Source organism: Amblyomma americanum, chromosome 1 (genome assembly GCF_052857255.1).
Source record: "Amblyomma americanum isolate KBUSLIRL-KWMA chromosome 1, ASM5285725v1, whole genome shotgun sequence".
In the NCBI taxonomy this organism is placed as follows: domain Eukaryota; kingdom Metazoa; phylum Arthropoda; class Arachnida; order Ixodida; family Ixodidae; genus Amblyomma; species Amblyomma americanum.
This window is the reverse complement of record NC_135497.1, coordinates 129,727,225-129,871,403: the sequence shown is the minus strand read 5'-3', so window position 1 is coordinate 129,871,403 and position 144,179 is coordinate 129,727,225. Positions and strand designations below refer to the sequence as shown.

Here is a 144,179-nt window from a genome sequence, read left to right as displayed (position 1 = left end):
AGAAAGAATACCGCTATTAATAAGAGCCTGATAATAAAAGAGCTTAAGGGAAACGCTTCTCATAAAGAGGGTAAAAAAAGAGCTTCGGACATAAGGTGCTAGCGTTCGCACTTGCTTCTTCCTCTTTAGTGCTAACTTCGCCCACGCTTTCGCGCTTGCGTGACTTGAGTAAAGCAAGGCAGCACTAAAAGCTCTAAAAGCAAAAAAAAAGTATTAGAATACCTTATATGAGTTGGTATCGCTCACATATGTGTATTCTTAAATATTTGGAGCCGGCTTATCTTTAACTGTTAACAGAACATCGATTTTTCTACAACTGAAACTTAGAAAAAGAACTTTACAAAAATTAAGACCCTTTCTTCTTGCATATTTTCTCATTTTGCAGCCAATGGTTCCTTCAGTTCAGCAGTCCGCACCTCTTTACCATGTGAAGATATAAATAATGGAGACTTCTTAGAATAGGGAGACTCAATAGGTGAGGGGAATAGCGGGGCGCCAGTGCGCAGGCGCAAATAACGCCCCTACGGTTTTTTTCCTGTGCATGCGCGCTGCTATTCTCCTGATAGAGTCACCCTATTCTAAATGTCCCTTATATCTAAATGTAAGTTTGTTTAAATAAAGCGATAGTGTTTGAAATCAGGCTACTTTCTTGAATACGCATTTAGTGCGGATGTTAGCAGTCGTTTGCCAACGCTTAACGTGCCCGGGTAAGACTCTGGTTGCCAATGCCACTAAGCAGTCTTGTTTCAATAATCCAAAACCACGTGATTAACCACGTGATGAGCCACGTGATTAGCCACGGCGCCGCGCCGCAGGCAGCTTCTCCGCACCAAGTGACGAACCACGTGACAGCCTGGCGGCGCAGCCACAAGGCGGCGGGCAGCCATAGTGTTGCGCGCCGCCACGCTGAAGGCTCGAAATGCTAGCTTAATGTAGCTATCGCTACAAAAAGCGCTCTTCTAACTCAAAAAGCGTATTTTTAAACTGTAAAGTGTTACGTGAAACACCCTGTATGCAAGTTGTCATGCTCCATGCAAAGCCACACATATGACTGGTAGAACTTCAGGACTTGCTGAGCCAATACTAGCTTTCACAAACGAACCCAGATGACAAGAGAACTCTCCAAACTTTCGCAGCATCGTTGCATAAGCCTGGGATGGATCCTTGTAGAAAAATTATCCGTGACAGGTGGCTCCTGAAAGGTTGAAGAACGCAATGTGCTACACAATTCTTGATTACTGAGTTTTGAAAACGTTTACTTTAGGCTTCAAGAAACAATATGCAATGCATGCAAAGAGCACACAGCACACGAATAAAGCGCTAGAACATGGCCTGTATATTCGCATAATAGATACCGACGCCTTCATAGCGACGCGCTAATTTTTTCGTCTCTTTAATTTGGCAGCATTCGAACCTGGGTGGCACTTTCTTCGATCCTAACATCATCAGTGAGGCGATGACATCGGTCTCCAACCCACCCGCAAGCATCACCCCACTGTCGCTTGGCAAGTTCGGATTCCATCAAAGGATATTATGCGACTTCGAAGGCTGGTCCGCTGCCATTTCTGTGGCAGTGACAGGCTTATGAGGCTCAGGTTTGAACTGGGCCCAGTCGACAGGCTCCCATCAGCTTGTCCTTTGGGCATCCGTTGCTTCTAGCCAGTCTTCGAAGAGGGGCTTTGCACAGTCCTGACGATGAGCAGCCGCCTGGTTGCAGCGGGGCTGATATCCAGCCGCTGTCGGGAGCGCGTTGCGATTAGAAGGCCACGCCGTCACCGACGACTCCTACAGGACCAAACCGAGCGTCGGGATTTCAAGTACAGCAGCAGTTCTCAAACATAATATTTCCGTTTTGTATGTATTTAAATCTGTAATAAGTTTTAGTGTTCATACCACTTGTTTTTTCTATTATAGGTGTCTTTAGTAAATTTTTGGGGGAATGTCTCTGTGTTGCATTGATTTATACGGTAATGTATGGTGTCCTACCGTACTGCTGCTGCCTGAGGACTGTAGCATTTTAAGATATGGCGTTAGCAGTGCGCTGATTTAAGCTGGACAAACAGCAGGACGATGCACACACACGGCTGGAGTGCAACACCATACAATCGCACCGACTAGACCCGTTTGAAGCTTTGTCTTTTTAGAGCGCCTGGAAGTAACGTTTTCTCGAATTCCCTTGTGTGGATTGCGCTTTTGAGGCCCGATAGTGGATGACTCCAGACTAAGTTCAACTCCATGAGATTCTTTAAAAAGCCCTGTCAACACACACCACATCAGAACTGCTACGACGGGGCAGTTGTCAGTTGTATACGTGCCTGCGCATGAAGGGACTAAAGCGGAGCAGGGCGCGTTACATCATGCGGCCAGGCTTCGCAAGCCAGGGCTAAGGAAGTCGTTCCCTTTGCCCAATAATATGTGAGCCCGATTATTTCTTAATTTTCATACGCTCTCTCAGTTCTCTCCAGATAAACCGAGAAAATGCGAGGTTCTGTCGTCGTCCAAGGACTGAAAATGGCGAATGGGACACCCTGAGCATTACAGTCCAAGTGAAGCGGTGGAAGCAGAACAAAGGCGATGCAGTGCCCGACTTTAAGACTTTCGGAGGAACCAGTACCTATGCGAGAAGCGCGTTATAACAATGAAAACGAAAGTTGGGTAAGTTTTCGCATGGTTAACAGCCGCTTCATGGCTGCTGGCGCGAAACAGTTCAAGGGAGAGCAAAAAAAAAATAGAAATCCACATGACTCCTCGACCCTCGGCATTTTACAAGGGTCCCATGGCCGGCCTTGTATAATTGCCGACGTGATGTTCCCAGCTCATTCAGGTTGGTCGTTCTCTACAAAGTTTTTTTTTTTTGGTTCTGTTGCAAAAGGGATTAAATAAGAAAAATATCATGCCGACGTCTTACCACAAGAACTCAGGGGAGGAGAAGAGATGTTGCGGCTGTTCTTTTGTTGTGTTTTTTAAACGGGACGTTTTGTTATAAATGCCGTCATATCCTCTTTTTTTTTAAATCTCCATCATTGGTGCTTAGGTAACGAAGGGTGTGACAGCAACCTCAAAGTGTAGACCTGAAGTACGCCTTAAGAATAGGAATGAAGGGGGAAATGAAAGTGAGGAGAAGGTCGCCCCTTTTGGAGGAGTCCAGTGTAATTTTGAATGGTTTTTTACCTGTGCCCCGACATCGTATAAAACACGGGAGTATTTCGCAGTTCACCTCAATCCAAATCAAGCCACCGAGGCTGGGATTCAAACCTGCGACATCATACTGAAAAGCTGAACGCCATAACAATTGTTAGATGCAAAGTTAAGTAACACCATAATCCGCACGTTGCTTTCACTTTAGCCGCTAGCGCGGAATCGTTGTTGCCCCCTGACGTACGTACTGTTATCCATAATATGCGGCTGTGATCAAAAGTTAGACGTTTAAGAGCATTTCTGTCACGGTGCGCGAGAGGATGATCCTGTCGTGATCTTCAATATTTCGCGCGGTTTATTTAAACGGAGAGAAAAAAAACTAAACTAATGCCGATATCAAAATCAAGTTTACTGTTTAGGAGTTCGTGAGGAACGCGCTGTAAAGTTCCCACTAGAACGTTTGCCCTAACTACAATACATTAAGTATTAATTGTTTCAATATGTTAATTGGTCAATTGAAGAAAATAAAAATGACCATGACTTTCTAGGTATAGTGGTCAACAACATGGTTGAAGTCGCGTCCACATATTCTGACCCGGTATACATTGCAATCTTGGCTGAAGTCATCTAGGACATGCGGTATGGATGCGTAGATAGATTGAATATTTGTAGAAAGCAGGCGTGCTTGTTCGGCTGATGATCCCAAGGAACCGGGCCGCAAGGACCGCATTTCGATGGAGGCCAAATACAAAAAACAAATTGGTGTGCTTTGTGATTTAAGCGCCCGTTCCAGAATCCCAGATGGTCTAAATTAATTTGGAGCCCTTAAGGCGCGCTCACACTAGCGGGAAGCTTCCCGCGCCGGCACAGCGTCAACGTCGACGCTGCCTCGCAGCTCCTCGGAATGACGCTCACACTACGCGCGCTTTCTCGCTGCGGTTGTCTTGGAATGTGGAAAGAGGAGGCGCTGAGGGAGGACCCGAACGAGCAGAAAGAGAAGGGGATAGTCACGTGACACTAGAGAAGACTGGAAAGCGCACCCTGCTAGCTCCCCTCCCGTCGCCCTGGCAAAGCAGCCGCCGAGTGCCCCGGCCGGCCGGGGCCGGCCGGCCGGACGCGCGCAGCCTCCGCCTCCGCCGACGGGGTCACTGAACTGGGACCGACGTCACGGTTCACGGTCGGCGCCCATTGGCTGTTCTGTCACCGGCACGGGAAAAATAGGTACCGAACCCATCGCTCCGCGGGACGGGAGAGCAGGCTGTCCGCGGGAGAAAAATCGGCTTGGGCGGGAAGCGGCACGCGGGAAACGCCCGGCGTTGCGCGTTTTCCCGCTAATGTGAGCGCCCCTTTAGCAGCCTCGGGACGTTAAACTGCACATATAAGTATTTACAAAAATGTATTTGGCCTGATGTTTTGAGTCAGCGGGTTGTTTTAATAGGGTCGCCTCGGTGGCTCATTGGTTATGATGTTCGACTGCTGACCCGAAAGAGGCGGGTTCGATCCCGGCCGTGGTGCAGTAGTTTTAATGAAGACAAAAGAAAGAGGCCCATGTAGTGCGCGATGTCAGTGTACGTCAAATAATCCCAGGTGGTTGTAATCCTCCGGAGACCTCCACTACGGCGTCGATCATAGCCTAAGTCTCTTTGCGACACGAAATCCTTTAAAACGAAACCAAGCCTTTCCAAAGCGGATGCTCTTAACATCCGTCCGCTTAAGCCAGGAATGCCCCCGCATTGATGAGGTTCTGAAGCCTGTTGCTCAAGGCAAGCTCAAGCTCAAGGCCAGGGAGCTTGGGAAGGAGAAGGGGATTCGCTGCGGCCGCGAGGTGCGCGGAATCGCGAGAGCGATTTATATCCGGCTCCAGTGTGGGGTCGGCTTGTTCAGGCGCTTAACAGGGTACCATTGTCTTGTGTGAGGAGGTCCTGACTAGTAGGGAGAGTAGAAGTGCACGTTCCAAGCGATGGGCTTTCTGGTGTACCACAGTGTGCGTTAACCTAGTGAAGCGTGAAGGGGTTACCTCTGTCATGCAGTCGTAGAACATCGCGACGAATATCGGAAGTGACACGACTGCTGTACTGTACACTGGGGCGTGTTCGATATACTGCTCGCGTTTGTGTGTATAGGTGGTGATCAGCGAAGGTCCTCGTGTCGTTTGTCAGGACTGCATCGAGATAATCGCAGAGAGCTTTACAGATCGGCATGTGTACTCTGGATCGGGCAACTGGCAGTGTGGCAGTGGCGAACTGCCTGCTGAAATGCACATGTTCGTTGAAGTGCATGCGATCAAAATCGACGTCGAAGTATCTGCACGTTTTCAGAATGTTTTCCTCGGAGGCGTTTTGACGCTGCCTTGTTGTGGCCGCGCGCCTCACTCCATGACGAAAGCAGCACAAGGAGCCGCTAGTTACGGTTCACGCGCGAATAATGTGGTCACGTGGTCGTACGCGCCTGTTGACGGGCGACTACGCGGGACCCAGGGTATTCGTGCGACGGAAAAAAAGAAAAGACCACGTTCTCAACTGCTGACGCTCGAACGGCGCGCACACCGTAGTTTCTCCTCCACGAATACAGCGAGATCTTGTGGAAGATTTTTTTTTTTTTTTTTTGGGGGGGGGGGGGGGGGAAGGGTTGAGTCTCAACTTCGCGATTGAATATTCACTTCAAAAGTCGCCTCTTGGCAGCCGTCATGAACGCACGCATTATTTCGGAGTTGTTCGCAGTCAAGGTGCCGAACCAGAATTTACTTAGGCTTGCTTCACGTTAAGGTCAGGCATTTTCGTTGTCTGTTCCTGGTTCAACTCCGGAGTGACATTTCATTCCAATTCTAGCCGGTTCAAACGCCTTCTGGACCAAAAATATTTTGAATGAGGATAAAATTTGTAGCCAACCCCATTGTGCAGCCTCTCGACGCCTGTGTGTGAATTGTGAAGGAAACAAAGTCGGTTTTATGCGAAATGTTTTGACTTGACCCACTGTCCGCGGCAGAACCTATAACAAACTACGACGATTCAAATAAAGCAAAAAAATTCTTCCCCTAATATACTAATGCGTATATAAAACTTGTGCAGGATTTTCTTTATTTTTTCGGTTTGATTGTCCCGTGCTCCAAGCATTCACGTAAAAGCGTCTTTCAAAAACAGCTGGGTCAGGATAAGAGGGGTGTACGAGGCTCTTAAATAATAATGTGAGGCGGTATTTAAAGGCTAGAACAGCAAAACTGCGCGATGTGGGCCAGAAGGATACTTGTGTTCTTTGAGCTGCCAACAAATACTTTTTCTGTGATAAAAGTCATGTGTTGGAAATATCTTAATTTGCCACGGTCTTTCCTTCAGCTGATCAGCTTAAAAAGCTTATCCAGAAGTGCCCAATAAGGATAATAAAATGGTTGGGAATGTGCCTACAAGTTTTATTTAATATAAACTTCTGAATGTTCAGAAGAAAATTCGCGTAATCTAGGAGTGACGCAATTAGACCACTCATACGCCAGCGTTCCATCTCACGAGGTACAGTATAACACTAAAAGCTGGATGGTTTTGTATGTACACACTAGTTCTGCGTTTTCGAAAACACCGTCCCAGTAGTGGTAGGCCTGGCACCGAGGCGAAGAGTTCATTAACATCATTTCATAAGTTTTTCGGAAGATGGTTAATTGGCAGGTGCTTCAGAGAAGTCCAGCACTAATTTTTAAAACTCAGTTTTTCAGATAAATACATCCGACATGCTGGCTAAAGTCGTTATGGTGCTAGGCTGCTGACCCGAATGAAGCGGGTTCGATCACTGCGTAGAGATGTAAATTTCCAAAATATTTCGAAAATATAAAAAAACACGTTTTCAGTCAGCTTCCTGCATGCATCATGGGCTAAATTTCGATTTGATGCAAAAAAAAAATCTTGGTTAAATCGATTATAGTGCGGAAGCAATGTTTTTTTTTTTTTTTTGTACAAGTCGGCAATACTCTAATATCGCCGGTTGCCAGGAAAAACTTTTTTTGGACGTACCGGTTTTGGAGAAAATCGGCCAAGGTCAAATTTCGAACGGTGGTGGCCCGGGCCAAACACAGGAAATCGCCAGGACCATATTTTAAAGTCATCATCGTGTTCGCAACGGTCCAATATGATTGGATATCAGTTTTCGTCCTAATCGGCCAAGGCCAACTTTGCGGGGTAGCCTGGGCCAAAATTTGGAAACAGCCAGCGCCAAATTTGGAGGTATGTATGTGCTTACAAAGTGACATTGACCCCGTTTTATGCTCTTTACGTTCTAGCATCCTCCTGCCATGGTGGAACGCAGAGCGGACCAGTTCATTCTGGCGGATACCTGACATTACGCCAGAGCCGCAGTCTGCTGCTAAGGCGGGAGTCCTCGTCGGACGACATCGGGTTGGTGACGTGACGAAGCTGCTCGCCTAGAGAACCCAGACAAGATCATACTCCGGTTATGAATGCACTGTCATCCCGTTCAGATACCCAGTGAAGTACTGCCCATCTCACAAGGTCTGTGACTGGAGTAATATGCCCATTTGCTGGTATGTGTTTGTAGGGCCAAAAAAAAGGGGAGCATATTACAATTAGCTGTCACTGGTTCACCAACAGACCCAAATAAAGGCGGCTTACGAATATGTTAATGGCGTGCTGAATTATGAAAATAACCGGATAACCTCAAGAACTGCCACTTTTCGTCCACGGCTGCATGACGTGTACTTATTAAATTTCCATGCTCGATACGAAACGAAGCATATGAGTAGATAGAATTTTCCGTCCTTGGATTTCACAAGCAGTGGATTTCACAAGCTAACCCTGCTGACAAGCAAACTCTCCGAACTATCGCGACATTGTTGCATGAGCCTGGGGCGCATCTTTCTAGAGCCATAATCTATGACGGCTGGCTGCCGAAACCTTAACGAACATAAGTACTACACAGTTCTTGATTGTTGGGTTTTAATGAGAAAACTTGACTACTTAAGCTGCAAGAAACAATAAGCAATACACGTCAAGAGCATATGGCAAAGACATGTGGCAAATAAATAAAACTGTACACGAGCTGTACTTTGGGATCATAGTTTTTATCTCCTCCAAAGCGATGTGGCAATTTTTTCCTCTCTTTAAATTGGCAGCATTTACAGCCGGGTGACTCTCTCTCTCTTTGATGCGAATATCATCAGCTTGTCGATGACATCGGGCTCCGACCCACCCGCAAGGATCACCCCACTGTCGCTTGGCAAGTTCGGATTCTACCTGAACATGTTCTGCGACCAAGGAGGCTGGCCCGCTGCCCGTTGTGTGGCAGTGACGGCCTTCTGAGGCTGGAGACAAATTGGGCGCTGTCGACAAGGCTCCCATCAGCTCGTGCCTTGGACATCCGTTGCTGTCACCGAGTCTTCGCCGAGGGGCTTTGCGCAGTGCTGTCGCTGCGCAGCCGCCTGGTTGCGCCTGGCCACGATATAGTCTTGGTCGGAAATACGCTTGGAGTAAAACGCCACGCCGTCACCGACGACTCCTACAGGATCGCTGGACCTTTCAAGCACAGCAGCAAGAGCGCGTGCTCTAATTTTATTATTTGTGCGTGATATTGCTGTTTTATATGTATTAATTGTGTAATATCTCTTTGTGCTTGTACGATTTGAATTTCTGTGATAAGTGTGTTTTGTAAAGATTTTATCGATGTGTATTTGTTGTATAGATTTATGTGCTGATGTATGACGTCTTACGGTACTGCTGCAGCCAGAAGGATGCGGCTTTATAAGGCGGAAGGATAGGTTTGCGACGGTTCATACAGGACACACGACGGGACGATTCTCACGCACGGCTGAAGCTCAACACCCGTCAGTTCTAATAACGTGCAATCGCACCTATTACGCCCGTTCGAAGCTTTATGGGTCTTTTAGGGCACCTGGAGGTGATTTTCTTTTTAATACATTTCCTTGTGTGGATTGTTGTATGCAATAAAAGATTAGTGATGAAGAAAACATACACTCGCCAAGGTTCAAAGAAAATAAGAATGAATTGACGTTTCGGCGCCCGTACGGGTGCCTTGATCACAAAGAAGCGAAGGACGGGCAGGTGAGCTATATATGGGCAGTTTCTTGAAGGGTGCGCAGGTATATCTCTGGGAGATTGCCACGGGTCCGGTTAATCGTGTTTGGCGTGGATTGAATGCACAATGATTCTATGAGAAGGCGTTTTGGTAATGATTTTTCCTTTGCAATTACACGTGCTGCGTCCCAGTCGATGGTATGACCAGTTTCTTGATGATGTTGCGCCAAAGCGTTTGAGATAGATTTTCCTTTGGCGACGTCATTTTGATGCTGTTTGAGCCTTGTCTTGAATTTGCCTGTTTCTCCGATATAGGAAGCGTCGCAATCATGACAGGGGATCTTGTAGATCACGCCTGGAAAGATATCGATGTCAAGAGGGTCCTTGACTCGCAAGAGTCGTTGCCGAAGTTTGCACGACGGGACGTGGGCCACATGAATGTTATAATCTGAAAAGATGCGAGCAAGGTTCTCACTCACACCGTGGGCATACGGAATCGGCACCCGCTTCTTTGCGCATGCGTCAGTTCGGATAGTCGGAGCAGAGGCGCGTCGTTCCTGGGATCGTAGTATTCGGGCTGGGTAACCGTTCCGTATCAGGTCTTGCCTGACCTGTTTCACTTCTGCTGCTCTGCGCTAGGACTTGAGCGTATCCTAAATCCGCGGTTGAACAGAGCCGCCGCGACTGAGCGCTTGTGCCCGATGGGATGAGATGACTGAAAGTTTAGGTACCTTCCGGTGTGAGTGGGTTTACGATAGACGGTGGTTTGCAGAGAATGCGGTGAGCGTTCCACGAGGACGTCGAGGAAAGCGATGTGGCCATCCTCTTCCTCCTCTAGGGTGAACTGAATGCTTTGCTGGAACGTGTTGAGGTGCGCTAGAAACCTGTGTACGTCTGGCCGGTTGATGACAGAGAAGCAGTCATCGACATAGCGTACAAAAAACTGCGGTGGGGGGGTCGAATGAGGCAAGTGCTGCGGATTCTATTGATTCTAAGGCAAGGTTAGCACATACTACAGAAACTGAGGCACCCATGGCTGTTCCGAAAGTCTGTCTGTAGAAGTTCTTGTTGAAGGTGAAATAAGTATTCGAGAGGCAGAATTTTAGGAGTCGGCAGAGGTCGTCGGCTTCAATCGGGGTTCGTTCAGGCAAAGTCGTGCCGAAAAACTCGAGCCGAAAAACTTCTACTACAAGCGAGAATTCTGGAGACAAGATCAACGATTAAGCGTCTGGAGAACGACATCTTCTTCGCTCAACAGGCACTAGAACGTACCCTAGCTATGGACGCCTTTGATGTCCTGCTCTACGCGAACAGTGTGGCAGCGAACACTCAGGAACAAAGACAGCAGAATCAAGAAACGAAGTTCCGGTTGCTCCTAGGGCGGCAGACAGAAGAGACAGCAACTTCTTGCGTACACAACCTGTCTTCGTACAAGCTAGACCATGCTGAACTCTCGCTTCTTAACAAGGGACTCAACTTCAACACTGGACCCGTCCCTGATGAGAAAAGCATGACATGTGCCGGTGAGCTAGCAGTGCGAAAGATTGACGCCAGCCTACGCGACCAAGCACGTTCTCGTGCCATCGGAGCACTTTCAAAGTTACGAAAAGAAAAAGACCGCGCACTCCCACGCCCTGAAAAGGAAGCCCTCAAAAAATTACAAAAGAATGAGGCAGTCGTGATCCTTCCGGCCGACAAGGGGAACGCCACTGTGGTGCTAGATCGGACTGAATATATAAAAAAGATGTCGGCACTTTTGGAGGACAAAAATACCTATACAAAGATAAACCGGGATCCGACCAGAAAGATAGAAGCTGAACTTCAGAAGCTTCTCGCTGATGTATTCAAATACGTCCCCCCGTCCGACGGTCAATATATCTACAACAAGCTACTGTGTCACAATGGCGCCGCTCCTGCCATCTACGGCGTACCAAAAGTGCACAAGGAGGGCACACCGCTCCGTCCAATTGTGGACTTTACACGGTCCCCGTTGAACAAGCTCTCTGGCTACCTTCACCGGGTGCTGGCCCCTCTAGCGGGAAAAACCGCCACGCACGTCCGGAATGCAAGCGACTTCGTCGAGAAGCTGAAGAATGTGCCCATTGACGACACCCAAGTAATGGCTTCTTTCGATGTGAAGTCTCTGTTCACATCTGTGCCTGTGGATTTTGCGGTGGAGTGTTGCAAGAAAGCCCTGAACGAAGACACGACTTTGCCTGAACGAACCCCGATTGAAGCCGACGACCTCTGCCGACTCCTAAAATTCTGCCTCTCGAATACTTATTTCACCTTCAACAAGAACTTCTACAGACAGACTTTCGGAACAGCCATGGGTGCCTCAGTTTCTGTAGTATGTGCTAACCTTGCCTTAGAATCAATAGAATCCACAGCACTTGCCTCATTCGACCCCCCACCGCAGTTTTTTGTACGCTATGTCGATGACTGCTTCTCTGTCATCAACCGGCCAGACGTACACAGGTTTCTAGCGCACCTCAACACGTTCCAGCGAAGCATTCAGTTCACCCTAGAGGAGGAAGTGGATGGCCACATCGCTTTCCTCGACGTCCTCGTGGAACGCTCACCGCATTCTCTGCAAACCACCGTCTATCCTAAACCCACTCACATCGGAAGGTACCTAAACTTTCAGTCATCTCATCCCATCGGGCACAAGCGCTCAGTCGCGGCGTCTCTGTTCAACCGCGCATTTAGGATATGCTCAAGTCCTAAGCGCAGAGCAGCAGAAGTGAAACAGGTCAGGCAAGACCTGATACGGAACGGTTACCCAGCCCGAATACTACGATCCCAGGAACGACGCGCCTCTGCTCCGACTATCCGAACTGACGCATGCGCAAAGAAGCGGGTGCCGATTCCGTATGCCCACGGTGTGAGTGAGAACCTTGCTCGCATCTTTTCAGATTATAACATTCATGTGGCCCACGTCCCGTCGTGCAAACTTCGGCAACGACTCTTGCGAGTCAAGGACCCTCTTGACATCGATATCTTTCCAGGCGTGATCTACAAGATTCCCTGTCATGATTGCGACGCTTCCTATATCGGAGAAACAGGCAAATTCAAGACAAGGCTCAAACAGCATCAAAATGACGTCGCTAAAGGAAAATCTATCTCAAACGCTTTGGCGCATCATCATCAAGAAACTGGCCATACCATCGACTGGGACGCAGCACGTGTAATTGCAAAGGAAAAAATCATTACCAAAACGCCTTCTCATAGAATCATTGTGCATTCAATCCACGCCAAACACGATTAACCGGACCCGTGGCAATCTCCCAGAGATATACCTGCGCACCCTTCAAAAAAATGCCCATATATAGCTCACCTGCCCGTCCTTCGCTTCTTTGTGATCAAGGCACCCGTACGGGCGCCGCAACGTCAATTCATTCTTATTTTCTTTTAACCTTGGCGAGTGTATGTTTTCTTCATCAGTATGAATTTTCCCCGCCAGACGGGATTCCGTCCAACCCTAGACTTCAATAAAAGATTAGACATCCCCAAGCTGCTCGTGGGTAGAGTGAGGCGGCCATACTGGATCACTGAAGATTAATTGAAACCACCAAAGGTTCTTTAACAAGCACTGGCATCGCAGAAGACGTGACAGCTCTTGCAACGCGCTAGCTATCTGTGTGACATCCAGGCGCATGGAGGGATGCAAAACTCGGGAGGGCGCATTTTGGGCAATAAATTGCGGCAATAAAATGGGCAATCGAATGCGGGCCCGACTTTCTCTTATTTTTAAGGGATCGATCAGTTTTCGCCAGATAAACCGAGGCCATGCGAGGTTCGTACGCCCTCCGAGGACTGGCAATGCGAAGAGGACGCGCTAAGCAGAGCAGGCAAAGTGACGCGGCGGCAGGAAAACGAAGACGAATGCAGGGCCCGTCTATAACACTTGAGGAGGAACTTGCACGTATGCCGGAAAGGCTTTATAAAAATGAAAACGAAAGTGTGTCTAACAGCGCAGTACGAGTGTTGAGGGCACGTTGCTGGGCAACTGTGTGTCTGGGACAGTCACTGAGCAGGTCTGGCAAAAGTCGGCCCTGGTGTGGCAGGTATACTGCGCAGATGGCTGGAACATCTGGCGGTGTCCCACAACGATAAACGCGGTAGAGAAGGAGTGGAATCAATAGCGTCTTCGTTGGGATTTTTCGAAGCGTGACGGTCTGCTCGCGCAAGAACTCAAGGTAAGGCAGCTTCGGAACGAGAAGGGGATCGCTGTGGCCGCGAGGTACGCGGAATCGCGAAAGCGATTCATATCTTTCTCCCGTATGGGGATCGGCTTCTTTAGGAGCTCGGCGGGGTGCCGCTGCCGTGCGTGAGAAGGTGCTGGCTAGCACGGAAATGTGGATGTGCACGTGCCAAGCGACGGACATTCTCGTTCTCCGGGATACTTCCATTTGAGATAACCCAGTGAAGAGTGAAGTCGTGACCACTGTCATGTAGTCGGAAAACCTTAAGGTGAATGTGATGACCTTCGAAGGTATTCGTGTCATTTGTCATGACTGCATCGAGATCATCTAAGACAGCCTTGCAGATCGGCTTACGTTGAAGCGTCGTGCGCCGGCTTTGGTTTCAAGCCACCGACTTTAAACGCGACCGCCCTCGAGCACCCATTTGTTTTTTCTGGCAAAAAATAAATAAATAACTTGGCCCATGCAACCGTGGAAGACCTCAACGCTGCCTGCTGCGCCGTGCAACCGCTCCGTTCAAGGAATCACAATCCGTTGGCCCCAAAGCCCCGGCCAGCCTCCGATGGGCGCAACGCACCCCTCGCGACTCCCCGTACTCGGGTTATGATATTTAGTTTGCAACGGCTGCTCTCTGAGGAAGGGGGAAACCACCCGCCGGCGCTTAACCTAACCGTGCTCCCTCAAAAGCATAGCACGCTCTGTGGGGCTGAGGTCGCTGAAATGCAGGCCGGAGTTTTTGCGAGAACTACGTCGTCGGGTTCGGGAACGGGATCCATCGTAACGCTGGCAAGACGCCGGTGCAAACGTAAACGAAGCGACGGTGGCGACCCCCGATAGATGCCTTCAAAGTGCGGCGGCGGTAGCTTTCATTTCGGCAGTTGCTAGACCGCACCGCAAGCCGCCAGAAATCACGGAGTCTCCATTTACGTCACGTTTCACGTCACTCCGTTCTGTGTCGTCATAAGAGTTCTCCGTGTCGTCATAAGAGTTCTCGAGTTTGAATCGGAGCGGCGGGAATGAATGAATGAATGAATGAAAAACTTTATTGGTTCCTTTAGGAAGTAGTAGCGGTAGAGGACGAAGTCTTCGTCTTGAAGCTTGGGTCCTCCTTGGCCGTGGGTGGGCCCCTAGTCCAGGGCTCCACTGAGTCGGGCCACCTCGCTTGCGTGTGCTATGAGGGCCCTTTGGACCCCTAGCTCGCAGCTGGTGAGCCGGCTCTCCCATTGCTCCGCACTTGGTGTTTTGTGTTTGTGGAATGCTTGATTTCTTCCGCACTCCCATGTGACATGATATAGTGTTGGTTTTGCTCCGCACAACGGACAGTTGGCGCTATACTGTGTGGGGAACATCTTGTTTAATACGTATAAGTTTGGGAAGGAGCCTGTTTGCAGTCTTCGCCATCCTGTGGCTTCTTCCTTGGATAATGCTTTATGTGGTGGGGGGTATTGGAATCTTAGCCCCTTATATAGGTTTAATAATTCCGAATAGCTGTCCCCGCAATTAATGTGGGGCCCCTCCGGGGTTAATGACGTTCCTGCTCGGCTGGTCATTCCTCGAGCTAGGTTGTCTGCCCCTTCGTTGCCCCTGATCCCTGCGTGACTCGGTATCCAGATTATGTTGTGTATTGGTCGTCCCTCAGGGAGCAGAGCTCTACTGAGTATCTTGAGTGCCGTGCTGCTAATTCTGCCTCTAGTATAGTTCCGGCACGCCTCTTGTGAATTCGTTAAGATGTTAAGGGATCTCCCTGTCCTATATCCTTCATTAGCTGCCAGGGCGACAGCAATCTCCTCTGCCTCCGTTATGTTAGATACTTCGGCTGTGAGGCTTGTGATGTGTTCTCCGAGGTAATTTACAACTACTGCTACCGCGCTATTTCTGTGTGTTTGGGGGTATAGGAGCGGCGGGAAAAAATTTTTCAACTTCGAATCCGAATTTCTTTGATATGAATGTATCTTTCGCTCCCGGACAAGCGTCAACAAACCATGAAATGCCGAACTATCAGATATTGCTAACAAAAAAATTGCGATAGGGTTCTCCTCAGTGTCCCTTTAACGTCGGCGAAGAACCCAACGACAGCGACGAGATTTAATTGATAAAATCAAGGCGCTAAGAGCCGGCATCGTCAGATTATAAACAGACCATGTAAACAGAACTACAGCGTCCGCTGCTGTAGCAGTCTCTCGACCGCACAATTCTCTCCTGCGTTAATCACTGTTAGAAATCGCACGTCCACGAAGGCTGCTTAATCAGCCACTAGTTTGCGTACCAATTAACTTACAGGAACGACTCACACTTGAAGGACGATGCCTATCCATACTACGGCTGCAGTCCAACACCCGCGAAGGGCACGACTCGCTCCGCGTACGTCAGCTCCGCCATTTTTAGACAGGAAGTTAGCCTGCATCGATGTTGACTTCGCCGAAGCAGTTTTATGGAGGAAAAACGCTAGGGCGCCCGTGTGCTGTTCGATGTCAGTGCACGTTAAAGATCCCCAGGTGGTCGAAATTATTCCGGAGCTCTCCACTACGGCACCTCTTTCTTCTTTCGCTGCCTCCTTTATCCCTTCCCTTACGGCGCGGTTCAGGTCTCCGCCGATATATGAGACAGATACTGCGCCATTTCCTTTCCACAAAGACCAATTATTATTATTATTATTATTATTATTATTATTATTATTATTATTATTATTATTATTATTATTATTATTATTATTATTATTATTATTATTATTATTATTATTATTATTATTATTATTATGCAGATGTCCATCTTGGACTGCTTCGTGAGAAATGGCACGCGTCCACAGGTGGCGGCTGTCCGGCTAGACGTCTAAGCTAGTAGCCGTCTACTTGGAGGTACTGGAATGCACCCATTGTTTCGCTACACTGGTTGAGGTTCAGAGCACAGGACACCGGATCCTCGATCTTTTTTTTTTTCCTGTGCAATATTAAATCACCACGATTCTGATTGTAGTTTTATTTCGGAAAATTTTATAATGCTATTAAAATATCACGCGCTCAATGTGTTCTTATAACGCTACTATAATAGGATACAATTTAAAAAAACAGCAGTTGTTAACACTGGGCCACGTTCCGCGGCGTACTGTATTACTCCGCAAGCCGGTCACAAAAATAAATGAAATCAGCTTTTTAATGTTTGACTTTATTAAACAAGCCAGGTATCAAAATTCAAGATCTTATAACTTGTTTCTCGTGATCAGCTTCTTGTTTAGGTGACAAGAGAAGTTTCAATACCGGACTATGTTTTTGTAGTGGAGAAATTCTGTGCGCCGGTTCTAAATGTGGGCGGAGCTTCGCTGCAGACTTAAGTTGTATCCTGCTATAGGAGATTTTATAGCTACCCTTCCCCTGTTGGACATTCATGGCTAGTGGGACGGGCGGATGTAGCAGCTGCATGGGAGTACGACGCCCACTATTCTAAAATGAAGGCCATTCATGCAAATCGTTTTATAGTGCGCCATTTTCTACCCATGGTGTCAGTGCTTATTTTTTGTTCAAGTTCACTTAAATTTGTAGCGCCATTAATTATAATGGCCAACCCATACTGTTTCTGGTTCTTCTTATATTCGCTTCTCAAAGCTTTGGTTTTCACTACTAAATTATTAATGCAGACCTTATAATTGAATTTCATGTCGCTCCTGCCTGGTCTTAGAAATGACTGTTTTTTTTTCAAATTTCAACTTTAACGTAACCGCTAGCTAAATAAATGCAATTTTAGAATTATAAAATGCTCATTTTGATGCAGCTAAACACGCAACGAACTTCCGCTTTTATTAGAGCATTCATTTCGGGCTTCGACGTACGTTCACAGATAGCACATATTCACAAATAAAATATCAGCTGTTATGTTCACATGGCACATATATGCAGAAAACTGCCCGTTTCCACTTTGTACTGGTGCTCGCTCAAGCGATGGAAAGAGTGATTTAAAGGGACCGTGGCGGACGCCTTAATGGTGGCACTGCAGGGACTGCGGCTGCCTGCCAGTCTTTGAGAGCTGCTCAGTGATCGCGAATAGGAGCTGCCTTACCAAAGAAATAACAGAAACTGTTCAAATTACTTCTGCCGCATCAGCGAACCCTCTCTCATTCTCACAGAAAGGGAAATGTCGTTTATGACCGCGTCGGCGGACGCAGCTCTCTAATCCGTTTGTTTCTTCCCATAGTTTTATTTATTGCCTTGTTTTTCCTGCTTAATGAGCATTTGCTTTATTGTATTTTTTTTTCGCGCTTCCCTTTTCTTTCGCCGTCGTGATGGTGGATGAGCAGTGGTTGTAGTGCGCGCTTGGCTGCAAAACTCGAAAGATTCGGGTTGGATCCCGGCCGCAGCGGTCGCATATTTCGATGGAGGCGATTGCTATAAAGGCACGCGTGTACTGTGCGATGTCAGTGCACATTAAAGAACGTACCCCAGGGGTCCGAAATTATCCAGAGTGCCTACGGCGTCCCTTGTAACTTGAGTCACTTGTCCCAAAGCGACTCAGGTTACGACGTTCAGCCCCATCTTTATCTTTTCCCACACCTCCGTTCGTTCCTTTACTCTTCGTCCACACCCGTTCATTCTTGCTGTATCGTCGTATCGGGCTTTTGCCGAGTGTTGTTGGTGTTGTTTGCCTAACACCTCACCTCATTTCTTCTTCTTCTTCTTCTTCTCCTCAAGTAATATGGCACATACCCACGTGGGGGGGATTGGCCAAGGTATAGGGTAGAATGCCAATGAAGCATTTGCGCGGGGAAGGAAACGTCAGAAGACTGAATCAAGATAAAAAAAATTGGGAAAAATAAAATGAATTCAAGAGGTATGAGTCATCCGGAATAGAATCAATCTAGCCTTTTTTGGACATGCGAAAGAATTTTGTGTATTGCTAACAAGATAATCGATTAGTTGCACTTATGTAATCGTGAAGGTAGCCGCATACACTGCTTAACGGGAATCCCTTGGCACTCGCACCGAACGATAGAAAAACTGTAAGAGACAGAGGCAGTCCTAGTCTCGAAAGAGGAACCTCCAGATATTGCTTTCTCTGAACCGCGAACCGCCGGCAAGAGAGGAGAAAATGATCGATTGATTCAACTTGCCCACATGATACACAAAGGTTTGTCGCAGCGAACCCGCACCTGCATAAGTACAAGTTTAAGTGAGGGATTCTACATCGCAGGAGCGTCATGGACACTTCACAAAGCCTTGACTTACACCACCGGATATTCCATGGGTACTTTAGGTGTTGAAAGTCCACGGTATTCAGCAACGGATCACTCAAAGTGGCTGAAATATGTTGGAACCGCTGGAAACGTGAAGCTGCTAACAGAATGAGGTGAGGGACGGGATATATTACAGGTGCGCTGAGAGCTGACCTTGCCAATAAATCAGCCACCTCGTTAAAATAGACGCCTGAATGCCCAGGTACCCAGACCAAACGGATCTCGCACACTGTGCTCGGAACAAAAAACCTAAGGGAACGAGTCAAGAAAGATTTTTCCGAATTTTGGAGAGAGACAATAACTGAAAGGCAGTCTGTGAGAATAAGAACCCGTGCGACATGTCTGGGAATTTTGAGAAGAGCCAAACCAATGGCCAAAAACTCTGCGAAGAATATAGGAGTATGATCAGGGATACGAACGGAGTAGCTCCAATCTAGATCCTGCGAATATTTCTTCTTCTTCTTCTCCTCAAGTAATATGGCAAAGTAATATGGCGAATATTTCATTTAGCCATTCTTCTTTCACCTCCTCCTCGAGCTTCACTGCTCATCGCTTGTAATTGTTCAACTTTGCCGGCGTTCGCTGGCCGTAGGACTCAAATGTTCTGCCGAGAAATCTGAAGCGCTCTTCCTCGGCCCACAAAAGAGACAAACAAAGCCCCATGAACATGGGATAACGCTAACGGTAAACGGGGACAAAATACCATCAGTGGAGATGATTAGAGTACTGGGTCTTAGGATACAGACAAACGGTAAGAACACCGAAACGATACGAAAACTCGAATCGAGTGTAAGCCAGACGTGTAGGCTACTCAAAAGAATAGCAAATAAACACGCGGGAATGAAGGAGACGAACCTCTTAAGACTAATTCAGTCATTTGTAATCAGCAGAATCACATACGTGGCACCATACCTACGGCTAGCCAAAGCAGAAAAAAACAAGATTGAAATCCTAATTAGGAAGGGCGTCAAAACCGCTCTGGGCCTCCCCCCGTACACATCCACCCAGAAAATTCTGAACATGGGGATTTCAAACACCCTAGACGAGCTCATTGAGGCTACCAGAGTAGCGCAACAACAACGACTTCTACGCAGCCATTCGGGGCTAAAAATACTAGAAAAGCTAGGCTTCGAACCTCGAGCGCGGCTCAAACACACGGAGAATATCCCAACAGACATAAGGAACAAAATCAGAATCCCACCACTCCCAAGGAATATGCATCCGGTACACCATGAGGGTAGGCGAAAGGACAGAGCGAAAGCTCTGCAGAAAAAATTAGCCAATAGACAGGACGTGGTTTACACGGACGCGGCGGAATATGAAGGCAGAACGGGTTTCGTAGCCCTGGCGACCAGGGAGGGCGGAGACCGAGTCTCGTGCTGCAGCACCCAACAGAGTGATGCAACAGCGGCTGAGGAGGTAGCCATTGCGCTGGCTTTAACTCAACGGAATGTTAGGGTGATTATAACAGATTCCAAATCGGCTATCCGCAACTACAACGCAGGCAGGGTATCTGTCGAAGCAGTCAAAATTCTCACAGCCGGCCCGACACCGGCAGAACTAATTAACCTTGTTTGGACTCCGGCCCACGAGGGCCTCCGGGGAAACGAGACAGCGCACGCATTGGCCCGAGGACTCACACACCGGGACCCCAATGCGGTCTCGTCGAGTAGAGAGTCCCTTCAGACGAGCGAGGAGCTGAACACGTACCAAGATATTCTTAACCATTACAGATTAGGAAGACAGACATTACCTGGAGCATGCAAGGGCCTCAGCAAAAAGGAAGAGGTCATATGGAGAAAGTTACAGGCGGGAGTTTTTCCGAACCCACTCGCACTAAGCAGATGGCATCCGGCGATCCAAGACCCCAAGTGTAAACAGTGTAATGAAATAGCAGACATGATCCACATGGTGTGGACATGCCCTAGCCACAACGAACCAGACAGGAATATAGAGTCCTGGGAGGCTTTAATGGCCAGCCAGAAAGAAGAAGAACAAAAAGAAGTCATCCGTCTGGCCCTGGACACCGCTGAATCCCAAGGGATCCCAGCCTGCTGAAAGGGGAGGAAGATGACGGCGGTCAAGACTCGTCTTTTTCGCCCTCTGATTCCTTGACGGGTGCAAATAAAGTTATTTCATCATGGCCGCCTACTCGCTCTTGTTACGTTCGGAGAACGCCAACCTCCCACGAATGTTCGAGCGACTGGGAATCATCAATCGACAGAGGCTTCAAAGGTCTGTCGACGTGGTTGCGGCGCCACGAATGCAGGTGGCGGCGTCTACAAGGGACCTTAACCCCCCCTGCTGTTTACGGGGGTGAAATGGTCATCCGCTGCCTCGGAGCGTTTTTCGGGTGCATGGTTGCCGTTCGTTCAAGACGCCGGACCCACCCAGGACATGACGACTTCGTTCTCCCGGAAGGGACGGCGGGGAGGCGGCAAGCGGCGCGGGGCAGCAAATGAGCCGCGGCAAACGCGGCCGTGTTTGACTAAGCCAACGACGCCGGAATGCTCGTGCTTCGTAAACGACCTCAAGTGTCTTCCCTTACATGGAACCATCTGCAAAGTGCAGCGGCAGCCTTTCGTTCCCACGGAGCGCTGTGAAGTGCAGGTGACCGACCTTCGACGCCGCTTGGGGGCCCCTTCGGGCTATTAATCACTGCTGCCTGGACATCACGGACCATAACTTGCCAGAAGTGGCGAGCGTGTGTGGTTGGGGACGTCCGGGAAGGCGGATCCTAAAGACTGGACACGTGATCGACATCACGCTGATTAGACGCATTTTTAATTAAATAAATTCCACAACTAGGGACCTGAAAACACTATTTAAGCAGCGATCTGGCATGTGATCAGCCAACTCCCGATTCACTATTGAACTATGTAAACATGTAAATAAACCCTTTTCAGTCTCTTCACCTCGAAGACCATCTCGTCTCTTCGTCACCCCACAACAGCAGTCTCCCGATCCGGAACCCGTGGACATCGACCTTGGCGAGAGACGGCCCAGGCGAACCAGGGGCCCGCATCTAACAACTGGTGTCAGCGGTGCGATCGAAGCGCAATCCCCCAACACCGGTGACCTGCTATGGGATAGAAGCCCCACCTCTAACAACTGGTGGCAGTGGTAGGATCAAAGCGCAATCCCCCAACACCGGTGGCCTGCTATGGGATAGAAGCCCCACCTCTAACACATGGCAGAGGCTGTGGGAAAATCATTTATTTTCAAGTTTGCTGCGTGACGATGATTCAGGTTGGACAACACAGCTGGGCAAGCTGCTGTAGCACGGCTAAGACATTCATAAAGTGCTTAACGGAGTTGTCCTCCTGTGAACTGATCAGTCATATCTGAAGTAATCGTTGCACTCCTCTTGCAAGAGTACTCTTCCACTGCACTCATATTCCTCGTTCAGCTCTTGCGCAATTACCTCACAATGCGTCGAGCCTGCAAAGATAGGCATGGTGTCATGATGAACCCAAATAAAAAATGTGGCAGTCACAGGACAAAAACAGAAATGATTAAATAACACTGAATTTTGTGAGGCACAGTCGGCGTGAAAGCACTCGACACACATTTTACAGGATAATTTGTAAGAACTAGCACATTTCTTGCACAAAGTTAAATTTAATTTGCCTTGTAACAATTTGGTAATTTTTAGTTTAATGCGCCGCTTAGCACCTCCAGTAAGATACTCAACGTGAAAAAAAGTAATGTGATATTGTAAGGAAATTAATGTATTATTTTGTTTTAATATCATAACTACGTATCTCTAAATTGAGAGCGCATTTTTTATTCGGGTAAAGATGCACAGGTTGTACCATCTCCTCCACACAGAGTCGAAACAACAGTTTTGAACAAAGCTCGTTTTTTTGGATGGGGTTCAAAATCAATACGCCGTGTGGAAAGAACTCAGTACACCTTTGTTTTTGTAAATCCAGCAGTTTATCTTAGTCGCTTCCATTGCATGTAATACAGATTCGAAACTGACTTGAAAACAACACAAAACACCCGTCTGACAGTCCAGAGTAATGCTATTTTTTTCATTGAGATCTTGGCAAAAGCTTTAACCATAAATTGCTAATTTTCTATTGAACCTGCAAGTGTGTTAGCCGAAGAGGAACAGCGCTGAAGTAATTAGTACACATATCCTTACCGACTGGTCTGTAGTGGAACCCAAAAGTGCTCCGATTCCTATCCTGCATAAGCTGTACATGACAAACGTATTCCTGAATGCATCGGATGTCAGGTCACATGAATTCAAACCTGCTGTTCGACAAAGTAGTGAATTTTTTGTGAATTCATTGCGCCAAAGACGAAAAATAAAGTTCTTACCATTCAGGCAGGTCTGCACTGCGCACGACGTCAAGTCAGACATTTGGCAATGAGAGTAGATACATAGAAGTCGTCCTCGTGCTTTGTCTCGTTCTCTGTTCCTGCCGGAAAAAGTAAAGCCGCATGTAGTCAAAGCAACACTTACTCCCATAATCACATTCATTTCCGAACGTATCTGAAGATAAAATATTTGTAGTACTTACAAATAAGATATTGCAGGCCAGGGTAGCAAACCGCGTCAGAGCTCTCATATAGTATCAGATGTGGGCTTTCGCTTGCGCAGACTACGAACGGAGCCAGCTCGAGTGTGCATGCTCTTTCGTCGCACTGGTTGTGCGGTTGGGCGCCGCCGTGCCAGGCAAGGCAACACTCGTCCAGTCAAGAATGTGTCGTGGCAATGCATAGCGCTGTGAAGAATGACAGGGGAGACGACGGTGATGGAGGAAGGAGGGGGTGGTGGCTGCAGGGGGGAGAGCAATATTTTTACACAGCTTTCGTGGTCGCAAAAAAGTTTCCAGCTGAAAGGTAGAGGAAAGAAGATCTTAGGCGGGGGCTTTGGGAAGGAGGGGGGGGGGGGGGGGGGGGGGCACGAACGGCGCAGCGTGTAGCTGCGCACGGGAAAAACACCTAGGAGAAAGTGAGTAAAAAAATTAATATGGATTATCCCAGCTAATCCAGGATGTACAAAGCGAAAAGCGAGATTAAGGTCTCCACTGACCCACGGAGCCGGCTTTGCGCCTTTCGTTTCGTGAAAATGAACGGAGTTTGCAAAGTTGTCAACGCCAATGAACTCTATGAACACCGTCGGCTCCCTTGTTTTGTTTGGTTTTTTATCATTTTGCCGCCATTTAGCAAGGCGTGCCTCTCGTGATTCTGGCATTTCAGCCGCTTGTCTAGTCTTACACTTTTCATATCTTCGCTGCTTTTGAGTCAACTCCCACGCTACCACTTCTGGGTCTTCTCCTACCACGGCGAAAGGTCAGACGACGGAGGCAGCGCGCGGTGGCGACGACGGCTGCGGCAGCAGCGGCCACCTGCGCTCCGCGTGACGTCACTCGGTTTCACGCATGCGCAGCTGTGGCAAATCTGTAGTGTGGCGCACGCGAAGCCCGGTGTTGACGAGCCTAGTGAAGCTTTTCGCTTCAAAAGTCGACGTCGTTCCCGTTATACCAAACCCAAGTGCTGAGCAATGGGAGGGTATGCTCTCCAGCGAATGCCGCGATGACCACATCGGTCTGATACGGCGAGCTCAGCTGACGGCACCATCCAGCGGAGCGCTGGAATAGGGACAACCGACCGTTGCGGAGATGGGCTCACCTCAACCGCATAAAAGCACTCACGCTAGAGCTCAATAAAGTTATCCTATTCTATCAGCAGTACTTAAGCCGCAGCTATTTTTTTAAGCGACAAGCTTCACTACGCTAGTTAACACCGCGCTTCGCGAAGCCTGCGTATGTCGGAGCACGAGTGACCTCAGGCACGGCGCAGGTGGCCGCTGCCGACTCCGTCGCCTGGTTCCATCCGTTTGTTTCTCTCTCGCGCGCGCTCCCTAGTCACTACTGCGCATGCGCCACTAGTAGCACCGAGTCACAGGCACTGTTCCGCCGCTGCGCAGCGCCGCGCCTTTCCTCAAAATCCAACTTTCAATTTTCAGTTTTCTCTTTCTTCTTTCCCTCCCTCCTTTGTCCCTTCCCTTACGGCACGGTTCGGGTGTACACCGAGATATGCGAGATGGCTAGCGTGCCATTTCCTTTCCTCAAAAACCAAACAAAACAAGTGAGCCGACGGCGTTCATAGCGTTCATTGACGTTGACAACTTAATTTCACGAAAATAAAGGCGCACAATCGGCTCCGTGGGTCAATTGGAGACCTTAATATCGCTTTCACTTTGTATATCCTGGACTAGCTGGGCTAGTCCACATTAATTTTTTAATGGATTTCCCAGACTCTCTGTCTACTGATGTCAGAGCGGTGCATCAGAGCTTAGCGTTACTAGGGAAGGCACCCGCACCTCCGCTACGGTACCACCACTTTCCTGTCTCCTTTCACTCCCTCCTTTATCCCTTCCCTTGTGGCGCGATTCGGGTGTGCACCGAGATAGGTGAGACAGTTACTGCGCCATTTCCTTTCCTCAAAAACCAATTTTCAATCTCCAGGCACTCGCAATACGGTCAATTTACGTGGCTGCCACCCACTAATCGCATAACAGCCGAAATGCTGGTTTGCGGCTTAACTGAATTCTTCTAATAAAAATTTCATGCAATGCTTTAAGTGCACTGCCAGTAAGGAAAGCAACAACGGCCTCTACAAAGCTGCAATAAATGCATAATTTAATTATGACAGGCAAGCCATCACTAATTCCAGCGCTAAATACGAATAGATATTGTAGAGTGCGTTGAGTCCACCGGCTCCAATTGCAGTCTGAACGGCAGTTTATTGCGTCCTCGATATGTTGTACATGACTGGTTTCAGCTGTTAGACGCGTACAAGAATCCAACGCGAACTCAGTGCGCACTCCATTCCGCGGTAAGAAGAACTTCATTACACCCAAAAAAAGAAAAAAAGCTATGTGGATTAGCTCAGCTAATCCAGGATATACACAGCGAAAGATGTCGGTGCTCACTGTGTTTATTGGCGTTGGCGTTGATAATGCTCTAGATAGCGGTGGATTTGAGCAAAGGAAGTGCGCATAACTGGCTCCCTGGATACATGTGGCGGTGGTGAGAGATGTGGCCTGGAATCATTAGCGCTGACAGCGTTGTGGCTGACATGCGGCACTGCAGCGTTCAGTTGGTGATCAATCTCTCCCGATCAACCTTTAACTGCATGCCACCTCCCAGCGTGGCAGGGAGGGCGCGCTGCTTATATATAGAGTGTGCGGAACGCAATCAAAGCAGGCTTTTGCAGTTGGACACGAACGCCACGTACATGAAAGCGAGATTGAGGTCTCCACTTACCCGCGGAGCCGATTGTGCGCCTTTCCTTTCGTGAAAATGAACGGCCTTTGCAAAGTTGTCAACGCCAATAAACTCTATGAAAGCCGTCGGCTCACTTGTTTGGTTTTGGGGGAAATGAAATGGCACAGTAACCGTCTCACATATCTCGGTGGACGCCCGAACCGCGCCTTAAAGGAAGGGATAAAGGAGGTAGGGAAAGAAGAGAAAACTGATCATTGAAAGTAGGATTTTGAGGCAAGGCGCGGCGCTGCAGCGCGGTACACCTGTGGCTCGGTGCTACCAGGGGCGCATGCGCAGTAGTAACTAGGGAGTGAGAGAGAGAGAGAAACGCGGCAGCGGCGAAAGGTCAGGCGACGGAGTCGGCGGCGGCCACCTGCGCCGTGCGTAACGTCACTCGTGCTCTGACATACGCCGGTTCGCGCGAAGCGCGGTGCTGACTAGCGTACTGAAGCTTTTCGATTCAAAAGCGCTTCGCGGAGTAGGGGTTAGCACGCTGCCTTGAAAAGGGCATGTCCGTCCGGGAGATGAGTTGGGGAGATACGAGACTTTAAAGGAGAGAGGGGATGGGGCCGGAACATGTGAAAGAGGTTTGGAATTCTCGGAGAATTAGTCATAAGCAGTTTTGAAGGCAAGGGTGTGGAAAACACGGAAGCGTCAAAGTATTCTTGCAAAGCCCCAGGAGAAGCATCATAAAACAATAAATAAAATGTTATGCAAGCAAATTCGCATACGGGACATGTGGCAAACAAGCTAGGTTAACATGCGTCTAACACCATTTGTCAGTAGATTTATTCGCTGGTCGTCGAAGAATCCTCCAACTTTTTGTTGGTGTGGAAATTTCACGCAAACAGCTAAAACAAACAGAACCGTGTTGAACTGTGGCTCGAAACTATTTCCGATGCTTTTCATCAATAAAGGTAATGTTCGAAGGCAAAAAAATCAATTTTCGAGCAAATAAGTAAAGACGTCACCAAGAGCTATAGCCCTCAATGCAAATTACGCAACAGAACAATAAAATGCACAAAAAACAACATTTTTGAAACATTACGGTCTGCAGAAAACGAAGGAAAAAGCAAATCAAAAAACACAGGGCAAGGCGCGATCACAGGGAACGACGTACGGAAGTGTAGGAATCTCTTACCACGTGATCGCGTGCGTTTATGAAGCGGCGGCCTAATATTTCGCGCGTGCGCAACTTATAATTGCTCGAGGCCACTGCTTCGTTTCTGAACGTTACCATAATTGCGCGCAAAGTCGGCTTAGGGAATGCACTTGCACTATGCTATTACGTTTGGTTTAGGATCTCCATTAAGCAGACACCCGCTGCTCAGTGTGGCAGTGAATTCTCTAGTGTGAAGCAAAAAAATCACTTTTTTAATAAAAAAAAATTATGAAATGAAAGTCATTCGATTTTTTTTAGAAGGAAGCCCTCTTTTGCTGGTCTTCAGATACTCGCGCAAGCAGAGCGTGCAAAAACGCTTTCAAATACATAAATTCCTTAAAATAGGCGGGTTATTATGCCCAGAAATCGGACAAAGGCCACAGCGTGAGCTCTGTCTGTTCACTTCTAAAAAAAGTATATTTTCTTATTAGCGGCTTCGCTAAGCCATATATAGTTAAACGAATCATTAAAACTGGGTTATGCCAACGCGCATTCGTTATTTACTAAATTTATGAGACATTCTAAAAGACATTTTAGTGGTTAGTTGCAGCGAACGGACAGAACAAAAGTCGATTGCAGCAACATCAATGCTATACAGCGAGCGAATGCGTTTGGAATGCTTCCGAATGCGTTTGAAAATTGTTGCGAAGCACCAATTAGAACTCAACTGGTCAGCAACGGAGCCCGCGGCAGACGTGGCCGCGCCGCGCCTCGACGGCGTAGACATATACTCCTTTAGTTTCTCCTGTACTAGAGCTCCCTCTGGCCGGCGCGATCTGCCGACAGCTTCGGTTTCATTCTTTTTTTCTTCCATAACTATCCTCTTTCTCCGACTGCGCAGTCGGAAAATATTCGTTGTTTATCCAACTTGACGCATATACTGCGAAAGTATTCGGTAAGAAAAAGATGAATAAACTTCAAATTTTTGAACTCGCACAAACCCAGCCCAGGAGCTCAAACGAGTTTTAGCGCGTTCGAAATTTATAGACTGCCGAGATGGTACTCAACAAAAAATCAATCTTCTACCCAGTATAATAAATGGTACAATGTTCACCAACATCCGCCATATACTTTTAACATTGGATAAGGGGTGGCAAGCCAAGGCCAATATAGCCAGGTTTAAAAAATGGCTTAGCCAATTATGGCAAAGACTGGAAGAACTCTGGCTAACATGGCCCACAATAGCCAGGTTTCGAAAATGGTTCAGCCAATTCTGGCAAAGACTGGGAGAACTCTGGCTAACATGGCCTATGGTAGCCATGATTTGATGACGGCGCAACCAATATCAGATGCTCATTGGCAACTCTGGGCCTATTTAGGGCCACGCTTTGGCAGTGGCTTTCCAATATTGGCCCGCTGTCATGTGCTACCTGGGAACTGGTTGGCAGCGGTTGGATCGACCATGCGGCGTGGTGTTGCTTCTGTGGCTGAATGCTTGAACTTTAGAACTTTACTTGAGATTCGCCAGGCTTCAGGTGTTTTGGTTAATACATTGAACTGCTGGGAATCGAGGGAAATTGATCAGTGAGACGAGTGTGTACGTGTAGCTCACGTCAACAGTTGTTCAGCAAAGTCAAGGCTCAGAGCAGCACACATGGATCTAATGAAGCTGCTAAGGACAGATTTGCTGTCATTGTGCGAAGAGTTGGGTGTAGATGTAGGGGTTACGATCAAAAAGTCGGACATTTGCAAATTGCTCTTGGAAACCGCCGAGGAAGGAATAATTAGCGATACGTGGGAACTCCTCGAAGCAGAGCGAAAGAAAAAGGAAGATGAGCGAAAAAAAAAAGGAACGATGGCGAGCGGCAGAGCAAGAGGAGCGGGAGCTCAGATGGTTGCAGCTCGCGTATGAACAAAATGAACTGGAATACGAGAGCTCGAGAGGCGCGACTCCAGAGAGAGTCAGGCCGAATCGTTTCAGTTGGACAGATGTGACGCCGTAAGAACGGATTGTGGAACGGCGCACAACCTGCGTGAAGACTGAAGGCAAAGGACGAAAGCTCAATTGCAGACGAGCAGGGCGTTTTAGGGACAAGCGCTCAGGCCGATAAGCGGGCGGTGGAGGACTGCCTTCAGGAAAGCGAACTGCCCAGCTCGGGGGCAGGGGAATTCGTACGTCTGTCAGCAGTGTGGAGCTAACACTGAGCCGCGAAGGCAAAGCGGCTAGTTTGCAATTGGAAGATAGTCTCCGAGGTGCCCCTGAAAAACTAGATGAAGCTAGTTGTGGTCAGGAGACGCAAACACAAGTGTCAAGGCGTAAAAAAGGAATAGGGCAAGGACCAAGAAAAAGCGGTTGAAATGTCAAAAACTAAAATTACCTGCGCAGACAGGTGCCAATGTTAGCGCACATGGAAATGCGGCAGAAGGGAAATAAAAACCTTCCCGTATTGGATCCTTGTAATCTTGCAGCTAAAGTTACTGGTCAGGCGGGATGCGCAAGTGGTTCTAAAGTTGACCGCAGTAACAGAAAGAGAAAACCGCATTTTGCAAGCAGGACAGGAGCGAGTTTCTGCAAAGGGCATTGGCCTGCGGGAAGACCCAGACCACTTCGACCTGACAGAAAGGCGGTAAGGAAGAAAGGAAATCTACCCGAAAGATCAGAACGCGCTAGATTGCGGGACACCCGGCACATGTGAGCACAGGGGTCGAGCAACAGAGACCACCCATGCAGGCGTGTTCAGCGCTGGCACTTGAAGGACTTCGCTTTCCGCACCATGTGCTATTCACTTAGGTGGAACTGCTGAGAGCTAGCAAGTTTTTTTGTGTTTGAAAATTTGGCACAGGTTTGCTTTTGTATCTCAAGTAGATTCAGACATGTAGGAGTTGGTCGAGATACCAAGTGCTGTTCGCTACATAACGGCAGTGTTGCTAATGTCAGGCGAAGGCAAAGAAAGCACGGATATTTGTGCCCATCTGAGTACTTGTGTTTAGCGGCGCTGGGTTACCTAGCCGATTTCGGTATTCAAAGATTAAGCAAACGAAGTGAGGCTGCAGAATTCTGCGGAGAACAGCTGTAGCAGCTTTCTGTAAAGGTGATGGTGACGAGGTGCATAATTGACTCATTGAGTTTAAGAGAAGTCTCTCGCCAGTACGGGAATGAGTAAGGATTGCGATGCGCAGTCGCATCTTTGTGAGTTCAACTCCAACAATTGATTATTAGACTTCAGCGTCAAGCTCCTTTGAAAAGAGCCAGTGGATTAATTTGACAGTGGGCCAAATTTTAAGCAGGCTATCGGTATTCTGATGGTATAAGGGGATCGGAGCTTTGGTTGATAAGGAATAGAGTTTCTAATCAAAAATTTGTAGGCTTTGACGCACCACCGCTTATTGTACAACTTGGCAGTCTGTCTTAGGCGACCTCAGATGAGACGCGGACGCGCGCTTGACCTATACTTCCGGGCAAAACTGAGGTGCCAGGTTTTTTGTTTTTTTTGCGTAGTGTATAGTCATTAACATTATTCTTGTTTCGCTTCCAAATTTGCCAGCCCTCTTCAAGTCGTGTACGGCGAATCGGGCTTTGGCAGCGAATTTGGCAGACATGGAAGCTGGTCTTAGTAGCCGAGACTATTGCTGTCAGCTAAAAAATCTGTTCTTACATTTATGTCTACAATCCAGTCGTATTGCATAACAGCCTGGCGGCTCTTGGGTGAATTTCGCGCATTGCCTGGGGATTGGCGCTATGTTGAGTGGTTGGTTTCGACTAATGCCTCTGTTGTACGACGTTTAGGACTCTGCTCTGTGCTCGCAGACAAGATCAAGAAGGGCCTCCTACGCTACAACTCAAGTCCATCTCTCCTCGGCTAGTGATTGTGACCACTGGCCGATCGAGATTCTCCTGGCCGCAGAGGAGCTGTTACGTTCAAAGAACGCCAACATGCCACAAATATTCGAGCGACTGGGAATCATCAATCGACGGAGGCTTCAAAGGGCCGTCGATGTGGTTGCGGCGCCACGAATGCAGGTGGCGGCATCTACAAGGGACCTTAACCCCCCCCCCCTCCCCCCCCCCCCAACCTGCTGTTTACGGGGGTGAAATGGTCATCCGCTGCCTGAGAGCGTTTTTCAGGTGCATGGTTGCCGTTCGTTCAAGACGCCGGACCCACCCAGGACATGACGACTTCGTTCTCCCGGAAGGGACGGCGGGGAGGCGGCAAGCGGCGCGGGGCAGCAAATGAGCCGCGGCAAACGCGGCCGTGTTTGACTAAGCCAACGACGCCGGAATGCTCGTGCTTCGTAAACGACCTCAAGTGTCTTCCCTTACATGGAACCATCTGCAAAGTGCAGCGGCAGCCTTTCGTTCCCACGGAGCGCTGTGAAGTGCAGGTGACCGACCTTCGACGCCGCTTGGGGGCCCCTTCGGGCTATTAATCACTGCTGCCTGGACATCACGGACCATAACTTGCCAGAAGTGGCGAGCGTGTGTGGTTGGGGACGTCCGGGAAGGCGGATCCTAAAGACTGGACACGTGATCGACATCACGCTGATTAGACGCATTTTTAATTAAATAAATTCCACAACTAGGGACCTGAAAACACTATTTAAGCAGCGATCTGGCATGTGATCAGCCAACTCCCGATTCACTATTGAACTATGTAAACATGTAAATAAACCCTTTTCAGTCTCTTCACCTCGAAGACCATCTCGTCTCTTCGTCACCCCACAACAGCAGTCTCCCGATCCGGAACCCGTGGACATCGACCTTGGCGAGAGACGGCCCAGGCGAACCAGGGGCCCGCATCTAACAACTGGTGTCAGCGGTGCGATCGAAGCGCAATCCCCCAACACCGGTGACCTGCTATGGGATAGAAGCCCCACCTCTAACAACTGGTGGCAGTGGTGGGATCAAAGCGCAATCCCCCAACACCGGTGGCCTGCTATGGGATAGAAGCCCCACCTCTAACACATGGCAGAGGCTGTGGGAAAATCATTTATTTTCAAGTTTGCTGCGTGACGATGATTCAGGTTGGACAACACAGCTGGGCAAGCTGCTGTAGCACGGCTAAGACATCCATAAAGTGCTTAACGGAGTTGTCCTCCTGTGAACTGATCAGTCATATCTGAAGTAATCGTTGCACTCCTCTTGCAAGAGTACTCTTCCACTGCACTCATATTCCTCCTTCAGCTCTTGCGCAATTACGTCACAATGCGTCGAGCCTGCAAAGATAGGCATGGTGTCATGATGAACCCAAATAAAAAATGTGGCAGTCACAGGACAAAAACAGAAATGATTAAATAACACTGAATTTTGTGAGGCACAGTCGGCGTGAAAGCACTCGACACACATTTTACAGGATAATTTGTAAGAACTAGCACATTTCTTGCACAAAGTTAAATTTAATTTGCCTTGTAACAATTTGGTAATTTTTAGTTTAATGCGCCGCTTAGCACCTCCAGTAAGATACTCAACGTGAAAAAAAGTAATGTGATATTGTAAGGAAATTAATGTATTATTTTGTTTTAATATCATAACTACGTATCTCTAAATTGAGAGCGCATTTTTTATTCGGGTAAAGATGCACAGGTTGTACCATCTCCTCCACACAGAGTCGAAACAACAGTTTTGAACAAAGCTCGTTTTTTTGGATGGGGTTCAAAATCAATACGCCGTGTGGAAAGAACTCAGTACACCTTTGTTTTTGTAAATCCAGCAGTTTATCTTAGTCGCTTCCATTGCATGTAATACAGATTCGAAACTGACTTGAAAACAACACAAAACACCCGTCTGACAGTCCAGAGTAATGCTTTTTTTTTTCATTGAGATCTTGGCAAAAGCTTTAACCATAAATTGCTAATTTTCTATTGAACCTGCAAGTGTGTTAGCAGAAGAGGAACAGCGCTGAAGTAATTAGTACACATATCCTTACCGACTGGTCTGTAGTGGAACCCAAAAGTGCTCCGATTCCTATCCTGCATAAGCTGTACATGACAAACGTATTCCTGAATGCATCGGATGTCAGGTCACATGAATTCAAACCTGCTGTTCGACAAAGTAGTGAATGTTTGGTGAATTCATTGCGCCAAAGACGAAAAATAATGTTCTTACCATTCGGGCAGGTCTGCACTGCGCACGACGTCAAGCCAGACATTTGGCAATGAGAGTAGATACATAGAAGTCGTCCTCGTGCTTTGTCTCGTTCTCTGTTCCTGCCGGAAAAAGTAAAGCCGCATGTAGTCAAAGCAACACTTACTCCCATAATCACATTCATTTCCGAACGTATCTGAAGATAAAATATTTGTAGTACTTACAAATAAGATATTGCAGGCCATGGTAGCAAACCGCGTCAGAGCTCTCATATAGTATCAGATGTGGGCTTTCGCTTGCGCAGACTACGAACGGAGCCAGCTCGAGTGTGCATGCTCTTTCGTCGCACTGGTTGTGCGGTTGGGCGCCGCCGTGCCAGGCAAGGCAACACTCGTCCAGTCAAGAATGTGTCGTGGCAATGCATAGCGCTGTGAAGAATGACAGGGGAGACGACGGTGATGGAGGAAGGAGGGGGTGGTGGCTGCAGGGGGGAGAGCAATATTTTTACACAGCTTTTGTGGTCGCAAAAAAGTTTCCAGCTGAAAGGTAGAGGAAAGAAGATCTTAGGCGGGGGCTTTGGGAAGGAGGGGGGGGGGGGGGGGGGGGGGGGGCACGAACGGCGCAGCGTGTAGCTGCGCACGGGAAAAACACCTAGGAGAAAGTGAGTAAAAAAATTAATATGGATTATCCCAGCTAATCCAGGATGTACAAAGCGAAAAGCGAGATTGAGGTCTCCACTGACCCACGGAGCCGGCTTTGCGCCTTTCATTTCGTGAAAATGAACGGAGTTTGCAAAGTTGTCAACGCCAATGAACTCCATGAACACCGTCGGCTCCCTTGTTTTGTTTGGTTTTTTATCATTTTGCCGCCGTTTAGCAAGGCGTGCCTCTCGTGATTCTGGCATTTCAGCCGCTTGTCTAGTCTTGCACTTTTCATATCTTCGCTGCTTTTGAGTCAACTCCCACGCTACCACTTCTGGGTCTTCTCCTACCACGGCGAAAGGTCAGACGACGGAGGCAGCGCGCGGTGGCGACGACGGCTGCGGCAGCAGCGGCCACCTGCGCTCCGCGTGACGTCACTCGGTTTCACGCATGCGCAGCTGTGGCAAATCTGTAGTGTGGCGCACGCGAAGCCCGGTGTTGACGAGCCTAGTGAAGCTTTTCGCTTCAAAAGTCGACGTCGTTCCCGTTATACCAAACCCAAGTGCTGAGCAATGGGAGGGTATGCTCTCCAGCGAATGCCGCGATGACCACATCGGTCTGATACGGCGAGCTCAGCTGACGGCACCATCCAGCGGAGCGCTGGAATAGGGACAACCGACCGTTGCGGAGATGGGCTCACCTCAACCGCATAAAAGCACTCACGCTAGAGCTCAATAAAGTTATCCTATTCTATCAGCAGTACTTAAGCCGCAGCTATTTTTTTAAGCGACAAGCTTCACTACGCTAGTTAACACCGCGCTTCGCGAAGCCTGCGTATGTCGGAGCACGAGTGACCTCAGGCACGGCGCAGGTGGCCGCTGCCGACTCCGTCGCCTGGTTCCATCCGTTTGTTTCTCTCTCGCGCGCGCTCCCTAGTCACTACTGCGCATGCGCCACTAGTAGCACCGAGTCACAGGCACTGTTCCGCCGCTGCGCAGCGCCGCGCCTTTCCTCAAAATCCAACTTTCAATTTTCAGTTTTCTCTTTCTTCTTTCCCTCCCTCCTTTGTCCCTTCCCTTACGGCGCGGTTCGGGTGTACACCGAGATATGCGAGACGGCTAGCGTGCCATTTCCTTTCCTCAAAAACCAAACAAAACAAGTGAGCCGACGGCGTTCATAGCGTTCATTGACGTTGAAAACTCAATTTCACGAAAATAAAGGCGCACAATCGGCTCCGTGGGTCAATTGGAGACCTTAATATCGCTTTCACTTTGTATATCCTGGACTAGCTGGGCTAGTCCACATTAATTTTTTAATGGATTTCCCAGACTCTCTTTCTACTGATGTCAGAGCGGTGCATCAGAGCTTAGCGTTACTAGGGAAGGCACCCGCACCTCCGCTACGGTACCACCACTTTCCTGTCTCCTTTCACTCCCTCCTTTATCCCTTCCCTTGCGGCGCGATTCGGGTGTGCACCGAGATAGGTGAGACAGTTACTGCGCCATTTCCTTTCCTCAAAAACCAATTTTCAATCTCCAGGCACTCGCAATACGGTCAATTTACGTGGCTGCCACCCACTAATCGCATAACAGCCGAAATGCTGGTTTGCGGCTTAACTGAATTCTTCTAATAAAAATTTCATGCAATGCTTTAAGTGCACTGCCAGTAAGGAAAGCAACAACGGCCTCTACAAAGCTGCAATAAATGCATAATTTAATTATGACAGGCAAGCCATCACTAATTCCAGCGCTAAATACGAATAGATATTGTAGAGTGCGTTGAGTCCACCGGCTCCAATTGCAGTCTGAACCATACTTTGCTGCGTCCTCGATATGTTGTACATGACTGGTTTCAGCTGTTAGACGCGTGGAAGAATCCAACGCGAACTCAGTGCGCACTCCATTCCGCGGTAAGAAGAACTTTATTACACCCAAAAAAAGAAAAAAAGCTATGTGGATTAGCTCAGCTAATCCAGGATATACACAGCGAAAGATGTCGGTGCTCACTGTGTTTATTGGCGTTGGCGTTGATAATGCTCTAGATAGCGGTGGATTTGAGCAAAGGAAGGGCGCATAACTGGCTCCCTGGATACATGTGGCGGTGGTGAGAGATGTGGCCTGGAATCATTAGCGCTGACAGCGTTGTGGCTGACATGCGGCACTGCAGCGTTCAGTTGGTGATCAATCTCTCCCGATCAACCTTTAACTGCATGCCACCTCCCAGCGTGGCAGGGAGGGCGCGCTGCTTATAGAGTGTGCGGAACGCAATCAAAGCAGGCTTTTGCAGTTGGACACGAACGCCACGTACATGAAAGCGAGATTGAGGTCTCCACTTACCCGCGGAGCCGATTGTGCGCCTTTCCTTTCGTGAAAATGAACGGCCTTTGCAAAGTTGTCAACGCCAATAAACTCTATGAAAGCCGTCGGCTCACTTGTTTGGTTTTGGGGGAAATGAAATGGCAAAGTAACCGTCTCACATACCTCGGTGGACGCCCGAACCGCGCCTTAAAGGAAGGGATAAAGGAGGTAGGGAAAGAAGAGAAAACTGATCATTGAAAGTAGGATTTTGAGGCAAGGCGCGGCGCTGCAGCGCGGTACACCTGTGGCTCGGTGCTACCAGGGGCGCATGCGCAGTAGTAACTAGGGAGTGAGAGAGAGAGAGAAACGCGGCAGCGGCGAAAGGTCAGGCGACGGAGTCGGCGGCGGCCACCTGCGCCGTGCGTAACGTCACTCGTGCTCTGACATACGCCGGTTCGCGCGAAGCGCGGTGCTGACTAGCGTACTGAAGCTTTTCGATTCAAAAGCGCTTCGCGGAGTAGGGGTTAGCACGCTGCCTTGAAAAGGGCATGTCCGTCCGGGAGATGAGTTGGGGAGATACGAGACTTTAAAGGAGAGAGGGGATGGGGCCGGAACATGTGAAAGAGGTTTGGAATTCTCGGAGAATTAGTCATAAGCAGTTTTGAAGGCAAGGGTGTGGAAAACACGGAAGCGTCAAAGTATTCTTGCAAAGCCCCGGCAGAAGCATCATAAAACAACAAATAAAATATTATGCAAGCAAATTCGCATACGGGACATGTGGCAAACAAGCTAGGTTAACATGCGTCTAACACCATTTGTCAGTAGATTTATTCGCTGGTCGTCGAAGAATCCTCCAACTTTTTGTTGGTGTGGAAATTTCACGCAAACAGCTAAAACAAACAGAACCGTGTTGAATTGTGGCTCGAAACTATTTCCGATGCTTTTCATCAATAAAGGTAATGTTCGAAGGCAAAAAAATCAATTTTCGAGCAAATAAGTAAATACGTCACCAAGAGCTATAGCCCTCAATGCAAATTACGCAACAGAACAATAAAATGCACAAAAAACAACATTTTTGAAACATTACGGTCTGCAGAAAACGAAGGAAAAAGCAAATCAAAAAACACAGGGCAAGGCGCGATCACAGGGAACGACGTACGGAAGTGTAGGAATCTCTTACCACGTGATCGCGTGCGTTTATGAAGCGGCGGCCTAATATTTCGCGCGTGCGCAACTTATAATTGCTCGAGGCCACTGCTTCGTTTCTGAACGTTACCATAATTGCGCGCAAAGTCGGCTTAGGGAATGCACTTGCACTATGCTATTACGTTTGGTTTAGGATCTCCATTAAGCAGACACCCGCTGCTCAGTGTGGCAGTGAATTCTCTAGTGTGAAGCAAAAAAATCACTTTTTTAATAAAAAAAAATTATGAAATGAAAGTCATTCGATTTTTTTTAGAAGGAAGCCCTCTTTTGCTGGTCTTCAGATACTCGCGCAAGCAGAGCGTGCAAAAACGCTTTCAAATACATAAATTCCTTAAAATAGGCGGGTTATTATGCCCAGAAATCGGACAAAGGCCACAGCGTGAGCTCTGTCTGTTCACTTCTAAAAAAAGTATATTTTCTTATTAGCGGCTTCGCTAAGCCATATATAGTTAAACGAATCATTAAAACTGGGTTATGCCAACGCGCATTCGTTAATTACTAAATTTATGAGACATTCTAAAAGACATTTTAGTGGTTAGTTGCAGCGAACGGACAGAACAAAAGTCGATTGCAGCAACATCAATGCTATACAGCGAGCGAATGCGTTTGGAATGCTTCCGAATGCGTTTGAAAATTGTTGCGAAGCACCAATTAGAACTCAACTGGTCAGCAACGGAGCCCGCGGCAGACGTGGCCGCGCCGCGCCTCGACGGCGTCGACATGCATATACTCCTCCTTTAGTTTCTCCTGTACTAGAGCTCCCTCTGGCCGGCGCGATCTGCTGACAGCTTCGGTTTCATTCTTTTTTCTTCCATAACTATCCTCTTTCTCCGACTGCGCAGTCGGAAAATATTCGTTGTTTATCCAACTTGACGCATATACTGCGAAAGTATTCGGTAAGAAAAAGATGAATAAACTTCAAATTTTTGAACTCGCACAAACCCAGCCCAGGAGCTCAAACGAGTTTTAGCGCGTTCGAAATTTATAGACTGCCGAGATGGTACTCAACAAAAAATCAATCTTCTACCCAGTATAATAAATGGTACAATGTTCACCAACATCCGCCATATACTTTTAACATTGGATAAGGGGTGGCAAGCCAAGGCCAATATAGCCAGGTTTCAAAAATGGCTTAGCCAATTATGGCAAAGACTGGGAGAACTCTGGCTAACATGGCCCACAATAGCCAGGTTTCGAAAATGGTTCAGCTAATTCTGGCAAAGACTCGGAGAACTCTGGCTAACATGGCCTATGGTAGCCATGATTTGATGACGGCGCAACCAATATCAGATGCTCATTGGCAACTCTGGGCCTATTTAGGGCCACGCTTTGGCAATGGCTTTCTAATATTGGCCCGCTGTCATGTGCTACCTGGGAACTGGTTGGCAGCGGTTGGATCGACCATGCGGCGTGGTGTTGCTTCTGTGGCTGAATGCTTGAACTTTAGAACTTTACTTGAGATTCGCCAGGCTTCAGGTGTTTGGGTTAATACATTGAACTGCTGGGAATCGAGGGAAATTGATCAGTGAGACGAGTGTGTACGTGTAGCTCACGTCAACAGTTGTTCAGCAAAGTCAAGGCTCAGAGCAGCACACATGGATCTAATGAAGCTGCTAAGGACAGATTTGCTGTCATTGTGCGAAGAGTTGGGTGTAGATGTAGGGGTTACGATCAAAAAGTCGGACATTTGCAAATTGCTCTTGGAAACCGCCGAGGAAGGAATAATTAGCGATACGTGGGAACTCCTCGAAGCAGAGCGAAAGAAAAAGGAAGATGAGCGAAAAAAAAAAAGGAACGATGGCGAGCGGCAGAGCAAGAGGAGCGGGAGCTCAGATGGTTGCAGCTCGCGTATGAACAAAATGAACTGGAATACGAGAGCTCGAGAGGCGCGACTCCAGAGAGAGTCAGGCCGAATCGTTTCAGTTGGAGAGATGTGACGCCGTAAGAACGGATTGTGGAACGGCGCACAACCTGCATGAAGACTGCGGAGCTGTAAGTGTGTTGAAACGCAGTATTGAAAGCCACGCTGAGACAAAGGACGAAAGCTCAATTGCAGACGAGCAGGGCGTTTTAGGGACAAGCGCCCAGGCCGATAAGTGGGCGGTGGAGGACTGCCTTCAGGAAAGCGAACTGCCCAGCTCGGGGGCAGGGGAATTCGTACGTCTGTCAGCAGTGTGGAGCTAACACTGAGCCGCGAAGGCAAAGCGGCTAGTTTGCAATTGGAAGATAGTCTCCGAGGTGCCCCTGAAAAACTAGATGAAGCTAGTTGTGGTCAGGAGACGCAAACACAAGTGTCAAGGCGTAAAAAAGGAATAGGGCAAGGACCAAGAAAAAGCGGTTGAAATGTCAAAAACTAAAATTACCTGCGCAGACAGGTGCCAATGTTAGCGCACATGGAAATGCGGCAGAAGGGAAATAAAAACCTTCCCGTACTGGACCTTGTAATCTTGCAGCTAAAGTTACTGGTCAGGCGGGACGCGCAAGTGGTTCTAAAGTTGACCGCAGTAACAGAAAGAGAAAACCGCATCTTGCAAGCAGGACAGGAGCGAGTTTCTGCAAAGGGCATTGGCCTGCGGGAAGACCCAGACCACTTCGACCTGACAGAAAGGCGGTAAGGAAGAAAGGAAATCTACCCGAAAGATCAGAACGCGCTAGATTGCGGGACACCCGGCACATGTGAGCACAGGGGTCGAGCAACAGAGACCACCCATGCAGGCGTGTTCAGCGCTGGCACTTGAAGGACTTCGCTTTCCGCACCATGTGCTATTCACTTAGGTGGAACTGCTGAGAGCTAGCAAGTTTTTTTGTGTTTGAAAATTTGCCACAGGTTTGCTTTTGTATCTTTAGTAGATTCAGAAATGTAGGAGTTGGTCGAGATACCAAGTGCTGTTCGCTACATAACGGCAGTGTTGCTAATGTCAGGCGAAGGCAAAGAAAGCACGGATATTTGAGCCCATCTGAGTACTTGTGTTTAGCGGCGCTGGGTTACCTAGCCGATTTCGGTATTCAAAGATTAAGCAAACGAAGTGAGGCTGCAGAATTCTGCGGAGAACAGCTGTAGCAGCTTTCTGTAAAGGTGATGGTGACGAGGTGCATAATTGGCTCATTGAGTTTAAGAGAAGTCTCTCGCCAGTATGGGAATGAGTAAGGATTGCGATGCGCAGTCGCATCTTTGTGAGTTCAACTCCAACAATTGATTATTAGACTTCAGCGTCAAGCTCCTTTGAAAAGAGCCAGTGGATTAATTTGACAGTGGGCCAAATTTTAAGCAGGCTATCGGTATTCTGATGGTATAAGGGGATCGGAGCTTTGGTTGATAAGGAATAGAGTTTCTAATCAAAAATTTGTAGGCTTTGACGCACCACCGCTTACTGTACAACTTGGCAGTCTGTCTTTGGCGACCTCAGATGAGACGCGGACGCTCGCTTGACCTATACTTTCGGGCAAAACTGAGGTGCCAGGTTTTTTTTTTTTTTGCGTAGTGTATAGTCATTAACATTATTCTTGTTTCGCTTCCAAATTTGCCAGCCCTCTTCAAGTCGTGTACGGCGAATCGGGCTTTGGCAGCGAATTTGGCAGACATGGAAGCTGGTCTTAGTAGCCGAGACTATTGCTGTCAGCTAAAAAATCTGTTCTTACATTTATGTCTACAATCCAGTCGTATTGCATAACAGCCTGGCGGCTCTTGGGTGAATTTCGCGCATTGCCTGGGGATTGGCGCTATGTTGAGTGGTTGGTTTCGACTAATGCCTCTGTTGTACGACGTTTAGGACTCTGCTCTGTGCTCGCAGAGAAGATCAAGAAGGGCCTCTTACGCTACAACTCAAGTCCATCTCTCCTCGGCTAGTGATTGTGACCACTGGCCGATCGAGATTCTCCTGGCCGCAGAGGAGCTGTTACGTTCAGAGAACGCCAACATGCCACGAATGTTCGAGCGACTGGGAATCATCAATCGACGGAGGCTTCAAAGGGCCGTCGATGTGGTGGCGGCGCCACGAATGCAGGTGGCGGCGTCTACAAGGGACCTTAACCCCCCCCCCTCCCCCCCCCCCCCCCCCCACCTGCTGTTTACGGGGGTGAAATGGTCATCCGCTGCCTGGGAGAGTTTTTCAGGTCCATGGTTGCCGTTCGTTCAAGACGCCGGACCCACCCAGGACATAACGACTTCGTTCTCCCGGAAGGGACGGCGTGGAGGCGGCAAGGGGCAAGCGGCTGCAAATGAGCCGTGGCAAATGCGGCCGTGTTTGACTAAGCCAACGACGCCGGAATGCTCGTGCTTCGTAAGCGACCTCAAGTGCCTTCCCTTACATGGAACCATCTGCAAAGTGCAGCGGCAGCCTTTCGTTCCCACGGAGCGCTGTGAAGTGCAGGTGACCGACCTTCGACGCCGCTTGGGGGCCCCTTCGGGCTATTAATCACTGCTGCCTGGACATCACGGACCATAACTTGCCAGAAGTGGCGAGCGTGTGTGGTTGGGGACGTCCGGGAAGGCGGATCCTAAAGACTGGACACGTGATCGACATCACGTTGATTAGACGCATTTTTAATTAAATAAATTCCACAACTAGGAACCTGGGGACCCTATTTAAGCAGCAATCTGGCATGTGATCAGCCAACTCCCGATTCACTATTGAACTATGTAAACATGTAAATAAACCCTTTTCAGTCTCTTCACCTCGAAGACCATCTCGTCTCTTCGTCACCCCACAACAGCAGTCTCCCGATCCGGAACCCGTGGACATCGACCTTGGCGAGAGACGGCCCAGGCGAACCAGTGGCCCGCATCTAACAACTAGTGGCAGCGGTGGGATCGAAGCGCAATTCCCCAACGCCGGTGGCCTGCTATGGGATAGAAGCCCCACCTCTAACAGCTGGTGGCAGCGGTGGGATCGAAGCGCAATTCCCCAACGCCGGTGGCCTGCTATGAGATAGAAGCCCCACCTCTAACAACTGGTGGCAGCGGTGGGATCGAAGCGCAATCCCCCACCACGGGTGGCCTGCTGTGGGATAGAAGTCCCACCTCTAACAACTGGTGGCAGCGGTGGGATCGAAGCGCAATCGCCCGACACCGTGGCCGCTATGGGATAGAAGCCCCACCTCTAACAACTGGAGGCAGTGGTGGGATCGAAGCGCAATCCCCCACCATGGGTGGCCTGCTATGGGATAGAAGCCCCACCTCTAACAATTGGTGGCAGCCGTGGGATCGAAGCGCAATTCCCCAACACCTGTGGCCTGCTATGGGATAGAAGCCCCACCTCTAACAACTGTTGGCAGCCATGGGATCGAAGCGCAATCCCCCAACACCGGTGGCGTGCTATGGGATAGCTCACCTCTAACAACTGGTGGCAGCGGTGGGATCGAAGCGCAATCCCCCACCACGGATGCCCTGCTATGGGAAAGAAGCCCCACCTCTAACAACTGGTGGCAGCCGTGGGATCGAAGTGCAATTCTCCAACACTGGTGGCCTGCTATGGGATAGAAGCCCCACCTCTAACAACTAGTGGCAGCGGTGGGATCGAAGCGCAATTCCCCAACACCGGTGGCCTGCTATGGGATAGAAGCCCCACCTCTAACAACTGGTGGCAGCGGTGGGATTGAAGCGCAATCCCCCACCACGGGTGGCCCGCTATGGGATAGAAGCCCCACCTCTAACAACTGGTGGCCTGCTATGGGATAGAAGCCCCACCCCTAACAACTGGTGGCAGCGGTGGGATCGAAACGCAATCCCCCAACACCGGTGGCCTGCTATGGGATAGAAGCCCCACCTCTAACACTCTGTAGTGCACTTTCCGTGCCCCAGATGGCTCCTTGCTCTATGTGCCTGTGGCTGGCAATGCATCCTCAGGGTGCCCCGCTCAGGCAACGTGTTCGTGGCCGGCAGTTAGGCGTGGAGTCGTGCCCACGTTTTGTAGACTTTTTGTATATTTTTATGTCTCCGAGGAGCGCGCTTACCCGCGCTTATTATCCCAACGAGCTTAATCCGCCACCCTTTTCCAACGACAATGCCCAAACTCACTGAATGCAGCGACACAGCAACGCAGACAGCCAGCTTTTCCCCTCTAGTATTCGACGGCAGCGCCTCCCATCGAAACCTGCTTCCCTCTTGCCACTACAAAGCCTTCTAGAACACTGTACTCGCTGCTTGGGTAGTAGACGACGCACGTGAGCGTATATATCGTAAAGCGACCGTAGCACCACCGCCAAGACAATGATCGCATAGGCCCACCGCTCCCATAAGCAAAACTGACCTTATCTAAAAACGTTGGTTTGGGCCTCTATATTCTTCCTCCATGGTCCGCCAGAGGGTGTCGGGTCGGCACACTACCCAGTATATTCTAGGCACTGCAGCTAGTGTAGTCATGAGCCCCCTTCTCCTTACTCTTGTGGTTTTGCAGTCACTTCTAGTGCCGCCAGAGGGGTAGTGTGTCAAGTTTCTTGGGTATGTTAAACAAGGAACCCGTTTGGGTTAAGAAGCGCCATCTACCGACTTGGTCAATAAATCCAATTTCACTTTCTTTTGACAACCCCGGTTCTATGGCTCAACATTTTCCAGAGAAGGTGTGCAGCACTGGCCCAACGCCATTGCTCTATGCTGCCGCTGTTCAGCCGCAACTTCTAAGGCTTTCAAATATACCTTGGAGGACGTATTTACTCCACTATTCAGTAGAAGCCAAGAACATGAGGCTATGACTTCCACAAGTGAAATCTTCACATATGCGAGCAGACATAACAGGTTTGGAAACTCATGGCTCACGCACTCTGCTTTGCTTATATAGCAGAGCCACAGGAAGCCCTCCAAGCGTAGGAGGCAGGCTCACCAAATCAACCCCTGGTGCTTCAGTGACACACATAAGACGTTTGTAGCAAGACCAAGCAGCACTGGGCTTTGTGCGTTTATGCGCCTGCAGCCAGATGCGATGCAGGTGGATCAATGTTTTTCCTAACCCTTTTGGCACGCACATAGAGCTCCAGCTGAATTAACTGCCGAAAAAAGTTCACAATCACCAATGCGAAATCAACATGATCACCTTTAATATGTGTGGGGTGCCAGAAAGTACAAAGTGATCAATTACATAAGCAAACCGATACTCCAAGAACATCTCAGCCCTCCACTGCACAAGCTTAAGTGGTACACAAATCTACTGACGCAATACCCTACTTACCAGAGGGACGCACACACAGGTGACATTGGCATCGCTGGCCAGTCTGTGCATGATCTAGAAAATACATGCATAAAATAGACACACTGTTGGAATGCAACGTCCCAGTAAGATATGCAGTCCTTTTTCACTGTGTGCTGAAGCTTGATTTCGGCCATTACAAAACAAATTATTACTGCGCCATGAGCGTAGTATTCTAATGCATGCTGCATGATGGAATCAGGCTCAACACACTGTCCTCGCCCCAGCTGAGTAGGCATGCACCATGCAACTGTACACCAAACCCCATCAGTGGGTTTGGTGTACATGTACTAGAACTCTGAAGAAAAGCTGCAGAAAAATCAGACTGGCCAGAGATTGCACAGTTAAAACGTTGCCCTTTATTTTCACCACTTTCAACTGCTTTTCAAGCAAATAATGCCAATAAAAATATCTGGCAGTCTAATCTAATGACACAATCGGCACAACTGGATAGGACACATGCCTGGCATATTGTCACCACTTCGCACGCCGAATTTTGTGACACGCATTAAGGCTAAAGTAGCCAGTCACAAAAACAAAATAGGTTATATTAATACTATATAGTGTATGTATGTCTGTATATGTATGTATTTATGTATGTATGCATATATATATACACACATGCATAATAACTTACATAACTAGTACAACTATCCCAATGAAAAATGAACAGCAGCAATTTGGATGAAAGGACACAGCTGCAGAGGAATGCAAGAGTTTAGTGGGAATGTGACCAGCTAGCAGGAATGCCTCATCTCTAGCGACAACTACATCCGTCAGTCAAGGCATATTTTCCAGATTTCCCAAGAAGGTCCACCCAAGGATCACCTCAAAAGCATTGCAGGCACTTCAGATGGCACAGCAGTAGTAGCAGCGGCAGGTCACAACAGCTTTATTTGCTCTTAAGTCAACAGGAGCTTCTTTTATTAAACCTCACAACACAGAACTATGAACAGTTGAAGTTACAGCGCCTCCATGAATGGACAGGCAGCACACTTACAATAAGACAGGTGACACCAACAAAAGAGAGGACTTCAAAAACAGCTATACACTACAAAAAATAAGCCTCGGAACTTCAGCTGTCCTTCAAACGACAGAGCATCTAGTCATTTCCCTCACTGCATGCATAGAGACACAGCAGAGGTAAAGGCAACACCAGAAAAAAATTAAACTGAGCCCCTTAAAGTAACAAACTGCTTCAGTCATCGTTTCAGTTGCTACTATGACTGATGGTCATGCAATACAAGTAAGAAAAAACAAACTATGCCACAGTCAAGGAAAAAAAACTAAACACACCTAACAAAAACAGGACATCACCAGGACATAAGATGCAAATGATGCAACTTTTCAAAAAATATAATGAAGAGTTTTCTATAGGTAACTTGCAAAAAAAAAACGAAAAGCAACACAAATACAACCATTAAGGGTTGAAGATGAACTTGTAACAACTTGCTGCTTTTCTGATTGCCTAGAGTAATACCTCCTTTCAGAAAAACTTCAAATAGTACCTCACATTAAAAACTACACTCTCTTTGCTACAGCAAACCTGCTAGACGGTGATGCAGAGCACTCCAGCACAGTACAGCAAGAGGGCACACGGAAGCCGGAAGCACATACACACACATACATGCACGCATACACCCATACATGCGATGGGTAAAGCACAGGCTACTTTTTACACAACTGTGTATGATCGCACAAAAAATAAGAGGCTTTGCTTCGTAAAAACAAGTGAAAAGCTGTGTCCATGTGAAACATTAACACAGCCTGATCAACCATACAGGCATTAACACTCTTCAAAACATATCTGCACTGAACTCCTGTTTCATGAAACCAAACATTTTACATACATATAAAAGGGGAAAAAAAAACAGCACAGAACTATTTATATGCTACCAAGCAAAACCGAAAATGACGGTTACAGTCTTTGAAGAACCACGTTGCTCATTCAAAAGAGACAAACACAGGAAAAGGCCAAGAAGACGGAAAGAGCTCTTACCATCTTCTTGGCCTTTTCCTGTGTTTGTCTCTTTCGAATGCGCAACGTGGTTCTTCAAAGCAATGCACCAACTAGCCCTACAAGAAGTTCTTTCAAACTAACTGTTACAGTCACCCTGAACTCAAAGATCAATGCATATTAGAGATATATATGTCAAGAGCTGCAATTAATATCTGGTGAAATATCCCAAACTTTTTTTTTTGTCCATATCATATACAACTAACAAAGGACGTGGTGCCTGGTTAGTTAGGATGACACACAAGTGCTACTTAAAATTAAACACTGAATTGAGGAGGTGGCATCCTCACAGTGTGTGCTGCTACTGACAAGGTGTTTGCTAAGTCTTGTTCAAATAAGAAATTTTTCTTTTCATTTTGCTAGCAGTGCACTGCTTTCCAGGCTGCTGCAGCATGACATCCTGCATCAAATAAAAAATGGACCGCCACTGCATGAACATTCTCCCACAACTGTCCCCCTGGCACAACTGGGCACGCCATGTGCAGTCTTAACAGCACAATGCCCAGCTGCTAGGTGACACAGTGATGCATTTTGGGTGGTACTCATGCACCCTGGGCATCTTCGTCCTTGACAGTACATACATGATGTGTGTACCAGTATGTACACAATGATGAACTAACATTTAACAGAAAGCAGCATTTGTGTGATATCCTCTTTTCATTTGTCATACTACACTTAAAAAAGGATCCCGTTAGAAGGATAACAAACAAGAAACAAATGCAAATGCAGCCATTGTTATGAGCTGCACAAAAAAAGAAAAAAAGGCAAACAGCACATAATGAATTTTTAAGCAAGCTTTCTGTCATGCTAGAATAAAACACTAAAGCTTTAAACTCTAAATGAGCATAAAATATTACAGCTTTTTTTTTTTTATGCCACTCTGTGGTTTAACCTCTTGGAGAATAATGACCACCATAAGGGCTACAACAGTAACAGGAAAAAAAAAAAGAAGAATTATGGTCATACAATAAAACAAAACCAACAAATGATAACTTTTGCACACTAGTGTAATGAGCTGTTTCTGTGCGTACGCAATGTAAATGATGACGCGCTCCCTCCACACTGACATACCGTAGTATTCCAGGCAAAAGGGTTTTCTTCTATCTGAAATTTCCCCAAAAAAACGCACAACTGGCTCAGCTTTCTCCAGGAAGAAGATGCAATGAAAAAAAAATTGATGCAGTTTTGCGGGGCTTGCAGCACACAGCCGGTACAGCCATGTGTAACAGAATTACTCCAAATGTAAATAAAACAAACAGTGCATGAAAACACAGATGAGAGATGTCAACCCACCAGAAACTGGACAATGAAAGTATCTTAAATATAACTATGAAAAGTGTCACCTCCCCATTCCCCCCTTCAGTTGTCCGAACTGCTGCCTCCACCACAAACATCCTGGCGTTCCTTCATTACAGTCTGAATTTTCTTGAAGAAACACCTCTTTGTAGCAGGGGATTCATCCTCCGAGTTGTCATCCTCATGCAAGATGCGCTTGCTCACGCTGTCGCTGCTTGATACCAAACGGTTGATCACACGCAGATCCTGCAGTTTTTGTACCACAGTGACAAGGCAAATGAAAACCCAAAACACATCAACACATTATTACTGTGAACAATGAAAATTCCACAAATGTGTGTACACCTATGACTGTACATATTCATAGTAATGTACATCCTTAAGAGGTAACTAATTAAAAGGCGGTTGCACATTGATGAAGCACAAAGTGATTAACTAATGCATTTTGCTGCTGAAAGTTCAGCTCCTGTTCAATTGCAAGCGAGCGAGGTAATGTTGACCACCTTCTACAAAGCAGAATTTTGCACGCATGCATCCATGTCATTTTGTAGTTTTATTAAGCTGCATGCTTTCCGTCAGCCTAAAATGTTCTTGATTCATTAAAAGGGACACTAAAGAGATTGAAGGAAGCAAGAAGCAATGCTATACTAATACTAATAGACTATTCTTTAAGAATGCTGCCAGCAAGCACCCCTACATGCCAAAGTGCCTGTATTGCTGAGAAAATCAAAAACAAGGTTCATAGAAGCTCCAGCGAAACATTTTCAAGCATATACGGTACATCCAAATAAACAAATGCCCAATGCCATATACAGTAGAACCCCGCTGTTACGTTCCTCACTGCTGCGTTTTCCCGGCTGTTCCGTCGTTTTCGTCCGGTCCCGGCATCAGCATAGCTCCCATAGGATCCAATGTATTGGGTACCCCGCTGTTACGTTGTAGCTGTGAAAACGTTCCCGCATGATACGCCGCAACCTGGCACCCCGAACCCGGCCGGGCAATGCGCGCCAACCGCCATTTTGACGAGTCTTGGCCAGGCTTGGCTACAGAATTGGCTACAAGACCATGGCCTCCGAGATCACCCCCTTGCACGCGTATGGGTAATCTCGGAGGCCATAAAAAGCCGCACGCGAGTTGGAGAGATTGCCACTAGATGGCCACTGCCTCGTCAGCCGAAGCGAGTAAAACCCGCGGGCCCGCAGCAATCCAGTCTTTCTTGTTTGTGCGGTTCAACCCATCCGAGTCGTCCGTGTCCTTCCGTCAACAGCTAAGCTGCCTACGCCTTGTCAGGCCTCGTTAATCCAGTCTTTCTTGTTTGTGCGGTTCAACCCATCCGAGTCGTCCGTGTCCTCCCGCCAACACCTAGGCTGCCTACGCCTCGTCGGGCCTCGCTAACACCGCGAGCGATTTGTCGTCCTTTGATGGCGTCGCGCAAGCGCAAGGCGCTTTCCCTCGAGGAAAAGCTGGATGTTCTCAACGCAGTCGACAGGCAGCCAGGGCGGAAAAGAGTCGACATCGCCAAGGATCTTGGTCTGCCACCCTCGACGCTTAACAGCATCGTCTCGAAGCGTGCAGAGATACAAGGGAATGACGCACTCTTCGGCCCGAAAGCTAAGCAGGCTCGTGGCGCCAAGTATGGAAACCTCGACGAGTTGCTTCTTACTTGGTTTAAACAAGCTCGCGCTGCCGGTGTTAACTTCGACGGCAGCATTTTGCGCGAGAAGGCGATGGAAATAGCCGACCGACTGGGCATCAGTGACTTTGCGGCGTCAAATGGCTGGATCGACCGTTTCCGGAAGAGGCACGGCGTCGAGTATAAGACGGTATCCGGGGAAGCAGCAAGTGTAAACTTTGAAACAGTCGACGATTGGAAGGCCACACTATCTGCCATAATTGAGGGGTATGAGCCTCGTGACATTTACAATGCCGATGAAACGGGTCTTTTCTTTCGGGTGCAGCCATCCAAGTCGTTAAGCCTGAAGGGCGAAGCATGCCACGGAGGCAAATGCAGCAAAGAACGATTGACGGTGCTCCTTTGCTGCAACATGGATGGCTCGTACAAGCTGAAGCCATGGGTAATCGGAAAATACCGAAACCCACGGTGCTTAAAGAACATTCGCCTGCTGCCATGTCACTATAGAAGCAACAGTCGTGCATGGATGACGGGTTCTTTGTTTGAAGAATTTCTTCGTTACTTCGACAACAAGATGGGCTCCCAGTGCAGGAGTGTTGTCCTTTTTCTGGAAAATTGTGCTGCCCACCCGAGAGACCCGTCGTTCCTTCGGAACGTTAAGCTTGTTTTTTTCCTGCAAACACTACAAGCCACTTGCAGCCGTTGGATGCCGGCGTCATAAAGAACTTAAAGCACTCGTACAGGAAGTCCATCGTAAAGCGCTGTCTGGCGCGTATTGATCGCGGACAGCAGTCTACGATCGTTTCAATACTGGATGCTATGCCCTACGTCGCTTCAGCGTGGACTGCAGTGAGCGCGTCAACTGCACAGCATTGCTTCGCACGGTGTGGCTTTCGCATGGACGGCGGAGAGGAAACTGCCACGGAAGCTGAAGAGACGGAAGCAGCCTCTCATGATCAAAAGCTGAGTGAAGCTTTGAATGCGCTGGGTGCCACGGGAGTCACGTATGACGACTACGTCGCCGTGGATGCTGCTGTCGTGACATCCGAGTGTCAGAGTATCGCCGAGATCGTTGCAGACTTGGTCGCGAGTGAAGCCTCAGACTGTGATGACGACGAGGAGCACGAGCCGCATGATTCCGGGGAGTTGGCGGACCCGAGCTTTGGAGAAGCCGTCGCGGCTCTGGACCTCCTCCACAGGTACGTCGCACCTCAAAGCGACGCTGTGAGCAATGCGGCTTTCCAGGCCATCGAGAAACGCGTGGTGTTTTCCAGCGAGCGGAAAAAACGGCAATCGACCATTCTCAATTTTTTTAAGACCTAAGCTCACTTGATGTCGAAATAAAATGTTTCAAGGCAAAGCTGCACTGTTTTCATTAATTTTCGGACCTTTCCTCACTGTTGCGTTTTCCCGGCTGTAACGTTTTTTTTTCGCGGTCCGGTGAAAAACATATGAACGGGGTTCCACTGTACTTGCATAGGTGTTGGCTGGGACTCCACTGGCAGACCAAACCATTCGGGTTTCAAAATAAACAGTGTCAAATTAAGAGGTTTTACTGCACTGCAATGACTACCCCAGAAGAGTCTCACCTTGGCTGGGCTTTGGCTGAAGTGATAAGTATGGTGCTTTGGTGACACAGGGTAGCAACCGGCTTTGAGTGGTGACACGAAGACTTTCCTGTTGTGTGAAACCTGGCGCCTTGGTGAGTTGACCATACATTTAGCTCGTGGCAACGGTGTCAAGCCAACATTTTCATTCTGCAATAAGACATATAGATCCACATTCAGATTACAAGCATTCATATTGAGTGAATGCTAAAAACAACTGAAACAATGCCTATGCTCTCAATTCCAACGTCCCTATTCACACGACTCACTATGCTGCAAAGGTCACCTAGTAACACATTATGCATGGTGCAAGAAAGCTGAAATACCTTGCTTGAGTCCGGAGAGAATTTAATGGCAAATGAAGTCATCCTTTTTCGATAGATCTGCAAACGAAGCACATCAAAGGTCAATGATTTCAAATTCACAAGAAAGTTTATAACCAGACTATGAAAATATAAAACTTGAGCCCTCCAGAAGCAAATTCCCTCCAACACATAGTGGACCAATGTTCAAATGGCAGATAAAACACATCCCATCCAAAGCCCTCAATACCTGAACTTGTAAACCACGATTTCAAGAAATGTCTACCCACCCATCTAACCTACCCAACGAATAAAATATAACAACTTTTATTAAACAGTGACATAAATAACGCTGATATATAATATTTATGATAGTCAATAAAACACTTGTTTCATTATACTTTCAGTATAATTACAGTTTATGGGGGTTTAATGTTCCAAAGCAACTCAGGCTATAAGGGACGCTGCAGTGAAGGGGCCCGGAAATTTTGACCACCTGGGGTTAGCATGCACTGACATCGAACAGTACACGGCCTAACTAAACTGGTGATTAAAAATTGCCTAATTTAAGTATAATTAGGCAACTTTTAATCACCAATTTAGTTACAATGCAATCAATTAGAAAGCTCCAAGGATTAACAACAAAGCTAGACTAGACAGTGCATGGATACTTTTCTTGGCAAAAAAAAATAAAGCCCATGAGGCTGAAAAAAAATACCAGGTAGCATAAACACATACCACAATTACAGTGGTTTCAAACATGCATAACAACTAACAGGCTTTGATTCTGGCTTGTAAGACACCGATTCAGGTTCAGGACGGCCTGAAGATATACACTGAAAAATGTGGATGCGCCATGGGAAGAGTACAGGTGCTCACACTTGCTGAAATAATATCGCATTGGTCTTTGCTCTTAAGGAAGGATGAGGGCCTTAAAATATTTTTTATTTGTTAACATATTTTGCTGAAACTTAGCACGCAGGCATATAATAGAATGCTGTTTTCGAATATACATTTAGATTTCAAATACCTCACCTGGAAGGAAATACATGGCAAAATAACACATCCTAATGAGGTCATTTTTGGCAGGCCTTTATGATAATTTCTCAGTTAAAAAAAGCTTTTATAAGAATAAGCACACATTTTCAAATGCCCATCATGCCCATCACACATTCTATAGCTAACAAAATGCCTATCAAGCCATTCTGTTGGTCATAAATAAATAACAAAGTCAGAAAGAAAACACAGTGGCAGTAATTAGCCCACACTTAAAGACCTAACTGCTAATCCATTACGTTTAAAGGACGAAGGAAAGCTTTACGATGTGTGGTGGACCTTCGGAAATGTCTACATACTAAAACGATTTTTGAACTGAAAAATCATCATAAAAGCCTGTAAGAAATGGCCTAATTGGGATGTTATTTGCCATATAATTCCTTCAAGGCGAGATATTTGAAATCAACATTCTACGATACACCTGCATGCCAAGTTTCAGCAAGTTATGTTGACAAATAAAGTTTTTAAGATCCTCATTGCCCATTAATGTTGCCGATTCACTACAACACCTTTCACTTCGGTGCACCGAGAAAACAAGCACAGATACCTTTTCACATTACAAAATGGCAGTTTACAGAACACATATTTAGGTCCAAACAAACACAAAACCACGTTTAGAAAAGCAAGCCCAGGTCAATCAGCATTTGAAAAACTTTTCAGTGTACCTTTGATACCACTTCAATTGTGGTGTAAGAGAAAAATAAAAAATCTATGGAGAGCATAGCTTCTTAAAACCGCTTCAACTGGATGTTTCTCAACGTTATGTGCAATTTTTTACTTGACACCTCGGCATCTGTCCACTGTTTATGCCGGTCATTTAACCTAATGCATAAAGTTCCTTTCTCCAATTTTAACCGAGAACTTCAGCTGTGCCCATAGCAAAGCTTAATTTGTTTGGACTTTATATCTATTGAGCTCCGCTCCTACTTCGCTTTCTTTCTCTGCAGGTCATTCACAAACAAGTACTGACCTGCCACTCTGCTAAAGAAGGAAGGTTGCCAGCATAGCATAGCTTTTACTCAAACACCCTCCATCACTCGGACATGAAATACAGGTGGTTATTTCTTTACATTATTGCAGTTAGTGGACAGACACAAAGACAGCAAACTCCAGTGCTGTAAGGACCAGCCACAAAGCTTACTTCATTGTAAAACTTGATAATATCTCCTCGTTCATCAAATTCAAATTGTGTAGCAGTGCCAGCCAACCGAGTTGGTGTAGGAGGCTGACTGTTGGGAAGCGTCAAGGGCAGTGTACTCGATGACCGTGTGGAGCTCAAATGCTCTGTCCTTTTGTTATCTGCAATTGAAATTGAAAGCAAAATGCCTGGTTATAAAGTGCAACAGTGAAGACATCACTTTGACAAAAGAGGAAGAATGGAAGCTTTAATTTTTTCCATTTCTAATTGCACTTGCGACCCATTCAAAACGACAAAAGAGTGATCACTAGGTGCGCATCGTAAAAAAGGTTTTTATATAAAGATATTCACATAAGGTATTTCACGTAAAGTGCTTTTTTGTTATCCAAGCACATGTGTGCACAAACAGACATGAGAGTAACACATTAAAGGGCAACTCATGTTTTTTCTACCTGCTTGAATTTTACTGCACTTGCACGGTACATTCTCTGCAGTTTTTTGGTCCTTTGTGCAAAATTTTGCAGCAGGACGGTACTTTGTTGCAGCGCAAATTAAATTTTAAAATTCCCATTTCATGGCTTCAGTCGGGGATTTTTCTACAGGCAACCTCGTGCGTGTGAAGTTAGTGGACACACGACCGTCAGTATTTGCTGTGTTTCACGGACAAAATTTGGAGCTTGCTTTCGGTCATTTCAGACAAACAATGACCCAAGTTGTCACTCATAGCCACCAGTTTAGCCAATCAAAGTGCACACAATATGTTTTGTCATTACATCCGCAATGTCATAAGTCGGTTTGTTGAGACATCATCATTTGGTCGAAAGAAAGTTTCAGTCTCCTGGTTTTTGCTTTTTTAAAATACTTCGTCAATATTTAAAAAATTGTTTTTTTTTTGTACCAAAGGAAGGGGACACAAAGGAATGTGATGCAATTACCAACTCAAAATGTTCAAACCAGCCAGAGTTGGCCTTTAACTCAACAATGGTAAAAGTACAATACTACCCAAACTACGTGTTCACGATTTTAGAGATTATGTGAACAAAAAAAAGCAGCACAGGCCAGAAAGCTTTCAATGGAAATCATGTATTACACACCCAGATGGCACATTATTATTACACACGCTCTACTCTGTATGCTGGCTCATGAGCAGTTAGGAGCACGCTGTAGAATAGCACTGCACACATATACGGAATGGTGAGAACGAACCAAAACTGACTTCAGAGGTTCATGCCAAGCTCTGCAGAATTACAGGTAGCTCTCAGGTCACGATTAAAATGCTTTTGCAGCGAAGTGCTCAGCATAGACACATCAAGTTTTTGTTTCCTCCTCTTTTCTGTTCATGGCCTGCTTCACTTGCAACAAGTCCAGGTGAGAGAAAAGAGGTTTTCACACCTCCAGCTCTGTATTTAGTTACTGGGCATCTACAAACATGCAAGTAACAAGAGGTTTATTAATGGCTAATATCTAGGAGTGTGCGAATATCAAAGGTTATGAAAACGAATATGGTCGAGGCCACTTATAACGAACATGAGCGTCACGCGGCATCCGTTCATTATATCCCGAAGTTCGTAGTAAATGGGCCACAGCTTTAAAGACAGCTGCTTGTCAAACCAAAATTTTTTCCTTGCAGAAAAGTTCATGATGGATGTCAGTTTTTGCAGCAAAGATCCGATGAGGAAGGTTCCAGTTTATTTAAAGCAGAAGCGTGCTCTTCACTGAGGCCCTTGGCATAGACAAGTTGTCTGAGGCTCTCTATGTAGCCCATTGCTACTGGCACGCTCATGGATACTGGCTCCTAAGTTTCATCTTCATCTGATTCCTCCGCGTCACTCTCGTCCCACACTTCAGAAGCGATGCCCTTGTCCGTGCACGGTTCCGCGGTGTCGGCATCGTCATCAACAGAAATAAAATCATTCCAACCAATGTCATGACCCCCCATGTCGGAGTCGACGACGCGCTGCCACAAATCGCCGCAGAGCTGGTCATCTTCCGAAGCATCAGACTGAGCATCAGGCTGGTCATCAGACACTGTGTCGACAAAGCTGGCCTTGCGGAAGCAGTTCTGCATGCAAGTGGTCGTCAACTCCACCCAGGGCGCTTACATCAATGGAAACGGGCACGGTGTTCCCATCCGGCATGCCGAATTACAACCAGGACCCCGAGATTTGAACGAAGCCAATGAAACGTCCACACCGCAACGAGAGTGACAAAAGCGGCAATCAAGCTAAAAATACAGACGCACAGCGCCAGCGGAGAGACTAGTGAGGGTCGTACGTGAGCGTCAGTGCAGCCACCTCATGGCTCCTACGGAAGGCTTGCTTCACGGAGCATGGCCTCCGCGATCAGCACTGGCGGCGGTGCAGTTGATCGCGAAGGCCACGCACAGATTTGTGAGAGTGAGAAGAGGGGAGCGGAGTTGAGAGGAGGGGCAGGAGGGCGATCTTGTAAGGCGCGTCGACGGGGAAAGGGTAGCTCACTTGAGAACGGCACAAAACGGGGCAGGCAGTTCGCCTGCGGTGAGGCTCGGGAAAACATACTGCACGCCGGGCGCACAAAGGGGTCGGAGGCAGGTTATCTCGCATCGCGGCACCGGGTTTACGCCGTCCGTTCGCTGTAACCGATCAGCAGGGCTTAATGAAGTTCGTTATACGTGTGATTTTGTGCCATTGAAATAATGTATATTTTGACAGTCGCGCAGGTCTCGTTCGTTATAAGCGAAAGTTCGTCTTAAGTGGGGCCGTTATATGTGGGCTTGACTGTATAACAAAAAAAAAATGCCTCTGAATATCAAATATCTGTTCGGCATGGAAAAATGTTTCAGAAAAAGACAAGTAGGCAATGGTGCTTATTTTTATTAATACAGTGCACCATCTTTTCAAGTGAAATAAAGAATGGCTCAGCACTGTAAAAATGTATACAACGTGCACAGCATTGTGTACTGTTTGACTGACAGCATGACAGCATGAAACCTGTACCGTGGTCATGCAAAATGAGCAACAAAATGAAATCCACACATAACTCGTAACTAAAAATAACATAATAGGTAGTGAAACATCACTAATTTGGACTTCAAAGGATCAGTAGAAATGCCTGAATATCTGAAGGTCAAGCTATTAAATCCACCCCCTCCCCCCCCCTGTGACAAAAAAAAAAAAGAATAACCGCCTAAAGTGCGAAAACGCGGTGAACTGAAGCCTGGTGAGGAGGCTCTATCATACAAATAGCGAGGAGCCCGTGACAAGAGCACAGTTGTGGTGTGCTGGGAGAATAATGCAGATGTAAGCGACGGGAACGCCCACTGGTGCCGAAACTGTGAGGCTGCTTAAAAAAAGAAAATGAACAGTGACGCACAGCTAGGGTCTGACAGTTGGCGAATGCGTGGCCGATTGCTGCTGTCACCACAGGGTGGCGACGAAGTAGTGTCACATGGTGAGTGAGGGTTATAAATGCGTCCCTTTTCTTCCAATAAACAGTTGGTAGTGTGCGCATGTGTTGACTTTTTCTTCCTTGTATTCTCTTCGTTGCACTGCAGTTTTATTCAGTCAAGCTTAGAAATTTAGGCTTAGAAGCTGGGCGGTCAAGCTATTTTTTGAACTCTGATTTTTGATCGTCATCACGCTTGCCTTCATGCGCACGTCAAGGGTGCGTGTAACTGCATTTTCCTCCACTGCATTTTCGCATTTTCGGTCGGTTTTTCTCTTTTTTTTTAGGGTGGGGGCATTTTATAAACTGGCCTTGAAATAATCCAGGCAGTTCTTTCGGTCCCTTGAAGTCCAAATTATCGTAGTTTTACTAATAACCCATCACATTATTTTATGTTGCCAGTCAAGTGCAATTCATTGCTTTCATTTTGTTACTCATTTTGCATCACCACATTACAGGTTGCATACTGTTACGGTGTCTAACCAAGAAGTATACATTTCTGAGCAAATTACGTTTTAAAGTGAAAGATTTACTGGCCTAGCGGAGCCAATATCGCCGTGGGCTGTAGTTCGACCTTCATTAGACCGGAGCTGCGCTGCCGCCCGCCGGCTTGGCGGATGTGCTCTCCGCAGCTGGGTCGCCGCCTGACTACGTGACTTGCCACATGTCTGGCTCAGAGGAGCGCCGCGCTGGCCTAGTCAGTGCGAGCCTGTCCAGGCATGAAAGCGAGGCCGGGCCATCTTCTCTGAGCGTTGCACTGGAGCGGGAGGCTTTGAGCCATCGTCGGAAAGTGGTGTCTGACCACCCCGCGGATGTCGCCTGGCGAGCTGCTTTACTGCAGAGGGTCCGGAATGCTAAGCACACGAAGCTAGTGTCAGAGACTTGAAGAGTGAGTTGGCGCACCGGGGCATGCTAGCACAGACGCCATAGGGGGAGAACGCCGAGGAGCCTGCGTGCAGTGCAAGCGCGTAGTACTATCGGAACCAGGCAGAGTCTGATCATCCAGCCGACAAAACTACTTCACCGACCATCGGGCAGACTTCGTAGCAATGAAGGAGCAGAAATAAAGAGATACAACAGCTCAACGAGTGTGTCTAACTCTCTGTCAACAATACTCTTGCAACTGTGATAACCAAGCTTGACCACAGCAAAATTAAGGCTTTTGCTTGTATATCCAGGCTTAGCCACAGTTAAGCCACAGGCATTTTTTTTACTTGACGCTGAGTCAGTCTAGTTTATTTTAGTTGCAAAGGCCACACACTATTTTAGAAAAAAAAAAAAGGGCAACATCAATTGCCCGTTTATTGTTTTCTTAAATATTTTTTCGTACTGAACAGATATTTGATATTCAAAGCCATTTTTTCTTCAAATTTGTATTTGATTCTTATTTGAAAACTTCCAATATTCGTATTCCCCTAGTAAATTCTAAAGACACGCAAGCCTGAGGATGTTAATCGGCCTCCACCTACTGACGTGCGAGCTGCTTGTGCTTTGAAAGCGAGAGAGAAAAGGGGCAACAGCCTAAAAACTCGTGCCAAAACTTCACCGGATCGAAGATGGCTGTGCATATGGCATAAAAAGTACCCGATGGAAGACTGCGTTGCATCGTCATTTTCATGAGTCCATTCGTTGCAAACTTCACGACGTAAAGAATGAATGCCATGTGAAAATCATGTTCGTTATAAGCGAGCTTCAATGGACCTAAACATATTGAAACAATGGCGACAACTAAAGTCATGCCTGCCTGGATAGCCGCACGGTGCCGCTCAATTCGAAAGCAGCGAGTTTGGAGCCGTTTGGCACAACAGTGGCGTCGCTGAGCTCTTCATCAGCGAGGGCGATAAAAAGGCTTAGTGCAAGTCACTTCATAAATGACTTCAACATGAAAAACTGTCATTAAACTAGAGCACGCTGCAGAATAGTCAAGCATAGTACATTTTTAAACATTTCATACTCAACGGTACCTTCAAGCCGAGATAGATGTGAAATTCTGGTATTTGTTTCACTTAACTAATGTATTTCAAGGTGTTTTGTGCCATCCTTCTAATATTGTGTAGTCAAGATTCTGCCGTATGCCTTATTTATTCAAATTTAGGCCGATAGCTTTTTAAAAAATAAGAGATACAAAGATTAGAGGAGTATGTCATTGTATTCATAAAATACAACAGAAACGCATAAAAACGAAAGAAAGAAACGTAGCATGCAGGTGGCGCCCACATCGAACTGCCAACAGAAGGCTACACTGCAGCCATAAATATCCGTTGCTAATGCCGATAAAAGCGCACACAATACATATGAGCACTGGCTGCCATTTTGGCCTAGTTTTCTCTTCATGTGGTGGCATGGGCATGTTTCGTGGCAGTGCAAGTTTTTCACACATGGTTTTCTATAGATATCATGGCACGAAGTAGACTGTCATTATAATGCCACCTTCAGGCAAAAAGTTATGCTTGCTGCAGAGCAGTCTTCAAACCTGCAAGCTGGTCGGGACTTCAGCGTGGACGAAAAGAATGTTCACTGTTGGAGGGAGCAGTGCGATTAACTTTTTGCTTGCACCGCAACTAGGAGGGCCTTAACGGCCCCAAAGAAAGGCCACCATCCCAAAGTGGAATCAGCATTGGCAGGAGTCGTGAAATCACGGAGGCCAGCAGCACTTCCAAAGACCACAGAAGTGCTAGAGGCCAATGCGAGAGAGCTGGCAAGAGGGGGCAAGGCATTCCACAGGAACAGTGAAACACGCGAGCTAACCCAACAGGCCGCATCAAGCACACGTCACTAGTTGTAGCTAGCTGGATTGCTGCAGCCTGGTATGACATCCTGGAAAGCTTGGTAGCGGACTCGATCCAAAAGTGTAGCGTTTCCAATGCCCTCGATGGCACACAAGATTTTGCACTGTACGAAGAAGAGGACAGTGACAAGGAGGTCAATGATGAAGTGGATGAGTGAGCGGGAGCAGGTTCATGGAAATACCTATATGCCATTTGCGTGCTGTCCCTGCTGTCATTCTAATCGTTTCTTCAGACGGCTTACATTCGAGAAAATTTTTTAAAATTTGGCTTTCAACTTCTAGGTGTAAGCTAAGGATCATGGTCGGCCTAGATTAGAGTAAACATGGCATATGTATAAAAGGTGCTTGTGCATCGATGATACCTAAACTACGGTACCTGCACGAATATAATGTGACCACAAATATAAAGCAAGGGAGAGAGTGACCCTACATAAAAACAAAAAAAAAGGTATTTTACTGTTGTAACGCGAGCTCAAGCTGTTCAGGATAACCATAACCGAGCGCCAGCACGCAAAATGCAGAAAAGTTATTTCGGATGCAAGAATTGAGACATACGAGACAGTCAAGCATGGAAAAGCCTCCCACACATTAACGCACACAGCCTTGTGCTCAATGGTGGCCACTGTCGCTGCCAACCTGCCACTGGTGCTGCTTCATGTTTCATCCTTCTCAATACTGTGCCTGTTTGCGGTTTTCTCCCTCCCATGCTCCACACAGCTCTTTCACTGCCTTTCCTTCGTTAATGACCTGGATGCATTGTTTGCAGCCCGTACCACTTTAGCCATTCTTTATTTTGCTCATGTAAGCAGCGCACTTTTGTTTCCCCAAGCTCATTACTTCTCTTAACAACTCAATAGTTTGGTGGTTGAGGTGACAACACATATATTGAAGAGCAGTGAATAAAAAATCTGTTACATTAGTACCTTGGTTTGAAATAGAATGCGAAGCGCATTATTGAACAGCTCACTTCAAGAAACAAAAAATGGTGTGCTTATTCACGTCAATACAGTATGTGCTCGTCCTTTTTTAACTGTGGCACCAATAAGGAAAACTGCAAAATATTAACATTAGCCACAGCCATTTCACAGACTACACCAACAAAGACATACAAGGGCCTATGCTGACATCATCCGATGGTTAGCAAGTACAGAGAAACCGTATAACATGGCACGCTAATGGCAGAAGAGCAGAAGCCTGTGAGGCTTCTGCCATTAGCGTGCCAAACTTGAAGCAAATGTTACATGCACACCTGTTACACAGAAATTGCTACAAACAAATCAAGGTACGTGTATTACAAGCAACAATAGAATAAACAACTTTGCCTAGACCTGAACTGGGCGTCCTACCTAGAAAAGCAAGTTTGCTTTTCCCACATTTAGCATGTATTTTGCATATATATTCAACTTTTTATTGAGGTAAATTATAGTTTGGAATGGTTTTATTCCCCTCATCATTCTTTGTCCAACAAACCATACTGAAGTAGTTTTTTGTTATTAGACAAATTAAATCTCTCGCTATGCATACAACAGCAACGACACCATGTAGTTTTAGCCGAACATAGCTGCATGTCTATCACCCACATAATTTTATAAGAGACTCACTAACTGTCACCATAAATTCCACAGTGCCCAGCCAAGTTTTTCTGCGGCGTGAAGTAATCATCAAAGTAATTAATTCAGTGCACTATTCTTCCATTTTGCAGAATTTAAGGCTAGAATTATAAAAATTAGTTCTGCACAGTCACTTATGCAGCAGAAAGCAGTAATGGCCCACCTCCATCTTCTCTTTCAACAGGGACAGGAGAACTGGAATTGGAGCCTGTGCGACTGCTGTTGTCACTATGCGTTGGATTCTTCCGCAAAAGTACACTGCGATACACCTGCAGTGTTTGGAAAGAATAAGAAATTATTTGAGTGCCTGCATCTTAAAATCATACCAACAGGCCAAAAAGAGGCCGCACTCACATGACTCTTGTTCTGAGGCTGCTGCCGGTAGCAGTGCAGAATCTCCTGAAAGCTCTTATCAACTCTGGTCACCTGAAGAGCATAAAAATATATGTAATGGCTTTATCTTTGCACGGCTTCATAAGAACCACAGAAAATTTCCTTTTTTTTTTCATATTACTTGTGGTTAGATATGAGCAGATTTTACCATACAGTAGAACAAAACCCCTCTATTGTAAAATGCAACTCGGACCAGCAAAAATCAGGGTCTTTACTACCATGTTTACTCGCGTAATATGCGTACCCCTCATTTATTACACGTATATATATATATATATATATATATATATATATATATATATATATATATATATATATGAAGCAGGCTTGGGAAAACCGGCACAGCCACGCCACCGCTTGCGGCTGCAAAGGTGTGAGCGGCGCCAAAAAAAGTCCGTAATTGAATTCGTTTGTAAAGTGGTTCTAATAAAGAAATGTCAACTGCATACAGTTCACCCGGCTCGCTCACACTGGCAGTCACTTTCCCATACTAACGGCTGCGAAAGCAAACTTCCGGCAAGCTCCAGAGCATACGTCACACCAGAATCCAAAACTATTTAACCATTTGCTGTTCTGGTTCTGTTTGCCACTACTCAGCCAAGCTGCAGCAAGGGGTGTTGTTTTATAGTCTTGTATCTCCATTTGCATGTTACTGCTGGCTTTGCGATCGTATGATTCCACGTTTATTGCTTTAAGCTGCACACGCACCGTCATGCCATCATGCGGAGAACAACATAACATGGGCCTGGGGTAGGTGCGCGGTGGGGGGGGCGTATGCGTCAACTTATATATGCAATCTACTTTTTTTCACCAGCAAAGGAAGCGAATTGCGAGGTCGACTTATAAGCAGCAATACACCGTACACATCGCGCATTTTGGCTTGTGTAGACTATTTCAGGCTATGTTCGCGAAATCTAGGCGCAATTTGCGTATCCCTTTTTTGAAGCTTAACATTCAGAAAAAAAAGCGTGCAAATTAAGAGACTAAATGCGGTATATAAGTTGTTGGCAATAACATGGCTCTAAGGATGCTTGCTCTATGACTACTAAGGGTTGGTTTGTAAAAAAAACACTCAGAAATACCTTCCATCCTGCTGTTATCGATGCTTCATGTGGTAATTATTTATATTCAGTTATCACATTTTATGCTATCATGTTTTTCATTTTGTTTACATCTTGTGGAAGTACTGCATTTGCATGAATACAATGCGACTACAAATATAACGCCAGTTTGACTATGTAAAAACCAATGCTTTGTATGAACACGGCATCGTCTTTTGAAGCCTCAATGTCATATGAGAACCGATAATTAAAGGGTCCCTGAAAAGGACGTTTGAGGTTGACTATTATATGCTTGCATCATGTAGAGTACAGGCCACCGAGTGTTCGTGCCACGTACAGGACCTCGTGCCACGTACAGGACCTCAAAAGTGAACTGATCATTTCCAATATATTTCTAAAAATTCGCGTTTCCACGCCTTGCGGTGACCTGCGGTGCCGAGCTTTTGCCCGAATCTGCGTGCAACGCGTCACGCAGCGCTTGTTACGTCAGCAGCGGAGGATTATCATTGGTTTGTCGTGACGTCTCTTTGTGACGTCGCGCAGCTGCCATGGCTGCGGTTGGAAACTCCGCCTCCTCCCCCCTTCCTCCCGTGCGCGTCGGCAGACAGCGGAAAGACCGAGTGGGTGGGGCCGGCGAAGTGCGGGCATTTCAGCGTGCAAAAAGTGACTAGAGGAGAAAGGCGCGACGACACGTAAATTCAAATTTTGACTACAGATAACTCAGCTTCCACAAAACGCATAAAAAAAATTCTTGCAGGAGGATATTTGTGAAGCAGCGCCCTTTAACATCCTAGGAATACCGCAACTTTATTCGGAGCCCCTTTCAGAGCCCCTTTAAGAAACACGCAATACGATCAAGCACGCCAAAACCACCCACGCAGTGCCGCCGTATCTGCGCTTCTTACCACCGTGCTGCAAACATTCGCCCTTTTCTTCCCTTCCTTACTGCACTTTTATAAGCTTTCCTTTCCCAACGACCTGTGCTACCTTCTTTCTACGTTCATTGCCAGCTTGATTTTTTTTTTTTCCGTCACGCGCGTTGCTTCATGACCTTAAGGCCTTCAAAAAGTTGGCTTCGCCCCGCGCTACAGAGATAGGTGGCGAAGCCACCTCAAAAAAAAAAGAAAGCTGCTTTACTGTTCTTGGTGTCCTTTTGTCTCCGAATGTTGGCCTCGCGATCCTAGACCTCGCGCATTCCATGGGAAGTACACCGTCACGGTCAGACACGCTTTACTACAGCAGTTTCTTGTAAAAAAAAAAAAACTTTACTATAAACGAAAAAAAAGTACAGTCTATTAAAGGCAAAATGGGACCACAGTTTACTATACGCAGATTGCTATTGCAGGGTTGTACTGTACAAATTCCCACAGGGCGTCCTGGACAGCATGCATCAGGACTTGAGAAAGTAGAAGTGCGCAACTCCAATGTGCCTACATACAATGTTTCATGCTCATGAGGTGTGCACACATCTTGGCCCCATTTTATTTTCTAACTTCAATTGTTTACTTAGAAATAAACACATTACAACTGGATGACTCCACCACTAGCTTATTCACACACCACAATTAATACTCAGTCACTTTAAGAGGAATTAGTTACAACCAATGAAAGCTCCGCAAAGTTAATCCCAACTGGGCTTCATCTGCTACACCGTGTCAAACTCAGCAGTGGCAAGCAGGCATCACATATGACTCAATAGCCAAAAGAAAGTAAATCTGAAATGGGCATAGTTTTAGTCTTACTTTAGTGATGACGTAGACAGAACACAGGATGAGTTGATCCAAATGCCGGTCCCTCATGAGATCAGTTTGGCAGACAATAGAATGCTCGAAGCAGGTCCAGATTTTGAGCTGGATATCCTTCTGTGTAATTCCAAGTCTTGCACAGATGTCTTGAAAACGCACTCCCGCCAAGTGGTATACCTGTTCAGGAAAGCTGAGAGTGTAGCACCTTTCAAGAAAAAGCACTATAAAAAGAAATTTCCTTTTTTTAATGGGGGTTTAACGTCCTGAAGTGACTCAGGCTATGAGGGATGCCATAGTGGAGACCTCCGGATTGATTTAAACCACCTGGAGATCTTAACATGCACTGACATCGCACAGATCACAGGTGCCTTTTGCATTTTGCCTCCATCGAAACATTGCTGTCGTGGCTCGGACTGAACCCAGATTCTCCGGCTTAGTAGCCAAGCACCATAACCACTGAGCTGCCAAGGCGAGTTCACTATGACAAGAAAGGCAACGTTATTAATGCACTATTTGCTAGAATCAACACACCAAAAAAATTAAAGAATTAAATACTTGCATATGCATATGCAGAGCCAATGTCTTCCTGAAATGCCAAACCAGAGCACTGATACCATTAGACAAGCAGTCATGTGCATCTATATGCTCATGTGCAGCACAAATACACACAGGCACTAACATGACTGCTGCCATTAAGCCTAGTTCAGGTGTGTACCACAGCTTGGTGCTGTAAAAACAAGCATAATGCAAGCTGAGAGCATGCAGTTTCTGCAATCAACCTGTAGCTTAGAATTAGATTTTCCAGGCGATCATGGTTTGGCAGCTACAAAAACCACAGCGAAAAACAAAATTGAGAAAACTTGAGAACCACACCACAAAGTCTTAAGCTGCTCTAAATCACACTGTTTATGGGTCCAGAGAAGACCTGACTTACAAATTTGTCATTCCTGTCACATATGACCAGCTGGAACCCCTCTGAACTAAAGAAATGCAAAATCTTCATGGAAGTTTCACCTTAACAAAATGGGGATTGGTGCTCCACAGCCTGCAAGAAACCTATCACAGATGCCAGTTATGCAGTCCAAAAAATGCTTTGAATAGACTTACAGCATTTTTCTGAAACGTCCATTTGCACAAAGCTAAGTACGGTTGAATCCCGCTACAATGAAATTAAAGAGACCTGCAAAATATTTCGCTGAAGCGGAAGCTTCATTGTCGTAAAATAGATTGGACTGGGTAGTTCATGAACAACATTTACTTTCAAAAATTATGAGCTTTGGACTTGACGTTTCGAAATCAGCGCCATGGCACGATTTTTGTGGTCGTCCTCAAACCTTGGACAATGGACGCATTTACGTAATAAATGCAACCGCTACTTTTGCAATCAAAACGAATACTTTTGTCCGCACACAATATGAAAGCGCCACTTCTTTTGTCCTGTGAGAATCCATACCGAGACCACGCCGCCTGAAGGCATTTCGGCCTGGGATAAGCAACTCGAAATCGATGGTTTAGATGACATGCCAGAAATGCGGTTGCTCTGATTCTTCAAAGATGTTTCGCGATGTGCGGTACGCTGAAAGAGTGTGGTGTTGAGACTTTGCCTGAAACCACCATCACACTGCCATTTGCGCACCACATATTTTAGTTTTAATTCGAGACAGCGCAGGCTCCCAAGTGATATCATCGTTGGCTAGCCATTGCATTGGTGGTCATGTGAGCTTGGAAATCTGACAGGAAAAGGAGTTTGCTTGCACCTCCTCCACTGTGCTGTAATTCCAACACAAGGCACATGTTACCAATTGGAGGCAGATAAAAGCACGTGTCCAGGCCACAGTTGGCATCTTGCCAGTTGTTGTAATGGCTGCTGCATTGACACAATAAAGCGATGTGCATGGCTGACTCTACCTCATCAGCTACACAATGAGGCACTGCATATACTATTAAATCTCAATTTAATGAAGTTGACGAAATTAGCAATTTACTTCGGAACACTGAAATTTCGATACATTGAAATTCGTCTCCTAGCGTGCTATACTCAGTTTCATACACAGCAGGCAACACAGTGGAAGCTGTGGGAAGTAGTGTGCCCAATAAACCATATTACTACGCCAAGTATCAATCGTTCCTCCTGAAGCCTTGGTGAGTGCTTGGACGAAAACAAAGAGTGGCATAAAACTAAGAGCTTATTGGCAATCACGGTCAAAGGTGTGCGGCGTTAAGTGTTCAAGGCCTCTGGCTATAATTTTCATTGAGTGTGCACAACTTTTTAGGTGCAGATGGAGTTGGAGCGATTCGCCCTACCAGCCGCATATCATACCACCACGTCATTCTTACTTCTCGAAGCCTCGATAAGTCACCAGTGAATGCCAGTTAACTAAGGCACGGCCGGTCTCGAGGGGAGCGCGCGCTTTTCTTCTTACGGCCTTCGCAATGGGGTCTGTTTCCACCTCCCACCACACCTTGGTGGGGTCGCCACTGCCACACCACTCCGCCACTGTGACCGCCGTTTACTCCGAAGGAGAACGCGCGCTCGCTCCCAATTCGGCCCGCGTCAGTGGTAACTGTCAAGCCTTTATATTTTGCCCTTCACGCTTTACGCAAAGACCGCGTAGTAAGCCCCTTTCCCATGGGCGAAATCTGAAACAACGGATTAACGTTTGCGCGCTCACTCCTTGAGCCGGACTGTGTATGGTCGAACGTATGCTTCGAGCACAAACGTCAACAGGTTCCACCCTTATATTTGGCTAAAAAGCAAGGCTTTCAGCTTCTATAGTTCGTCTTCCGGCAGGTTATTTAGGAGTGTGTAGAATGATATGCGGCATGTAATACATGGATGGCGAGTTTCAAAGAGTAAAGGATTCTGCAGAGCAAATATAGCTACTGAAATTTCAAGCGCAGCTGCTTTAAGTTTGCACAACAGCGGCATTAGCAAGAATTCATGGTGCTACCCAGGAAAACGCGTCATGTCATTCGCGAAAGGAACGGTTATAGACAGAACCCAACCCTGGCTGCTGGAGCAGAGCACGCTGCACACACAGGACATCCAAGATTTCCTCTTGGAAAGGCATTTTGAAGTTTGGCAGCGTCTCACGACCGCCCATCCCACCACATGACAATGCGAAAATTAAGTCACTTGTTTACAATAACTGCAAGCATGAACTAACTGCCAGCAAAGCAAAATTAGGAACTGCGCTCTGTCTTAATAAAATCGGCCTTTACGAACGAGCAAATTTATCTGGGAGGCGATGACTACCAGCTTTGCATTATTCTCCTGCATATCTGTAGCCTCGTCCTTGCTTTCGATAAACCTCCCGTAAGCATGAACTTTCCTCACGTCATTCAGGAAACAAAGTAGCACCACAAAAAGAAGTTTTCCGCAACTTAACGGAGCTCCACTAAACCTCACAGCAATGCGCGTTATATCAGCTGGATTAGCTTATAATGTAAGGAACAGAAAATGAACACTTGCAGTACTTACATGTTAGTAAAATCCCCTGAATTTAAGAAAATAGAGGGCATTCGGCATTCAAGTCCATATCTGATGTCTTTTACAATGATATTTAAACCAAATATTCTAGGAAGTTTCAGGACACGCCGCAGGTTGAATATACGTGGAGAACAAAAAATGGCGCTCTTTATGGTAGCTGAACTCACTTATTTGACATACATACTTTCTGAAGTTGCAATACTCAGTACATGTGGCAGCATCTGTGGCAGCATCTCAGTATCTGTGGCAGCATACGCAGCTTGTACTGATTGGTTCTGGATGTTCTATTAATGTTAGTCAGGCCAGAATGACGACAAGGAAGCTTGCGTCCAACTAGAAAATTGTTTATTGGGGCTAACTCGTGTCCTCAAACATAAAGCATGCAGTTCAGCGGCGAATCGATTAAACAAGTGCTCGGTCAACGAAGGTCAAAATGACGGTCGCTCTCGGCCTTGCACAATTTAAAGGTGACCAGGAACTTGAAACATTAGACGCCTAATGCGCTTACGACCATTTTGAATATGAAGAGAGACTTACACGCGGCTACAGACATTCCAGAGGGATCTGGTGGCTTTTTGTTTGACAACAAAAGCAGAAAGGCCGCGGGCCATTGGCTTTGAGCAGATAAAAATTCATTACAATGCTTCTTGACACTTGCTCGCACATTAGTAATTAGCATTCTTTTGAGACATCAATACAAGCCTCTCGTTTAAGGAAGTTGTGACTATAAGAGGGTGAAAATAAGTTCATTCAGGACTTGCGAAAAGCGATATCGGCGTAATTAAGTACTATATACACCTCCCAGCAATCTTGCAATTTATTTGACAGTTCAACCACTCAAGTATCGTCTCAAGCCACCAGCTACGGCGCTATCGAATTTATGGCTCAGAGCGTCGTAGAGAATTTTTTCCCCGATATAGTACATTTTTATGGGACGAGCACAAAACGTTCGTTCTCCGAGTTTTCATTATCTTCCTCTTAGCACTAACTTGTCATTTAATCACGGACCATGATATGTAAGAGAGGAAGTGATCACAGTATTTCCTTCTGTATTGAAAACCAGAAATGCTCGACATAGTTGCGACGAATGGGAGAGGGATTCCTCATTTTAAATGTTTTCATCGAGCAAAGTTTGTGACGAAGAATCTGTGCACATGTGGACTTTGTTGCCGATACGCAGCTTAAGCATCTGAATTTAGTTTTCTTTGACTTCGGTGCTGCGCTCACCATGAAGCAGCGGACCACAGCGCAAAACCAGTCAAAAGCCACCCGCCGCCGCAGATGCAGGCGGGGAGCGAGCGGTGGGGTTGTCGCGCCTCTAGTGGCGGCAGGTGGCGTAACTCCCAGAGAAAAACTCGCATTGCTTCCCTGGCGAATGCAAAGGCCGTATAAAAGAGCGCGCGCGCCCCCCTCGAGACTGGCCGTGACTAAGGGAGGTCTTCCCTGTCAACTAGAAGTATGATGTCACTTTGCGAGAAAATGGCGCTGAAGTCTATAAGACAGCAGTAACTTTTCGTATCTTGCGTTTTAGCTGCAATGTTGTGACAGGCCATTCATGTGCATGCGAGTTCACATAGAACATTTTTTTTTTTTTTCAGACGGCGCAACGGCATGTGTGCAGTTGGCAAACTGCAGGTAGAGCAAATCAAGTAGGTCTTGCCCCAGCCGGCACTGGCAGCTTTGCCTGCTGCGCTAAGCATGCAGCCCAGATGCTGCAGGTTCACTGCTGTCTGGCCCTTCTGTTGTGGCTACGGGGATGCCGGAGCTAGCGCTAAGTTGCGAGGAAGCTCTCTGAAGCTGCCGAACACTGTTATAAAGAGCTAATAATTAATTGCTACTTATACAGAGACAAGGCACCCTTCCCGATGTTTCGGAAAATATGCAGAGGCCTTGAAGTGCGTCGAAAATTCTTCGAACACCTCATGAATTCGAAATTGAAGTATCTTGCAACCAAGCTTTCATGATACTCCGCGATTCGACTGCGGTCTATCCTAACCAAGTGAACTGTGGCGAAAGACAGCACGGCATCAGTTTCCTCATCTTCACTGTCGAAGAGTAAAACTCCATAACAAGGAACTACCGTAAAAACCGGACTATAGGTCGGACTTGAATATGGGTCGACCCCCCCAACTAACCAATTCTGAAAATAAAAAAATCTTTTTCAATGGAAAAAGTACTGAAAATTACCCTTACCTTGAAACAAATGCGGCTCAACAGGTTGCATAATGGTTGCATTTAAATGCTGCTCATATGTACACCAGGCCAATTTTTTAACAATATCGCGCGCTCATCGACCCCTGTGTTTGTCAGCGCCTTATCACAGCACGGAGTGGCGAAAACAAACGAGGTACATGCATGTGTACACATGCGCGTACTCTCGCTTCTTTCACCGCTCCGTGCCGTGATCTCTGCCGCTTTCACGCGGATGTATTCGGCAGTCACAGGCAGCAATCTTGCACGCAGCTCCCGGACAAACTCCGGAACCTTTCCTTCCAATTCTGGATGCGCTGCTGTCTGCCCACGGTATGATGTTTTCTTCTGTTTGCTGCAAGTTGTAATACGCAGCTTCTACCTCCACCAGTACTGAATGCTCTCTTCAGATATACTCCAAATTTGCGCTGTGCCACCAGGTTGCCGTGAGCTTCCGCGTACCCAGTCGCATTTTTCTTGAATGCAACGATAAATTGCCGCTGGGTTCCGCTCATTTTGAAGCAAAATGTAAAAAAAGCAGCCTTTAACCAAAATAGCTTTGCAACAACAGAAATGCAAAATGGAGGTACCACGCCGCACTGCTGCTGATGGTGATAGAAGCTATTAACTTCAGCCGCCCATTGTTGCAAGACTTCTGTAGTTTTTCTGCCAATGACCGGTATATAAGGCGGGGGTCTTCTTTTCGCCATGGTTTATTGAAGAAAAATTCAACCTATATTCCGGTTTTTGATGTCCTTGTCATCGTCCTTTGCTCACTCAACTATAAATATATGCCTGTCGCTCTGAAATTCTATACCTCAATATATCGCAACATGAATATATCTCAACAGCTGTTACTGAACATAGCGTTATGCAGTGGTAACCGTCCTGTGAGTTTTGCTTGCAAAAAATACACGCAAGAACTGAGCACCTCCATGACGAGCAGACAAGGACTGTGTCTGTATGCCCTCAATTGAAAATTGCCGCACCTTTGTGGCACTGCTGACACACTGCACCTGCACCACAGAACTAGGGCTCCTTGATTTGGCTGCGCTTTCTGCACCAGTTCAGGAGGTGCAGCAGGCTTGCACTCAATTTGACAGCGCAGCTAGCACCATCTGCACTTCGGCACTCGATTTGACTTCGTGTTGCACGAGTTCTTTTGCACTTCTGCACTAGCCTCCTGACGAGTTCTCTTCTCGTGCAAGTAGTGCAAGGTGCTTAGAGCGCTCTGTAGCAGAAGGCTCCATGGCCATGCTTGTTTTAGCGAGGGGCGCTGAGACCATGGTTTAGATGGCCGCGTACCCATGGCAAACGCAGCATCTGTGCCGTGTCTTCACCAAACAGCTGAAATGACAGTGTGCGTATGTGTATGTGCGTGTGTATATGTGCGTAAGCGACAGGCTGGAAGGCGCACTGCGTACAAGTTCTCACCGTTCTGTACAACCTCGCAAGTGCTTTTTGCACCATTTCTCTTTTGTGTGCAAATATTATTACATGCAGCATCCTAGAGCATTTGAATAAGAGGCAGACGGTGAGATGTTTTTAATCGGTGAGATGTTTTTAATAAGTGGGTGATCGCAACGTTTGTGATGACTCGCTGCGAGGCCACCATCAGCCTATGCCTTCGCCTGCCAGTTAGTCTCCGACAGCCGCTCCGCCGCCACCGTCTGCCGACAGTGAACACGAGTTGTTGAGTGGAATAAGTCCAATTTATCAGGAAACTCTTTCGTTCTGTAATCGGCGGACAACAGCAGTCACTTTTCGGATAGAACGGCAACAGCCTGAATCACGCGTATAAACTCAAAGGTCGTCTCGGTTGGAAATCTGAACAACCTATTGAATTCAAAGTTTGTTGCCTCTTCAAAGTACCCGCTGACTCTGTGACAGTCAACCTGGGCCACTTTGGACAATGCAAAGTACAGGGTGGTATCAAATTTATCCCTTTCAGAAATAACAAATTGAATAGCCACTACACGTGATGTGCCACTTCGAACAAATGCACAGCGTTCAATACAACTAGCACAATCCAGAGCATATGTCCAACCACACGACAAACATTAGCACATGGCCGTAGCAGACGAATGTTTCAGCACTATTTCACTCAATTTAGCCACTCCACTGATAGCACTTGCGTCAGGCTACACTTGCAACGCAAAACTGGCGCTGCACTGGCATGGCACTTTTGTAAATCAGTGAAGAAAGTGCAGCCAAATCGAGGAGACCTACTAGTTCTGCATGGTGCTAGCACCAGCAGCACTTTTTCAGGACTGATGCCATGAACCAGCTCTGAATCAAATGCAACTGAAATATGCCCCTGTGTACTTTCGGTGTACGGCGAACTACTTTTCTAGCACAGACTTTGGCAACTTTGACTGCTATGCATGAAATGGAGCACAAAAATCCTCCAAAACAATACGTGAATCACTGATAGGAAAAAAAAAAGAGCCTTTATTTGCAGCGAAAGTGGTCTTTTACTTCTGCCCTTTCTTCGCCGTCAACGGTGTTTCACGTCGTTCGTACGCCTGCTAGAGTTCATTGCGTCTTGCTCTGGATGAGAGCTCGTGAGCTACCTCAGTAAGTCTATCGCGCCAAGCACCTCGCGTATGATGGGGAACGACACATCAGTCTTTAGTTTTATTTTTGCTGTCATCGTCATCCTCTTGCAGGTTCTGATCACACCTCTAAAATGACAATGCGTTCCGTTTTGCAGCCACTGCTTCGGCTTTGTGATAAGGGGGTAGAGAAGTGAAGGAAGGAAGGCCGTCAGCGGTGGTAGCCATTTCAGCGGCAGGCCACACCAGCTCCCTCCCTCTACTTTCTCCATGTCAGCGAGAGCGAGAAGAGTGCCCTTCAATCAACATCCAATAAAGTTAAACCAAGCCCGCTTCGCGCCTCGTCACTTTTAACACTACAAGCATGAGTGTGTGTCTTTTTTGCACACGTTCATCGTCTGAGTGAGAAATGAGGTTGTCAGGTGCGAAGCCCAGGACAGAATTCACAGCTGATGGGTGTGCCAATGGCACTAACCATTCCAGTGTGTTTAATGAGCTTCGAGAATCTATTAACGCGATAAACAAGGTGCGCTGACTGTGTTCAGAGGCAGTGCACAGCATTTGTGTCAATTTTGAACAAGATGGAGAGAGCTGCGGGCTGCCCTGGCAGGCTGCGCCGACACTAATGACAGTTTCGTTCCTACTACCCCAAATGGCATGGCAGGTAGCGCGCTTGCCACTATGATCATAATTGCATTTCCGTCTGCCTATGTGCTTCATATCTGTCAGCCGGGCGATGCCCCCTTTTATGTGCTTGCTCCAATGCACACTTCGGTAAAAACTCGGTTCAACCACTCACACCAAAGTACAAGTTTTCTTCAGGTTTGTTTCGAGTCAGCAGTGAAATTTCGTTCACTGAACGCGCAGCAAAATTTACTTAGTTACATTAAAGCTAAAAATACATGGTGTTCAATAGAAGCGAAGTTAGGAAAACTGGAACACATTACGTCGAGGATTTCATTACACTAAAGTTTGTAACATCTAGGTTTAACTGTATATGTTGCTGCGAGGCACCTAATTTACAGAAGATGGCATGACCGGAGACCACCAAAATCAAATGCAAATCATATAATTTACAGAACATGGCACGACTGGAAACCACGTAAATCAGCTAAACATGCTGTTACTGAATGAGTATTTGTGTTTTTCACATTTGATGAGAATGTGTCAAAGAAGCAAGGTTCAGACTAACAGATAAGTTTAAGGCACATGTGGTATAGGTTGCCTCTTATGCACAATCAAGTTTATGACCTCACTCCTTTGAACCAAGAACTACGCACCTGCTACACTCAAAGTTTCCACTATATTTGAAAAACTAACGCATGAAAATCATAATAGCAATTACATTTGGAAGTCATGGTTTACGTTTTATGTGGGTTTAATGTCCCAAAGCGACTCAGACTATGAGGGACGCCGTAGTGAAGGTCTCCGGAAATTTCTACCGCCTGGGGTTCTTTAACGTGCACTGACATCGCACAGTACACGGGCCTCTAGAATTTCGCCTCCATCGAAATTCGATCGCCGTGACCGGGGTCGAACCCGCGTCTTTCAGGTCAGCAGCCGAGCGCCATTTGGAAGTCAGTAACTTCGTATGATGTTCTTTTGCTCTTTCATGGACAATACAAAAGGTGGCTTCCAACAAGACCAACAAAACAAAAAGAATACTAAAGTACCACTCAAAGCACATCTATCAACAGTAGCCGATTCTTACCTTTCGGAAGAAAAGTGCAAGTGAGCCAGAACGCAGTGGTTTTTCTTTGGGGTTTTCAGGGACAGGGGCAGGGACAGGAGTAGAGACAGGAGCAGGAACAGGGGCAGGGGCAGGAGCAGGGGCAGGGGCAGGGGCCGTTGATAGTGTGACTATGTTTGGCCTTGTGCTATCCGTTGCCGGTGCTGCACCCTTGCCATCTACAGGCGTGTACCTAGTTGTGCAGCTTCCTTGAAGGGCTAGAAAAATAAAGACAAAAAAGATGAAGAACTACCCTTTTTCATACTAAACTTGCACTGACGTTTCTTAAAGGGACTATGCAAAGAATTCAAAGTCGCTTGTAAATGTTTTCTATGTTTAGAAATGATGCTAATGAGCATTCACACCAAGTATAAGTCTTCGGAACGGAGCTGGCAATTTATTATAAATTTAAAAAAAACGTGTTTTTTAAAATTCGCGGGCCGATTCGTGTGCTCGTAGTGACCGATTTTGGAACTAAAATCGTGGAAGACTTCACAATACCAATGACGTAGCCAGGCCACCACACGCTGTCATTCGCTGGAGCCACGGCGTCACGGGCACACTTCCGGTAGCCGTGAAAATCGTCTGCTCGTGCCACCGTGCGACCCTCTCGGGCAAGCGCAGGCCAGGGCATTGCCTTCGCGCATATGGTTTCAATTTTCCTCTGCTGCCTCCTTCCGTCGGGAGTTCTGGAGCCACTCGCACGGCTCTTCGTGGGCACACATAGGGCTCAATGCCCATCGCGGCTGTAAGAGCGAGCAGTCGCGCCTCGAAGTCTGGGTTTATTACTGCTGACTACAGCAGACGACAAGCAAGAAACCCGACGCGCGCCGCAATCCAGGAAGGCGAAGAGAGACTGGAGATATGCCGCCACGCCGCCGACGCTGCTGCTGGGGTGCTAGGAGCGACAACCGGAAGTTGCAAAGCGAACGTCATCTGATGACATATTCAAAGGCGGGGCCCAGTCCCAGACCTGTTTTCTTTATTTTTGTCTGGTGCCCCGCGTGTACGAGTTGAGGGGGGGAAGCGTAATTTTTAATAGTCTATATCTTCGTTGTTATTGATGCTAGCTTAAAAATTCTTGCGTTGGGGTGACGAGTGATGAAATGCCTATCTCTCGTCTCCTTTACATAATCTCAATTAATTTATTGCATAGTCCCTTTAAAAGTTGCCTTCATAATTGCATCCTAAACCAGCAGATAGTGCAGTTCGCCAAGCACTAACACAATTGACATTGAAATACCATTTCCTTTATGCCCTCTGACAGGAATGCATTCATATTAACAGTTGGGCAAATATACCCTCGGACATCGCCATGCTCACACTGCTAAGAAAACTAACAGAACCCCATTCACTACCTTGAGCTTGCAAGCACTAACACCACAGAAAGAAGTTGGGCGTTCCCCAGGAGTGCATCACATTAATCCAAAAACACAAGCACAAAGTGGGGAAATGTCATCTACAGGAGGCATACAATGTCTGTGCAGCATGATACGTAGTGGCTCCACATGCTCAAGCAAACAAATTCCCCTTAACATTAGCAAAAAAAAACCCAGGACTGACAAAAACAGCAGTTACTTTAGTCTTCAATTTTGCCCACAAAATTACAAGTGGAAGTGTACAAGTTTTTTCATTACAGGAGGATAAAGCATTTCCATAGGGTGCCGATAAACATTTTTTTTCCAGCCGATCACTAATTTCTTACCAGGTGCGCAATATGTGAAACCAAGCAAAATTAATTTTCTTTTCTACATAACTACATCTAAGAGAAACCCTCCATACCAAAATACAAAAACATTCTCTCATGAAATTTTCTAATTAATATCTTCTAAGTACAGTAAACACGATGTCAAAAATCATTACTCATTCTAGAACTCCACCCACCTGAAAACTACAAAATTTCTGTATTTTAAAGACACTTAAACTGCTAACCATCACATGACTGTCTTTCTGATAACTAACAGTTCAGAGACATACATTAAATCCCCCATAGGCATAACATAAAAATGCAGAAAAAATACTGATTAAAACGAACTATTAAACTTAAGCACATACTTCACATGAACTCTTGTAGTGCCACAAGAGCAAAATTAGAGTTTTATATGTATACTCATGGACAAAAGTTTACTGGGCGCGGGTTCACTGAAAGAAATATTATTCCTGCAAGGTCAAGTAGAGCAGGCAAATTAAAAGCACAGAAGCATGGGAGGACATGCATGCTGCATCAGGTGGAACGAATAACAGCTGAATTTCAACCCAGCAAGAAATTCAGTATTATGCTAGCACTAACGCCTTTCACGTCTTTTAGTAATATGGAGTTAGTGCAATCAAGGTCAGCTGAGGATACAAGTTAATATTAAGGGATTCTTTTAACATCATATCACTGGCGCGAAAGGTTATGGCAGGTATGATCAGGTGAATGTAAAGGGAAAGTCTGTCATATTATCACCGGGTTCATTAGTAAGCACACGTCAAAATGGAATGTCAGTAACTCCCATGTTATAGAATAGGACTACTCCACCAGTGATACAATAGTTGCAAGCTTTCCCCTGGCCTGGTAGACAGCTTATCTGGGGTGAAATACTTGGAAAAAGGGTCTTTGACCCCACCTTGAGTAGATGAATATCTTTTCCCATGGCACTCTTTGGCCAAGCTGCCCTTAAGCCATAAATTCATCATCATCATCATTAGACATTGTCAGCTTATTGGGACAAACGACCCGAGTTAAGTGCAAAGCAAGGCATGCGTTTGCATTGATATTTTTCCCACACAACCAATACTTCAAGCACTCCTGTTAAGCTTAGCTTCTGATTTGCTGAACAGATTTACAACGTCCAGTGAAGTTCTTCAAGGGAGTCTATTGTATTTAAAAGCTGAAGGGTTGTATGAACATTTGAGCGTTTTGAATATCGAAGCAAATAGCAATTCTTGGAAACCTTGTATGTTTATTTTTTGGAAACCTTGTATGTTGTATGTTTCGAAGTTCGAGAATTCAGGAAAATACACTGTTATTATGGACACCGAAAGAAATGGAACAAACACAATCAGTCAACAATGGTTCTACAGGGATCTCTCAAACATCCGAAAAATTCCCTATAACTCCAAATTTCAAACTGCTGGAAGAAGCAGTTGATGGTCTCCATGCCATGCCATCATACCACTCTGGAAGTCAGCGTGCACCGTACACACAGACAACAATACAGTGGCCACGTCCGCAAATTGGGCCTTTGACGGCTGCACTGCTCGGCACCTTGCCTACCAGCGCACGTGATGGTTCAAGCAAAAGCAAATATGTCCCTGTAGGAACTGTGCTGTGTCCACCGCACGGAGGACCCGAAATGGAATGGCGAAGATGACGAAAAAGATAAGAATGCAGAACTATCACCGAATGCAGAACTATCAGCGTGCCTGACGTGAGCACTCCAGCGTTGCTGGAAACAAAGCTGATGATACAGCTTTGTTTACACCGTTTAACAGCTCATATTTAATGAGATCTGGAACACCAGTTATTCTAGGTACAAAAATTAGAAAGTCAGAACCACGAAAGCATTATATGTGTGGTCAGAGTAGTACACCTTCCACGCGATTCGCTGCTACTTTTACACGTGTCTGAATGAAAAACTGCACAGAAGAGCCCCACCTGCACACCGTGGATAGGCGCACCCTGTGCCTCTCAGCAGTGTAATGGGTGAAGAGGGCATGTACACATCTCCTCATGCCTTCATTAGAGCAGCACAACGAGCAACATACTGAAGTCAGTACTGTGTCCTCCGACTGGTGTATGTCAGCGTGCCGCATGCCGCTTCCACTGCATGCATAGTACCTTCACAATCTTTTAATTTTTGCCTAGCGAAAGACGTTCGGCAGCAGTACGAACGTGCGATGACAGATGTGCAGTGTGGTCACGTGACTGTGGGCTTTGCAAATGGTGTCTAAGAAATCGGGCAATCAGTAGCAACATGTCCGAAATTTCAGCCACATTCAAATATTGGCTCAATGGGATGCGTGACTCTGTGCCGTGCATGCATAGAAAATGAATTGTGCGAAATTTCCAAATCCAAAAAAATCTGTCGGCAACTTTTATATTTAAAATGAGCGGCATATGAAGGTTCACATAATAAGGGCATCTAGATACAACATTTAGTGCACTTTGGTTTGCTGCTACTTAAGCATTGCCATATGAAATTTTAAAAGCTTTTATTTTTAGTTTGCTTTATTTTATTATTCAATTGACTAAATGAATTTTGCAGACCACATCTTGTGACAAACCCTATTGAGCCCTCATGAAATGCCTTTTTCCACTACTTTTCCAGTCGCCAACTATCTGCTTCAGTTCAAAAATATTTGCTTCACTTCGAGACCATCCAAACGAAAGCTGTATGCGCTTTGAAGTAAAAACTCACTATTTGCACATGCCTAAAAGTTGTCAAAACCAAACCCTTATGATGCAAGTGCCTGTAGGTAAAACTCTTCCTAGACACAGAAGTACCTTAATGAAGTCACAGGGGAGCCTAGACGGCACTACATCCTAATCATTGTTTCAAAATGCGCTATGTTTTAAAGAGAAAACACACAACACGGACACAAGAAACAACAAATTCACACATTGAAGCCCACAGCACAAATCACTTAATCCTGTGAACTTGTTTTTACCTACGTCCATGTCATGGACTTTTGTGTGAAAACATAGCACGTTCTGAAACAATAATAAGTTCATGAACATAAAGCTCATCTAGCTGTTAACATTACCTTAATGTCAAATATGTAACTTATTGGAGTCCAGAAATCACTTGCAGGAGCCTAGTCACCAGAAGCTCAACAAACAAAACATACTGATAATCAACTATCTCAACGATCTCAAACTGCTTCGCCAATCCCTATGCCAACGTTTATCAATAAAGCTGGTGGTGCTGGCTGCATTTTCTAGTAAACGTGGGCTCTGCAGAAAATAAAAACAAAATGAGAAGAACCAGACTGCAGCCATGGTGCCCATACATACATGATAAAGACCAAAGTAACAACAGAACACGTTTGCAACTTAAAAGGTAGAGCTTCAACAACTATCAACCTTAGGTAAGCAGCAACAGCAGCAAGTGGCCCAATGGACATAAATTGCCTCATGTTACACCAAGTAGTATAGTATGATTACAATTACATAGCAATTACAACTTTTCACCTACCTGCCGAGTCTAACTGAAGCATGACACTCATTTAACAATAAATCAGCTGCCTTTACAAACTGAGCAAGCGTTAACTCTGTCTCAAAAACTTGCTATCTCCGAGTTCTCAAAAACCTATGGCTCTGTTTGCACTTTACTTCGCTATCTGCTAGAGAACAATGACCCACTGCACATGTGTGGGTCATTGTTCTGTTTTACAGTGAGAGCTGTTTATGGCACAATCGACGAAATCACGTCGTCATCATTCCTCACTGCACCTGTCATGGCAGTGAAAGATGGACTATTGTCAGACTAGGCAGGCATCTGGCATGATAGGTGCAGTGAGGGAAATGCACAAGGATAAGGGGAGCATCATGCTTGGAATGCTGCACATAAGCAGGCCAGAGCCCACAAGTGTGTAGTGGGTAAAATAGAGGACGAATGCGCTCAGAACGCTAGCCACAAATGCACTGCATGACAACAACCCGAGATCCAAGTGCATGTGCGACCGCCACTGAGGCAAAACGATGCTGTATTGGTTGGTGCGTCTGATTACTTGATTACTGTGCCTGGCAACTCCAACACTCTCAGCAAAAGGCATCCAAAAGAGGTTACCCAAAGCACTAACGTGACATTTTGCAACCCTTCCCAGAGTTACTAAACACTCCAGCTGGCATCGGCAATTCACACCACCCAAGCTGTTGCTGATATTCGCATTACACCAAGGGCAATTTTTCAATCGACATCGTGATGGGAAATGAGGTGGTGTGCGTAGTCAGACAGTCAGTATCACATTTCTTAGCACATGCCATTTCCCCTTCCACCTAGACAATTAATTTTTGGAAACTGTTGCAATGACACGTAAAGATTTCAGAGAAAACAAACAAATAGTATGTGTTCTGCTTTTACCAGTACAAGGATGGCTGCAATAATGCGTTACTTTATTCAAGGTCGCCCCATTGCCAATAGAGCAGATGAAAAAAAAAATAGCGACAATTCATGCATGTGCAGTGGGGGCCCCCTCAACTAATAACCAAACAAAAAGCAAGCCATTAAACCTAATCATATACTTTCCAAAGAGACTTCATACACTATGGACATGTTTTAAAAATACGCTCAAAATTACTAATGATACGAAAAAGGCCAGTCTTAAAACTGCAATGATTGGCATGCATTTTATTTTATCCTTGGTATAATTAAACTGAAACACTGCTGCAATAAAAGGCACCAGTGATAACCCCGCTTCATTTGCTAAAGCATACAATAGATGCATCCTCACAATAAATTGAGCCACAGTTTTGGTCCACAGACTGTACTAAAGAGAGCCAGTGGCACTCAATCATATAAATTTGCAGTGAAGGAGCCACACATGGTTCAATTCGGCGCTGAAGTCACCAAAGGCACAGCCCACAGCCAAGAACTGTGATTCAATGTGTTGTGTGGCTACACATCAATGACTAAAAAGCAGACCACTAAATGGACAAATATAATTTAGCAATACGAAAAAGCAAGGCTGATCAAATTAAAAGCAAGGTAGCAATTAACATCTATTTTCAATTTTTGTCCACACTTAACAGATAACAGTCTTCAGAATCATGGATTTTACAGATTACACAAAATGCAGAAAAAAAAGTTAACAGATTAGAACCAATAAAAGAGAGCACCCGTTCCAAATTACAGTTCGTCATGATGCAATAACTCTACCAAGATTCCTTGAGCAAATGTACAAAACAGCTTTGGTAATTTATTGTTTACAACTATCAAAGAATGGAATATAGTAAAAAGAGAAGCTGGTCAACATTTCAGACTACAAATTGTTCTTTCCGGGCTGGTGAAAGCAACTGCAGACATTTTATTCACATACATGAATTTCCGACTTACTCCTCTTGCACATCTCCTCTTTGCAGTACAATCTGCGTTTCACTAAAGAAGTGTGTGTGTAATTGCCTCTCCTCTGCTTCAAGCTGACTACAGCTCGCACAGCCGCTTTTCTCCGCATGAAATTTGCTAACAAAGAGCAACGAGGTGAGCACAAAGAGAAGCTAGGATAAGACACATGTAGATGGGTACTCGGGTACCCCCAATAGCTGCGCAACAACGCAATTAAGAGGAGCAGTCTGAGGTCCGACAGACAGGTCTCACATGTGACCCCATAAATAAGTCGGCACCACATGTAGGTTGGATCCCTCAATTTCCGATGGTAATTTTTGCAGAAAGTCAACACAGCTGCAATGAGTTCAATGTACTCTTTTTTTTTCATGCAATGGCCTTGTGTGTTAGAAAAATACACAATTTCAAAAATGCATATTTTGCAATTCAACATTCCTTTTGTAATTTGGAAGTGTTCAAAATATTTGCTTTGATATTAATCTAAGAAAACTACTACAGTAAAATACCACTTGAACGAACTTCATTTAAACGAAGTATTCAGTTGTACAAACTTTTTTTAAACCCCCCACCGTAGCGCCATTGAGCCCAATGCAAACGCCCTTCAGTTTAACGAAATTCAGTGCAGTGTGCATTTCAGTTCTACGAACAGTTTTCGGGGAGCCATCCCATGTGTCCTAGGTCATACTGAGCACTTCAACAAGTACAACCTGCCCTTTTTGCCACGCTTTTTTACATTGAGAACCGCGCCGACCGCGCTCCATTACCGCGTTACTAAACTACACGAAGTGGTGTGTGCAGCGCATTCCGATAAATTTAACACTTTCGTGACCGCGCCTATTCCCGTCGACAGTATGTTATCGATGGTAGAAGTTTGAATTTTGGCGCCTCTCCGAGCGTTATGGACAGCTAACGCCATCGAGCGGGTTAAAGAGAGACTATTTTATAAGTTTCGGAGTTGTGTTTCTCTTTTCCGCCGCGCGGGGATTTTTAAGCGCCTGCATAAACGGGATGACGAGCGCTCGTTGTTTCCAAGATGGCATCTACGTCGCGCGCGTCCGCTCCACGGAAACGGCGAGTTTCAACGGATTCCGACGCATCTGGGCTCGAATTTGCGGATGATCGTAGCACCACAGACTCTGAAGATGACTTCGATTCGTCGGACTTTAGTACGGACGGCGAAAGTGCCGCAAACCGCCCCAGAACATCGACAGGCATCCGCCGGTGAGTTTTGCTTTCTTATCGGACTGTGTTATCGCGTCGTAAGGATTTCCGGTGTGTTCTAAAGGGTCAGAGTTCTTATCTGCAGGGTGTCAACATCGTTCGGAAGGGACCATATGCCGTCGGCCGCGCAGAGAGTTGAGTTTTGTCCACGAAGACCGCCGGGAGTGGACCTTGGAATCGCGCTCCGGAGTGCTGCGCGGCGGTTCGTAAGAGCTGTCGATTTCTTCCTGCTCTTTTTCACCGCCGAAATCATCAGGGAGATATGCGAGAACACAAACAAGTATGCGTGGATGCATATTTTCGACAAGCCCACGTACAGCGAGAGAGATGGATCCTGGAAGGAAGTTACTGAAGAGGAGATGCTGAAGTTCATCGGACTTCTCGTATACATGGGAATTGTGCAAGTCCCACGTTTGCATTGTTATTGGAGCACACGAAGATTATTCTCAGGTCTTCTTCCGCCTACAGTGATGTCAAGGAAACGGTTCAAGGCGTTACTTGCATTCCTGAGTGTGTCTGATCCAGAGAAGACGACCGTCGCATCCCATGGCAAGCTTCACCGCATATCCTCTCTGCTTCAGCACGTCAACGATTCTTCCGCGCTATTTTTTCAACCGCGTCGGAACCTCTCCGTCGATGAGAGGATGGTGAAATCGAAAGGTCGGTCCGGAATTCGCCAGTACATGAGAGATAAAGTGATCAAATGGGGTTACAAATTATGGGTTTTGGCAGATTCGGAAACGGGGTACACTGTTCAGTTCAGCGTCTATACGGGAAAGCGCGAAGAACCTAGCGTGCGAGGTTTGGCATTCGATGTTGTGACACGGCTGTGCGAAAATTATCTAGATCAGGGTTACATAATTTTTTTGGACAATTTCTACACTTCTACATCTTTGTTTGTTCATTTACTGGAGCGCAAGACACTTGCGTGTGGGACAACGCGGAAAGATCGGCGTGGCTTTCCAAGTGAACTCAAAGACACACAGTGGGAAAAGAAGGCGAAAAGAGGGGACGTTCGATGGCTGAGGGAGCAGGATGTTTTGTACCTGCAATGGAAAGACCGGCGAGTTGTGAATATGATGTCTACCGCGGACACAGCGAACAAATTCGTCCTTGCAAAGCGAAGAAAGAAAGTCGGGAATACGTGGACAGAAGTGTCCGTGAAGAAGCCGGTGCTGATCAAGAACTACAATGTGGGCATGCTTGGAGTGGACAAATCCGACCAGCTCATCGGGTCCTACAATGTTCTTATGAAGTCAGTGCGTTGGTGGAAGACACTGTTCTTCCACTGTGTCGATATAGCTGTAGTAAATAGCTTTATAATGTTTGACGAGCATCGTCGGGAGCATCCAGAAATCCCAGAACTATCAAGAAGTTTGCACTTCGACCAGTTTGCCTTCAGGCTAGAACTTATCGACCAACTTCTGGGATGTGATGAGCCACATCTTGCGGACCCCCCAGTCGCGCCTGTTGTTCCCTCTCGGAGTGCACCTCAAGTGCAACAGCATCAGCCACAAAAAATGGAAAGATATAGAAACTGTAAATTGTGTTATGATGAAAGGAAAGTTGAGCAGAAAACAAATGTTTTCTGTGAAACATGTGCAGCCAACCTTTGTTTCACTTCATCGAGGAACTGCTTTGCACGGTGGCACGATAGACACTAGGTCTAATGTTTCCCTGTGTACCTGAACAGCTTTTGCAGATACAGAGCTAATATTTGCAGGCTGATTTCATATGGCTCTTTTGTTGAAAATGTATATTTCGATTTTTTTTAAATATTTTTTTTGTGCAAAGCAGCATTGATGTTTTTATCGATTTTTTCGTTCTTGTTGTGATTCTTTTGCTTTCATAATTTTTTCTTACTGTCACTATTAAATATGTTGTTTGAAACCAATACCATTGGAAAGATAATTTCTTCTTCTACAATTTGATACCATACACTTCAACATGAATTACTTTCTGTGGCAGGAAAAAAATAATTACCAGACTACACGAAAACTACCGATTTCCCGCGGTCACGAAAGTGTTAAGAATGCAGAAGCCTGAAGCGATTAATGTGCGGCAGGCAGCAGAAATGCTCACAGGAGCTTGGTGGAGTGTGAAACCAGCAACAATAGTGAATTACTGGCAAAAAGCAGATCTGCATGCAGCAAACTGGACTGCTGTGGACACCAATCTGTTAAGCAGAAGATCATGGCACTGATGAAGAAAACAGTGAGCCAGGTGGCTGGCCAGAATTGTCAGAAAGACTAGATGAAGATAGCTCTGTTTTTTTGAGGAGTATGCCGCCTGTGACTCCCTGGTGAAGACGAATGCTGCATTCACTACGGAAGATATTGTAGAGAGTTCATTATCTGAAGACGACGAAGACGAGAGAGATTCGACCAGTCATGATAAAGCACCAAAAATATCTGCCAAAGAGGCACTAATAGGCCTGCATAAAGTTAAAGCCTTTGCTGCCCAGCAAACTGCTGTGCCAGAAAAGGTCCACGAGTGCTTAGACGCAGTGACTCAGTTCCCAACTGCTACAGTCCTAAGTGGGAAAGTGCAGCAGATGATTACAGTGTTCTTTGCAAGGTGTTAATTAGCGGAACTTGAGCAGAGTGACAAATAAATGGGCTCATATTCGATTTGACCACCCTTTTTTTTTTACCCAATGGCAACAAGCTGCTGCACACTTATTTCAGTTGAGTGAACTTTCACTTTAACAAACTTTTCCCTGGGGTCCCTTGAAGGTTGTTCAAGTGAAGTTTCACTGTATTCACTTTGAATTCGTTTCGAACCAGACAACCACTATTCGCACTCCCCTAATATTTTAGCATGCCGCAGTGCTGTTTATGCAGCATTTTCTCCAAAAAGCAAGTCGCAGCAGCTGCAAAAAATTAATTTCGGGACAGCATGCCATGTAATTTTGTTTGGATGCTGATTTAAAGATAGCAAATACAGCTAAAATTTCTCTGAAAAGCATAAACTTGAAATGTAACAAATTCATCCAGAACTTAAAACAATGCTACAATTGGAACTTAAAGGTGCCAATTAGCTTATCTATAAATATGGTGACAACAGATAAGATGAACAGAGACTGTTTCTTGACTACCTGCCATAATACCTGAACACTGCCAATGCCGTAATCGTCACTTGCGCAGCACGTATCCATTAGTGCCGGCATACTTCTCACATATTGCCAGTGCCATGATCATTAGTCACACAGTATGCACCTGCAAGCACCGAGCAGTTTCGCACATAACCAAAGCTTTGAATGCCAGTTGTGAATTGCACAACCGTGAACAGAGCACTGAGCAATGGCAAGCTCCCTTCTCACACGTCGCTACTGCTGCAATCATCAGTAGCTAATACGCAGCAGAGAGCATCAAGAAGTGGAAGCATTTTTACTGTTGTGCCAGCCTGAACAGATGCATACATGCTCACGGGTCCAACTTTGTAGGCAGTCACTATGTTCGAGGAACCGGGTCAGCCACGCATTACAGCTAACAGGATTTGTTTCAACAGTAAATAAATTTGCAGGAATGAAGTTCCCATGCTTCAACATGCGAAATTCAATCATTCCTAGATAACAAATTATGGGTGACACATTTTTGCATCAAGATTCTACAGACCCTGTTTTAAACTGATGCTCCTTTGCCATACTGTTAAGGCGAGGGCAAAGCAAATAAAATGGCCAATTTGGTCAAAACTTTCGGTTTCTCTATTTTTATTTTCGTAATCCTCGGGTCTTCACCCATCTGACGATGGAAAAATTCTAGCAAAAGAAGCACAAATTTAGAAAATGAAATTTCCTTTATGTGTGGTCGTCTGAAATTGTGAGCAAATCATGCTCCTGATGGTCTTGGCACATCGCAAGTTCTGCAAGTTTCAGACAACAGAGCACCACCATCCTAGTTTCACCACGAAGAGGAGAGCAGAGTTTACGCTGGTTGCAATGCCACATTCTTCTCACCAAAAACAAAAGCATATGAGGCGATAAACGAAGCAAACGAGAAAATAAACTTTAAGGCTGATTTTCACAACTTTCAGTTTTTCTGGGATTGCTATCGCCTATCCCTTCGGCATTTTGTAACAAATGGCAGTAGACATTCTGTCTGATGTGCAATTCCCAAGCCATTGAGGAGTGCAATAAAGCCCTGGATTTTTCTATGCAAACATACAACAACTTTTGAAAGTTAATTTTTCAAAAAAATTTTCATGTGAATATGCACGCTGGAGTTAATATATGCACACTGGAGTTAACTTTTTTCCATGAGTACTGGGCATCTAAAAATATTACTATCACAACAGCTTTATAGCACAAGCACAAAACAAGGCCTTGTGAACACGCAGACATAAAAAACTTGGCCACTTTCTCCTTCATTATTTGGGGTGTTCATTGTAATTACTCCGCAACTATGACAGCTAGCTTGAAATAAAAATTCAGGGGGGCATTTTGTTGACCTAAAGTGTGGTGAGGCAAAAGCCTTTAGCGCAGTGTTGCTGCTTGTGTCACTGATGTGTGGTTAAGATTTTAAGTAAGTACTTGCATTTGCCTACATTCCGAGACTCCACTGAAGCGAGCACTAGGAGGGAGGTTGCACGGCACCCGACTCGGTCGACAGCTGCGAGGCGTCTGACGTGAGCACGGGGCGTGCGCCGATAGCACCACCTCATGCATGGCGCAACACGGCCTCCAAGATCATCCGCACGCTCTAGCGAGCGCGATTGATCTCGGAGGCCATGGGCGCAAGGTCGTAACGGACGGACGGACACAGTATGAGCCATTAAAGGCTTTCACCTTAAAATGCAATTCTGAAATTAGCACAAAAAGTTACATACCTGTGCCACATTTGGTCACATCCAGTGCAGAAAAATAAAAATAGTTTCACTTGCCGTCTCCTCCTTAAGAGGGCTTTTAAAACATTTTTCTTATTGTTTGATGGATTTTGATGAAACTTTTAGACCTTTTAGACAAAATTCTAGCATTATAGGCGAAGAACTGATTTTCTACGAATTTTTCTGTTCAACACCTGCTAAAAGCCTGCAGAATCGGACAAAATGTAGTAGAACACTACTACTTCAACATTCACTGCATTGCTGAATGCATGCTACGTGTGATGACAATGTTAGGTTAATTTTTTTCCACAAAGCAATTTCTTCTCGTTTTCTTGTTTTTTACAAAGCAGTTGGCACAGACATGTCTACACTGTAAACAAGATGTCGCACCAAAAATGTACAATTCATCAAAATGAAAAACCAAGATCATCAATGCATATAGTGGAGTTTTGACAGTGAAACAAATCAAACGGAGTCAAAATAGACAAAACAGTTATGAGAAATCTGCTCCACAAAGTGGGCATGCGGTCGGAAAATCGGAACAGAAAAGAACCCCCAATTTTCCAAGCATTTCCTTAATATGCAATGCCACTAATGTTCACAAAACAAATTTAGAGTTTCTACTGGTGGATTTCAGCAATGACACATTGATACAGAAAACAAGGCACACAAGCAGATACAATGATTTTAAAAAAATGATTTTTTTTGCTATTTTTCATGATTTGATATTGAAAGCAGCATCCCCCCCCCCCCCCCCCCCCCTTCCGAAGTGTTACTTCAGTTCCCTTCACTCTTCAATTTGTCGGTTCAGGTCTTCTATTACCGTATTTACTCGCATAATGCTCGCATTCGCGTAATGCTCACACCCCCCACATTGGCTATCAAAAATTGGAAATTTTTTTTTTCCCCGCATAATCATCGCACCCCCAAAATTAATGCCGCGAGCCATCTGCTTGTCATAGCGATCGCCATCTATTGACTGCGGCCACAACTAACTGCCATGGTTGGGTGCGCGTGCTACTAGGCGACGGTACTGTGCTATCATCCGCTGCCACCGCCGCTACCGCTCATCCACTCACCACCGCTACGCCATTTTGCGAAGGTGTCTCCAGCTCTCCGGTGTCTCGTAGGCCTCGTTTGCCTTGTTTGCGTGTTGCACCGTGCTCTTTGTGCCGCTTCGCCATGGGACGCTACGCAAGCTACACAGCTGCTTTTAAGCTAAAAGCTATTGAGTATGCGTTGGAACATGGCAACCGCGCCGCCAGCAGACACTTCGGCGTCAACGAGTTTTGCGTCCGGTATTGGAGACGGCAGCACGACGAACTCAAGACGACTGGTAAGACGCGCCGGGCCTTCCGTGGACCGAAGACTGGGAAATTTCCTGCCGTCGAATCCTCTTAACTGGAATATATCAAGGATCGACGAGCGGATGGGTGTGCTGTGTCGATTGATTTGATACGGAACCAGGCGCTCGTAATCGCAAGAAAGGAGGGCATCCCGGTGCAAGACTTCCGCGCTAGTAACGGGTGGGCCACACGATTTATGCGGCGCAATGGACTCTCGCTCAGGAGGCAAACGACGTTTTGCCAGCGCCTGCCCGCAGCCTATGAAGAGAAAATAGTGGATTTCCATCGATTTGTTATCAGGATCCGGCAGGAGAAAAACTTTTTGCTCTCCCAGATAGGGAACGCGGACCAAACTCCACTGAATTTCGATATGCCCAGCAGCAGGACAGTCGAACAGACAGGCGCTTGGACTGTGCACGTCAGGACTACAGGTGCCGAAAAACAGAGGTGCACGGTCACGCTATGCGTGACGGCGGACGGGCGGAAGCTCCCACCGTACGTCACTTTCAAGCGGAAGACCCTCCCGAAAGGAAAGCTCCCCCCTGGTATACACGTGCGAGTCCAAGAAAAGGGGTGGATGACCGCGGACCTTATGGTGGACTGGGTTAAGACTGTGGGGGGGCGGCGACCGGGAGCGCTTCTTTTTCCGTCGCTCCTCGTGCTTGATACCTTTCGGGGCCATTTTCAAGATTCGGTTCGGGCGAAGTTCAAGGAACTGCGCACGGACCTGGCTGTTATACCCGGCGGCCTCACATCAATGCTACAGCCTCTTGACGTATCTTTGAACAAGCCATTTAAAGATAACGTCCAGAGGCTGTACGCAGAATGGATGGCCGAAGGTGAACATGCTCTGACGCCGGGCGGCAAGATCAAAAGACCGTCCGTGGAACTGCTGTGCAGTTGGGTATCAGAGGCATGGGGGATGATTGATGTAAACATGGTGGCCAGAAGCTTCAAGAAAACAGGAATTTCGAACGCCCTGGATGCGACCGAGGACCACCTGGTGTGGGACGACGAAGAAGCATCGGAAGATGAAGAAACCATCGATTCCAGTGTCGACACGGACTCTGATGAAGAGTAGAATTGCCTGCAGGACGTACGCAACGCGAGTAGTGACGGGGAGGTTGCGCGCGGCAAATAAAGTGCTTTAGCAGCTTGACCTTACGTTCACCCTGTACTTTCATAACGAAGGTAAGTTACGCTTGAAAGTAATGTTTTCGTTATATTTAAAATTGCGGACCTGACAATCCTGATCTTGCACCCATTCATCTTTGCATTTAACACTCTGAAACATTTGCTTGAAAATTTTCCCCGCATAATTATCGCACCCCCAAACTTCGCGTTGATTTTCAGGGAAAAAAAGTGCGAGGAATACGCGAGTAAATACGGTACTCACTGTCACTACATATATATACTTTAGAACCTCAGTGATATGTTACTGGTTGCTGCACTTTACTGGTTGATATATCAAGTTTGCATTACCTTGGCACAAGTTTCCAGGCTCTTACTTTTTTTTTTTCACACTACCACACAAAATGCATCCAATTAGTTCTAGTATACACCTGTGAAGGTTAGATCTTTGCATGATAACTTGTCTATTCACAATGCAGAGATTAAAATGAAATGAACCAGTTCATATTAAAAATAAAAAACGGGAAGGAGGGTTGAAACAACAAAAATACTAAGAGGGTGATGCAAGCCTGCATTTTACCCTACCACTGATCAGCACCAACAGCAGTCTTTGCCATGTCGCTGTCATATGTTTAGATGGAGACCACTGGTGTACACAGACACTTTAAGAGCCACAGCTGCAACTGCTGCATGTGGTCTAATGACTGATAGAGTACCCCTGAGTGAACATAAGGTATGAAAAAAAATTTAACACCTAAGTTGGCCACAATGAAAAAGAAAGGAAACACTTGATTCAAGGATGTTACTAGAGATCTTACAATACAGCGTAAACATATAGTATCTTTATATCCTTTACTTATAACCTCCTGCTTAAAACCCTTATCCAGTAGTACGTAGCCATATACAACACCCCACAGTTTATTGTGCACTGCAGGTAATATGCAAGTAATATGATCAAGCACACAATGGTGTCTGCTCATTTCTAGGTGACATTACCTGCTCCCTGCTTTGATATGCTATGATATTTCCATATTTTTGGCTTCTCGTATTCAATAAATTCTCTTATATTAATTTTAGTTGCATTTAGCATACTGAGCACCTAAAGTCTCCTGAATTCCAACACTCCTAACGATCTGTTACCACCTAAATGACTTGTTTTGTTACCAAGCTTGAAAGTTGCGACGCATATTAATGATATCCAAAAAACAGTATTAAATGTTGATGCAGATCTTCCTGAGCTATAAGTATAGACCAGATTTCACACACATTTAACATAGAACATGAAGTTTGTCACTACTAATGACTTACACAAGCAGGCTACAACAGACAACGCTATCTACATTTACAACAAGCATTTTGCTGCTCTCTGGATTAAGCAGTGTCCACAATATACAGTCAAACTCACTTATAACAATATTGAAGTGCCACGGAAATACCACTGGTCTAACCGATAACTGTTATAACAAAGTTGTGCCAATAAAAAGAAAACATGACAAACTTAAGAGCATTTAATGACAGGAGAGGCCTACAGAGGCTTGATTGTTTTAATGCCTGTAAAAGCTTGTTATTTCGAACTTCAGGAGACCAGAAAAAAATGTTCAAATTATCGAATGATCCCAAAAAGATAACAAGAACCGCTTGCATCATGGTATATTTATCTGGTGAAAGACTGGACAACGGTTGCTTGCTTTTGAGATGAGAACGACATGACGATTATTTTTCACATTTTCATGACTGCTTTATTGCACACATACTGTCGGAAGCGTCGAAGCAGAACTGCTCAAAGGTAAAAGGGCTTTTGTGCTGTGAGTGTGGTTTGGCTGGTGCGGTTGTAACGTCTCCATGTTTTTGTTAGTTTCAAGGTTGACCTCCACTGACCAGATTTAATTGTTATAACCAATAATGTGCCATGACAGCATTGCAATAAGTGGTTTATTTTACCATAGAACATAATGTAAAGCTAACAGTGCCACGACTGACCATTGTTATATCCTATATATTGTTATAACCGGTATTGTTATAAGTGGATTTGACTGTGATATGTCCTAAAATGTATAAAACCCTGCTGTTCACCCACTGTCCATTAAAAATATTATCTAGATGGGCCTGTTCCACAATTGTCATGTGGTCTAGGGAGTGGGCACTTCTGTGGGGAGGTATGAGATAACTATCGCTATCACTTCTTTTTCCCAAAGAATGGTGAAAAGCCAGAGAGCTTTTATCATAAAGGCTTTAAAAATACGCCATGAGAATGACAAGGTACTTTCAAGAGATTTGAAGCTTGCTTACTGTATTTACAAATATAATGCAGAGGTCCGGTTAACCTCCCTGCCTTTTCTCTTCTTCTTCATAATGCAGAGGAAGAGTTTGAGACCTCACAAACATATATATACATAACATGATCTCAGTCTGTTCAGGCCAACTTTACAGCCAAGGGCTAGGAAAGAAATTTAGACAGCACATAAAAATATAGAAGCAAAGGATACCTCAACGTTACCTGAGAGGAGACACTTTGGAAATGCACATGACATCAAACTTAGCGAAGCCTCTGACACATTAGCATACGCAGTCTCCCATGCAGCTGCAGCCGCTGCCGCCGCCACTGCCATGCCACCGCTGCTTCATGTTTCGTGCTGCCCAGTCCTGTGCCCGTTCACCCTCCTTTCCTTTCCCTCCTTCACCCAATTCCTTCAGTACCGTCCCTCATAGCCTTAGTCGCTTCAGGACGTTAAACCCCATAAAGCCTAAAATCTTCAGTACCTTCCTGTTCTCAATGGCACAAGCCACCTTCTTTCTGTTATCAACGCCACCCACTCCTTCGCCACAATGCACGAGGCTGGTGATGAGGGTCGCTGTAGTTATCTTCAGCAGCAGCAAGAAAATAAATATGTCATGTTATATTCGTACCCAGATTCCAAACAGAGCTCGAGATGTGTTCCAAAACCGATCATCTCAGGAAAAAAACTCATATTCGTGTAAATAAGGTAACACTTAGAGAACAACAATAAATTAACAAATCAGGTGGGCAATGAAGAGATGGTGTTCTGTCAGCCATGATATTAGCATTTAATTTTGCAACGACCACCTTTGCACCAAGAAAAAAAAAAGAAATGACGGTGAAGCAGCAACGTAGCATTCTGCACAGACTTCAGCAGTTGCTGAACTACATAAAGCACAACTTGCACAGCGGGAGGAGACACAGCATGCAACACAAAGCACAGCAAACAGACATTTCTTGTAAGCATGCAGCTGACGCTTCCCATCTTTTACAGAATGGTCAACTGTGGTTAGTAGCACCGTAACTTGCACAGTTTTCCTATATCCGGGTAAAGGCAGCACTGTGAGGAGGAACACTGCAACTGCATGCTACACCTAGGCATCCACTCCTATTTTGTAGCAAGCAGTCAAATGCACAGCCTGAATGGCAGCCCACTCAGCCTACGAATGGTGCCACTCAGGCCATGCCATGCAGTGTCCCCCACCACACCCAGCTACAAGAATGTAACGTCAGCGAGCCATAGACAGAATGTGCACTGACTACAGGATGCGTATAGGGGTTAGGCGAGAGAAAAGCTTATGAGAAATACGAGGCACTCACGCTGCACCGTGATGGACACGGTGCGCGCCTGGCCCATGGTGCCCGACTCCGCCCGGGGACTCTGCTGTAAGGAGGCACTAGCACCACCTCCTGTGATGTTGGGTGCAAATAGCCTGCGACGCACTGCACTGCCTGGGGACTGGAACCGCTCCGCCACCGACACTGGTGAAAGTGCCACGTCTGCATCAAAGGCCACCATGTCAAAGCCACATAGACAAGGTGCAGCCACACACTGTGCCCGTCCGGCGCCGACGCTGAACCGTCCACCAGGGTCAGAAGGCTGGCAGATGGCTCCCTCACAAAGCTCAGACGGCAGTGTCACATCAGCCATGCATGCTTCACACAAAAAAGTGCACAGAAAAGAATCCTGAGTGAGCACCGATAGAGAATCCGTTTCTATGTTCCCTCAGCCAAACAAAAGTATGCAATAGCAGGAGGAGTTGCACACTAAAAACGCATGATACACCACATGCACTTAGTACAACAGAAACTAAAACAAGTTTCCTGTCAGCAGGCGCATAATATCAGGGCACCACTTTTCTTGGATTAAAAATAAAAGCCAAATGCTTGAATGTCTACTAAAGATACACCACAATGCAATGTTCACGACAAAGACTATTCCACAGTGTCAAAGCTGGAAGTCCTTTTGGGGCGCTCCTGACATGCAACAGCTAGCATGCATGTTCACAATGCAACACCGAGTTTAAAGTCTACAAGACCAGCCTGCAAATATTTACCCTTCCTGCTTGACTGAGAACCATCCTGGTCCCCTTTCAGACCCCGTAAGTGGGGAACAGGAGATTGTGCTTCACTGACATCACTACTGTCAGATTCCTGGAACGTCTCGATCTGCCGCTGGAGTAATACCTGAGTGATCACCACAAATCAATGTGATAGTCAGTTCAGAGCTCCCAAGTTTTCAAAAGGCCATGCCAAATAACAACCGATAACATGCAAAGCAATCAAGCACATCACAAACCTCTTTGCATGCAGGTACAGATTGTTCAGAGTGCTCAATAGCATCCCAGAGAGGTGAGTCATCTTTCCAAGCAAGACACTCCAAGATTTGCTCCTCAATCTGCATAACAAAGCCATTGTAAGTAACTAGCAGAAAGATTTGCAATGAAAAATTGACCTTACATGATTGAGGTGCTTCACCACTTCTCGCCACAAGCTCTCCTCAGCACGGATTAAAGGCTCAATGATCTTGTAGAAGTTGTAAGGCATCAAATTGAAGACTTCCAAGATCCAAGGAAACTCTCTGCATGACCAAGTATGTTCCAAATGAAAATGCACAGAGTCACAGCACACATCAGCCTTAACTCAAATGGTATTGCAAATGTCTTGCCAAACAAGCAGTACCAATTTATAGCACAAGCTTTATCAATTTTTTTTTACACTACTGCTTCCGATAGTTATAGTGCACTACTTAGCACTAAGACACAACTGCAGTCCCTGAACAGAACACAAGTATAAGATGGCTCGGGTATGGTTTTAGCTTTGTCTGAACACTTTCTACATCTGCTAGCAAACCATGGCCAAAGACAGGCTACCTATGGTTATGCAAGTCTGTGGAACCATTCAACTTATAAGCAGCACAAACTCTACCCTGCAAGTACTGATTTATTTTATTCACTTCATTCTTCCAGTTTCTTCAGAAGCATTAGGATAATAAAAATAACCTTACACAGTTAAAATTACAGGAACTGCACTGATGCGTAGCAGTGGTTTACTTTTTAGACTACAAGGTATGCTGGCAAGTTTCTAAGAGACTGACATTTTTTAAATTCCATGCTAAAAATTTATACCTGAAAAATCGATCACTAGACAGTAATCAGCCAAACTACTAATTGACAATATCTTCAATTACCTATCCACCAAGGAAGAGCCCTGTGCTTTTCTTTTACACATGTATAAGAGTGAACCAATGTGCATACTGCCCCACAATTCAGTACATCTTTTGAAAGTGCAACATAACACAGATGTCTCACATCTGTGAGACGTCTAATTAGAACCTCGGTAATTCCATGAGTGCTTAAACTGGTGTTCAAAAGTAACTTGAGCAAATGTGCTCATCATGTTTCAAAAAAGTCATGAAAGTAGAGAAACCAATTCAGCATTTGAAGACTTTTTGTCACAGGACTAACAACGTTTCATTACAAATACTTCTATACAGAATAAACCTAATTAATTTTCGATTAGGCACAAGTTGCAAATATTATTCACAGCACAAGCAATGAAGTCTTGAAAATCCCTCATCTAGTTCAGCACACGCTATGTCTATAAAAAGGTTCTTATGCCTTCACAGCGAAGTGTCTCTAGTCTTGTCACTCCACTACCACAAGTGAGGCTTGCCCTAGAGGCAGCCTAGGCTTACCATATTTACACGATTGTAAGTCGACCGATTTTACAAAATTTGAAAATCCGAAGTAGGGGGGTCGACTTACAATCGAAACCAAAGAATAACACCATAAATAAAGGCGAGAAAAACAAGTGATCAGGCAGGCTACCACATGGTTGCATTTCTGCTGCGTGGCTCCATCGCATCGCTCTTGGTGCTGGTCTTGAGCAGCTGCTATGTCAACGCGCAGTACCGGCGTTTCCTCCCTGCGCGTGGCGGCCGATGGCGGCTGTCGATAAGCAGCAAACCGGCACCCCACCACTCCCTACACATGGCTGCAGATTGTAGCTGCCAACAAGCGGCTGCGGCGGCCGATAATGCATTCGTTTTCTATTCTTAATAGGCATCCTCCAAGTTTTTTTTTTTACTTTCAACTGCACACTTGGCGCTCAAGGGAGCGTCGATAGTTGATGGAAGAGGCGCTGTTCCAATAACAGCAGCACCGCCACTCGGAACAGCAGCGGCGCCTGGGAGTGTCCGCAGTGGGCCAACGCCGCTCACGTGTAGTTGCTCTTTGGCTCTGAAGCATTTGACTACTGCCGGCCGCGTTTCAAAAGCTTTATTAGTGCTTCATCAGTCGTCATTTGTGCACCAGGTCCGGTAACTGACCGGCACTCGTTCACGGTACATTCAAGGTGACTGTCATTCTTTACACCGCAGAAAACAACTGCACGCCAGGCCGCAAGCTGGACGTTCACAACGGGTGATACAGGTGTGGCAGCCGCAGCGAGGCAAAAATTTTCAGCTGTTCCACATGATGCCGTGATGTGGCTGTTTGCGAAGTGCGGGGAATTCGCTGCACAGCGACGTTAGAACAACGTGCTGTGGGACCACAGCAGAGATCACGGCAGCAGCACTAGTGAGGACAATGGCGCAAGTGTAGACGAGTAGTGCAGTGATTAGTACATTTTTGTTTTGGAATGCGCCCACAGGCACGCCCACGCGTGGCAGCCGATCGCGGCTGGCGATAAGCGGCGGCCACCGGATAATGCTATCGTGTTCTATTATTAAAGGTTAAGTTTAAACGACCTTTTTTTTCCTGCAATGTGATGTGTGTGTGTGTGGGGGGGGGGGGGGGGTCGATTTACATTCGAGTGGACTTGCATTCGTGTAAATACGGCACATTTCTCTTAGGTTTGGCTAGCTCTTCCCCCCCCCCTTTTTATAAAGTACAGTAGAACCCCGTTCATACGTTTTTTCACCGGACCGCGAATAAAAAACGTAACAGCCGGGAAAACGCAACAGTGAGGAAAGGTCCGAAAATTAATGAAAACAGTGCAGTTTTGCCTTGAAACAATTTATTTCAACATCAAGTGAGCTTAGGTCTTAAAACAATCGAGAATGGTCGATTGCCATTTTTTGCGCTCGCTGCAAAACACCACGCGTTTCTCGATGGCCTGGAAAGCCGCATTGCTCTCAGCGTTGCTTTGAGGTGCGACGTACCTGTGGAGGAGGTCCAGAGCCGCGACGGCTTCTCCAAAGCTCGGGTCCGCCAACTCCCCGGAATCATGCGGCTCGTGCTCCTCGTCGTCATCACAGTCCGAGGCTTCACTCGCGACCGAGTCTGCAACGATCTCGGCGATACTCTGACCCTCGGACGTCACGACAGCAGCATCCACGGCGACGTAGTCGTCATACGTGACTCCCGTGGCACCCAGCGCATTCAAAGCTTCACTCAGCTCTTGATCATGCGAGGCTGCTTCCGTCTCTTCAGCTTCCGTGGCAGTTTCCTCTCCGCCGTCCATGCGAAAGCCACACCGCGCGAAGCAGTGCTGTGCAGTTGACGCGCTCACTGCAGTCCACGCTGAAGCGGCATTCCCTTGTATCTCGGCACGCTTCGAGACGATGCTGTTAAGCGTCGAGGGTGGCAGACCAAGATCCTTGGCGACGTCGACTCTTTTCCGTGCTGGCTGCCTGTCGACTGCGTTGAGAACATCCAGCTTTTCCTCGAGGGAAAGCGCCTTGCGCTTGCGCGACGCCATCAAAGGACGACAAATCGCTCGCGGTGTTAGCGAGGCCTGACGAGGCGTAGGCAGCGTAGCTGTTGACGGAAGGACACGGACGACTCGGATGGGTTGAACCGCACAAACAAGAAAGACTGGATTGCTGCGGGCCCGCGGGTTTTACTCGCTTCGGCTGACGAGGCAGTGGCCATCTAGTGGCAATCTCTCCAACTCGCGTGCGGCTTTTTATGGCCTCCGAGATTACCCACACGCGTGCAAGGGGGTGATCTCGGAGGCCATGGTCTTGTAGCCAATTCCGTAGCCAAGCCTGGCCAAGACTCGTCAAGATGGCAGTTGGCGCGCGCGTTGCCCGGCCGGGTTCGGGGTGCCAGGTTGTGACGTATCATGTGGGAACGTTTTCACAGCTACAACGTAACAGCGGGGTACCCAATACATTGGATCCTACGGGAGCTATGCCGGGACCGGACGAAAACGACATAACAGCCGGGAAAACGCAGCAGTGAAGAACGTAACAGCGGGGTTCTACTGTAATTTGCAGCTATCCACCAACTTCTCATCAAAACCAATGACTGGCCTCTGATATGGCATAATCAACAAAGATAAATGTTCTCAGTAGCAATAAGAACTACACCTTCAAGTAGCTGGTATAATGCTCCTTCCCTGCATTATTAAGAAAGAAAAATGTTCTCAGTAGCAATAAGAACTACAGCTTCAAGTAGTTGCTATAACACTCCTTCCCAAACACAACACCATTCCTTGGCAGCTGCTCAAAAAAGAACAATGACACCATTCACACACAATGACAATTAGCCACAAATTTGCCAAGATGCAGCTACTAAGCTCTTGGTTGACAGGCCTTCCTTCAGTATCAACACTTCTGTTACTGAGCACAGCAGTTTAGTAGCAGCCTACCACAAGTTCCTAATGCATTCTATCAGGCATCAAAATTACCTAGTTGCTCAAGGAGTTCTTGCCCTAGAGGAATTAAAACAGCTGAAGCTCTACCAGACGTAAGTCCATCAAGCACCAACAGGTGCAATAACACGACATTCAAATTGAATTATTTTTTTTGTTTTAAAGTAGATTTGAAAAATTTGTTCAGCTTTTCATAAACACTTTCGGTGATATGGTATGTGGGGTTTAACATCCTAAAGCTGCACATGGACTGTTAAGGGCACCGTAGTGGTGAGCTCTGGACCCCCGGGGCTCAACTTTAAATGCCCTGGCATCACACAACACGAGCATTTTTGCGTTAATGCCTCCATCCAAATACAGCTGCCGCAGACGGGATTTAATTTTGTGACCTTGGGTTCATCAGCCAAACTTTGCCTGACACACATAATTCCATAATGGTTTTATCTGCTCCCATTTAAACACAACCCTATTCCCTTGTATTATAGTAGCACACGAATGAAGAAAATTACCGTTGTGAGTTGTAGCAGAACATCACAATCTCCAGGCAGCACGCAAATAGAGACTGCAGGAATACACTGTGACTAAGGTGCGCCTTCAATGCAGGAAAGAAAGACAAAAAGGTAAAATACAACACATCAATACCCTGTCACCTCCCACACATGACAATATGAACCCCTTTAGTTCTATAACACTTTTCACGAAATATACAGAGCATTCTACATATGCATTTTGGATTGGTGTGGCTGGTGGCAAGCTAGATGACACATGCTGTTCTCAGTTGACATGCTTGAGAGACACATGGGCTATGAGGAATGCTATAGAATAGTGTCCGGGATTAATTTTGATGACCTGGGCTTCTTTAACGTGCACTGACATCTCACAGCATGTAGGCATCTTGTGTGCTTCCCCTCCATCGATATGCACCCACCACGGCCGCGATTACTGAACCCTGGTACTCCAGCTCAGTAGTTGAGCGCCCTAATCACAAAGCCACCTCAGCAGGTGTAAAAAAAGCTAACACTACATCACCACCATGAGGACCATGATGAAGACCAAGTACTTCTAAAAAATTAATAATGTAGTTTCCTTCTTTCAGAATGCTTTTGCTAAAACAAAAATACAGTCTTTACTATGGGAAAAAGAAAACAGTGACATAGCCAGCTTTTAGACAATAAATCGTCACAATCTTTAACAAAGATGGCCAAAGGTGCTAAGCTCTAATGTACGCCCAGTAGTAAATGTGCCATAGCCCATACCTCATCTTGAGAAATAGTCAATGGTTCTTCAACTGTTTTTTTTTTTTACGCGACATAGGCAGCTTGAGCACCACTAAGAAGCAAAGCAGATAGCCACAGATACAAGAACACATAGCACTTGTGACAACACCTGAAGAACACCACAGCTGTATATGAAAGGGCCTAAACCTTCCACACTCTGCTAATAAAGGTATCACCACTGGCTCTATATTTACAAGTTCACTAGAGCACAGCGCATTTATCGTCTGTGGCACACTCTCACTCAACTGATATGTACCGCAAAATGCACTGTTATCAGCAAAAAAGAAAAATCAGGCTGCTATGACACACTACCGCTACAAGCAGTGCACTCCTAACCTTGGCCCTTGACACTCACCGTGAGATCTGTATTTGGCTTGTGCTGTCTCACTTCAATGTTCACAATGTTTTCCAGTGCCTTGTAAAACAATGTCTCTCCTAACTGAAGGCGCTTGCGAGCAAAATCCATATGTGCACTGCTACTTCGCTGGTCTGACACGGGCTGAAAGAGGAACAGAAAGGCATTAAGAGTGGCAATATAAGCAACGGCAGGTATGCATGCCAAAAATGCCTTTGGCATGAAACCAGAGTCAAAGCGGCAGACGTGAAATTAAGACAATTAAGTCTATCACTGTCTTGACTTCACGGCAGATACAGAACAAGGCAAAGACTTCAGAAAAAAAGAGACAGCACAACAGGTGCCACGGCATTTCTAGCGCAACAAAGGTGAGGTTCAGGGCCTCTTTAAATAGCCTGCTAAAGAGTTCTTTAAAGGGTCCTTGACCAACGCCACACTTAATATTTTTTTTAGTGCTTCTATCTCCTTTCAGCATTGCTAGCAGGCTGGAAGCTACTATGAGATACCCAGCGCAGCTCACATACCACTGCCTGTTCAGCCCCCGCCATTCAACCCCTGAAAAATGGGCCAATCAAACGACGAGTCTTGCCAATGTTCACTGTATATATCGTGTTTACTCATGTAAGTTGCACACTTTTTTTCATTAAATTAAGGCTTCAAAAAGGCGGCGCACGAACTACGGAAACATTTTCTGAACATGTCTTAAAAAACTCTACAAAGGTCATAATGCGCAATATATACTGTGTATTGCCACGTATACCTAGACCCCCCCTCCCCCTCGCATCCCTCGCGGGCAAAAAAAAAAAGGTTGGCTTAAAATATTTAAGATACATACCTCCTCCCGCCCCATCTCATGTTATCTAGTTCCCCAAAGGATGACATGATGGTGTGTGCTCAGCTCAAAAGAATGAATGCGCAGCGATACTATCGCAAAGGAAGCAGTTGGAGGCAAAGGAGATAACGGTCAATAAAACATCACCCTCACATGCGGCTTGGCTGACTAGCAGCAAATCAAACAGCAAACAGTTCGGTAGCTTCGGATTTGGGCGCACACATAACTGTTTGTCCGGGAAAGCGACCGCCAGTGCAAGCGAGCCAGGTAAATAGAGCACAGTTCGTGTCCTCATCACTCACACCTTTCGCAACCGCACACGGCGACACTGGCCATGCTGCATCTTCCCAAGCCTGCCTTGAGTGCACCTGTGTACATGCTGGTGGTCTGATGCAACGGAGAGCTCAAACTCAAAATATGCCAGTAAAAGTTTTTTTTTTCTAAAATCTGAGTAAAAACCTGGAGGTGCGCAAATTATGCGAGTAAAAACGGTAGTCTTCTAAGAACGCTTCTCATGCATTCATAAGCGCATTCTCATTTTCCTTTTGTACAAAGATGCTGGTTTACGACATATTTTTCCGGTTTCTGTGACACAAATAGGCCCGTATGCTAATGATGTGGAAAAAATGGTGAGCGCTTAAAGGGACAGTGAGCAGAACTCTATCAAATTTTTTTTGTTAGCAAAATCTGATAGTTCTGCATTTCATGGCTTTGTTGCCGCTTGTCCGGGAGTGAAAGATGCATTTATTTCAAAGAAATTTGGATTCGAAGTTGAAAAAGTTTTTCCCGACGCTCCAATTCAAACTCAAGAACTCTTATGACGTCACGGCGCACTCTTATGACGTCATAGGATGGAGTCACGTGAAACGTGACGTTCAAGCAGACTCCGTGATTTCTGGCGGCTAGTGGTGCAGTCTAGCAGCAGCCGAAATGAAAGTTACCGCCACCACACGCTGAAGGCATCTATCGGGGGTCGCTACCATCGCTTTATTTACGTTTGCACCGGCGTATTGCCAGCATTATGATGGATCCCGAACCCGACGACGAAGTTCTTGCAAAAACTGCGGCCTGCATTTCAGCGACCTCAGCCCCACAGAGCGTGCGATGCTTTTGAGGGAGCACGGTCAGTCTAGGCGCTAGCAGGTCGTTTCCCCTTCCGCCATGAGCAGCCGTTGCAAATTAAATATCCTAACCCCAGTGCAGGGAGTCGCGAGGGGCCAGGACAAGGTCGGCGTGTCGTGCCCATCGGAGGCTGGTTGGGGCTTTAGGGGCCAACAGATTGTGATTCCTCGAATGGCGCGGCTGCACGGTGCAGCAGGCGGCATCAAGGTCTCCCACGGTTGCAAGGGCCAGGTCATTTATTTATTTTTTGCCACAAAAAACGGATGGGTGGTCAAGGGCACTCGCGTTTAAAGTTGGCGGCTTGAAAGTAAAGCCGACGCACGACGCTTCAACGGCTTCCACGCGTTTCCGGAGGTACGGGGTCCACTGGATCGGGCTCTCTCGCCCACTTGCATGTACCTTCAGATGTGTACTGTGAATGAATTAAATTAGCCGACAACTCAAAAAGAACAGCTTCGCCCACCTGCCAAAGTTATTGAATGACGTCACAACGCGCACCTCGCAGCGGAGCCGAATCGGTCTGGCCGGGCTGGCGGCGGCTGGCGCACTCGGCGCAAAATAGAGACAAGCTGCAAGCCTCCGCCAATGCGGTCAGAGTGCGCCGAAGCTGCCGAATGCGTCGTTGGTCAAGCGCAGTTGGAGTATAGAGGGTCTCGCTTTGGCCAACGTGACGTCGCCATGCAGCACACGCGCGCGCTCGTTACGCCGGAGTACAAACGCGCCTTAACAGAGCCTGCGCTTAACCAATAACCAACGTATTCGGTGGCGGCATCTATGGGAACCAGTGAAACCCCCCGCCCACTCACTGAATAAAAAAAAACTGTGCCGAGGCTCGGAATCGAACCAAGGCCTTTGGCGTTTGAGGCGAAGACACTACCACCCCGCCACGACGGCTCAAGATTTAACCATGAATAAAGGCGCATCTAGTGAATGCCCTCTTCTGATGCAGATGTCTCCGCGCTTTCGCTACGTATATCCTGGCCTAACAGAGCTAGGCCATCAGCAATTTTTCTTAACTGCCTTGAACCTTAGCTCCCGTCCCTAATAAATGATTTCCATTAAGTGGCACAGCCGGGAATGTTTCGCCGGGCGAGCGTGCGAGGACACAAGTGCTCTTTGTACAGTGAACTGCCTTGTACGATCACCAACCATCATGCCATCATAGTTTTTCATCAACCTTGGCGATCATCTGACCAGCCTTAACAGGCTCCTTCAAAGGTTAACTAGCATTTGAAGCGGCACTTGGAGTTCCTCTGCTGTCCGGCGCTTGCGCATCAAAAACAAACCCACGGGGCACGCAAAGCTCATAGACACGAAGCGCCATAAGAAATCGAATCTCTCCGGCCACCAGTGGCGCCGCCAAGCATCGGTTTTCTTTGCTTCCAACATTCAGGTTGTCTTTTGTCTGCCTTCCTTGTGTGATAAAAGTGCAGTATCGGTTTAAAACAAAACTTACTTCAATATTGAACCACGCAACCTTCTTTTGTCAGCCTCAGAGATTCGCGGGTTCTATGTAGGAAGGAAAATTCCGCCAAGGTGGCGTCTCTTGGCCTATGACATCATAACGCTTGTACTTGCAAGATTGGCCTGTGGCGGCAATACCTGTATTTTGGTTCTAGCTATTTCCTACCTTACAAGAGCTTTGTTTTCAGTAAGAGTGGCATTTTTGTGATCAGGAGCTGGTATTCTATCGACACAAGCCAACTTCAATTTCTCCTCAGTGTCCCTTTAAACTCAAAGATCTCAAAAAAGTGAATCAGGGACCCTTTAAAAAAAAAGGTGTGTAAGTGTAAAATTCATGTCCAATTAACATAGCACTAACTAGAGCTTGCCACGTTTACACAAAGGCACAGCTTTGAAGAATGAAGAAAACAATGCATGCATGAAGAATCGCCAAAAAAGGTGTGTCACAAGTAATGGAAATGTCATCATACAACCTCAAAAAATAAAAAAGTACACAGCAGAAAACTATGCCATTATTTTAATAAGCACACCCACAGCAGTAACTCCACAAAGCCATAACTGTTGGTACACCATTGCCCTTAAGACAACAGTTCTGTGCAGAAACGAGGAAAAACTAATAAGCTAGAATGTTTAATTGAGGTACACTGCAAGCTGAATACTGCAAGAGTATGTTATCCTTTAGCACAAAGGGTTGGATTTCCTGACAAAAGAACGAAGATGATAGAACATGCAACAGCATGCATTTTTTAACGTTTCCTCTTTTTTACAATGAAAACCTGATCACTTCATGTTTACTGCAGATGACAGTAATAAACATCAACTGCTAGAGCTGTGTTGCCACAACTGATGTGCAGCACCTGTTACTACTGCAGCTTTTAACTGGCCTGTTCTCTGCAATCTTGGTGGTGGTGGCACAATGTCTGCATGGAGAAGTGTGAGAGGGTGAAGGAGCACGAGGGGAGAGGAAGTGGAGGGGGCTAAAGTGAGCGTGAAGTAGCAAAGTGGAGATAAGGAAAGCATGCCAAGAAAGAGGAAATGGCAAGGGCTGATGCACGTGCAATCATGTGTACAAATGAGTGCACCATCCCCGCTCGCCAACAAGCCGGAATGCTGCCATGCATTGCACAGGGCAGATTCCCTTACTTGGGACGCAACAGGCAAGTGAGACTTGCAAGTTTTGAGGCACACTGCACATCAAGCACAATGGTACAGCTTCACAGTTCAACAGCATTCCAGACAATCAGCCTGTAGTGACAGTCATAGCATTATTTGGATGAGAGAATGTCTGCACTGGGCAGCCATGAATGCAACCAAGAGGGAGCATCATGCTCAGGACGCTGCACGTAAACATAAAGCCACAGCCAACAAATGTGCGGCGAGTGGAATAGGGGACAAACGTGCTCACACGCTGCCCGCAAACATGCTGCATGACAAGATCATGAAAATCCCATCATCCAAATGTACGTGCCACCAAAACTTCCGCAAAACAATGCTGGCATGAGCATTCAGCACTCCATATTGCCAAAGCTGTCACTGAAATTTGCATTAGAGGCAGTAATCGCACTATGAGTTTTTTGTGTTACACCAATCATGAGTAAGCAAGACAGAATTGCATACGACGACCGATTTTTCGGACTCTCTAGGGACCGCGAAAACGACCAAAAAATCAGGCAGTCCGGAAAATCAAATTTCACCGAAAAAATCACGAACTTATTACCAATATGCTGCAGGAAGAAGTCAGTTGTATACCACACATTCCAAAGCTCCTCATGACTAAATTTCGCCGTGCGACATGTGCACAGACGACGGGCGGTGACCGCTTTCACGCTCGGCCTGGCTGTGCTGCCCTTGGCATGTCGTCGACGAACGCACAGGTTAGAACAAAGTCTAAACAGGAAAGCGAACACGCCGCTGCGGGAACTGCAATGCGCCTGCAGTACGATGGGTCCGGAATGAACGCGAAGATGGCGAAACAATAAGAACCGAGAAACAGCTGAAGCAAGCGCTCCGTCAGTGTTGGTCTGTCATTAGGCCTAACGACTAGAGCCAAAATCTGCATCATATCCAGCGATATGCGGTGGCTTGCGTATAATGAGAGGAGTCTTGCATATCATCGAAACGGCAGTTGTTTACGGCTTTACGATAGAAAACTCAGAATTGCAGTGCGTTTTGACGCGGTTACGCTGACCTCACTTTGAAATGCACCACCATTTTCTCCCGCGCTCGCAGTCTCAGTAAAGCCGTATGCCTCCCATGCACTTGGCTGCTACCTCTTTCCTCTTTCCATATTCGGGACGAAAGACTTGGCACAGATGAGTTCCGCGAACTCGGACTGCTTTTCAAGTTCGTGCAGCAGAAGACATTCAAGAACCGTATGAATTCGAAACCACGCGGGCAGAATGTGCCGATTCGCACAGAATTTCAACATCGCAAGTTAAGAAGCTCCCTTAAAGTTTGAATTGCGTTTTGTTTGACCAAGTTTTCGATCTCTGCTGCAGTTAATGAGGTTCCACTGTACACATTATATGGCGATATGGGTACTGGCGGTGAGTGCGAATGAGGTCCGAAAAATCGAGCAGTCAGTTGCAGTGCATCTGAAATTTTTGGTGCTCTTATACATTGGCCCTATGGGCCATGTCGCGGTGCCGTGAAAAAGTCCAAATTATCAAGCATGTCTGAAAAATCAGGCATCAGAATTTTCGGTCGTCGACTGTATACAGTAATCCCTCGTTATAACGAAAGCACTTTACTCGAAATATCGCTTTATTCAAAATTTCTTCCGGTCCCGACCCAAACGCATGCATTTTAAGCCACATTACTCGAAGAGCATGGATAGCTTGACCCGCTTAGAGCAAAGTGGTGAACGGAGGCATCACCATGAGAGATGGCAACCCTTTTGAGCATGCAGTGTCAAATTAATGCCGCCGACAAATTAGTCTCATGCAGGCACAGAACAGGCCACAAAAGTACCAAACCTACGAACAATGACCTGCCTAGTAACAGGTACCAAGCGAGTGCCAAGTGCCCCCCGCTGTTTACAGCAAAGTGAACAGAAGCTCTCAAATTCTATGGTGCAGCGCGCTCGAATCGGTCGCAATTGCATCGCTGGTGTCCCCCGTGATAGAATCCACACAAAAATGAAGTTTTCATGACGCTTTGAGATATCAGAAAACCGCGGTCTCTTGGATGCCGAAAAGCGACCACAAGACCATGGGCAGACTTGGGCCATAGCATTCCATGGGGTGCGCTTGATGAGCAAAATTTTACTGCTCTAAAGAGCACTTCTGGTGCTGAAACGTGCCAAAAAGCACAAAAGAAGCGTCACTCCAATTATGAGCCCATTCACACTTGCGAGTCGCAAGTGAGCTGAGTTTTTGGCAACGACACCGACCGCAGACGCGCCGGGCAACGAACTGGGCTGCTCCCTGGCTGTCGTAGTTGTCACTAAGCCTAACCGTTTCACATCTGCCAATGCAGACGAAACACTTGAAAGCGCGTGAACGTCACTCCTGAGAGTTTTCGCCTCAAACGAGAAGGCAACCCGCACGTCGCGCCTGCAAGTGTGAACAACGGTGTTGTCGAGCTGCTGCCTGGTCACAAGGGACTGCTGGTCGCATGCCCTTTGCCGTGTTCAATGCGAGGAGGAACGATGACTTTGGGGAAGCAGTCTAAAAATTTGCTTGCAGCTCGCCATAATCGGTCTGCATCACAGTAAAACACCGCCCCTAGCTCCGTTGCACTTTTGACGGTGCAAATCGACCGATAACTTGCTGAAAACACGAAAAATCCGAGCTTTGCCAGCGGCGAGTCAGGCTGTCAAATGGCGGGTCAACACAACCTCGGTGTTTCCCCGCCGATTTTCTCGAGCCGGTCATGCCCGAGTCGCGCCATATGACAAGACATAACAATCTAAATGCCTGGCAGGGTTATTGAATTTTGTTCCTAGACATCTGTCAACGGTGCGGACGCGGCGCTGCGCAAACACCGACACTCGGACCGTAGAATTAGCACATTTTCATCGACAACGGTGCATCGAAAACTCTTGCTCTGCCAACTGCACGGCTGCACACCTCGGGAAAAAAATTGCCCAGTAATCATGCAAAGACTCTACTGCAAAACCATTTAATTTTCACGATCGCGTTTCGTACTCACAATGAGCGGCCATTAGTTTTTTGAGCACAACAAACACAATCTCAGACTCGAGCCACCGCTTTTGTGGCGCTTTCCAGTGCGATACTCATGTAGTCTTCTGCGACCCCCCCTCCCCGCTTCCATAAAAGAGGCCACTGTCTTCGGAATACCCCGAAATACCCCATAAAAGCGGCCTCATGGAATGCTTGGTCAGATTAGAGCAGGAGTTGCATGCGCCCGATAAGAACCTGAAACAGCCAAAGATCACTGCCTTTTTTGCACTTGAATAAAGTTTTGCTTCTGTGAATACATTGTATTTTGACTTCCTCACAGTTGCAGCGCAATTAAAGCTAGACTGTTTTAGATTTTCTCGAGTAGTCGCATATATCGAATTACCACTTGTAACGAATTCTTCCGCCATCCGACTGACTTCATTATAACAAGGGATTACTGTATTTATAAATATGGTGCACAGAACCTGCATATATAAGCTCTAAACAGTCCTTTGTGCACCTCTCATACTTTCCAGGAACCACAACAGCAGGAGCATGCAGAACGGCACATCATATACCCCAAAAGTGTCAGGTGACTCTGGGAACTGGCTCCTATACATTATTATGAACTGTGGCACATGCGTTTTCACTGCTGCTACCACGGGTGAGAGAAATTTCAGATCAATCCTGAACAGATGTTTCACCATGTTTCATATCATTCCTGAACATCCTACGTCATGTTTTATGTAGACTTTACTTCACTGGTGGCAATTGCGGCACTGTGCGCTTGTAAGGTACGCAAAGTAGTGAGAATTTATGCTGCTCACACATGCTTTAATAACAGTGCACCTCTCCCGAGTTCTTTCCTTCCTCTATGCGCTGGACGACCCACTGATGCTTGGAGCACAGATGCTTGCTCTGCCCAACCACACCTCCAGAGCCCTCCAGCTTCCGCTATGCGATGTGCCATTCCCCCACAACTGCACGGCAGTCTGTGGAAACTTCATCGCTAAAGTAAAGAGTGAGGTCCAGCTGTAAGATGTGCTCCGCAGCTCGGCGCACGGTGGACTGTGAAATGTTGCTCAAGTTTCCAGTCACGACTTGAAATGTGCCTGCGCTATAGAAGCGTAGCGAGATGAGCAGCTGCAGCATTGGAGACAGCGAATGACCATAACAATGATGGGAATGGCCAAGAGCATTTTGGACCACGCTTTGCAGCAGGCGAAAATTCAATTCCGAACAGCTTTCTTGCATTTTGTAGCAAGAGCCCGACACAGAAATCAGGTAATGATGCGAATATAAAGGGTGTTTCAGCTAGCTTGTGCTACAGTTTGCAAAACCACATCGCACTGAACGAATATTTGAATAGCACAGGGTTGTAGGCAGCCATCTCTGGCCAAGTCAGCATATTCTTACAACACATCACTCCCGCTGTATCTGTCAGTCGCAAGTGATGAATCTTATGGCGTTAGTCTTCACGTGTCCGTACGCCGTGACACCATCGCTGGCATACCTTGGAAAGATGAGGAGCAATCGCACATTCATGAATCGCAAAATCATAACTCACAAAATTATTCAACAGCTGCACTAACTTTAGCATGGTTGCCTGCATGGTTACTGCCACATCACAATGTTAGCACCCTCACACATGTTCCAACTGAAGGAACTTGAATACAGAAATAAACAGGCCACCGGTCACAATAATATGGTTCCAGATGGGAATGGGAAGGCTTCGTTGGAATTATGATGGTGCAGCCGAAGCGCAACCACACTGCCGTCGTTTCATGGCATATTACTGATAATTTCTTGCAGTTCAACATGGCTGCACTTCTCAAAATGAAGCCTTTGTCAAGCATTCAAGTTCAAGACAAGGAGTGTTTATGAATTCGGCGGTCAAAATGGGGTGGCCTCATCACTTTGGGAAACGAGAACAGAGGGGTACCAGAGTGTATGTGCAGAATGCAAACGTCCGTTGGGCCTTAGAATTGGCGGGCAACACTAACCCAAACCAGACGAAACAGTGTGCCCCCTACCCAACGCCAGATAGGGTCAAGAAAGATGGCGGCGTCCCTTGAAGCTGGGGCCAATGCCCTCACTACCAATTCGTCATTGCCACTCTTTTGTGTCTCACATTTGTCGCAAATGAATGGAGCACGAAGCATTTCCATTTGACTCAAGATGCCTGCACAACAAAATTTCAGCTATAAAATGCCGCAAAATTTAAGACTGCTTTTGTACTTGGACAGCTGCTAGGCTTCGCAAGTATGCGTTGTTTATCTGCCATGGGGAGAAGTCTAACATGCAGGATGTTCAAACAAGTTGGTGGTGCTCCCTTAAAAATGAGGTAATGAACTACAGTGGAGCTCTAATTACGTGTCCCCCGTTCATGCGACGACTCGCATTTTACGACGCATTATTGTGGGCCCAGCAAATCTCCCACACTGATAATGCATTATAAGCCTTGATTATATGACAGAAAATTACGCAGATCACACTTCATATGACAGCCAGCAGGAACCATCCGGAATGGGAGAGGCTGGTGGAGCACGTCACTGGCAGATGTCATGTCAGCCCAGGGTGTTTCAAATCGGAATCAAGGTGGAGACATGTGCGTGGAATGATGCGATCTGGTGCACGACGGCCTGTATCGACGGTTCTGCCAACAGCTCGAACTCCGCACATGCGACCCCGGGCCATCGGTGCGAGATGGCTCATGCCATGCCCACTTTTCCACTCGCTTCGCTGATGAAGGTGTTACGGAAATAATTGTATGTTCATACCAACATGAAATTACTGTACAGCCGGGAACAGGATTAGATGTTTCTATGATAAGCAATGGCTAGCTCAAAAGCACGTTCACTCCGGCATCAACGCACAGCACATAAAGCCTAGCGACATCGAGCGAGCGCTGTGTTGTCACCCAGCAGGATACATATCTCTGCGGCACAGCCACTCAATCTCCTATGGAAGGAAGATCAAGCAGCTGTGGCTGCGGGAAGAACGCCGCCGGCACTGGTACACTCCAGTCCAACATCAGTGCCACAAATGAACACTACAATTTCATTTTTTTTTTATGCGAAGGCGTATGCAGGCACTCTTGCCTAAAAAATACAAAGGGCGGAGTAACAGCAATTCTAGATGGAGTTGGAGTCTGAACAGAAAGACATGTCGTCGGCACGGTCATACCACGTGTCACAGTCTTTTCTGGAACTTCGTCCAAATCATCGGTTTCTAAGTGCATGTGACAGGGGCGCAGGTGCGCCTCGTTTAAACCTGCTCCTCCGATGCTTGGTCTCAGTACTAATTCTCATAGAATAAAAACAGGGGCTTTATTACATCTCATAGAGAAAATAAGTATCATTAATTTCAACAGCCAGAGCAGTGAGTGTGTTTATTACGTGAATGCATCCATTGAGCGAGATTTCCGATAATACAACGGTTTGTGCGGTCCCCTGAAAGTCTGATCTTTAAAGCTCTACTGTAACTTTCACATGCAATACATTCTTTTTACAGTCGCCGACCGATTTTTCGGTCTCGAAGGGACCCGAAAAATGGTCCGAATAATCGAACAGTCCGAAATATCCGATAAATACAAAAAACTCACTTTATAGAGATGAAATCGGCTTAAAAATGTCACTGATTTTACCTTGCGGAAAATTTCTCTTGCTGGCGATGATTTGCGCCTGTATCTGCGCCAAGATTGTGCTTTCACTGTACACGCTAGACAGCAAGGTCACCGCATTTAGTTGGAATACTTCCCACGCTTCTTTGACGGACTCGGCGGGGCCATGTTGTCCACAACCCGAGTGTGCACCACATCGCTCGTTAAACACACGCAAAGATAAGGCACTTTTCTTTCAAAGCAGCGGAACCGCCGGACGCAATCACAAAACGGCAAACGGATGTAACTTTGTGATGACTGAGCACCACTCAGTCGACGCGGTCAGAGAAACCCAAGTGACGAAACGGCGAATGGCGAACGTGAGACCCGCCGCGGTAGCTCAGTAGTTAGGGCGCTCGACTACTGATCCGGAGTACCCGGGTTGGAATCCGACCACATTGGCCGCGTTTCGATGGAGGCACAATGAAAAGGCGCCGAAAGTATGTCAAGCCAATCCAACTGCAGCGTAAATCTACCTCAATCCAAGCCACGCTTCCACCATGCTGCCGCCGCGGTCATCGGAGGAGGCAAAAAAAAGAGCAAGAATTCACGAACAAAACAAGACCAAGATGGCGGCACTCGGTTCGCTGGCTGAGAACCGGCATGCGCTCGAAGTTGGGGTATTTTTGGCGCTTTCTCGCAGCTCAGCGGCTGCCACAGCTTGTTCGGTATTTAATTTGAAGTACTTTCACGACGAATTAGGTGTTGATATTTGCAGAACAGGTAGTTTATGACACAAACTGTCAGAATATTCACTTTTCCAAAAATCGACTTTTTCGTGATTTTTCGGTTTTCAAGGGCCGCGTCCCCCCTTAAATTCTCTAATAACCACGATGATGCACAAAGTTTACCTGTGCATATGCACTGCAGAACGTGTCCCCCATCGTCTTCACAGTCTCCAAGATGCTGGCTTCCAGCGAAGGATCAAATGTGCTGAACAAAAAAATATATACACACAGAAAATCACCTGTGAAAACACTTCCTTAATTAAAAAAGGTCATACCAACAAAGGAAGTCAAGTGAAGTTTCACCTCTCAAAGCTACAAACAGCCTTGGTTTTTGAAAAGCAGCAAACTGCTGCAGATCACCAAGAAGATTCCTGCAGACCACCAAAGCTTCTTTAATATTAAAATATTATTACGCAACTATTTTTATAATTTGCCACATTTTAAGATGTCACCTTTGTAGCCAAGAGCCTATCATTTATGCTCCATGTGAGACTGCCCTGCCCAGAAAACCACCACAAAGGCAAACGTCGCTTACATACACAATGCATGCCTAAATAGACAAGAAAAGTGAAACACCTGAATTTCGCACAAAGTTATAGCTTGATGTCAAAAGGTGACCTTCTGAGGAAATGCAATGCTGGAAAGCATTCTGTGGCTTGTGTAAAATATCAATGCCTAACATGCATCTTTGCAATGCTCTCAAGACTTATAGCCAAACACATGACAATTAAGGAATTGGCCATGAAAGTTCTGTAAAACCTAGATCTTTTCTGTAAATGAAATTCACAATAATAATAATAATAATAATAATAATAATAATAATAATAATAATAATAAATACCTTTTTTCTGTTAAGAATTCTTCGAGGCACACTTTATTTATTTATTTATTTATTTATTTATTCGTCACTTCACAGGCTCCAAGCTTCGGAGCATTGTGTGAAGGGGGGGATTACAAATATAGGGGTAAGGTAAGGAGCATGCGTAACATGGTTATACAACGCTGGTTGACTGTTAGTACGTATCATTAGTTTTGTAACTCAGGAGTTCTGGCTGCTCACAACTTGAAGCATTGGAACAGCACAGGTATACGCTGCATAAATTCTTGGACCAGTTTTACTTTTCCAGTGGCACCAACAGTGACAGCAACACACTTTACTTCCAACACAAAACCTCTTACTCAGCAATGAACAACTCACCAGTGGCTACACTGCACACAGTACAAAAACTTTCATATTTTAAATTATTACACATCAAACCACACACAACACATGAGACAATGATGCTGGGCAGCTTCAGGTGCTAGTCAATTATCGAACCATTCAGTGTGAACAAAATTTCTACCAATCCTACCAACCAACAGTCCCCGAATTAGTTTCTCACCCGTACACTGAATACCCACGAGAAAATTATTTTAATTAAAATGCATTTGCACTTCACACGCTAATTTTGGCTACATGTGAAAATATGTGTTCTGGAGCTTACTCAGACCAAGTGTTTTTCACATTTCACTTCTTGCAATAAACTCAATTTTTTTTTTTAGACACCTTGTTATTGCCGTGGTGGCTCAGTGGTTAGAGCGCTCGGCTCCTAAGCCCAAGGACATGGGTTCAATCCTGGCCGCACCGGCCACATTTTGATGGAGGCTAAACACAAGTAGCACCTGCTTGCTGTGCAACATCAGTGCCCGTTAAGATTCCCAGGCGGTCGAAGTTATGCCAGAAGCCTCCACTATAGCACCTCTTTCTCTCTCCCTTCTTTCACTAATCATTTATCCCTTCCCTCCTGCCACAGTTCGGGTATCCACCAAAAGTGAGTGTTACTGTTTGATTTTTTTTTTTCACAAACCTCATCTGAAAAAAGAACAAAAGAAGCCTTCTCTCCATTCTCTTCTGCCCCCCCCCCCCCCCCCCTCCAACTGCACTCCCAAAAACCAACACAGGTATGTTTATAATGCTAAGTTGTCCAATTTGTTACCATTCATAGTTACAGCTCCTTGTGAGAACTGTAACAGATACATTCCCACCTCCAATCAATGTGGACAGTCACAACAACCTACTCCTTTTGACTTTCAATAGGAAACCACATGAACAGCACAGCACTGCATGTCAAGCATGTAATGTGAACAATGTGTTAATGCCCATCTCAAGTATGCATCTCCAAGAACTGTAGAAATGCTACAACTGCCTCAACAGCACTCTCCTCAAAAGTTGGAACTCCATAACTGAGTAATATCAGGCCCCGTGCTTAAAACGAGAAGAAGCACGCACTTGTAATCAAAAATGGATTTAGGAAGTTTCTCCCTTGTGTCCGGGCTGCCAATTTGCATGTGGCACCAAAACAATTCCTGGCAGAGCTCTAGTTACGTAGCACCAGCCCAGCACAGCCAACTTAGCAACACAAGCAGAAGTAATAGCAGCACAGTGCCTACCTGAACAGATCCTGCAGCTCTTTGCTTGGGGCATTTTTACAACCAGCCAAGAGAGCTTGGAGTTTGCTAGCACACTGAGTAGCCGTCGACACCGGACTGCGATTGATGGCCTCGCGGTTGTGCAGGTTGCTGCGACCTGTCAAGGGCGTCAAGAGCTGGGGAACCTCCACCAGCTGTTGGAACAGAACCATGCTTTAGTGCCTTTTCTGACGCTATACACACTGCTTTTACTTCAACTAAAGTAAGTACCGTATTTACTCAAATGTAACGCGAGTTTTTTCCCGGATTTTTTCCCCTTAAAGTCTACCCTCGCGTTATAGTCGAATACCGCACTTCGAATGGCCTATGGCGCGGTGCAGCCATTTCAAAGCAATAAGCCTGGTTTCAGTTTCCGGAGTTTTGCGATCTCATGCTGGCAACATAGGTACCGCAGAAGACAAATCCTCATCCATCCAAAGTCAAAGCGTTGTTCTGTCATTTTTGTTGTGTTTGTTGCGACCTTGCGCTCAACGCATCGTGCTCAGTACGACGCTCGTTTTAAGAGAAAAGTGATCCTGTTAGTTAAAGAGGTCAGGAATTCTGTGGCAGCTCGAAGACTTGCCCTCAACGAGTCAACCATCCACGAATAGCGGCTGCAACGGGAGGGGCTTTGTAAATGTGAGCCCCACCGCAAAGGATTTCGTGGGCCTCGCCACGGCAGTCACGTCGAGCTCGAGAAAAAAGTGGCGGGCTTTATTATCGAACAGCACAACCGTCTCATGGGGTTCAGTGTCGAGCTGATCTGTTGGAAAGTTGGAGACGTTGCTCGGGTGATGAGGTTCAGAGCATCTCGTGGGTGGGCCCAAATATTCATGAAGAGGAATGAATTCTGTCTGCGGTGAACATCAATGCGGCAGAAGTTACCGGGAAACTTCGATAGCGAAAAGGAGGACTCCGTTTCCAAGAACTCTACCACCGAAAGCGAGGAAGATGAATAAACATGTTGGCCACGATGTCAATTAAACGTACTTTGTTTTGCGTCCTTAAGCCTCGCGCTACATACATGGTTTCATTTTTTCCCCGCTGGGCAGCATGTAAAGTCACCCCTCGCGTTACATTCGCAGTTGCGTTACATTAGAGTACATACGGTATGTTGTTTGGTCTCCCTTGGTAGCGCTTGTGCTGTTTGGTCTCCCTTGTCTGTTGTCCTAAGTGCGCTTTATATAATTTTTGAAAATGAAAAACCAACTAGCTCAGATGTCAATTCTGCTTCAGTTCATTTCAAGCGCTTGTGTTGTTTGGTCTCCCTTGTCTGTTGTCCTAAGTGCACTTTATATAATTTTTGAAAATGAAAAACCAACTAGCTCAGATGTCAATTCTGCTTCTATTCTCAAAGTGTCTGAATGACTGATGGCACCCCATCCCCACAAACCATTTTATTACTTTTACGATGCAGAACTGCGAACTTTCCACAACTTTAGCAACCCTAAAACTAAGCAATCACTCACTGTGAAGGTAACATATTAATGCTCTACCTTACAACAAAGAGCAATGAGCCAAGTTGAAAGGGAAGAAGGCCATACCTTAACGACGGTGTCAGAATGGGACATCCGCAGTTCCCGCTGTACCGAGTCCAAGGTATGTCTTGGTGTACCTATCCGCTCCTGAGCGTTGTCATCGAGAAAGATCCTTTCATCCAGCTCGCCTTCCTTCAGGACACCCTCCTCATAGGTCTTGTTGAGCTTTTTCCTGAAAGAAAACATTCTTACCACCCTCTATAACAAGTAATAGCATTCATACTAACTAAAGAAACGAAACTCACATGCTGCTATCAAAGGCTGTCGGATCAAGAGAAAGTGCCAGAGTCTTCAAGTCCCCAAGCAGGATCTGAAAATTATTGGCAATTAAAAAAAAACTCTCAGCATGAACCTAGCCATTAAAAATACACACATGGGTTAAAGATAAAAGGACAGCACAGAATGCAGCAAATTAATTATGCAAACAAGAATAGCACTTCTGCTTTTCTTTTAAACAGAGCCCCTTATATCTACTGCACTACTTAGAACTGATGTAGCTAACAATTAGACCAAGGTGTGGAAAACAGCAAAAGCAAATTGTAAGTCTATAATTAAAATACAGGTTCAAAAAGCTTAATTCCCATTCACTGTTTCACCAAAACCCAAACGTACAGGACAGTTGATGCAAGATGTATTGAACAACTGAGCTTCAAACCAAACTCCCTCCAATGCATAATGCAAAACCAAACCCAAAATCCAAATAAAGTGACGCAGAAAACAAGATTTCCTACACAACAGCAGCAATGCATATAACAAATGTCAGCACAGAGAAGTAAAATGAGGCACGCTAATCTACTATCGCGATGGAAAGAAACGTGAACAATGCGGCACCGAGCTGCCCCACTGTTGGGATTTCTTTTCATGGCGCTTTTAACTGGGTGGTAAGAAAAAGACGTTCGTGTTGCTCTAGAATGCATCACGGACGACTCAAGAGTCTTTTTTGCTACCACCGAAGTAATAGCGTCGTGAAAAGAAATGCGGACAGTGGAGCGCCTAGGGTCCACACTGTTTACATTTCTTTCCACCGCCCCTGTACAGTCGCCGACCGACTTTTCGGACACGAAGGGACCTGAAAAATGGTCCGAATAATTGAACAGTCCGAAAAATCCGTGAAGTACAAAAAAATCATTTTATTGACATGAAATCGGCTTAAAAATGTCACTGATTTTACCTTGCAGACAATTTCTCTTGCTGGCGACGATTTACGCCTGTATTTGCACCAAGATTGTGCTTTCACTGTACACGCTAGACAGCAAGGTCACCGCATTTAGTTGGAATACTTCCCATGCTTCTTTGACGGACTCGGCGGGGCCATGTTGTCCACAACCCGAGTGTGCACACACCGCTCATTAAACACACGCAAAGATAAGGCACTTTTCTTTCAAAGCGGCGGAACCGAAGGACGCAATCACAAAACTGCGAACAGATGTAACTTCGTATGGACTGAGCGCCACTCGGTCAATGTGGTCAGAGAAACCCAAGCGACGAAAGGGCGAATGGCGAACGTATGAGACCCGCCGCAGTGGCTCAGCGGTTAGGGCACTCGGCTACTGATCCAATAAGGCACCGTCAGTCACCCCACAGAGGCGCATACATATTCGCGACGGATATTTCGGACTTCAAAAAGTTCGATTTTTCGGACTAATTTCAGTTGCCTGCGGACCAAAATCAGCCATCTTATTGGTTTTTCACCCTTATTGGTTTTTCGCTGGCGCGAAAGGCGCCATCTTGGATTTACTCTGCAGTTGGATTGGCTTGACATACTTTCGGTACCTTATATTTGCCAGTAGAGGTCCCTGCGCTCTGACACTTCGAAATAGCAGTCGGATTGTCATCGCCATCAACTTGCTTTTGTCGCCACCGTTGTCGTGGGCAGTTATCTCGTCTAATACGTTGAAAATTGGTCTTTGGGGACAGGAAATGGCGCAGTATCTGTCTCACATCTCGGGGGTCACCTGAACCGTGCATTAAGGGAAGGGATAAAGGAGGGACTAAGAGAAGAAAGAGGTGCCATAGTGGAGGGCTCCGACATAATTTCTACCACCTGGGGATCTTTCACAAGCACTGACATCGCACAGCACACAGGCGCCTTTGCGTTTCGCCCCCATCGAAATGCTGGCGCCGCGGTCGGGTTCGAACCCGAGAGCTCTGGATCAGTAGCTGAGCGCCCCAACCACTGAGCCACTGCCACTCGCCATTCCGTCACTTGGATTTCTTTGACCGAGTGTCACTCCGTGTTCACAAAGTTTCATCCGTTTGGCGTTTTGTGATTGCGTCCAGCAGTTCCACCGCTTTAAACGAAAGCTGCCTTGTCTTTGTGTGTGTTTGACGAGCGGTGTGGTGCACACTTGGGTTGTGGACAACATAACCCCGCCGGGTCCGTCAAAGAAGCGTGGGAAGTATTCAGCTAAACGCCGTGACCTTGCTGTCTAGTGTGTACAGTGAAAGCACAACTTTGGTGCAAATACAGGCGCAAATCATCACCAGCAAGAGAAATTTTCCGCAAAATAAAATCAGTGACCTTTTTAAGCCGATTTCATCTCAATACAGTGATTTTTTTGTACTTCCCGGATTTTTCTGACTGTTCGATTATTAGGACCACTTTTCGGGTCCTTTTGAGTCCGAAAAATCGGTCAGTGACTGTACTACATTTGATTCGGGTACCTGTTTGATTTGGTCATAGGTTGAAGTACAATATGCAGTCCGGAAAGGACACTGCCGTCGGCAGCAGAAAGATGAAAGCAGACAACCAAAAAAAAATAATGCAGCAGTTCACTGTGATTGCCAAAAACCAAACTCATTAAAATTTGGGGTAAATTCAAACTGTGTTTTCTGTGACCAGGGTTGTTATATTATACAATGTAGTGTATTTAATACTATATTTTGGTGGGCTACCTGCTTAATTTGATCAGACACTCAAAATGAATCGCAGGTCAGCATCTTCTGGAAAGTCCTCTGCCATCAGCAGCAGACAGATGAAAATAGATGACCACAAACAAAGATTGAATCACTTTACTGTGAGTGGAAACAACCAATTAGGTTTGATGAGCCGGACAAAACAGCGTCCTCACAAAGTAGTCGCGCAAAACCTCACTCTCACCCTCCAGCTTTTTCTGCTCCACCACAACACTTCTGTCGGCTTCCCAGCAGGGTGCTCCTTCTACTAAATGAGAGATGGCACAACAGCTATGCCACTTGCAAAAACTTTCTTTCTTAGGCCAACAATGCTACAGACACTGCAGACTGCCAAATAATTCAGTCAGAGTAAGCAAGTACTCCCTTCAAACATCGTGCTCATCGAAAACCACAATCAAATGCCACCTCTGTGCAAAGTATGAGCATGAAAAAGCCAGAGGTTTAGCTGGGAGAAGCACTCTTGGGATCACTTGACTGACACAACAGTCAGCTACATCCCTGTTAGAAAGGAAAAGAACAGTGAAATGACTAGCATTTCAGCATCAAGCACGGCTACTTATTTAGTACCTTTAGAGATATGCATCCAAAAGAGCATAGTGCACCAATTCAGTGATGCACAGTCGACGACCAATTTTTCAGACTTTCTAGATTCAGTGAAAACGTCCCAGAAACGTCAAATTTCCTGAAGAGATTCCTTTTAACTCCCAATATGCTGGAGGAAGGGGTCAGTAGTTTCGAGCACATTCTGCAGCTCCTCATGACTAAATCTCACCACACGTGTACACAGACAACAGGCGGCGAGCACTTTCACGAGTTCAGCGTACAATGGCTGTACTGCCTTCGGTATGTCACCGATGAATGCACGGGTTGGGACAATGTCTAGACGCAAAAGCGAACCCAGCACTGCAGGAACTATGTTGCACTTGCAAAACGAAGAGCCCGGGAACGAGAAGACAAAGACGGCGAAACAATAAGAACCCCGACAAACGGCCGCAGCAAGCGCTCCATCGGCACCGTCCTTCGTAACTAGGCCTAGCGACTAGAACCAAAATTGGCATCGTAATCAGCAATATGCACTCTGCAGTGGCTTGCGTATAATGAGAGGTATTGTGCCTCTCAGGAAAACACTAGTTGCTGACAGTTTTATGATATGAAAGTTGGGGTTGCTATTCATTTTGCTGCGGGCACACTCATCTCACTTCGAATTGCACCATCATTATCTTCCGCACTTGCTGTCTCCGTGAAGCCATACGTCTCCCATGCGCTTCACTGCCACCTCTTCCCGTATTCGGGATGAAGGACTCAGCACGGATGAGTTCCCGTGAACTGCAACTAATGTTCAAGCTTGTGCAGCAGACGATGTCCAAGAGTGGTATGAATTCGAAACCACACAGGCAGAATTTTCCAACTCGCGGAGAATATCGGCCCGGCGTTTAAGAGGCACCCTTTTAGCTTGAATTTCGGTTTGTGTGATCAAGTTTTCAATTTTCCTTGCAGTTCGAATCAACAAAGTCCCACTGTACACATTATATGGTGGCTAGGATATTGGGGGCAAGTCCGAAAAATCAAGCAGTCAGCTGCAATGCACCCGAAATTTCAGACACCCTTACACATTGGCCCTATGGGCGGTGTCGCGGTACCGCGAGAAAGTCCGAATAAGTAAGCACATCCGAAAAATCAGGGGTCTAAATTTTCGGTGAGCTACTGCAGGTTGGCTCTCCCATCATAATTGCCGTAGCACTAGAGAAACAGATTACAGCTGTATCTGTGCTCCAGCAGCAGTGAAATGACAAACGACACAATGGACACCATGTATAAGGGTTATACGAAGGAGCAGAAGCATGCTTTTTTATGAAAGCAAGACATTTTCTATGTGAATGTTTTTAAAATGCTCAACATGCATGCAACCCGAAGCACATTGCTTAACTACAATAAGTTTAGATGTAGACAGCAAGCACAGTGAGAAAAACTGCCACTTAATGCTGCTTTCCAGCAACAAGAGCGCATTTTAAAAGAAAGTAAGTTAAGCTCCTACATGCATACAAGATGTGTTTCAAGCATTGCACTGTAGCACAAAAAAATATTTTTCAAAACGCTGTCTTCTGCTTGCTGGCATTAACTAGACCGCTTTACACCATAGCTTATTTACCTTTTCTTCCATCAGCTGCTGAATCGGATACCTGAAATAGTGGGCTTTGAGAACTGAAGCATCCTCAAAGTCGCCATCATGGCTTTTAACCAGTTCTCGGATGATCCCGACATCCTGATTGTCGCTGTCTTTCAATTTCTCTTGGTGAGCTGCAAAAGCATATGATGCACCAATACTTTTCTGTAAAGATCAATATTTTTCATAATGATGCATATACAGTCAAGTTAAACAATAAAATTTTTCCCATTTCACTGCACAAGCCAAACATGCATCAATGGCTGCTTGTAAAATTGAAAAGTTCAAAGGCAGAGTCAGCCAGATTTCAACTAAACATGGTCCACCACCAGTCATTAGAAAATAGTCAACAAAGCCACACATCAATAGACAGGCCAATGATCAAATTGTGTCTAATGCTACGTACAGAGTGTATGGTGCACAGTGAAAGAAAATGCAAGTGCACACTTTGTATACACAGACACCACGAGAGCAATGAACACACAATGACTGTAATGCATGCCAATCCCAAAAACCAGCTCCTGCTAATATTGCTATAATTGCTAATATTGCTACAACAATGTGCTACAATTTTTAACTCATGTTTAGGGACACAGGCAGGATCATTGCATCCCATATTTGGTGACTGGTTACAGGCAGCTGAATACAACAAAAAATACTTTTTGCCATCATTACTCTTGAAATCCTGCTCTAATCAGAAACTGAAGCACTGTATTTACTCATGTCATGGATGTACCCATTGTTTTGATTGCGACAATATAAAGTTTTGCTAATATATTATGCCATGTAATGATAGCATTCCCAATTTTCATGAACTTTATAAAAAAGTGCATTCATATAAAAGTAAACATCACATTCTTACAAAAAAAACACTGATATTGTCTGCGTGACAAGTTCCACTAATACTTGTAGTTAAGCATTCCACGCTGAGACATGAATGACAAAGACCTTTTTTCATCTTGGCACAACATTCATTCCCCCTCTTGAATCCAGAAATCCAGTTTCCATGCAAAGTGTGAGCAATGGCGCATTCATAATATTTTTTTAAAACTTTCGAAAGCGCTGCTACGGGGGACACCAAGAGAAAGAAAACGAAGGTCAAGCGCTCCTAATATTCATAATATTCGTAATATTTAAATCAAGGGTTCAATTTTTCAGTATTAGATTTCTGAAGTTCAGTGCCGACTTGCCCTCATTTTTCGGCATAAAAGGGGATTTATAAGCTCCCATTGCTGTTTCAAAATGCTCGCTTTGGGCCTTTTCCCCAAGATCCTGAATAACTGCTCACTACCACTTGCATCAATGACCAAACAGTGTTAAGCAGGCAATACGACTTTACTGTCTTGTACAATGGCAATTGTGCAGATTAACTCTGGTTCCAGCTTCTTTAACTGCATGCACATGTGCCACTATATACATGCTTCTTTGTCTACCTTGTTAATGTGCTCAATTTACATGGAACAGCTAAAAGTTGTTCAAGCATTGTGCACAGCCTATACTACCGACTTATCGACTGTGCTCTTTACGCGGCACTTGCCAGCCACCCAGAAAAGCAACCTATTAGTGCTTCAAGCTATTTCACAAAGTAAGAGTTTACTGGTTTGACCCAGCTGCAGTAGATTCATTTTGACGAAAGCGGAATGCAAAACGCACATGTCTACCGAGATTATGGTACACAGTGAAGAACCCTAGATAATCAAATCAATCCATAGCCCACTATTACAGTGTGCCTCATAGTCCACAATGCTGCTTTAGCCCATAAAAATCCATTACAAACTGTTTCTAATTAACCTCATTACTTCTTCCTTCAAAACTTCCAGTAGGGTTTATTGGTTCATCACCACTTCCGAACAGAGTAGATCGCGGCATCAATCCAATCTGACGCACGTACTATGCAACAATCTCTACCTCGCCAATGGCCTGCTCCTTGCCACTTCGCTGCACCAGCACAGGTGGGCAGAGATTATCACGTGGTATGAGCATCATGGAATGACTCGATCTGGTTGACACCGTTTTGCACCTTCCCGCAGGTGCACGGTTTTCAAACTGCGCGAGGAATGGCCTAAATTAGTTGAACCACAGCGACGAGAGTAATCGTGTTTCTGAAATTCTAAAAACTGATATGGCTATTACTAACAGCCGGCTACAAACCTCTAATTGCCATTGGGCACCTATCGATAATAGTTAAAAAGTGAACTATTAGAATTTAGTTAATCACAAAAGTTAACTATTAGAATTGCTAATCCTTTACCAGCTAACGTGATTTGCCTGTTCTCTGACGTCCACCAACACTGGTATTACTATGCCCAAAAAAGCCTCTCTTTACCGTAAAAACACTATTTTTAAAAATTAGTGGCGGGCTTCCCGGAAACACCTGGTATACATAAAGTTGATTACCTAATTTTAAGGAATCAGGAGTCTCTTAATTCCATATTAGCATGAAGTGTCAGCCCTGCCATAAAATCCACCTGTGCAGATCACACCAAATATCTTTCATGGCTTTTAAAGGAAAAAACATATATGCAGTAAAAAAAAAAGACCTGTATGTACGTGCGTGTGCCTGCATGTGTGTGTGTCCACATACAGTCACGGCCATAATAATAATATGGAACAGACACATATCCACCCTCTTCCCAGTTTTTCTAGAGCTTTCTTGTTACCCATACACCCCTCCCCCCCTTATGAGGTACAATAAATTCCCCTGGGCCCCTACTGCAAAAAATTTCCAGCTATGTGCCTGATATGGAACGCTGACACTTTGGTGATCCACTCTTCTCACGCATTACCTACCGAAAATTAGAAGGTACTTTCTCCATATGATAGCAAATACCACTGATGCACTTGTGTTATTATAAACGCAAGAAAGGCTCATGTTTTTAATGGAACACGTGAGAAAAGTTCGAACGCTGAAGCGTGCTTTGTATTATTTTGTCCGCATCTATATGTGTGAATTCGTGTAAATGCGCAAGCACTAGAGTAGACGTTTGTTTTCACAACTGAAAGCATGTAAGTGAGCATATGCACATGCTTACGTGAGTACACGACCGACCCGACATTCACAACCAGCCCGCCGCTCCCGTGCTCTTTTTTTCCCAAACACGCATCTCGTCGTTTTCCCACCCAATTCAGTTTCAGCCAATCGTTGGTATTCCTGCCTTTTTTTATGGCTTTATTATTACAAAAATAAGAAAAAGAAAAAAGCATTACAGAAGCACTACTTTCACATTGCTCAGAGCAGTACATACAAAAAAGAAAGCAGTGCAAGCTGCACTGGACATGCATATCCACCGTTTCTGAAGATTCCAACAAACGGTGTCAACAATTTACAGCATGGCGAACAGCAACCCCAAAATCGACGGAGAATTTCCTGGTAGCTGATGCCTCCAACTTCGGCAAGCAAAGGCATGAAACCCGACACCAACACCATATGCAAATGTTCGTGCTGCGTGCATTTCAGGCCTGCCCTTCACACCTCAAGACAACCAGAGCAAGATGCCAAAGCACAGCCATGAGGGACCCAGTCAACATGACGTCCCACCTCATACCAATGGCTGGATGAAGGATTCTAAACAAGATTAGGTTTTCCGAAAGCACCGCCTAAGACACGTGACGTGACCACGGTGCTAGGTGGAACGCTAATGTTTATTGTAATGCATGCTGCATTTTGGAGTAGGCTTGGCGCAGAGTACTCGTGTTTTCTCAGTGTAGCAGTATCAGCCTTTCGGCACAGTGTGGTGCAGCAATCACACACTGCACTTGCAAAAAGTTCAGCAGGCTGCAAGAGGCTTATCACACCAGGAGAATCAAAGCTGCACAAATGTTCATGTATTAGCTGCATTTGCAGATCTGTAACATTTAGAGCTAATCTCACCTCTCCTGCTACAAGAAAGCACACAAATTTGACTGCTCACAGAACTCAAAGCATAGTAAGCAAAAGCCTTATGTTTCCCAGCAACCTATTTTTGAACTCCTGTTCTAAATGTTATTGTTTCATGTCATTTTTTTACAACTCCTCCCCCCCCCCCCCAATGTGTGTGTCTTATAGACCGTTTACAGCGCGCAGTTCTTCCGTTTGAGACCAGATGGCGCCACAGACGCGCTCGGAACACGGCGCCATTACGCACCTCGTAAGTCGCCGGAGTGTACGCCTCGATGCAGTAATGAAAATATCGCGGGTGGCTGCCGAAGTGTTCTTTCTGCGAAGATGGGGAAAGGCAGAGGAAATACGTGCTTTATTGTGGATTGCAAGAATTGCGACAGAGAGTTAAAGGTGCAGGATGCGATCGTTTGCGAGCCTCACGGAACCGAACTGCACAAGGAAGTACTGCCCCTGTTCGCGCCCGTTTGCCATGCATCATTTCCGAACGGGCGAACGCGACAAACACGTCCGCCAGTGCTAGATGGCCAATATAGAAAGAAAGGTTACGATCTTGGAAAATCTGCGAGGGTAAGTGCGCAACATTGCTTCATGATCAAAGTGTTCCGCCACCGAAACCGTCACTTCGTGCTTTCAGTTGCTGTGCAGTTGCGCCTACGTGTGTAGTGAGGCCCCATTGCTCGTAAGTTAAGGTGTTCGGCAATTGTAGTAACAGCAGCGCCGGAGGCCAGATCAGGTACGGAAAAGAAGGACGACTTATGCTCCTACATGCCGCTACTGTAGATCGTGCGCTGCACAGCCGTACGAACGGACAACGCTTACCGTCCGTGTATTGTATGCCGTCTTGGTGCTACTCTTGAACTTCGCTCCAAGTAGAGCGCTTTTCGTGGAACACATTCAGAATAAAGCATTTGCGTTACGGCTGCTGGGCTGGATGATTGCCACTTCCTCGCGGTCCATGCGAGACAGCCACTAAAAGTTACCCCGCAGGCCAGCGCTCAGAGAGAAGCTGATTACTTACCACCAACGAGACCTCGAGCATTTTCATGTCCGCATATCGAGAGTGGAGCGTACCGCAATTTCATACGTGAGACTGACATAATTATGAACTTCGTGTAGTGTGAATGCGTTGCTGTGCGCGTTATAACAATTATATCGCGGAATCCTTCGAAACGATTGCGCGCCAGATTGTGAAGGCTGCTTGATGAATGGTACTGCTATACATGGTAGTTAACATTTGTGTGTCTATTTATTTTTGTCACCTTTGTGTGCTTAACAAACCAATAGAAAATATTTTCGGTTTCCTAAGCACCGTTAACAGGTTGTAAACAAATGCGTACGATGTGCATGCGAGCGTTTTAGAGCGGTGTCTGCGTGCATGTACAGAATACTACAAGGACCTGCGCTGCCGCAGAAGCATTAAACCTTGCCGTTTAAGATAATAACAATAAAAAAAACATTCAGCAAAGCCTTCTGCGGACGCAAAGACAAGTATCAGGAAATCGATCCATTGGCTGGCTATGAAACCGGACACCGTTTTCAAGGCCACAAGAGATCAAATTAGAGTTCTCACGTGCCCCTCGAATCTTTGGGCAAGCCATACTGTCTCCTTCCCACTATTTTACAACCGTATCAGCCGAAACACAGCCTGTTGGAACCGAACCATCAGACGCGGCAGCCGTCGCGACGAGGCGCGCTCGGAGCAGTCAGGAGGCGTGCAATGGCGGCGTGCTCACGTGACCAAAGATGGCAGCCCCCATGATACGGCGCTGTAAAGCGTCTATATAAACACAAAATTTAAACATCAGCATAGTAATGCACTCACAGTAAAACCAAACGGAAAACTTTTGTCCAGAAGATAGCATGACTGGAGCGTCCATGCTACCTTGCTACTTTCAAAAGTCACGGCTAATGACACGACCATAACAGCTATGGCACACACATCGACAAAATGCACCGCGCATCACTAACCTTCATAAAATGCAGGGCTGAGAAGGTCTGTACGCTTGTTTGCAAGTGCCGTGCAATAGCCGTAGTCAATGCAGCACAGCAAAAGATGGTAGCAGTTAACCAGATCGCAGCAAATGGCAGAGAAGCGACCTATGGAAAATGAAAAAAATCATAATCACCCTAAAGAATGTGTCCAATGTTTCACCACCCTATCTGTGTCAGAATTACACCAAGCATACAAACAAAATACCGGTTACAGAGCTGCTCGAGTGCCATCTACAATGCACTTTTAGATTAAAGTGCCATAGCCAAAAGGCATGAGACTACAGCTATACACATCAGTATGCAGTAATGTCTAGGTGCAAAAGATGCACCTTCAGCATCGGCAGGTTCAATAACCCACCTCATAAACTCCCACCTCATAAAAGCAAGTCAATGTGCACAAAAGTGCATGCAGCACAAAATCTGAGCAAGAGGAACGTACTCACAAGGTTGAGCGACACGAGCTAAATGACAAGCACAGTTCTGCTTTCATCACAGCATAAAAGCGTTTGATTCAACTAAAACAATATCCAACACAGATTGGTTTTATTGTGGGAGGAAGTTAAAACACTGACACAGAACTGATAAAATGGGAACAGGTACTTTTCCCAATTAAATACAAACAGATAATATTTAAAAACATCCTCACCTTTAATGTAGACGTAAAGTGTCCAGATGAAGTGGAACATGTCATTTGAATTGCATTGTGCAGGCCTGTCAAAACAATGACCATTAAGCCCATCAGAAAGCCAAGCTTCCACACCATACCGTGGCGGCTTTTAAACTTTGGGTGGCAAGGTACAATTCAAAGCATTCGTGCCAGCACCCAACATGGAAGATACGTCGACAGGGCCCTACCGACGATTTTGTATGAACTCAATGTTCCCACATGCCACTATTCAAGTTTTCAGGCTTTAGTTTTCCAGACATAGCCTGCAAGATCTTGCACTGCAACCACAAACACATTTACACCCTTAAACAAATTTTGTTGGGTCCCTGAAGTTGTGTTTGTATTTCATGCTTTACATTAAATAAATAAACTTTCTTCAATCTGAGAAAATTCCAAGAAAGATTAAAAGAACACCAGTGTGATGTGAATAACAACCAATATCAAAGACAAATTCTGTTGCTGAGCATTTTATGGATGCAACTAGTGCACAGACCAAAACAATGCAGCGATTAGAACGGGAAAAAAAACGTTAAACCTTGCTTCAGCTGAAATTTTTGAATTCTGCTGAATTTCTAGCTTAACTGATGCCCGATACCCTTACCAGGACAGAAGGAAGCACGCCATAGGCCTACTAATAGACACTACACCATGCATGCAAGGGCATAGGGCCTCATATACACAAGGAACTCAAAAGCATTCCAAAATACCATCTTCTTGGATTAGCTCAGTTATTGCGGTAATAACTTCTTTCTGAAATTCAATCTTCTATGCTCACTGCTTTGGCACAATTTTTTTTTTCATTCCAGCCAAAAAGAGTCTTATTACATAGCAATTACAACAAAATTATGCACAAATACATAATTTCCTGCCTAACACGCACCTGTAAAATGGGAGCTGTGGTAAACAGGTTTGCAAGCGCACACTGTGATATATGAATACATAGCGTAATTTCTAGAACATGCAGTACCTGTGAACCCTCCGCTTTGCAGGCTTGATGCAACGACGCTGTGCCCCACCTTGATTCTCCTTAAATACGGTGGCAAAAATCTGGGCATACTTCTCGTAGATTTTTGCCGTAACACAGAAACTCTTTTCAATAGTTTCAATGCGTTGTCGCATCCGTTCATTCAAGTTAGCCATATCTGCCCACTTCTTCATCTTCGTAAAAAATTCAAGCAAGCTGTAATAAATTGAATGTGATAGTCATTACAAAGCACCTACCCAAGTAACAAAGACCAGCTGGCCAACAAAAATAATGTCTACTACAATAGCAATGCACGTAACCATCTGTGCCAAAATAAATGCTATGCAGAAGCACTACCTTGGCGTATTGAAAATGCACATGGCACACAGCAGAGTCCAAAAATGGTGCCACCTTTTCATGCACTGGTGGTTGGGAAAGCAGAACTTTCTGAATGCAATCATGCTTAACTCATATTATTAAATATTAAAACAGCACAAGGGCATAATGAAATTATATGCACAATATGATTTTCGATCTTTTCAAGGATTATCAATTCATGGCCAACTTAAAACTGCTTGTTGCAAAACTAAGTAAAAAAAAAATACTCTGGCATCTATGTGCTCCTGTCCTGAACTCTAAATGCTGGCTCTACAATGTTGATAGTGAACACAAGTGCACTAATTCTCGTATCTGTCAGTTCCAATATTACAACTTCCAGAAAGCACTGAAGCAAGCATTCAATCATTAGCGCTGTCAGTTCCCAATGTTTTTTATAATGATACATTCAATGAGGCTATGTAGAACAAATCCTAATTATTGCCACTGACATTAAAAGCATGCCAATAGAGGACAAATAAAAATAGGGGACCGACCTAATACTGCATGTGGTCAGCAGCCTGGTGAGGGAGACGCAGTTGCCTTCGATGCGCGATGTTTGGGCCACTGTAGGCACGTTTCCACTTCTGCACTCGACATAGAGTGCGCATGCAATCCAATGAAGGGTGTTTCCCTGAAAAACAAAATACTTCTATCAGTAACCTAAGCATACATGACGCTGTCTGAAAATAAGTTAACCACACGCCCACAAGTTCACTCGGCGACCAGTCTTCTCCAAAGAGTATGACTTTAATGTATACCATTTCAATGCATTACCCGTAAAGACGAGAACCTCGGGACTAAACAGACACCGAACGATGTTGCTTTTCATAGTTATGTCGAAAAGCTCGAACATAGTTGGCAGGATGTGAAAAATCTGTGAAGGGCTTCACCCTACAGTGGAAAGCAGAGGGGCTGATTTACCCAAGGCATTGGGGTTTAAGGATAGTAAAGGGAAAGTAGATTTTAAGCGGGTAGAAGTAACCAAGTGAAGGTTATATGATTGGTGGCTAAAAGCAAGACAGGAGTAGAATTTCACAAGTCAAGGCTAGGTGGCTTGAGTTCACCGCCCGATTTAAAGGGTTCAGCCATATTCATCCATCCTCCATGAGAGCCAATTTCGCTGCAGAAGGTTCTCAGTCGCGACGCACCTTCTGTGCATTACGTAATACAGAATACGAAACTTTTTTTTTTTGCCAGCACGAAGATTAAGTGTTCCCCTAAAGAATCAAACTAATAACTCTGTTTCATAATTGGGTTAGATGACAACGTTATGAACGAGCGCCGGCAAGGGAAGGTTCATATGGCGACATGCAGACAGCAAAGGAAGCCGCCACCAAGCCTAAATAGAAAGATTTAAATCGTAAACGCCCAATTTCGTCCAGTGGAAGATAAATACGTGGGAAGCCGCTATATGAATCCTTTGAGTGTCTACCCAGTATGTATTCCGATGGTGAGTGGCGCACAAGAAAGCGGACAAATTTGCGCCACTATCTTAAGCGGTCTTAGTTTTGACACGGTTAGCACGCAAAAACTTCCACCACGAAAACGACAGCGAGTTTTTACCCTGCCTGCTACATCTCGACTCAGAAGGTCGCTTTTAATATGATACTATCAAAGCCAGCACTCGTAACCTTACGAAACTTGTTATTTTCCTTTCTGTGAAGTGGCAAAAACACATATTTTCACACTACGTTTCTGCGGTCGGGTAAATAACAATGACCACATTGGTTTCATTTGTTTCACGCGCTCACTGTACAAGTAGTAAGCATCACTACACGTAAAACACGCGTGCATTCAATGAGAGTGGAAGAAACTGCTTGTCAGTGATGGTTTACCTCAAGTGTGTAGTTCATGCTGATGCTCTCGTACGTGTTCAAAGCTTGATCAGACGTGAGACGATCCATGTTCAGGCTCGAGCAAACTTCTTGGAAACGAGCTCTGATCTCTTGGTCACCTTCACTTGAAAGCCCCATGATGAAAGTGGGTTTGTTCGGGCACGAAATTACTCAGCCACACTCACGCGCGCTTCTATACTCACAGCCCCCTACTGTTATGCATATGCCCCGCATACATACGAAAAAAATATAGTCCGGCAAATTGGCGGGAAACACTTCACCGTGCAACAGCTTTCTTGCGCACAAGAAAGCTGTGCGGTGATAAAACTGGACTCTTAGCTAAAATACTGGCTATCACTTAATTTTAAGATATTTTTACATTATCCACTCAAACTCAAACCGCTTTAGGAAAAGCCAGCGTTTTGTGCACAAAAATTCCGTGCATCACATATGAAAAGAAATGGACCGCGATTACTCCGCCCAAATCGCCGCTTCTGTGCCGTTCACCGGGCCAACGCTAGCTGCCTTGCAGACGGAGACTGGCTGAGACTGATAAACATGAGATAAAGCAATGAATCGGTACCAGGCGTATTTGTGTTGGTACTTTTATCAGCGCAATATTGGCAACATTTTCAGTGGTTTTTCAAAAAACTCGCATCCCATTTTAAACAGTCAACGCGGGGCGCCACAGTCGCTAACCGGCACGGAATGACGGAAATTCGCGCCAGAAGGCCTAGATTCAACTGCAGCTGCCTTTTTGCGATCAGCAGTCATCTTGGAACACGTTTTCTGGCATTTTTAGCCTCTATAAGAGGCGTGATGGTCCTTTTCTTGGCGCATTGATTCATAGATGTGGCACGTTCCGCATTGCGCTTAAATTTTCAAAATTTACGCGGGAGTTTTGAATGTTCGATACTTGGTTTATTTTCTGTGGCCTATGGAAAAAAAAAAAAGAACCAATTTGGTGGAGATTTTGCTGTGCATAAGAAGATTAGCCAGTTACAATCAACATCTTCGTACAGCATCCAAACTCGAATTGACGACGCGGTGTCTCAGTGGCAATGGTGCTCGACCATAGCTGCTGTCCCGATAGACGCGGTTAATAATAATAATAATAATTGGTTTTTTGGGGAAAGGAAATGGCGCAGTATCTGTCTCATATATCGTTGGACACCTGAACCGCGCCGTAAGGGAAGGGATAAGAGAGGGAGTGAAAGAAGAAAGGAAGAATTAGGTGCCGTAGTGGAGGGCTCCGGAATAATTTCGACCACCTGGGGATCTTTAACGTGCACTGACATCGCACAGCACACGGGCGATGTCAGGGGCGATGTCAGTGCACGTTAACAGACGCGGTTTCGATCCTGACGGCGGCAGTCGCATCTCGATGGAGGCGAAATGCTAGATATCCGTGCACTGTACGATGTCAGTGCACGTTAAAGAACCCCAGGTGGTCAAAATTGTCTGGAGCCGTCCTCCACGACGTCCCTCATTGCCTGAGTCGCTTTGGGACGTTAAAACCTTAAAACCATAAACCAAACAAGTGAAACCACCCGCATTAAATCACGCGGTGTTCGCTATGCAGCCGACAGATAACTCTAGTTCGTAGCGCTGAGCTATAGGGCACGCCGTGGTGGTGGCCTCGAATTATGTGAAATTTCAGTGCAAGTACAGCCGTTTTTGCCCTTTTGTTCAAATGCGGCCACCGTGGCCGGGATCGAACCCGCGACTTCGTTGTCTGCAGACGAACGGTGTAGCCAGATTGCGAAGCGTGGCGGGCTTCTCATCATTCAGGGCTCTGCTGCAAACACTATAACAGCTGTTTCGCAAGGAGCGCGCCTATCGTGTGTGAAACTTCGAGCAGTCCTTGTGGCGAAAGGAAGAACTTTGAAAATAGGTGTATGTGAGAAGACTAACGTAAAGAGTAGAGCACTACGGCTAGCTATAATTGCACATTTTTCATGATTCTTGCAATTAGTAAAAAATAATGATTCCGTCTCCCCCCCCCCCTCCCTTCTTTTTTCATATATGTCTCCCATAGACACACTGAAGCGGGGCAGAATAGTTAACCACATAGTTAACCACCATAGTTAACCACATAGTTAACCACCATTAACCACAGTTAACTGCATAGTTAACCACAGACGGGTTAACTATGCAGCTGCTCATCAGTCAGCGGCAGGATACGCCCAAGGCCCAGTGGCGCATATTCAAAGAGCGTGCGATGGCTTACGGGAATGTAGCAAAATCGGAACTGTTACCCAGGCAACCATTCGATGATATCCGGTTATTGAGTGCTTTATTTATAAGCTTTGACCTTAAATAATGCGTATTTTACTGGCACGTCCATGAGAAAATCCTACATGTTGAATTAAGTTAATACGACGATATGAGACTTTGATTGGCACAAACTTGGCCGAAAAACGACCTCTAGGAGATCTTTGCATGCCTTGTTAGTGGAACCCGCTATTCGTTTTAAAATAATGAACCAACGTTCCACGGTAATGTATTTGCGCGGTGTGTACACAAAGTTAGTCCTGCAGGGTCAGTGATATCATTTGTTAGTCGTATTGACGCCCCTTAGGGCGGTGAAACGTTGTAACGCAGTATGTAAGGTATACGAAGGCAGTAAATTATTATATGTACCTAAGAAGGCCAATTAATTCAACAAAAGTTGTGACTTCGTGCACGCGTGCGTGTGTCATAAAATAAGGAGCGATAGCATAATGAAGGTGGGGTTTTCGCCTAGTTTCCTACGTCATGTAGCTTAAGCGCTCAGAAATAGTACTGGTCAAAAGATGGTACATATGATATTACCCCCATTTGCCAGTAGGACAATCAAAGGTACTCGAGCACGAATGAGCATGAACAAGCAACACGATGAATTTGGGGCTTTTCTTTATATGTTGGGCTATGAACTCGGCTTAGATCTTATTTTGTGAGCTCGTCTAGAACGCAGTACGATTTCACTCAAAAAAATTTATTTGCCTGCTGGCCCGAAAGACGCGGGTTCGATCCCGGCCGCGGCGGTCGAATTTCTATGAAGGCGAAATGCTTCAGGCCCGTGTACTGTGCGATGTCAGTGCACGTTAAAGAACCCCAGGTGGTCGAAATTCCCGGAGCCCTTCACTACGGCGTTTCTCATAGCCTGAGTCGCTTTGGGACGTTAAACCCCCCTAAACCATTTTTATTTGCTTAGCGCTCGTAGCATTTCATGCTGAGCTGTAATCTTACCTATACTAAAGGCTGAATTTCAGTTAACTGTATTGTTCTTTTCCTTTATTTAGCAATACCGTAAGACTTGACAGGCCCGTTAAGGGAGTGGTTTACAGGGGTATTCAAAATGTGTATCACTTTGTACAGGATACTAGCACATTAGTGTAATACTCAAGCGAACGCATCATTCCACCCAGATATGAAAAAAAAAAACGCAAACTTCCGCGTTGTGTTACAGAATGGAAGAAAGATTCTAATTTGGTGGCAATAAAGCTAGGCACAGAATCGCTGTCAACATCCCGTGGTTAAGAACTCCGAATCTCGACGGACGATGGGAATAAAGAAAACCTAAATGTATTGCAACGTGTGCTGTATGGTCTGGCATGCTTATCGTGATTTCTTCTTTTAGTGTGACGGTGCCGTGGCTGCAGGTACTGATCTTTGTTGATATTAACAGACTCATGATAAAGCATGGAAATTAACTTCATGGCGTCAACGCGCCGTCAACTTGCAAGTGTGGGAATGCGTGCTTGTGTTCTAAGTGCGCTGAAGCCATTGTACTCAGAATATACTATAGAAAAACATGGCGCTTTATTTTGTACCCCATCTAGCTTGTCTATTAAGTACTGTTGATAAGGAGTACAGACTATGCTACCATATTTCAAAATGGGTCTGACTAGGGCTCTGTAGCCTTTCATGTTTACAACATGAGGTGCCATGGCTAATTTTCTTCGTAAAAATCCTAGTGTTTTAGACGCTTTTGCGCGCGTTGTTCATACGCACTCCCCATTTGCATGTACGCGTGTTGCCTCTAAATATTTAACGGTGTCTGTCTGGCTCAGCTCGGAACCCCTTATGTTTAGTTAAGCCTCAATTGCGATTTTTTTGTGGCTTACACTTAAATATTTGGTTCTCGATACATATATTTTCATGCCCCTCTATCAGTCTACAGGCGACGAAACAACGTGTTAAACTCAAATATCGCAAAAGTCGAATGGCATGCCCGTGCCGTCATCCTCGTGTCCTCTGCTGTCGTTTTGTTCGTATACGTGTTCTGTAAGTGCGTGTCGTGCCCGAGGAAATAAGCGCGTTTCCCTGTAGCCTGACGACTCCCGCTCTAAGAAACAGGGGTGTCGACGGATATCAGTGATGAGATAAGCAGCAGTGACAGAAGGCTTCTATCTGCGTTGCTGCGCGTTCTTTTCATCAATTCTCCCGGAAAACGGCGTAAATCCTATCTGTAAGCGCGTCCCTGACGCGGCTATCTTCGGCTGCGTTTACTGTGTGCCTCCAGTACAAGGATAGACGGGTGAGAAGCTCGCTGATCAATTCTTTGCCGAAATATCTTATACGAGTTCGAAAGCGGTCATCTGGAACTTGAAAGGATAGCAATGTGTTTACTCGTGATGTTGCAGCGAAAGCAAATGTTTGATAAACGGCTCCAACAGCCATGGTGGCTTGTTGAGCCGTGGAATTAGCAAGTTTATTTTAAATATGTGCTGGCAGTGACAGTCAACCATTGCTGACCACGCGGTTCTGAGTGATCTAGCTGGACAGGACACCGATTGCTTCGGCAACACCGCACTTAATCCAACTGAAGGAGGCGACATGGCACTCAGGGATAGGTGTCGGTGTAGTCCCTCCTAAAAGCGGTCGTCATATCTGGTGACAAAAAAAAAAACTTGTTCAGTTGAATTGCAAAGTCAGCCGCACCACGTGGCTGGTCACGTGACAAGCCCCGGCGCCGGCCGCCGGCAGCTGCTCCGCAGCACGTGACCAACCACGTGACAACGTGGCGGCGCAGCCAGTGTGGAGGCGCCGCCACGCTGAAGGCTCGAATTACGACCGTAATGTAGCTATCGAGACAAAAAAAGAATAGTAGAAACTGAGGAAGAGAAATCTGACTGCCCCCTGAATACGAACCTCAAATGGATAGTCGCCAGTTTAAAAAAAAAAAAGAAATCCTGAAGCATCAAAAGCTACAAAAACCCTTGCGGGAAAACTCATCCTGCCAACATCTCGGGGGGTGAGTTGAAATTAGGGTTGTAAGATTATTCTAAAATTTGAATACTTTAACAATAGCATTTGCAATTCGATTTGTATTGCACTTTTACAATTCTAAGTTTTCGAAACCCCTAAGGTTCAGAAAATACGAAATTTCCTGTTCATCTTAACTCGTGGCCAAATATTGCAGCATTTCCAAATAGGCGTTATCTCTCGATTATCCCTCATAGAACCGACTTCCAGCACGCGGCAAAAGCGTACGCACTGAAATGCGAAGCTTTGCTATAAGGGTAGTTCCACTCGAAATGACCCAGAGTTTCTGTTCCGCCATCTTCAATTTATGTTTTTAAAAATAAATTGTGCTGCGTGGTATATATACACTGTGCTAAACATTCTACCGGGTTGTATCTGACGAAAAAATTATCGTGCCGTAACTGCCATCTTATGTTCGCAAACGATAGCAAAACCTAATCTAACAAAAAAAATGTAAAAAATAAAATGTTTTACGTATGACTATGAAACTTTTTTTGTCGAATAAATGGCATTGTTATTTTATATGTAATGACTTCGAAATAATTTCTTTTATTTTTCCCAAAAATGAAGCATCGGAAAAAGTACATAGCAAAGGCACTTTGTGATCATTAATTTAACTGCCACGGTGGACAGTTTGCTCGCAATTCCGGTGGGCAGGTTGTGATTACGTCACAAGGTCATGTAACCTAGGTGACCCACCTGCCTTCCCTACCCATCAGGTTGCTTTTCTGGGGATTTTTCGCTCATGGCCAACGACGCCGACGCCTGCTTTTCTGCGACACAGCGCCCCTAACGCTATCGTATTAAAACAATCAACGCAAAGCATTGCACCAGGCTCGCCAATTTTGCGTTTGGAAAGGCTTTCTTCTGCACTTTTAGTGCGAAAGCACTACTTCACTTGCAATCCGGTAAAAGCCGATGTGTCGCTGAAGCCTCGACCTTTTACCCTTGACCCTTCAAATGAAATGACTTGGATACGGCGTGGCTAGGGGAAGGTGACGTGGTACGAAAGTCTGAAAGAAATTGTCTTGGAGGACAATGTAAGGCAATGTCTAGGCAAGATCCAAGCGAATTGGAAGGACAAGTTAAGGCATTGTTTGGGCAATAGTCAAGCTAACTCGAAACCAAGAGCTTCCGCAAGTCATACTCGGTTTAACAGCGTTAAAAGTCTGTCATGTTTTTCCAACGTTGAGATTCGAGTGCACGTACTACATAAGTTTTTGCACGCGCTCTCCCGCAAGCCCGTTGCGCATTTTCATGGGCACATTACTGATCTGCGACAAGTTTATTTCACATGATGCAGACGATGGGAGAATTCAGAGTTGATTGATTGATTGATTGATTGATTGATTGATTGATTGATTGATTGATTGAACTTTATTATCCACCAGATAAAGGAGGCCCCCTACTGCCCGCCCCCGGCGCGCAGGCCTGGGAGACTGGGGCCGGGGCCTTCGCGGCTAAAAGCAGACGTAGAGGTCTTGATCTCTTGCGGCGTCTTCCGCCAGGTGGAGGGCTTGACGCTGAAGAGCAGGGGCTGATTTATCCAAGGCATTGGGGTTTAGGGACGGTGAAGGGAAAGTAGATTTTAAGCGGGTAGAAGTAACCAAGCGAAGGTTATCTGACTGGTGGCTAAAATCAAGATAAGAGTAAAATTTCATAAGTCATGGCTAGGTGGCTTGAGCCACCGCCCTATTTAAAGGGTTCAGCCTTATCCATACATCAGGGACCTCGCTCCGCAGCAGGGCTTCTTAGGCTTGTCAACATCCGATATTCTTTTTAGCCCATGGGGAGCTAGCACATTCTTAAATTATGTGGTCGAGGGCCCCTCTCGCCCCACTGTTTTTTGCAGTTATCATCTTGCCTATCCTCCGGTTGGGCATGGTGCGCCTATACCGGGTTTATGAAGTTTTGAGTATCCAATACGCGAATGGCATCAGGCGTTGGCTGCTAAAAGACCTTGTCAGCTCCTGGACGGCTCCAGGTGCTTACCAGACTCCCAAATGATACTGTGCTGTAGAAAACTACGTTTGAAAATTTTGGCCTTTTTTTTCTTCTTCTGGGCAATGAAAAAAAAATTGTTCCTAATTCTTCATATTTTTTTTTCATGTCCTTACATCTCTAGTGGCAACTGGAGAGGCGGACCAACGATTGCTGCAGCCTTGCTCCTCATCTCTCATATATACCGGAAGCGCAATCACGTTCAGGTGCCGTTTTCATTCTGACTCCATCGTCACCCATTGTTCCTCCACGTGAACAGTACAGAGCTCGTAATGTCGACATCCGAACCTGCCCTTCGGACAGGAAGCGCATTTTACGGCCAGAAAGCAAGCAATGTGAAGACCGTTCCGAGGGATCGTGCCGTGAGCCGTTAGTTTGGCAGTGCTCAATGCAGTCTGTGTGCGTCTTCCTCTGGTCTTGCGTCTTTTCTCGCTGGTTTTTTTCACGTCAATGAGGAAACACGTCAAGGTGAGCCTTCCCCCCCCCCCCCCCCCGCACACACACAGACACACCTGTTTACATGAGCGGAGATAAATATCAAGCACTGTGAAGCTGTTTCTATTTCTCCTTAGCTCCGGAGTCTGCTCTTACAGCAGTGCATAATAGCAGGCACGGAGTAACGCCAGCATATTACGCGGATGTTCAACTTAGGAAACTGTTTTTTCACTTGAAGCAAAAAGTGTTTCTGTTAAACTTCCTGGTATAAATACCGCTGAATGGTATTGTGCAAAGTACTATCTTTCATATTTTTACTGAGATCACCTCACTGTGCAATTAACGGCTGAATTTGCGGCAAAAAGCAATGTTTCTCAAGCTTATAAATTTTGCCAAATATGGTTTGCGCTTGTCACGCTCCGTTACATTTCCGACGCTTTGCCTCTGCCTTCTGCAGAAAGTGAGAAAATAGTTGGAATGACTACTGTGAGAACATAAAAATTGATAATAATTGGTTTTTTGGGGGGGGGAAAGGAAATGGCGCAGTATCTGTCTCATATATCTTTGGACACCTGAACCGCGCCGTAAGGGAAGGGATAAAGGAGAGAGTGAAAGGACAAAGGAAGAGAGAGGTGCCGTAGTGGAGGGCTCCGGAATAATTTCGACCACCTGGGGATCTTTAACGTGCACTGACATCGCACAGCACACGGGCGCCTTAGCGTTTTTCCTCCATAAAAACGCAGCCGCCGCGGTCGGGTTCGAACCCGGGAACTCCGGATCAGTAGTCGAGCGCCCTAACCACTGAGCCACCGCGGCGGGGATAAAAATTGATAAAAAAATTCAGTCTCAGAAATTTGCGCTGTCGTTTTATATTTGAAAAATAAATCAATTAATTTATTAATTTATTATTAATTTAAGTGGTTAGGGCGCTCGACTACTGATCCGGAGTTCCCGGGTTCGAACCCGACCGCGGCGGCTGCGTTTTTATGCAGTCAAAACGCTAAGGCACCCGTGTGCTGTGCGATGTCAGTGCACGTTAAAGATCCCCAGGTGGTCGAAATTATTCCGGAGCCCTCCATTACGGCACCTCTTTATTCCTTTCTTCTTTCACTCCCTCCTTTATTCCTTCCCTTACGGCGCGGTTCAGGTGTCCAACGATATATGAGACAGATACTGCGCCATTTCCTTTCCCCAAAAAACCAATTTATAAATCAATTTCAAGTAACTATATAAAAAAGCCCAATGTCTTTTATTCATAGAAAATTTTAATAGTCATGCATGAAAATTTTTCTTTTCTACATTTTGTTAGATGATGTTTTGCTATCATTTGCGCACTTTTTTTCCGCCAGCAACAAGTTGGGAGAGAGAATAAACTTTATTTTAGTCTTTGAAGAGGAAGGCTCCCTTCTGACGCAGGTAGGCTATACTGTCACTTGATGGCCTTGATCTCTTGGATCTCAGCGACCTGGTCAGCTCGGTCTGTGAGGAGCTTTTGCTGCCGCAGGTCCGAGCTGCCCAGCGCGGTCTCCCGCTGTTCCTCTGTGGTTATTTGGCTGAAAGGGTTCTTACTGCAGGCCCACATTATGTGGTTGAGGTTCACATACTCTCTGCAGCTTTTGCATTCTTCAGTGTACAAGTATATCTATGGGTGAATATCAGCTGTAGTATTGCTTGGCTTGTGAATGTGTGTGTTTGACGCTGCCTAAGACTGGTTGCTTGCTCTTGCGTGAGTCTGAAGCTTGGAGGGTGGTATTTGCTCGTTTGATAGAAATATCGTCCCTCGCTGATCTGGCCCCGTGGTTTGGGAACACTTGTCTGAGAGGAAGTCTTCAACGTATACTTGTCTGCTCTTTCGCCCGTATTGATAGTCTGCAACCCCGCTAGCCCAGCTTCGTGTTCTACACTGTCGAAAGCTTTCATCAGACACAACGCTAAGACGGCTCTCGTGTCTTTAGCCGGGGTGTTGGGGACCACAATGTGTTCTTTGAGCTGCAACATGACGTTCTGCGTAGATAGATTGGATCTGGAGCCTATACCATGGTTGCCGGTGGAAGCTCGTTTCCTTCTATGTGCTTTGTTAGCCTGCTTAGCACTACATGCTCCAGTAGTTTTCCCACATAGGAGGTCAGAGAGATTCATCTAAGGTGTTCGAGGCTCAGTGTTTTGCCTGGTGTTGGGATGATTATTTTCCCTACTTTCCACGAGTTCGGTATTCTGCCGCTGTTGCCGCACTGCATCGGTTCCCTCATATTGCTGTGAGATTATTGTAATTTTCTTCTGCGTTTCAGTCTTGCTAGCGCTTGGGTTGAGCAGATGCCTCAGCAGCTGCCAGGTTTGACGATGGCCTACTTTGCCTCAGTGTTTACCAGTGTAGCACCATATATCATATTTTTTTTGTTAAAGAAATAGAAGATAGTCGAGCGCAACGTATATGTCATTTGGTGTGGAATGACACCTAAACGAATGCACTGACGGCCATCGAAAGCCGCCGTGGCGTGCCCGGAATGCAGAACGACGTGCTCCGCCACGTGGCACGTCACTGCATCGCGCCATGACGCACCCGACCATTGGCAACGGATGTGCTGACGAAGCAAGCGAACGAGAGCCAGTGCTTCTATCGCTCTTGGTCACTTTACGATAAGAGACACGGCGCGCACGATGATGGTTTACCGTTTAGAGTTGACCGCTGCCATCCCACCCAAGTTTCGCCTAAAGGATGTGTGCACTCAAGCAACAGTGGCCGCCATTTTGTGTGTCTAAACGACTTGTCTCCCCCTCCTCAAGCCTGCACCTCTGAAGCTGGGCATCGGATGTCAAAATGACGCCCATGACGTGACGTGAATACTTCCTACTAGAACATAGAAACTGCGTATCTTGAACCGCAGTGAACTAGAAGAAAGCGGACGACAGTAAGTCTCGAAGTCAACCTACGCGACTACATCTCGCAAGGCGCGTCGAGCCGCGCTCTCTCGCGGCATAGTTCCGTCTACGCGCGCCTTTGGTTTACAACAACCGTTTTGGCCCATTGTGAGGCTTGTGTGGCGAAAATGATATGCGAGGGCTAAGTGAGCAATAAAAAGGGATTGGAATTTTCGGCCATTATTTTTGCAAAATTTGGCATACATAATTTCTGAACGCAGTTCCCGTATTCCTTTTTTCGGGGAGCGTTATTTCCTAAGGATGAATTACCGTTTTGTTTCTTTAGGGGATATTCTGTGGTATTCCTCCGAGGTCAAAAGTATCTTAGAGTGAAGAGTTTTTTTGTCGGCTTGCATGAGCATTCGATTTGCCAGTAATTAACGACCCTTTGTGCTTTAATTGCCAGTAAAGCACTTACAGCTACGCCAGTAGAAGGAAATACTATCGCCAATGAAAAAAAAAAAAAGAGAAATTAAGTGATGGAACCGGTAACCAAAAAAGCTAATAGAAGTTGATTGCTAAAAGATGGCTTGCCACCTGCCGTGTTATTGCTGCATTGTGCTAAGTTGACCGAGAGGCCGTTTCATCATGTGGTATGCGTGTTGGAGACAGCGATGGAACTGCCGCTTAATCGTTGCGGTAGCCATAACGTGACACCGTTTCATGGCGCTTATGCATGGCTTCGAGCGTTGTTATACGCGCTGTGGAGAATCCTGCTTAACCGCGCATAAATGCCCTAAGCGGAGGAACACAGTCAACAGCGCTGCACTAGCAGACGACGTTTGGCGACGATGTGAATGGTAAACAACTGGTATTGACGATGTGAAGCCACCGACCCCGCAGAGACGCATATGGTACCGGAGAAACAACTCAAAACACTCAGCGCGCGCTACTTAATCACGCGCCCACACCACGTCCCAGGCTTCCGCACTTTGTTCATTTTCTTATTTGACAGTGCAACTCCTACTCGATAGTCAGCTAGCTGCGGCGTGCTTAGGTCAAGGATCCATACTGACCATTTCGCGGATCGCAGAACCTTGGTATGCGCAAAAACGCGTGTACATAGAGCCAATGAGCAGGCGAACCACCCGATCGCATCATAATAAAAAATTAAAAGGGTGTGTTGAGATAAAAACGGTAATAGAGGTCCTAGGACCATTTTTGTTTTCAATTAATTTTTTTTATATGGGATGGGAAAATGTGTCGACACAAGGTAATTGTACCTAGTTTTGCAAGATACGCTATAGTTTTTTTTTATTCATATGTCACACGAGGTAGTAACTGTTGCTTTCGCGATCTCGCCAAATCGCTAATTTGGATACCCGCAGAAAGTAATATAAGATTTTGTGGCACCTGAATATCTTTTCAGCAGTTGGATGCAAACTTTTCTATTGGAAAGGCAGAAACTTGGGCTAGTTGGATATTGTTTGAACTCATATTTTCTAGCGCTTAGTGAACACAAGGGACAAGAACACAAATACACAGGACGTACGCTAGCGTACGTCCTGTGTACGTCCTGTGTATTTGTGTTCTTGTCCCTTGTGTTCACTAAGCGCTAGAAAATATGAGTTTTCTATTGGAAGCTGGGCGAAAACAATTTTTGCCTCCTATAATTTCGCAGCAAAAATTTGTAAACATTGTTGATAAAGTAATGCACTCTTATAAGGACAATTTTTGGGACGATAATAAGACTAGAAAGAGTGAGAACTTGAGGCTGAATTTTTTTTCTCAGTATTAATCTGTCTTTTTTTTTTGCTGTCGTCGGAGAAAATTTGTGCTTGCATACCGGTCAGATGATTTTTAATGAATCATTGAAATCATCCAGAATTCAAAAAAAGGCGAACTTGGAGATTTAAAGAAAAACAACCTCGACGATTTTCTTTAAAATTCCCCTGATATACCTTTACTACTTTGTAGTTCTATAGATCAAGAAAAAGTAGTGCACTATATTGTTTACAACTATAAATATACAGGCTTAATCCGAACCGTATTTCGTTCAGTTACCATTACTGGACATTGTCCGCTGAAAAAAAAAAAAAAGCAATGGTCATGAATTCGACTCTGAACTGAACGCTTGCGGTTGCGTTTCAGTTATCACAATGGTAAAATCACAGAAAATACCTTGAAAGCATGTTTTCGTTTGTAAGCTTCTTTTTTTTTTAATACGTCAAAACAAGAATAGGTTTGTTTCTACGCGTGGCTTTTGTACGTGTCGTTAACGGGAGTCAAAACTTTGCCGTACTTCAGAAATATTTCGTGCCAGTTTGGCTTGGAATGAAATTTATAAAGCCCTTAGCTCAAACTTCCTCAGCGTTTAGATCAACCATAGCTCCTTGAATTAAACCTAAACGAAAGG

At 45.9% G+C, this 144,179-nt stretch overlaps 1 protein-coding gene and 1 long non-coding RNA gene across 4 annotated transcripts; both read right to left on the bottom strand.

Moving 5' to 3' along the window:
• Window positions 1-31,967: 31,967 nt before the first annotated feature.
• On the bottom strand, window positions 31,968-33,601 carry LOC144135946 (uncharacterized). Its single transcript, XR_013315562.1, has 4 exons — window positions 33,291-33,601; window positions 33,088-33,188; window positions 32,909-33,021; window positions 31,968-32,198 (listed from the first exon to the last, which is right to left on the bottom strand). It is a non-coding gene; the product is annotated as an uncharacterized LOC144135946 (long non-coding RNA).
• Window positions 33,602-44,727: 11,126 nt separating this feature from the next.
• On the bottom strand, window positions 44,728-131,759 carry LOC144113673 (retinoblastoma-like protein 2). 3 transcript variants are annotated; one of them, XM_077646902.1, is made up of 24 exons: window positions 131,219-131,502; window positions 129,878-130,014; window positions 129,009-129,221; window positions 128,021-128,085; window positions 127,351-127,479; window positions 121,488-121,636; window positions 116,668-116,732; window positions 116,429-116,594; window positions 114,867-115,039; window positions 112,560-112,641; window positions 100,506-100,649; window positions 99,383-99,465; window positions 94,734-94,854; window positions 94,573-94,671; window positions 94,331-94,460; window positions 93,594-93,929; window positions 74,407-74,642; window positions 64,458-64,637; window positions 61,616-61,687; window positions 61,425-61,530; window positions 53,444-53,601; window positions 51,271-51,327; window positions 50,927-51,094; window positions 44,728-47,950 (listed from the first exon to the last, which is right to left on the bottom strand). In XM_077646902.1, the coding sequence occupies exons 1-24, from the start codon at window positions 131,354-131,356 to the stop codon at window positions 47,768-47,770; spliced, it is 3,390 nt and encodes a 1,129-aa protein (XP_077503028.1). In that variant the 5' UTR covers window positions 131,357-131,502; the 3' UTR covers window positions 44,728-47,767. The 3 variants fall into 3 exon arrangements, with proteins under 3 accessions (XP_077503028.1, XP_077503030.1, XP_077503031.1); XM_077646904.1 differs by having other exon boundaries at window positions 93,594-93,773; window positions 131,219-131,479; XM_077646905.1 differs by lacking the exon at window positions 93,594-93,929 and having other exon boundaries at window positions 131,219-131,759.
• Between the last annotated feature and the right edge of the window lie 12,420 nt (window positions 131,760-144,179).

Excerpts from the sequence above, each read along its gene's own strand:
- LOC144113673 (XM_077646902.1), bottom strand. The coding sequence starts at position 131,356 with ATGGGGCTTTCAAGTGAAGGTGACCAAGAGATCAGAGCTCGTTTCCAA. Across the intron at positions 93,930-94,330 it reads TTCTCAGTCAAGCAGGAAGG|CATGCATGGCTGATGTGACA; the intron begins GTAAATATTTGC and ends TTTTGTGTGAAG. Across the intron at positions 51,095-51,270 it reads TCTCTCCGGACTCAAGCAAG|AATGAAAATGTTGGCTTGAC; the intron begins GTATTTCAGCTT and ends GTCTTATTGCAG.